This window comes from Haliotis rubra, unplaced genomic scaffold (assembly GCF_003918875.1).
Source record: "Haliotis rubra isolate DU_JTF1 unplaced genomic scaffold, ASM391887v1 Scf3, whole genome shotgun sequence".
In the NCBI taxonomy this organism is placed as follows: Eukaryota; Metazoa; Mollusca; class Gastropoda; order Lepetellida; family Haliotidae; genus Haliotis; species Haliotis rubra.
Window position 1 is genome coordinate 8,040,172 of NW_025766968.1, and position 144,179 is coordinate 8,184,350.

A 144,179-nucleotide genomic window follows, 5' to 3' on the forward strand; every position below is an offset into this window, starting at 1 on the left:
CAATTCCCTTTTTGTCGGGATGACAACTACAATTGCAACAACAGTATTCTCTCACTAAAGTCTTTCAGAAATGAAACAAACTTTGTGGTATGATTAGGCGATCAGTCCTATTTTCATTTCCCAGTTTATTGAACTGAACCTCATATAATTAGAAGCCGCCTCCATATAGCTTGAACAGTTAAGCAACAAATAAAAGTGAAACCACTAGATAAGTACTCCACTGTGTAGTTAGTTGCCGTGGACCTGTAATATGAGTCAGTGTACTGGTATTAACACCATTTGATACAGTATGTATGCACATCATGGCGTCAGCTTAATATGGGAGAAAATCACGAATCGATGCAGGTCTTAGCCGTTTACACTCTGGGAAAATCCACGATCACAGTGAGATGCTGACAAATATAGACACATAGCTAGATCTAATATGGGTTCCGAACCCACAGTTACAGGTTTCTGGCACACCTAAGACACTTCCCATTGTTGCTTTGCAATCTGGGCAAACCATGCCCCCTGCAGCAGTAAGATGCATCTAACTGTGTGCCATTCAGAAGGCAATAAACAGAAAGCAAGTGCACTGCAATGCAAATGACAGGGATTTGGAAAACAGAAGGGAAGACGAACTGTGTTTCATGCTAAAATAAGAGAGCAGGGCAGGAGTGGTTCGATTCCTGTGCAACTAAAAATATACATAAAGCCAATGGTACGATTGTCATTAGTGGAGAATAAAATGTGTAACTCAAAAACAGTATCACGTCAAATCGCAATAATCGTATCTGGTCTCTACTATAATGCCAAATATAACACAGGTATTCCCATTACAATGTACATCTCTTATAGCGTTGTCTGGGATTAATTTTACCAGAACTAGAAGAAAAATTCCTGGCCGATAAGGGAAATACCGTCTTTTAATAGTGCATAGAGTCATTGAAACTGACATAATCGACGCCAAGGAATTGTTTATTTTGTAACGCCAGGCCAGTAATCAATATGATATCTCAATGAAGGTGCACTGGAAATGACAGACCCTGGACCAGATAAACCAATGATAGATTTCGTCTGCAAAGATCTACGTCCTCATGCAGGACAGACACTGAACCAAGTACTGATCAGGAACACCCGGTCCATTCAAGCACTTCGTACTACCAGCAGACCTTACAAAGGACCAGATCTAACCAGAATGATTTAGAAACCCATTTTGTTACACATTCAAATTGTAACCAGATGGGCGTGCGCCATTGTGATAATAAAGAATATTTCCGTTTCTCATGAGAAAAGTTCATACAGTTCGTATATATGGTCTGCTCAGTTATAAAATCCATATAACAGTCATACATATATCTCACGATGAGTAAATGTTTACTAGTTATCCTTAACATGTTTCAAATGCAGATTAAGATCCTTTGAATGAATGGTAATGAATAAACGTTATCACAAGTGGTATGTGATGAATGTTTACGATACACATGAGTACAATCAAATTAGAGATCTACATACCACAACAACTGAATAAAAAGCGCCAAGTTCCCCCGTTAACAAAGACATAACAACGAGATGGCAACTACTTCTGCATTCCGTATTCTACTTCCGAGACTGTAATAAAGACGAATAACGTATTAAAGAAATACGTTACAGACTCTGTGATCTATTCAAGGAACTGATTACCGACGTGTTGACATTTAATCGCCATGATCGGTCTGTCTTAAAGATATGAATATACATTACATTAAGAGTGTTTGTTTCTGTCTTAACGCCGCACACAAAGAGTATACAACTTAGCTACCCGACGGAGGCGTTCAATAAACGAGTTTCGCCATGGCAAACCAAAGCAAGAAGCTATGATTAATGGTGTTGTAGGAATCTTTCCATCATTTCCTCATATGGTTCTAAACCAATTTCGAAGGTATGTCACTGTTACCGGGTAGATGATTCAAGCTTATTGTTTCTGAATGCAGCCCATGTGTTTATCGAGTCCAATTAACTTTGTAAAATGCTCTATTGTCGGGTCGGAGCTACTCCGTAAATACGCTTACTGTTGCGGGAAATCATAGGCGTCAGCTGAATCGTTTCACAGCCAGGTTGACGTTTGGGCGTAATTATAATTAGAAATGCGAATTCTGTAGTACACTTTCATGTTACATGACAGACTTCAGTTTTACAGTTTTTAAAGCTGTCTAAATCAGCAGTCCATTGGGATGTTACATTCTAATTGTCTGAGTTTTATCCTTTTATGCCAAAACAGTGCTGTTAATGGTGTTATTAAACAACCTTTGACCATCACTTAATGACAAATGAAAATGAAATGGTATTTTAGGGGTATAATGACGTTTTAGCACCATGCAGTGGATGAAGTAAAATAATCCCTAAGTACTTTACAATACTAACATTAAAACAATATAATGTAACTTAATATAATTATGAAACCAGCAGTAATTACAATACATGTATATACATGGGACATGGATTTGATGTGCAGCGTATCTGCCACGTACCTATAGTATGACCAGACATTATTGAGAATTTTAGGAATATGTTTAATTGGATTTATAGTATAAACAACCTTGACCAGCTATCAAGTGCTTGGTTTCATTCAAGAGAGACAACTCCGTTAATCCTTTTTCATTAGTTTGTGAAGAGTTATCCCCTTTGTTTACTTGCTAGCAGACGACATTTTCAGTGATCCTCAGTATAGATGATTTAGAGAAGAGGAAGTTGATTTTAGAGTATTATAACAAGGACATCAGATCAGCTAAAGTGATTTCAAGTAGAACAGGCATCCCTTTGTCCACTGTTTATCGTGTTTTGAAAAATATTGCAAATGGATATGGCATTGAGCACCAGGGACGCGCAGGTAGGCCCAGAAAATTGACTGTCAGTGACAGGAGGCGGCTTGGTATTCTTGTTTCTAAAAACAAACGAAGGAGTTTAGAAAACTTAAGGCTGGATATGATTGATAGAGGAACTGTGGCTGTCTGTAAGGAGACAATTAGAACTGAGCTGCATGCATGGGTTGGCAGAAAGGTCGAGAAATTCCATCGCCGATCATGAAATCTGAACAAAAGGAGCGAAGGTTGAACTGGTGCTTACAGCATAGAAATTTTAACTGGGACAATGTGATTTTCTCAGATGAAAGTTCTGTTTGGCTGTTTCTTAATACACTGAAATTCTGGACCAAACAAACTGAAAAACCTTTGTATCAGCGCCCAAAGTACAGTCCGAAATTTAACGTGTGGGGTGGCATATCTGTGTTAGGGGCAACGCCCCTTTGTGTATTTGAAAGAGAAAATGAACAGTGAGCGGTACACAGATATTCTCGAGGGTCATTTACTTCCATCTGCTCACGTGTTCTATGGACATTTTTGGATTTTCCAGCAGGACAACGACCCAAAACATCGTTCAAAGCATTCACAGGCCTGGTTTCGGACCCAAAATATGACATTATTAGATTGGCCAAGCTATAGCCCTGACCTAAATCCAATAGAAAATGTTTGGGGACTTATGAAGGAAAGTGTCAATAAGACAAATCTGACAAATATTGCTGAAATGAAAGAAGAGGTGGTCCGATATTGGGACAGCATGGACCACGACTTTCTAACTTCTTTGATCAGTAGTATGCCCCGCCGCATTGAAGCCTGCATTGTTGCCCATGGTGACGTGACAAAATACTAACTGTTCACCTGTCTTTGAATCTGGAGTTATGTTCTGCTAATATTCACATTTAATACGTGAGTAATGAGTGAAAAAAATTAAAAAATTACAATCTTTAATTTCTCAATAATTTCTGGTTGTACTGTATATCCATATTGGGTGTGTTTATATTATACATATTCTTGTTCTGATGTGTTTCGCTTTGTCTTGGAAGTAAATACTAGACTACTAGGCCACGATGTGTTATAAACGTTTAAAACGTGCTGGGCCGAGATAAGTTTGATTTCCCGTACTCACTTTTGAAATCAGTGAATACTAATCTAAACTTTGGTATGAAGCTGAATGTTATACAATGTGGTGATGACTCAACCAAAGCACCTATTTTGTACTAGCGCTCACGTATGTTCATGCCCCAAACGCTGATGAATACTACTTCTCTAAACGGTATCTAACCTGTCTAACTTTGTGTGAAAAAAACAACATGCATGATAGCTTTTTGCAACATGTATCCAACGCCAAACCCCGAGGTGTAACTGCGACCACACACCGGCAGTGGTGTCAGTAAAGTGACATGCCTAATATTTCAGCTCGAGACCCTTTCAGTATTATATCTGCAACCCGAATCTGTAGTTTTTTGCATCAGTGTAATCACGACATATCAGTCTCACTTAATGTATCTCTCTACGGGTTCTGTATCTGTATGTTTTTATAACACATTCATAACACACGTCTCCGCACAAGGAAACTTGAAAACTAATCGATGCACAGTCTACTGTTTCTCAGAGTGAGTGATTGAGTTTGGTTTTACGCCGCACTCAGCAATATCCCAGCTATATGGCGGCGGTATGTAAATAATCGAGTCTGGACCAGACAATCCAGTGATCAACAGCATGAGCATCGATCTGCGCAATTGGGAACCGATGACATGTGTCAACCAAGTCAACGAAACTGACCACCCGATCGCGTTAGTCGCCTCTTACGACAAGCATAGTCGCCTTTTATGGCAAGCACATGGGACCTATTCTACCTCGGATCTTCACGGGTCCTGTTTCTCAGAAGTTCAGCAGATTATAAATAAAACTAATGAAATGTGGTTTTGGGGGAGACTACCACGTTGTTCGGCTGAGTTTGGTCCAACTGACGCTTCCAGAAATACCTTGGGTTTCACCACACATTTGGTTTGTTGAAAATCCCATGACATGTTTGATGATGGCAATAGTGGATATTGTTCATATTACATAGAAGTCATTGTACGCTCTACTGTTTTCATCATATAATTCTTATGGTTGCGGAAAAGGGTTGTGTCTCAATAATCTGACATGAATCATGGGTGGTACCGAATGGTGGTCAACGGAAATAAATAATGTAAACAAATCACATGACAGTTGGAATATAAATATGTTTTTTAGTCGTATATCTTTAACATGTCTGTAATATTTCGATATAATAGCAAGAAGTCTAATTCAAAATCAAGATGAATCTGTCAGTATCAGTGAATTACAGGTTATGAATACACAATATGCCATTTAGAAAGTGGTAAGATGTAACATATTTTATATTTGGGGTTACACGTGTTAGAATTCTAGATTAATCACGGATTAAGATTTCTCATGGTCTGATGTATCTATAGGCCGTGGTACTACTGTGGGGGTCAGGAAACAATATGTATTTTTTGAGTGGAGGTGCTGCCGGGAGGGCATGCTAAATCTTTTCGTGACACCTGGTGTCATCACAACCTTCAGTTACCAATTCAGATAATTTCATAGCTCAACAAAATTTAATTTTCCAGATGATAGAGAATGGTAATTTAATTGTGTTGAACTTTTACATTATGAACAATTTCAGAACAAGTTCATATCGCCATACAGTATCATCTTGTTTTCGAAAATCAATGATGAATGAAACCAAGGTCGATATGTAAATGTTTAGAGGTTAAAAAGAATACACTGTGCTGCGAACAAGTCTTGACAGGTCTCTCGTTGCAAATTGCTTTGATTAAATTCTAAATCGTGGCAATTGTCGATTAATTCTTTTTGTCATCAGTTCTCCATCTGCAGCGAAAATGTCACATTTTCACTGATGGATATTTTTAACACGTGGAAGCTGTCAGGTCATATTCATTTCTACCTAAATTGGTCTGGTAATTATATCAAATCTTGTTTCTAACACCTGTCATTACCAGTAACCTGTGTTTCCATTTGGTCTTTCATTTCAACAATCACTGGTACAAATTATATTGATTGTGAATTATGATGCCCTAACACGGTTCATATTTCCCAGGGGCGGTGGGGTAGCCTAGTGGTTAAAGCGTTGGCTCGTCACGCCGAAGGCCCGGGTTCGATTCCCCACATGGGCACAATGTGTTAAGCCCATTTCTGGTGTCCCCCGCCGTGATATCGCTGGAATATTGCTAAAAGCGGCGTAAAACTAAACTCAGTCAGTCATATTTCCCAAATGTATTGTCACAACGAACATGGACCAATGCCTGTCAGGTGGCGTGAATGCTTTAAGATACATTAACTAGTAATCGGTCGAAGACACACTACTGAGATAAACACAATGCAAACACAAACATATAATATGTTACTTTTTAATATATAGCCTTACAATTACTTACTGAGAATAAAAAATCGGGGGTTATCTCAACAAGGAACGTCACGAGGAACCATACCATTATGTTTGAAATAAATACGGACGTTGAAAAGTACAAAAGAGACTTTAGAAGAGATATTCGCTGGGGAAGCCTGAATCACCTGTCTGCTAATTTCAGTGCCCAATATCTACCGAGTAAATAACAAACTAAAAAATTAAAAAGTAACGAACATTCAAAATACCGTTACGTACAACAGTCTACGTCATGGGTATATGTGTTCTGAGAGAACATGGATGCATGTTGACTTAATTAGAAAAGACAAACCTTTTCCACATCTATAACAATCTCTGCTGAAAGCAGGGTCGATTGTACAATTCCGACTATATCATGGGTATGTGTTTTTGCTGTGTCAGGATCAGCCAGGATCAGCCACAATGAATACAATGAAAGAGCATGCGTTTAGTAATCATCATCTAAAAGTGATGACACCAGGTGTTCGCGAAATGGCAAGCGTACCCTGCCCCTACGGTGGCACCCGTCATAAACATATACAAATGCAAGTCAACTATTCCACTGAAAAAATTCGGGAACGTATGGTATAAGTCTACATAGGAAATTGCATCGGACACTATTTGTGTTACTGATTCATCAAATTTTATGTAATTCACAAACCTTTTAAAATTTTACTGAAGCCATAATACCACAACAGTTTAACTTCGAATGTTTCATCATTAAACCCAAAAATTCGAATCTTATATTTCATGTGTGAGGATTTCCTCCAAAACATATTCCGAATATTGACCAGCTTCTTCATTGGAATATACTATAGAAATATATGTGGCATTTGTATTCTCAAATTATTCTTTGCGTTGTTTTCAGTTTTTACAAAGTGTTATTTTTTTTTAGATTTGGAAAACATGATGTAAGAAGATTTTCGATTTTTTACAATCGTCACGAGAATCACATATGCGTTGGTAATAATCTTCTGAATAATTCAAAAGTTTAAATCCGATTATTCATATCCGGAAATAGGGTTAAATACGTATCTATATCAGTCAGAATATGCATGTCGACTGAATACCAACAAGGGAAAAATGAATATATGACTTTCGAATGAGATTATGTGTCCACTGACGCCAACAGGGTACTGAATAACGTTAATCGTGAGACTTATCGGCTATTTCCCAAAACGTCATTGCGACATGCAAAATGTATTTTCGTTTGCTTAATATTCCACTTACTGATATAACAAGATCAAGAGGAATAAATTCAACCACGTAGGACGGGAAAAGAGTTTAGTGTCGTATTTTAGTTTTAATACCGATTGTTACTCATTCTCGTTGGATACCTTTATGAAAGTAAATTTACAGTAAAAGCATTGCCTTCAGGACGAGTTTGTTTTAAATGTCTATTTCCCAAGTAATACTTATAGCGCTGGATTTTCATTTGAATTAATGTACATTCGACCTTCAAACTGCCATGAAGAAGAGATGTTCATGGATGTAGTCCAGTTGCAGTCAATATAAATGATTTTACACTGATACTCTCTTGGAACAATTGCAAGACAGACACCATGCCACATCAGCTAGTACATTTCAGGTCTATTATTCACTAAACGACATTCACATATGTTGAATACCGTGACATTTGTACATATGAGCTAGATTGAAATGCCTTCCCAAGATAAAAACAAAATTAATGTCTCACTTCTTGTTTTCATTTGCTTGAGTTCAGACTGGCAATAAACTTACCAATTAGTTCAAATCTGGATGCAAGAAAACCTCATGTCTGAGCTATTGGCCCTTTAGAATGAATGTCCAAATAGAGATCTATCTTTGCAGTAGCACCGTCTGCTTTACTGAGATGCCGATGGCGACACGGGCTTGCAGTACCGAATTGTCAGCAAATTCCTTTTTATATCCTCAGTATAGACACCGATTTATCATATTTCCATTATTTGTCACTAACATGGCAGTGCTTAAAGACTCTGGCGACAAAGAATCCACAATGATGAGAAGGTTGACATAATTCGGATGTTTGATACAGAATAGCTGCAACATAATTCCATATGATGCATTTCATAACGGTCGTAATCATTCATTTTCATTTTTTTCAGGATTAATCGGATCTCTTTTTCCATTTAAGAAATGTCCATATATCATATTCCGTAATAGAATTGTCGTTCCAAATCCTTCTGCCAAATAAACATGTTATTGCTATTTCTTTGAGGCAGAATCATATAATTACCTGTCCCGTTTCGTGACAGATTTCGCATTTGTCCTAACACATTAACTGTTTCAACACCAGTCAACCAGAAGTCTATTTTCTGCCATGACATTGAGTTCCCAGAGACTCTGGCGTGATAGATGAAACGTACGTTTGTCAAAGAAAATGTCAGCTTGAAAAACATTATTACTACCACATGTCATACACCATTTGAAAGGTCTAATCCTACTCTTGATCAATATCAAAGTTAGTTTTATCATATTATTCAAACAATACAACTCCAACTTAAATAGTTTATTTTTAATGAAAATGCAAATAGCGAGAAGATTCGTTTGATGCTGGGTATTGTTCGAAAGCTCTAAACATCAATAACATCATCGTAACCGTGCCAGGGGTATTTTTGCAGTTGTAAGAAGCGATTTTATTGGATAAAGTTTGGTTTCTAATTACGCTTTTTTGCCACTGTCTTCTATTATGATCGTGATTGGTCAAACACATGACCATACATATGACCTAAGACGGCCTATTCTGAACGTGTTAAGCATGAAAAATCGCTACCTATACGTAAAATATGGAATTTGTGGACATGTCGTGCTTGGTTGCGACCTGTGAGAAAAATGTCTCATGCATGCATATATTTTCCCATTAAAAATCGTGCCCGAGCGTGAACATCGAGGCGACGAAAGCCGAAATGTCACTTGACTATTAACATTACACGATCGCTCGAAAAGATGGAAATGGTAACTTAGATGTACGTTTGACAACTTTTCTGAGTACTTTTATTGATTTTATGTATTAGTTTATTCAATTTATAAAATGATTCCCTCGAAATTTTGCTCTTTGAAAATCTACATGTGGACCTGTTGCTGAAGCATGTGTCCGAGAATTTGTTTTGCAATAATATTTCATTACATTAAATAGTTTCTTATTTTAATTCTGACGATAATGTGTAGTCAAGTGAAATGTAATAAGTGTTTTTAGACATTGAGGAAAGTGACAGGTTTAATAAATGAACCATATGTCCGCTATGTTCCTAAAATTATATATATCATTTTGACGCAACTACTGCCTGGCCGCTTAACCGGCTTCCGGTGTCTTGTGAGTCGTGACGTCTTGGCCGGTTTTCTGGCCTGCGGTTAAGCTTGTTGTAATAGTCATTAAAATGACAACTGTACAAACTGGGTGATCTATACGTTTGTGCACGCTGATTGTGTTGATTGTGAAACAGTGTATCAACAGGTACCTTTTCGTGTCTCAGACCGTCCGTGAACTGGTCTTCTGCAACCCATGATTCCTGTCGAAAGAGGTGACTAAGGGGGATCGGGTTTTCTGGCATGGTGACTTGGTTGGTGCATGTCATCGTATCCCAACTGAATAAATCTCTGCCCGTGACGGCAAACACAACATTGTCTGGCCGAAATAATTGTTTAGAGCCTGCATTATATTGTAACAAAGAATAATCCTGACCTGATTTTTTGAGGACGACGTCAAAATATCAGTCTTAATGCTAAGGTAACCGTAAGTCCCATACTTTAACATACTAACGACAGTCTTATTGCTTAGGTTGTTTTGTAGAACGGCACCCACGTGCACATCACAAATCACTATTATCCAATCATTGTACACCTCCTCTATCCCCAATAGGCAGGACAGATACACCTGTAGCAATATCTCATAACCGGCGCTTTCACACGTTATTTGTTTTGGACAATAACACCCTTCACTGAAATCTGAAACTATAAGTTGGAACATAAGTAATCGAAAACTACTGTGTCGAAATATACAAATGAGATCTTTAACAGTATCGGTGCACACTAATAAGGTAAATATGGAAAAAACACCTTTTCATAATCACAAAAATACCTGTTATAACTGTCCATTGTTGGATTCTGACAATATCAAAATACTGTGTTTATGAATCATTTTTAGCAAGTGATGATACAGAAAATTGGTACATATATGCTTTCAGAATTAAGGTCGAGTATTAGCAATCTGTAAATTGTGCATCCGTTCATATTTTTAAGTGTTAGGTTTTCACTGTTTGAAAATCGAATTAACCTTTGGCCTTGGCAACCTGGTACGGTAAGGATATCCGCGGTTCCATTAGCATCAAAACAGCAAGAGTTTTCATTATCTAGGTTCAGGGGTTAACTATGGTGTAATATACAGAAGAGGCAGCTTGTAACTTTGTCACTGACCATGACATGACAGGCCGCGCAGATAATGTGTAACCCAAGGGGAATATTTTCGGTACAATTACTAACCTCAATTAAACACTCGCGATCAGCAATGAATCGAATAAACTAGGCATGTCGACATCTTCGTTGTTTATGACGTTTTTTGAGTTAACAACAGTACATTCCTTGCTGATGTGCTGATAAAACCTTTTGTTCAAGCGATCAAATAAATGGCATTGTGTTTCTGTCACCAACATTGGATTCAGACTAAACAACCAATACCAAATCTAAATAGACATAACTGTCACCATACCAATTCCCCAATTCCACTGACAGCTTCATTTTAAAGTTACAGCTGTCCCAAGGCACTTCCGTTTCCGGAACGCGATAAGGTTTGTTTGTATTGAAAGTGCGCATGCGCAGTAACTAGTGCAGTTAGTTACGTGATAGTTTTCTGACTTCGTCAGTTTATTTTATTACAAATACAAAGCTTGTATCATTTACCTGTTACCAGTTTATATATTAACAAACGTTAACAGATGGCAGTTAAAGCTAAGAAATCTGGCTTACAACAAAATGTTCATTTCATGAAACCCTTTTACAATATTCGCTATCGTTTTGTTAAATACGTATGGATGCAGATAAAGAAAGATTAAGAAAGAATGTGAGGGAATACGTCATTCGTGACCAAATAGAGACTCGGGCCCCTATGGAAGGATTTCATATTGGCGTATGAACATCAGAACTACTTTATACAAGAACGACAACTCAATTCCAACAGTGATAAAAATAATGTCATTACAGAAGCACTCGAAAATTGCTGCGTATAATAATAATGATGGGATTTTAAAAAATAATTATGATGATGCTTTTTAATACACTTTCTTATGTAATTATTACCAGCTGTTCACTTTGTAGTCCCAAATACAGTTTACGAATCGCACATGGGTGTTAAAATAACATTAAGCAGTAATAAGACACATACATACACAACAATTAATTTAACATGTATCTCGAACTGGAGAATTTGTGGAGAATCCTATCGTGATTTAGTGTACGCGGTGTCTACCAGTTTTCTGAACTTGCATGTAACCTTGCTGCCTTACACCAGGTGGAATTTATGATGAATACGCTGAAAAAATATGAAGGGTCCAAGACTCGTCCGACTAAATGCCCAATGAAGTGAAATGTAAGCATATTGATTAAGTTTAAAGTTGATGAGCTACATAACAATATATTGTTTTGCTATTTATAATTACATTAACTAAAACTGTTGGAAGCGCACGTAGAATCTCCAAAACATGCCCGCAAATCGCGAGAGAAAACGCTCAATAGGAGAGCAGTTATGTGAATAAACGCACGTGCGTGTATTTGAATCTCTTACCGTTCATGACATTATGCCTATTAAAACATCACATGAGGCAACACAATTCTGTTAGCTACGTTCTTTGTACTTTCAATATGACGATATAGCTTGTGCTTGCAGGTGTACATGTAATTGTTCATTGTCTGGTTGATGGCAGGATGTATCCTGTGTCATTTTCACTGCTCCCAAACAAGACCAAGCAGACTTTATGTTAGGTTATTTAGATTGCTGAAGGACACTGTTAGTGCAACGACTGGTGTAGAACTCTCCCCCAGATGTGATCAAGACAGACTTTGAATCGGCTGTCATCAGTGCTGTAAGATCTTCCCTGGCAGCTCCGTTCGGGGCTGTTTTTTTCCACTATGCCCAAGCCTTGTGGCGTCAAGTTGCCGACAGTGGTCTTGTGCGAGAATACATGTACAATAATACATGAACAATCCTGCAGTACAGAGCCACGTCCGACGAGCTGCAGCTTTGCCGCTACTGCCACTGGATCAAGTCCAAGATGCTTGGGTTGAAGTTATGGGGCAAGGTCCAGATGGTCAACCGATTTCCACATTCAACGACTATGTTACAGATACCTGGGTAGAAGACGACCCCAGATTTCCCTGTAAAATCTGGAACCAGCACGACAACACTGGACCTCGCTCCAACAACTACCTGGACGGGTTACACAATGGACTGAAGAAGAGAATGCCTCGCTCACTTCCCAACATTTACCAGTTCGTATCGAGACAGCAGATAAACGGTCTAGACGGCAGACAGGTCTTGGTGGTGCTGTGAAACGTCGTGCACGTATTGACAGGGACAGAGATGCACGAATTGAGAGACTAAAGCTACACCTAGCAACTGGACGAAAAACTGTGATGCAGTTGGACATTTAGTGAATTACAGTAATTGTTCTGTGACTGAATTATGTATCATTGATGATGGTGGTGTTGGTGATTGACTTATGTGACTGATCATTGTGATGATATTGGTATTTTAACTTGTTGAATATATGACCTTATTACAGTATAAATCATCGTTGCAAGAGTTTATTTTTATTAATGGAAGAATACCTCATTAGTGGAAAGTCTACTTTTCTAAAGGTATAACAGCATTGATGTGATGTGAAGTCAACCCAAAATTTGTTTTGATAAGGGTGTAGGCGAAATGAGGTCAGGCCGATTATTTCTATCAAAGCACTGCAATCATTACGCGCGTTCTGATTTGTTTGTTGTATTTTCGCACATAACAAGCATCGAGATGGGGACGAGTCTTCTTGGAGGTTACGGAAATTGGCGAGTGGTGACTGTGAATGGGGATGGTGATATCCATCTTGGATTGCTCGGTGGAAAGCGAAGATGTCAAGAATTATTTCCCTTGCTCTGACAAGTACTTTTCTAGTACCCTTTTGTCATGCTGAAATTATTTCAGTAAATTATTTAATGCATTTTATTTGAAGGCGTAAAACTAAACTCACTCAAAACTCATTTTATTTGAAACGTGTACACTATGAGAACTGCGAGGGGATGAAGAGACAGTGAAAATACTTACGTTATGAGTGATACATTGTGGATATTTTATGTGTGTTTCGGTTTAATGTCTGCAAGCTTTCGTCAGTTTTCCATTTTCCAGACCAATGGTGTGGGTCTGCAAATAATCAAGTCTGGATGAAAAGCTCCAGTGACTGATGGTATGAACATTGACATACGATCATCAAATAAAAACATTGCACAAATAAGGGGGAAATCAGAACTCATTCTACAAAGCTTCCTTCCCAGGACAATCATTATGTGGAATGGCATACAGCCAACTATCAGACTATCACCAACCTTATCTGTGTTTCAGATATCGCTCAGGACTAAGCACGTCTTGACCTGATGTTGCGAATGTATACTCGCTTTTACGGAAAAACAAAACCACAAAAATATAGACTGTTTGGTGCCACCCTTGTGGGCTGCGCAGCACACACAATGCAGGAACACTTCCACCCCTCGCGGTGTTGGGGAGAGAGAGAGACTGTACAAATTAGCTGTAGAAATTAACATGTCATCATGTAGTCATCTCTTCGTAAACGATCGTAACTTGGCTCAAATTGACGACACATTTCCGGGAGCTGGTACAGAAGAACTCGAGAACAAATTAAGAAGTAAACTCGAGTCTACAATGAATAAGCAAGTCCAGACTTAATCATTTTCAACATTTCCAACTCCAGTTTGATAAATTTGTAGTCGTATAGGTTTATCAGTAAACAAGATGACTATTTGTGGGACTAAATGTTGGTGTTGTCGTATAGTAACGTCTCAGAGGTCGCATTGCCTTGTCATGGAGTCATGTGTTCGTGGTATATTCATAGCATTATATGCATTTATTTAAATCAATTTGAACGATAGTGTTAAGATTCTAATTCGGTCGCAGATTGATACATATAAACACTGATATAATTTCGAGTAGTTGAAAATAGTCCGCGGTCTAGCCTTAATTTTTGTATGTAAATGTGAACAATTAATATTTTCGAGTCAAATATATAGTTTCCGGAGAAAAGAATATTCTCAGGAGAAAATATTCCAGAAACTGCCTGTGAAAATAATATCCTTGGACAAACAGTTGCACTGGAAATTTTCAGCATGATATTACATCCCATGTAAAGAATCGTGGAAAGTATTTTATTACATAAACCTCATATGGGTCTCCAAAACTATTTTAACACGGCGATAGTATTTAACGATTTATTTATATGTGTGTTTACCGTGCAGGAGGAACGAATACATTTGTTATACCAATAGTTTCCTTGCTGAATCAGCAACTTTCCCACACCTTCGTCCGAACAGGGCTGATGGTTCCATAACGTTTTCAGATACAAACTAAATATAGAACACTGAGAGACATGAAACATATTGTGGTACATGAATCTACAAGCATATGCATATCAAAATTATTTGTCAGACCGGCTGACGGTTTCAAAGGGTGCACAATTAAAACTTGAAGATATAAAGTCAATATTGGGGTAGAATAAAATGCTAGTTTTGTCAGTCGATATGTTCTTGAGATTATGGGACGGTGGGGTAGCCTAATGGTTAAAGCGTTGGCTCGTCACGCCGAAGACCCGGGTTCGAATCCCCACATGGGTACAATGTGTGAAGCCCATTTCTGGTGTCCCCCGCCGTGATGTTGCTGGAATATTGCTAAAAGCGGCGTAAAACCAAACTCAGTCAGTCAGTCTTGAGATTATGTTCTAATCATCAGCTGCAATTCCAAAGAATATATATGCAGACTCCTACACAAACTATTATTGTCGTAGAAGGCGACTTAATGTCTCTGACATGGCGAGCTCATGTCATCGCGTTGATCGATGCTCCACTGAGTCACTCAATTGTTTGGTTCATTCCCAAGCATTTACAGACTGGCGTCTTATATCAACCTTTTATGATTTTATGTTTTATGATTTTGAATGGATAGTTTGATACAACAGGGGATGAAATACAAAGAGGATTCAGATATCTGTGTTCTCTGAATTATGGACAGTTCCGAGGCTGTATGTAATGTTTGCCCTGAGTGAAGTACAAGATTTTAAATTAATGACTGTCATATTGGTATGTTTTATATACTATTTAAAGAATTTTCATTTTCTCGCAGACACAATAACATTCTCATTCTCAAGAGGTTTGTGTTTAAGAACCATATTTCACGTGACATGGTCTCATGAAAACTAGCATTATGCATACAAAATTAAGACCGGTTGTGAATTAACAAAAAATAGTTTACTTCGAAAAGCTCAAAACGATGATTCGAACATATGAAAATCGTTTGAATGTACTTTCACATACTAAATTAACTCAAACGTATTGTTGGGAAGGCTCAGATGTAATAACTTGTCTGTATCCAGTCCCATTTATGCGAAAACTTATGTAATTATTATAGTTGGAATATTGCTTGGACAGATGTTACACAACAACTGAAAAACAAAAGTTGTCTTTAGCCAATGATGTCCTTGTGAATTTGTTGTTCAATGTTGATTTTAGATAATATACAAAATATCCATACACGCGTACGTGGACAATACAGTGCTCCGCGTCAGATAGCTAGCATCTCTAATTTAAACGAATATATCTTATGTATACGTCAGTTCAATCCAAAATATGGTACGATTGCCCACATGGGTACAATGCATAAAGCCCATTTCTGGTGTCCCCGGTCGTGATATTGCTGGAATATTGCTAAAATCGGCGTAAAACTAAAACTCACTCACTCCCAAACAATGATTTAACGGAATACACGCTAATAATTATCACGATTGCATGTCAAAAGTTAAGTCAAGAATCTAAGGTTAAAACCTGTGATCAAGAACCTGTGAACACGAAGGGGTGCAAATCCATGGCTTAGTGTGTCCATTCTTTTACCATAGATGCATCAGTGAACGTTTCTGTATCCGAAACCGCTACAGGCATGTCTTCACACAGATGGACAATGTGACAAGCTGGTCGATATATGTGTCTGGTCTAACAATGATTAATCATCAAATACTCATTAAATGTATTCCATCATATATAAGATCGTTCATGATTCTGATTCGTGTAGGCTGGATGGTCCCATATGGTCTTAAAGATAAGTTTAGATTCATTGAAAATATACTTCGGGATGAACATGGCATTGACAATTCTCAATAATCAGTATTTAAGTTACATTATAAATCTTCCTATAGGGGTTCGAGTATAACTAAAAAGGACATCTCAGAGGGTACTGTTCCTTTAAGAAATGTACATTTATTATTCTCGAATGTGTATATGTGTTTGTACATGTTCAGAACGACGGTTCGTTTTAATGGATATGCTGCTCGTATAAAATCAAAGAAAAAAATAACTTTTTCCATGGTATGATTGCTTTTCAGAAGAAATTCAAGTGGGCTCTCTTATTTAAATTAAACCTTGGACGTTTTCAAATACTTTGATGTTTGAATGCGCTTAATTTGACCCAAAGAGCTAAATGGTGATTTTGGTCCCTACACTTTATAGTTAAAAATCATTTTATTGTCACACACAAGAACGCGTGCTCGGTAGTACTAGGCATAATGGATTTTCAGTAACAAATAATTTTCGATTAATATAATTCCTGTAACTTTTTGGTTGAATATATTTACAATAAACAGGTTTCTTATAAAATTCTTCTCGTGATCGTAAACGACCATCGCCTATTGACTGTCGCAAACCAGATTTTACATGCTTTATTAAGTTTGGCTAATAACAATTTGATTTACGTAGTATTCTATCAAATTGTCTGGCTGTTGGTTTCGACGTGTTACGTTATGTATGTCGTTGTGTGGGTTCAGTTTAAACCTTGGTCAGCTGACCCATAACATATTTATATTAATCGGATTTACTGTCTATCAAACTCGAAGTGACTTTTCATCGATATATTAGGTCTGACAATAGATTAAATGTGGAATAAATCCGTTTATTTATAACAAATCGAGAAGTTACCACAGACGACGAGGTGGTATGTACCAAATTAGGAGTTTAGTAATATGATTTGGTGCAAATTCATCAATTCTGTACAGTGAGATACTGTTCCTGGTGAAATGTGTGTTTCTTATTGCGTTGTGTCATCATACATCCGATGTTTTTAAAACAAATTTAAATTAGACACACTTCATAAACCTGACCGAGTGTTTGGATATTGGCCTAGTAGATAAAGCGTCTTCTCGTTACGCAGTTGACCGAGGGTCGCATCCCTTCATGGATGCGACATTGGAAGCAATTTCATGACGCCCCCTGTAATAATATGTCTAGGATGCTTAAAGCAGGGTACTATTCACAGCTTTGACTCAACAACTTATTATCAGTGTCGACTCGTGTATAGTCCGAGGAGGGTAGGCAAAGCATGTCGATAAAGCGTTCACGCATAATGCCGAAGGTTCGGGTTTGAATCCCGACTTGGGTACAATGCGTGAAGCCGATTTCTGGATTCTCCCGCTGTGATAACACTGCCAGAATGCCTAAACCGGCGAATGTCACCTGAGATATTATTGCAGGCTATCATTGTCATCTTCAGCTAAATATTTCTATGACCATGCACGCAACTCACATTTTATTTTATCCGATTTGGTGCTACTGAACCTTTTTTTCGGCTTGTATGTGGGCCAAACGATGACTGAAATCAGGTCCTTGCAAAGATCAGCATGATTGCAATTTATCTCGTAAAACATGCAAATGCATTGTTTTATTTTCGGTTTGGAAACAATTATCAATGTGTATTCCGCGTCCCACACTATGGTTGGCTGTGTCTTGTGTCGAAATAGAGGGGAAAATAAAAACGGTGTGTAAGTAGACGAATTGGCAAAACAAAATTATTAGTGTTGTTTCGAATGTCCACACATGATCATATTAAGCTTCAGTAAGATGGTTATATCAAAATTATAATGAAAGATTCAAAATATAGCTCGGGCCACAGTTGAGTATTTTACTCCCGCTTCTGATTACAAACGTTTAAATAATGTCACTATGAGGGTGGCATGTTAACATGTTCTATGAAGGATCTGTTTAATAATGTCAGTTCTCATTTAATTATTGCATTTTTAAAAGAATTAGATTTGTTAAATGATTTGTAAATAGATAAATATTTTATGATTGGAAGTTTGAATTAGTAACTAAGATTGTTAGTGGCTGTATCCTCGAAGGGGGGTTAAAGTATCGTAAAATTATTGTCCTCCTGAGAGGGTACGTGAGTCCCAAAATGATCAAAGTCAATTAAAACTTACTAGGACTTTTAAACGTAGTATTCTTGTTATTTTAATTTTGGCTAACATTTCTTACAATTGCCAGCAGCTGAAGGGATGGTGTAAATCCAACTAGGGTCCATGCAGGTAGTGAAGGTACTGTTAGTCCCCATGGTTCCTAGTATGGTGATCTACCTTCTGTTGTTGGCGATCTATAGCCTGTTTTTATATTGTATTGTCCAAATAGTGTTATTAGTTTTAACTTTCCACGCTAGTTTTAATTTTAATTGTGATATTCTAGTTGTTTTACTGTCCTTCGTCGACAGGTTTTTTATAATATACATATATTCCATTTCAATGTCAAATATGTTCTCGTCACGATATGGCTTAAATATTGCCAATGTCACTCACTCACTCACGCCTGTGTATTGCCACGCCCGTGTGTGTCGTTGCTTGCACTTGCAGAGGTGTATCGTGGATACCACACTGGTTCCATCAGTCATTGATAATAGTTATCGCCCTTTGGTATGACATGATCCGGGGACTAATCCACCGTCATTTCGTTCTTCAGCACTGACGCTTGTTCCTCCTCCGCATCACCATCAGTTATAGTATAAGTTTCTTGCAATTTTTTAAAAAACCTAAATGATAAAACTTTTGAAAAAACTCGTAGACGTATTCCATGTGGTAGTGTGAAAGCCTTGTGTATGAGGTTTTCACCCGCTACCGCAAACGTCCGGTTTGGTTACTGACATAGGTACAGCATGTGAAGCTCATATCTGCAAGCCTATGTGATATTCCTACTGGATAGGATTAAATACAAATGTGAATACAAGAGGTAATTTAAAAACATACGTCGTTGGGATAAGATTCAGTATTTACACAAGTCAGAAATAGACAGGGATGGTAAATTCTCCGATTTGTTACCTGCTAAAAATAATCCCGAATTCGCCCCGATGCCATTGTGGTGCTAGTCTTGTCATCATCCTGTAGTAAAGTGTCAACGTAGTGCACGCATCACCTTGGGCTTGTAATATGCTGTTCAAGCAGTGATGTAACTGAAATTCGGTTCAAATCCGCGAGTAATTAACATTCTCACTCATCCGAGGATCTACATCATATCACCCGTGAAGATCCGCGTTAGAATTGATCTTTATGCTTGTCGTAAGAGGCGACTAACGGGATCGGGTGGTCAGGATCGCTGACTTGGTTGACACATGTCATCATATCCCATTTGCGTAGATCGATGCTCGGGTTCGATTCCCCACATGGGCACAATGTGTGAAGCCCATTTCTGCTGTACCCCGCCGTGATATTGCTGGAATATTGCTAAAAGCGGCGTAAAACCATACTCACTCACTCACTCACTGGAGTATTGCTAAGTGCGGCCTTAAACGTCAAACCAACCAAACAACTACATGAAAGAGCCACATAAAATTTTCATCTCGCATTAAGCTGAACATTACTGTGCAAAGAGGCGCTTGAACTTTACCCTTTAACACATAAGTGTCCTGTCCCAGGCCACCCGTGAAGATACGGGGTAGAATGGACCTTCAGCTACCCATGCTTGTCGTACTGACGGGATCGGTGGACAGACTCGCCGTCTATATTTATGCATGTCATCGTGTCCCCGTGGTGTAGATCGATGCTCATGATGTTGATCACCGGATTACCTGGTGGAAACTCGACTGTTTAGAGATAGCCGACGCTGTACCCCACTCATGCATGATAATCAGCATATTAAAAGCAACCAGATCATCTCAGAAAAGAATGAAGCTTCATAAAATCTAACAATTCAAGCATGCGAAAAATCTAAAACTTATATGCTCTGTTCTCTTAGTGAGTGAGTGAGTGAGTTTAGTTTTACGCCTCACTCAGCAATATTCCAGCTATATGGCGGCGGTCTGTAAATAATCGAGTCTGGACCAGACAAATCAGTGATCAACACCATGAGCATCGATCTGCGCATTTGGGAACCAATGACATGTGTCAACCAAGTCAGCAAGCCTGACCACCTGATCCCGTTAGTCGCCTCTTACGACAAGCATATTCGCCTTTTGTGGCAAGCATGGGTTGCTGAAGACCTATTCTACCCCGTATCTTCACGGGTCCTGTGTTCTTTTAATTGATGTACTGATAGTAATAAATACATGCCACGATAATAACATAAAAAACATACATCTACACAGAACAATATGGACTTTCATACCCCTCTTATTAAAATGTTACTCTGCGTTTTCGAATGTATGAGTGAGTTAGCTACCAATATGACGTGAGTGCCATCTTCAGAATGTGATCTCGGAAGCAGAGATGTATTATGAGCGGAGGTTGGAGGGTGTATACGCACGGTTGTACCCTGTACATCCGTCCACTAACACATTTGACTAAACCACCATTGCTCATATGTTTAGAGTGTTATTGTCAGTAAAATAACTTTGTGTGACAATACCGGATCTGCGTTACGAGCGCAAGGGGTCCGTATTGGAACCTAACCGTGGAACTATACCATAAGGTGCATGTACAACCAGAGCCAGTCATAAAGAATTTGACATTGAAACAACTGAGGATATAACGTTTATGGAAACTACAACTGTTTGTTTGTAGTTGAACGCCGCACTCAGCAATATTCCAGCTATCTGACGGCGGTCTGTAAGGAATCGACTTTGGACCAGACAGTCCAGTGATTGCCCCCACGTGTATCGATCTGCGCAGTTGGGATATCGATATTTCTGTCATGTTTGTATTGCCTAAAATATATCGCGCGACTTTTTACTCATATGTTTCTGTTTTACGATGAAACATATGAGTGCGCTGATAAGTTCAGATGTGCAGTTTGGTGGCTAAGCTGGCAACAGTTCATATGCCTTAGTAACATGTTTGACCATACTGACAATCAGTTTCTATAGTTTTTTACAAATGTGTACGTACGAAGTCCAAGTTGACACAGTACTACATCGCACATGCAGAGTTCGACTCCAGTATGAACGCTGTCATAATGAATAATGTCACCGAAGCGGCAATCGTCATCTTGAGGGTGTGAGTTGGATTTAACGTCCTTCAACATAATTCTAGTTATATCCCATGCCTATGGTATGGGAGGAAAGCCCAGAGAGATGAAGTAGATGTTTAGCACTTGATGAAACCCACGAGCACGGCTGTGGCGCTGACAAACCAAGAAACAAACTCCGACCGAAACGGGATTCGAACCCATGATAATAGAACTCTAGCAATTCTGCACAGCGAATAACGCCACCTTAGACAGCTGGATCATCTGTGTCCCTGGTAAACGTCTTCAGCTTGTAACTCTTTCGATCTATTTTCACGGTTTGTGGTACAGCTGAAGTACTGTTCAAGTCTGGGTTAAGCACGATTCGCTGACACCGCCTTGAGGCAACCCAATGCTGCCAGCAATCGGTTGGAGGTTAGTATTTGCATAAGTGGATTTTACGGGACATTTACGAGGACGTTTCATACAAGTTTTGCGATTAGTCCCGAATTTATGGAATTCGATAGATTGCTTTGAATGTTTGAGGAATGATATGAGCTTAGGCATCGATTCACTGCTATGTCCGATCAGAGACATTATTTTTTAAACCTGACACTAACTCATACACATGGATTGTATTTGGTGCTGAAATGTACAGCTATCAAACCCGGTTACCATTGGTAGGTAGGTATGGCATGAATAGAAGATCGCCTTTAATATTGCTGTAAATACCGCCGGCGAATGATTTATTGGATCATATCTATAATGGATCCCTCGACAGACAAACACCCCATTCATCACATACTGAAAATGTACCCTCAGTCGAAATAATTTCTTCAAGTTTTCTGGCGACACTTAATTCTGTTATAACATTTTGCCGAATAACCATGAGAAAAAACAAGCTTCCTTCAACACCCAATTGTCCTTCTTGCATCCCTTAACATATCGCCCAGCGTCCTGCGCCATACCAATCTTGTGGTAAAAATAACAATCGATATCCCCTTCATTCTGTTAATTTCTGAGAAATTGTAAAAATAACCCCGTGGACTTGACAAACATTAAAACTAATCTTGCCTCGCCTTAATGGTTAGAATGTACATGGCTCCAGGTGATGTACGAGCTCAGTTGTCAGGGGTGACTTGGGGCAGGACAATGCGCACTGCTGTTTATCTTGTCGGATGCAGCTTGCTGGTATGCAAACACAATTTGAACCCATGTCGAAAATATCACCATGTGATGCATGCCTGGGACAGATGGAATGACAGACACAGTGGCATGTAATGTACACTCCCTAGAGTATCCCTTGTCCTTCATGGGATTTCACATACACTCCGATCAGTGAATTATCCACCTGAAATCATACAGGCAATCCAGTTTGTAACATTAAATATGTATGAAAACACTCATAGTTACAGTTACAAGGATATGTTGTATTAGGCGTGCTGAAACAATAATCGTTATAATCATCTCATCGTTTCAGCTCATATGAACTCATTGAACCCCAAATAGTTGCAACTTCACTGGATAGCTCTTGGTGAATATGAAACGTGAGTGTAAAGGGGTTAGAAATGGATTTCAGTATGTCCGTTATTCGGCCATTATAAAGCCATGAAAAAACAATTTACAGCCATTATACGGCCATTGGTCAAAGTGTAAAGTGTAGTAGAATTGAATACAAATAACCTGGGTATTTTTCATTTTTGAAGTTTTCATTTGACCGTTGGATTTTTACCATGGAAGTGCAAATGAATTTGTTCAAGATGTTTGAATCGATTTTGTGTGGGCCACTGCTTTAAAAGAGGGTCCAATAAATTATTTAATTTCAATTTTATAAAACATTCTATCCAGGACATCCAACACGTCTAGTGATAGACAGAAATATGTTTGGTCTAGAATCTGAGAAAAAACGGTCTTTTTCCCTTTTTCCGGAACAAATTATTTTTTTCAGAAAATTTATATTTATATCTTGGCTGTTTCATTGTCTTTTCTTTTCAAAGTATGATGTAAAACACAACAATAAATGCTGTTGCAGATCAGTAACATTTAACATTATCATGTACAAGTTTCAAAGTTGATGGTTTTGTTATCCTGACGCCAAATATATGCTTACCAAATAGGCACACGGGGATGTCATTTTAGCGATTTCATTGCTTGTTTCTGGAGACGGGTCGACACCTGCATGTCACGTTGTTAGAAGCAACTGCCATGTCCTGCTTTCAGGAGGAAGTGTTTCAAATAGATTCACATATTCTGTTAACATTTATGCTTAAAGTCTGTCACGTTGCCGTGTACTCCCTCCACATTTATGATAAAAGCTAATCCACGTGTAAAGGTGAACATGTTTATATTTTTCTGGTTGCTTTAATTGTCTTGGTTCACGTCTTCATGCTGACAATGGCGACACATCCCAAAATGTACGAATATGAATTTAAGGCAATTGGTGAATAACAACTCCTTCTGTTGATTTTTTTGTGGTAGCTTCTCTTCATCATGGACACTTTTTACATACTTTTTTGACCATCAAGTGGTCGTTATCCCTAAACAATGTTTAAAGGGGATGTCGTGGCCGATCGGTTTTGACTGAACCATTGGTATAGTTGTACACATTTTCCTATTTTGGGGAAATAGTATTCAACTTTTGCTGACCAATTATATATACCCAGAACACAAATACCATTGAGAACGTCCATGTACTAAATAACGCTGTTGAAGGGACCCGTAGAATCGAGCTGGTCATAAACGTTAAGTTACATTATACGTGGAGACGGAGTTCCTATGAAATGTAGACGAATACATGAATGAGTGATCGAGTGAATTTATCTCCAAATCAAAATTAGTTCTATGACGGTGGGGGAGGTTAATTTGGGAGGAAAACCCGAATTGATACAGGTTTCACCTGTTTACCTTGGTGAAACCCACGACGAGTAGAAATATTATCAAGATGACCCAAAGGACCAAATGTCGTACCTCTGCGCAGTGAATGTTATAGGGGCCACCTGCGCCCCCTTAGTCTGTCATACAGACCCTGAAACAATTGTACCCAATACAGTCCATGCAAGCCTGGAATATATAGGTAATCTGGATTGTCCCGAAGAAAGAATCTGGGCTCCTTTTTATTATATTTAATAAATCAAATTTTGAAACTGATTTTTCTGTAAGATATGACATTGTACATTTCAGAGACTGGATGTAAGTCTAGTGTCCCCTATACGAAGGCATACGTGACTGTTAATCACAAAAATGTCTGACTGTCTGCTCAATCACAAAAACGTTTTCTGAATTGCATATGTGTTATTCCCTGTATTGAAATGGAGAAACAAATCAGCAGCGTTTGTGTTTTGTAACTGGATCTATAATCGAACACAAGGACGTTGTGATGGTGACAGATTTTCTTTTTACTGAAATGCAAACGTCCCGCAAGTGTCGTTGGCGCTGATGGTGTACAGCATACATCACCTCCTTAGTGGATTCTTCCCTTACCACATTCATATATGATGTGAAAACACAATATCTTGAAAATATTATACAAGTCCGTGTTAATGTAACCATAGAAATGCAATACTCATTTTAAAACAAATCACAAATACCCTTAAAAGTGACGTACACGTATTATTGTCCCATGGTGCCCCAGTGATTCCTTTAAGGATGTTTATATGATCGACTCATGTCCACATGAGCGACATTCAGTAAGGGGCGGTAGGGTGGTCTAGTGGTTAAGGCGTTCGATCGTCATGCCGAAGACCCGGGCTCGATTCCCCACACGGGCCTCAATGTATGAAACCCATTTCTGGTGTTCCCCGCCGTGATGTTGCTGGAATATTGCTAACAACTAAACTCATGCACTCATTCTAAGTTGAACTGAATTTCATTCTTAGCTCCCCTGAAGGTATGCAGCCCACGCTTACCACGCAGCTATTTCATCCTATCGGGTACCCATTCTATGCTGATGAATACAGGCACATTTCGAAGAGTCACATTGATTGAGTAGGCACGACACTGTTTTGTTTGTCTGTTGTTTAATGCTGCACTCCATTATTCCAGCGGTCTGTAAATAATCGAGTCTGGACCAGACAATACAATGTTCAACATCATAAGCATCAAATTCGGAATTGCGATAGCATATGTCAGCGAGCCTGATCACGGTAGTCGCCTCTTACGACAAGCATGGGTTGCTGAAGACCAATTTTTACCCGGATCTTGACATGACACTAGCCTGTGTATTAAGACCGTTGGGCTTTAGGAATGTTTCTGTATTGCCAGTATGGAAGATCTACAAAATTCTTTCAATTTCTTAGCTGAAAGGTCCCCTGCAACGGGTCTGAAATCATGCGTCTTCGTCCACTGTTATCACAATCGATATCAAGCATTACTGGCCGTGCAATACTTGTTTGCAGAAAGGTGCATGACGTAACTGACATGGTGTTGCTTATTTACTGCAACCCGGAAGTTAATTCACTATACATGTACATTTCACAGACGTGTGTGAGTTTTCTTATTTTACTGATTTCACCTGCTCCGTTTATTAAAGTTGAGTGGTTAATGCCTCTTGGTGTTGAATTAGTAATTGTGCCTTTTGTCGATAGAGTTGAATTAGGGGTTGTATTTACTCAATGGCTCAAGCCCACTCATGCTAATACCTTCCCCCAAAGTCCCGTAACACGACCCCTAATAGTCTGGGCCCTTTTCAACAAGGGGATCTTAGCATTATGAATGTGGTGATATTGTTTGTTATTGGACTGGCTACTGGCTATGCCCCTATTATATTGACGCAGGATAATAATTACGTCTTGATCAGACCAACCAGTGATAAATATTATGAGCAGCATCCAATACGATAACACGCAATCAACCAATTTATACATTTAATTACCTGTTACGGGAGGCATGTTGTAGGAGTTGACTAACGGGATCGCTGGGGGCTAGGCTCACTGATGTTGGTTGACGCCTGCTGAGTGAGTGAGAAGTAAGTTGGCTTGTACGCCGCTTTCAGCAATACTACAGCATTGTCAAGGCATGGGAAACCAGAAGTGGGCTTCAGACATTGTGGCAGGGGCGGTGGGGTAGCCTAGTGGTTAAAGCGTTGGCTCGTCACGCCGAAGACCTGGGTTCGAATCCCCACATGGGTACAATGTGTGAAGCCCATTTCTGGTGTCCCCCGCCGTGATGTTGCTGGAATATTGCTAAAAGCGGCGTAAAACCAAAACTCAGTCAGTCATTGTGGCAAATAGAACAAGGGATTTGGCGTAACAAGCGAACAATTTACCCACTAGGCCACCCTACCGCATATTCCAATTAAGGCACGATAATTTTCAGACCAGGGTCATGCCGCTTGAATAGTACCTTCCGTGACTTTAAACCACTGACTAAAAATATACGACGTTATAAACTTCTTTTATGATGGGAACAGCAAGCGCATCATCGGACTGCAATGTCCAGTCGGTATTTCGCATGCAGGGGTCAGCCAGCCAGCCTACCCGTTTCGCGGATGGTCAAGTCACAACTCACTCAAAGCATTCTCCATTTAACCCCCAGACGAATCACTGTCAGACCGCCACGTGCCCTGGTACGTTACAGTCTGTAGTATCGCGCTCCTCATCGGCATGTCATGCTTTCGTGGCCATTCTCCAACTTTAACCCCGGCACCCGCGTGACCCGCAAAATAACCTTCGATAACAGACCGCCGAGAACCTAATCCTGAGTTATGTTTGTGGGACGAGACCAATTGTCTTGGCTGTCGACTTGTTCCAGAGCGATTCGCGTTCAGGAACTGGCGCAGTAATAACAGTATATGTTGACGATATTGGCCATATATATGTTACAATCAGTCTGTAAAACCAGTCATTTCGCTAAATGACTGAAATTTTCAGTCATTTGGTCAAATTACTAAAACGATCAGTCATTTGGTCAAAAGACTACAAGTCATTTGACCAAATGACTGGTTTGACAGATTGACTGTAACATATGTACCGTTATATAAAAACATATCTTTTAAAAGACCGTACTCATATATTTATATACTTACGACACATATTCGGTTTTGGTTTCAAGGTGACGTAGAAATATATGAAAATAAGATGTTGCCCGAAGGTGACACTCCAAAACGTTTTATTCAGGATTAATGTTTAGTTTATAAACATAGATATGTTGATTGCACAAATTATATGTATGCAGTATGGCAGATTTGTAGTTGGTGATGATACGTCCATGAAACACAATCCTGCGGGCAAAACTCATAGCGCAGTGTAAAAAGCGAGTCAGCGATGAATACCATTTCATATTGATTTGTCTCTGTAGTGAATGATGACTCCACCAGAACGTTACATATATTCAGTAACAAATGCTGATATAAATATTAACGCATTCTCTGAAACACGTAATAACTCATTGTAAACTTTGTGTGCATCGTGCTCCTTTGACATTTCAGGAAATTGTCAGGAATACTTATCACTGGAACATGACACAGGTACCTCCAAACATAAATGATAACCTCTTTAACAAGGAATTCCAAAATTGCACAGTAGGCGAAACAGTTTGAGTGAGTGAGTGATTTGAGTTTTAGTTATATTTTAGTTATATATAGTAAAACTTGTCTTGGATTTAACTTCGGCTTGTCCAAATACGCTTCCCTAACACTAACGTCAATGGGATATGTACAGAAGCATCCATATTTCGATACAAGCAGACAGTCGTTATTGTGAGCGAGTTTAGTTTTACGCCGCTTTTAGCAATATTCCAGCAATATCGCGTCGGGGGACTCCAGAAATGGGCTTCACACTTCGTGCCCATGTGGAGAATAGAACCCGGGTCTTCGGAGTGACGAGGAAACGCTTTAACCACTAAGCTACCCCACCGCCACCGAAACATTATTGATTGACTGACTGGCCAAAATGAAGGCTATTTGGACTACCACACTATCATTTAAGAGGTGGGCGGTTGCATCACACCTTGCTCGTGGCTTTCACTGAAATAGGATACATTCAAAACCTGCACAATTTCCTCTGACTCCCCAATAATACCCCCACCCCCACACACACACACGGTGATCTTGGTTTCGAATCCGACAATCCAACTGATTGTGATTATGGGTTGAGTGCGCCATAGTTGCTCTAGTTGGTTTTATCCATTGAGGCAAGTGCCTATGGCCTATGCTACTTTTCGATTTCCTCACCCATGCGTGAGTGAGTGAGTTAGGTTTTACGCCGCCGTTATCAATATTCCAGCAATATCACGGAGAGGGACATCAGAAATGGGCTTCACACATTATGCCCATGCGGGGAATCGAACCCGGGTCTTCGGCGTGACGAGCGAACGCCCTAACCACTAGGCTACCCCACCGCCCCTCCTCACCATAAAGCTGATACTGTAGAAAGCATCAACACGAACCTTATCGCTCACGTTACAACCTTGCGACATCGTAGTCAACGTCGTGATGTAGTGTGTGTGTTGCATAAACTTTTATGACTTAAACGTTCAGTTCGTAAGTTGTAAAGAACCGAACATAAAACTAGCCGAATATGACATTTTGTTTCTTCTGGCGGCCCGAAAGAGTCATTTGGTAACCTAATATTGAAAGTCTTAAAAAAGCGTAATGATACGCTAATGGTGGAACTAAACACATAATCACCGTCTAGGTGGAAGGACGCTAAAACTACTCCAGTAAATAGTTTACAATGTACCACGCGCCGTGTTAAATATCTCGCGCTAATAAAGCTTCCACATAGCCCCGACTCCATCAAAGTAGTCTGGTGTTCCTGAAACACATCATATCGGCACCGAATCATGGGTTTGATAAGAAAGTGCTGAATCATTACAAATTGCCAGAGTTGTCAGTGATACAGGATTTAAGGCGTCATGCGGGCCGTAAAAACACGCTCTCATCTGTGCCCGACCATTACTGAGCCGAATATTGGTCCTCAACCAGCCTCCTACTGCACGAGTAACGCTCTTCTCTCTACAAGCAGACTCTCATGCTATTGCAGCGGGAATGAATTCTGCGTCTTTCACGGAATTGTGTTTGCTTGGCAAATACCGCCGAGAAGTTAACAATGAGACAACGTGATTAAAGTGTGAAGGCTAAACCAGGAAGTTGGAGAGTTTTACAAGGGAGGCAATTCATGAGTGAAAGGGTATGACCCCTCACTCTGATCGTTGCACCCTGCGATCGATTTTCCAATGATCTAAACAAATCGTACGATGTGATCAGAGTTTGCGAAGTTTAAGTGCACTGTCCGCTGGCCAGGAAGAAATAATATGCTTCCTAAACTTGGACTGGCTTGATACTGCACTAATAAATTGAAAGGATAGATCGTTTATGCGGTTTTCCCTGATCATTTAGTCAATAAATCGTGGCAATCATGGCTCAGATGAAAGTCATTACTCAACGCCTTGTCCAATCAGAGATCGAGTAGTTTTTCCATCTAGTAGAAATCAAATGTTGTGATCACATTCTTCAGATAAGTGTTGTGGTATTTTACACTCTTGAACAATTTGAAAGTAAAACGTTTCAAGCTTCAAATGTATTTCGGCATTCCAGATGAATGTTGTGCGGTCGATTTCTTCAGAGATGAAAGACGTGTATGGACAGTGCTGCCTTGATCATTTCTCATGTTTAAAGACATATTTTCTCTTTGTGCTTTCGAAAGTGAAACAAATATACATATTTCAGGATTTTTTCTTTCGCAAGTTTAAAAGATGTAGTATGTACGAATAGAAAAGCACCCATGCATTATTTAACACATTTAAATTACTCTTTTTGATAATAAAATGAAATGATTCATTCTTTATTGCCCCATGGATATCCCGAGAGGATAATATGCCCATGCTAGTTATGCGAAACAGATTCTACAAATAATCGGATGGTTACAAAGTGTGACAAAGTTAGCTATTGCAGAAATAACCAAACGCACTGAGGATATACTTATGTTATAAACGAGTAGCCTTGCTGATCTCGATTCGATTATCTACTTTATTATTTAGTTATAGCGACAATATTGAAATCGTGGCTTCAAAAAATCCCAAATGTACAGTCATATGTTTGGGCGTAGGGGATCTGATCATATCTTCTCGGATACCTGACTTGGGGATTCAGAATGAAGGTAGACCTAAGGTGGAATCTTTTTCCATAATGGCGTTCGTACGTGTTTGCATAAATAACAGTTGTAACTAAAAATGCAAATGATAACAAATCGACTATGCAGACAAAGAAAATGAAACTAAAATGCCTAGGATGTCTGGATATAACGGTTCAGTAGTATGATGCAGATGCTCAAAGGCTGCAAAACAATTCGCCAAACAGATGCTACAACATATTGTCGTATATTTTTATTTAAAAAATGTAGTTTTATTCAAACCTTTGTATGTCATGTAATCATATGTTTCCATTTTCAGTAAAACTACGATTAAAAGGAACCCAACGGGACCAGTCATTTTAGTTCGTTATAACCGTACTTCGTGTACGGGACCAAGAGTTAGTTATAATTGTGTTCGTTATAAACTTAGTGAGTGAGTGAGTTTCATTTTACGTCGCACTCAGCAATATTCCAGCTATATCTGCGCAATTGGGAACCGATGAGATATGTCCACCAAGCCAACGAGCCTGACCACCCGATCCCGTTAGTCGCCTCTTACGACCAGCATAGGTTACTGAAGATCAATTCTAACCTGGATCTTCACGGGTCCGCATCTTCAGCACAGACAGGTTTAACCATGTACTGATATGTTGCTGTCTGGCGTTTGCTTTTATCCTGATTAGACAATGGAACATTGCATTTCTAGATTTGGTATCGTAATGTCATTTCCTTCACTGGTATTTGAGACTTTATCGCGACTAATATCGACACAGATGTATATAAATACGGCAGACGGTTATAGCTAGGTGTATGGAAATACGGTAGACGGCCAGGAGTTATGGGTTTTTGGTAAGAGATTTGCTATTTTCGAACGGTACTGTGTCCAGTCGTGTCGACTTTACTCGAGGGAGTTGAAATGTGACCGTCAGACAACTGAATGAACAACGTCTCCGCTGCATCAAAGACGTTACTGCAGCGAGTGGCGAATGTCGTTGCAGGAGTTGTTTCGAAATGTGTTTTTACGTTGCTCATACTGACAAACACACCTCGAGTGAAACGTGTTCTGGCCCCGATTTCTCGAAACAAACTTTGACTTAAGTTAGAGTTTTACTCAAATTTGAGAAAATGCATTTCCCAGAATGAACTAAAATCGATAATAATCCAGTTTGGTGGATAGATTAATTAAGATGTTGGGGCTCTTTTATTTTAAAAATGTAGTTGATTTTAAAATTCAGCTGTTTCAAATTGTCAAACTCAGTTTGAAATTTGAGTAAAAACTTAAGTTTGTTTCGAGAAATCGGGGCCTGATTGTTTGTTTCTTGTTTAGCGCCGTACTGAGCAATTTTGAAGCTATGCATGTATGATGGTAGTCAATAAATAATTCTGGACCAGACAATCTAGTGATTTACATCAAGAGCATCGCCCCACTCAATTGGGATACGATGACATGTGTCTGCGAGCCTGACCACCCGATCCCTTTAGTCGTCTCCTACGACACGCACCGGGTGCTGACGACCAAGCCTTGCCCGGATCTGCACTGAGCGAACGGTGTTGCGACTGTAGTTATAACATGATGATACAACAATATTCCAGCTGTACCCTGAACTGAGATTTGTACTCAATCGAGTCTGGACAAGAAATTACATTCATCAACAGCATGAGCATCGATCTACGCAGTTGGGATACGATGACATGTGTCAACCAAGTCAGCGAGCCTGACCACCCGATTCCGTTAGTCAATTCTTTCCCCCAAATTGACATATCATTTTCAAAAGTCTACTGAGACGATACTGTAAAATGTGTAAAGTGGTATCACATTGCATATTATTGTACCGTATAGAATCGTCTTCTTCTTCATCTCACAAACTCAAACCAAGTATCTCCATCTTCGTGGTCCATTTGGGGTAAAAAGTCTGCAGCGCTGCGTGAGGAATGCAACACGTGACGGCAGCCAGGTCGCGGCTATCTGTATCCCCATTGCCCTCTAAGTACAGTCACAATAACATGATTAATAAACACATGCATGAAGACATATCAATCATTGGTTAGACTGTTTTGTGATCTCACCGCTTTAAGGGCACAGACTATAGCCCATGCTCCACTGATAGTAGGGATTTCTTGCATAATGTGGCAATTTCGAGTCAATATTAACTGATTCGAAAAGTCGCATGTTCAGTCAATTAGCCAAGGGTGCGAATTCTTCAGTATCAAGTGTTATTGACTGAATTTCGAGGGGTTCACAATTACTGATTTACAACCCCGTAAATTCTCTACTTATATGCCAAAATCAATAGAGGGCATTTACAGTTTCTCTTGCTCGTCAGTTACTTCAAGACGATTAGATACGGGGTGCAGGGGGTAATTAACCGAGAGAGCATAACATCTATACCAACTACCCTGTGTGACCATTGCCTTAGCCTTGTCCATCCTCTGTGCTTGGTTTAATGTCAGTTGAAATAACCCATTGTCAGAGATGTCGAGGGAGCTTTGATCACTCCTCAGATTTGACTAATCCAAGGCTTTGAATAATGTCTGATTTTGGCGGATGCTGGGCATCGCTGTGAACATTATAGTAAATCATGTCTGAAGTTTAGTCCATCTTTCTGACGATGTTTGGATGAGATGTGGTTTGATGCGCGATCGATATTGGCATCAGACTGTTCGTCTCTTCACTGTAACCTCTTGAGGAGCATGTGCTGTCGGACCTTGCTTTGTCTGGCATGGGGCAAGCGGAGACAAGGCCTCATGAAGTACACAAAGAGAAAGATTAACTGATGGAAAATAATCATGATTCTTCTGTGACATCCATCCCTCTGTTTCATCTTGCCTCGCTATTGTCTACGTGGTGAAAGTAAATAGCCTCCCCATTCAACTGCGTCGTCTCCCACATTACTTTAAACATCACATTTACGTGGTCAATACAGCGTGGTGGATTACCCAACTGATAATAGATAATTTGAGTGGTATGACACGCTGGCAACTTTGTGATGTGGTTTGTTTTGCAATAATCTGTTATTCCGCCAATAGGCTTATGCTGTGAGCCTTTCTTTGCTCTTACGTGGTGTTTGGTGATTTAGGTTCAGCGATCGCGATCGTTTAAGTTTATTTTTACATTTCCTGTAATCATGAGAAAACATAGTGTCATGTCACTTGGTTCATATGGAAATATTTCTTTCTTCCATATAGCTTTAATGTAAGGTTCAATAATGAATAGCTGTTTGAAGATGATACAAGGGGGTTCTGGAATTTTTGGGCGGTCCCTTACAATACATGCTTTCCATAAAAGGCGGCTTGTGGATTGGATGGTCAGTGACGTCGTCGATTGCGTGAAGGAGCTCGATGGGGTCATTGATCATAACATCAATAACTGGACTCACTGGTTCAGACTCTGGAATCCTGAGTGTGGCGTAAAACAAAAACAAACCAGTGAAACTGTAATGACGTTAACGTATGTGGGAAGGTACCATGCGCGACATTTACATTTAACGTCTTTCAGAACAACGTTTTTGTTGTAGCGACAAGCTTCAGTTGCTAGAGGAACTATCAGAAGGAAACTCGGGGAGCACAGTAGAGTGCTGACAAACCAGGAATCATAACTGGGGATTCGAACTCATGATGAGCGTATCAAGCCTGTTCTGGTGCTCACAACGGCTCCTTTTTTCACTAATCTACTTACCAATGTGACATGATAGTAACAGTATTTCATTTATTTCACGCCATGCCAGCATGGTGAGATGAACTGTTTGCTAACATGGTGTTTGTCTTGTATTGTACATACGAAAATCGTCTTTTATTGTACATACATGCTAGAAACATGATTTATAGATTGTAAATTGGTAAATCGCAGACGCATCCCAGCCCCAAAGTGTAAAAGTAGAAAATCGAAAGAAATAGTAAATTCCGTTAAGCCATATGACATATTCCATGTTGGGAAGAAAGAGAAACATCTTTTTACATTGGTCTATGCTCTTCATATTGCTCAAATTGTCTTCATATTGCATTATACCAAATAACAATGAACGATATGAAGGAGTATTGTTTTACACCGAAATAATAATATTCAAACAACATCATTGGGAAGACATCTGAAATGAGTTTCAAACATGGGCTCGTGACGAGCGAACACTTCAACCACTAGACTTTATTAAGACCCTGATATGAAGAATAGTCTTTATATCCGCTCTTTAACAATTTGTGTGCAGTGAATTAGGTTTTGTTTTGTTGGTTTGTTGTTAAACGCTGCACTCAGCAATATTCCAGCTACATGGCATCGGTCTGTAAATAATCGAGTCTGGACCAGACAATCCAGTGATCAACATCAGTGATCGGAGCAGGGGATCTATATTTCAGATCAAATCTGTACTTATTAGTCTTCGTTACGTGTTATGTGTATAGCATCAACTGTTAAAACGACCATGCTTATAACGATCTGATGAATATAATGAACTGGGCTTTTTTAACAAAGACCACTTTCTATATATACTAATTATTCATGAAATGCATATAACGAACTATGGCTATACCGAAGTAATATTAGTGGTCACCTGGGGTTCGTCATAGCCGTTACAGTTCACTGCAGGTACTATCTCAATACAGAGAGATATCAGACAAGGGTTAAATTTTATCATGTTGTACATGGCTGTGGATGTTAAAGTCGCAAAATTTAGTCATAAAATTAATAATATTGAGCTCATGTCGGCGCTTCATTGAAGTGTGTGCAAAGATTCACAAGTCCGCATGTCCGTCAGTATAGATCACATTATTTGGGAATCAATCAAAGTTTTTTTTCACATTCTGAGCTGAAATCTGTTCATTTAGTTTTAATCTGTCTCCATCGACACATGACTGACAGTGTGTATTCGATTGGCAAGTTGTCTTTATTCTCATACGTCGGGATTATTTGCTGTCATTATTACTTTCCGTGACATTATGACATGTTTAATACGAGGACTCTGCTTCACAAAGCCATCTTAATAGAACAATGTATACGTTTGTTGAAAATCTCATGCGAATCAGAACTACCGCTACACAAAGATCTGTCGACATCCCATAAATGGTCACCGTTTGTGAAATTTGACCAACCAAAGGAATGATTATCAGGAAGTCAACATTATCCGCTCAAAAAGCATTTTTCTATAAATGTATCGCACTTGCTACAAAGTTCTTCATTCAAATTTTGAAAATTATACAAAGAAATTAAGAAATTTCTGACAGATGGCCTAGTATGGGAGTACTTCGTTTTAAACATTAATGTGCTATCATTCGTAATAACCCGCGTTAACCTTTCCGAGGTTGCACGATTAGAAAACACATTCGGACTTCTACTTTCGCGATGCTCTGATAGGTTGAACGATAGGTCGTTTCTTGGTAACCTGTAATGAATGTCTTCAGATTTTGGTGTAGCAGTAGCAAGCTCTCAAGCAAATCTTAAGTAGATACTAGGCGGAGTTCCTTAGTTGTTGTGTTGTTTGTGTCAGGAGTATTGGGAACCGATAAATATGAAGTCCCGATTTACAAGTTGCCACTCCAGCAAATGATAACCTTTATTCGTAATTTAATTGGTATGTGATATTAATTCAGTTATGATATATATGTACATCTTGACAGAGAGAAACAAAATGACTACGTAATGGTTAAGAAAGTAGAAGGACCCATTGTCCCGACCAATTCATAACGTTGAATCCTAACAAACTGAATCTTTGTAACATGACAATGTTTTCAAACCATGTTTGCTACCATTATACACATAATGTCATTGTCATGATGTTTAGGTACTCATGTATTATCAGGAAGCACAGCAAAAGAACAGTTAGCACGCATTAACCACTCAAAAATCACTACTTTCCTTTCAGTGTAAACTACTAAATCAACAGTATTCGTGAAGTATACCATGGCTGTCAAACACCAGAATGTTGATGACACTGATATATATCAACGAGGTACACCTTTCCTGAACGCAATCACTATTTATCTCCGATTCATGAATAGATACTTTAAGAATTACATATCTGATAGGAGAATACATAGATGATCCAGCACACATATCTGTCACTAACGGGCATACATAATGAACATACACCGCTCCTCTTTCCAGGAATGTTGAACTTTCTTCTATGAAGACGTACAACATTCACAGCTGATTATAACTATATATACTTTAATACGCCACCATTTCCACGTTCTACACATGTGCTTGTTGTTTGTTATCAGTAAAATGTTTTCGTGTTATTTACGAACCAATGGTAAGAAAAGCACAACTGTTTCGCGCAGTGAATAATCAGTTACGCTCTTGTCCCTTGCCTGCTGTGATTATTCTATATGTACAACATATGATAACATGTGTATATAATGCAATTCATGATATATTCATATATAACCACAGAAAACTAAAGCAAACACAATAGATGAGACACATTAGAAAACCTCAACTCCCGAGTTCTTAAACTGTCACAATACAATGCCATAACGTGTTCACGAAGCTGGACTTGTACGTCCAGTCCTGGTACATAAGCCACACAGAGACAATGCACAATGTTTTTGTATATACACATATTCATTAAAATCAAAGTCAACGGTTTTAATGTTGAACTGTCATAATGTAACATTGAAAACTGATTATTTACCTCTTGTTAACAACAGTATTCTCAGTAAATATATGTGACGCCATCGGAGGAAACAGTTGGAAACAACGACAGACAAATGTACCAACATCAGTGTGTAATATATCAAGCAGCAGAGATATGGTTGTGACATACAGACAGGAACACAAGTTCACACACTTTCTTGTATGGTCTAAATCTAAATCATTAAGCAGGAACATGTTTTCAACTATTGACGTAAACATGAATATACAGATATTTTGAAGATCTAACAATAAGGTTATTCTGAAACAATGGCTTTTTATAATATATTGGCGAACCGTTATGAAAGGAGCAAAGCAGCTATCTACATATTCACCTGATACATATGCATAAAAATAACATTATTATAATTACAATGCGTCCATGTGACATGAAGCACCGACAACTTTTTCTGATCTCTGATGTACATGATGATTCTCATATGCACAAATAACTACTGTTGTTTCCATCAACACGAACATGTAACATTTATACAAATTCAACAGTTTTCAACATACATCTGTATTGTCATATATTTCACAGAACATGATAGGTGCAGTGTCCGCCACAACACTGGTAGTTTATGGTGAATCGTCTTACAGCAAAGGTCCAGAAAGTAGTTCTCATCTCAAGAGATCAAGTCCTCAACACACACGGGACACGTAGTGCAATCAGCGCATTGTGAAAAGTACACACATGATATTCGTGGAGCCAATACGTAAAGGATCATCCTAGTGTTTGGTCAGGCGTAACGCACGTAGCTCTTCAATATTGCCACATGCATCATACCTATTGGTGTTAACTGTGTCGTGGACACAGATTTGCAAACACGTAATTCTTTTGGTGATAAGCAGCAAACTCGGGGCCAGATAGTTGTTCAACATACGTGCTGGAATTTGTTTAGGTTGAACTGTTTGGCGATATGTTATCGTATATTGAAGTGAGAGGTTCTCAAGTTGAATTCAAAGATAAACATAGCAGTATGGCACTGCCCGTGCAGAAATGTGACCACTGATGACCGCCTCTTTGACGTCAGAACTTCTATAATGTATGCAGTATGAACGATCCAAATGACACATCATCAAACATATTATTTTTGCACAGGGTATCAGACATTTAAATGAGCTCATGTGGGTTTTATTCCTGTAAGAAGCCGATTTAATGTACGACCTTGTCTTTGCGATGATGTTATGTCATGTCTTGTTAAGCTTGTTCCCAATAGTTTTTAGTTATGTCTTTGGAGACATGCGTTGGAGTACACCATCCTTCCTAATGCGCAACTCACACGATGATTTCATTTTTATAACACATTCCGTTGAGCGATAGCGTCTTTTTTCCCATAATGCATCATTTCGTTAGCATTGACAGATGAGGGTAGTCAAATACATTCCAATGAAACATCATGAAACAACGACTCCCATGTGGTACAAAAATGTCAAGGTGTTGGTTATCACAAGGAATGAAATAAAGAACTGACAGCACGATCCAGCATTTTTCGACGCCAGTGTGTGACCGGAAGTGCCTGAAACAGACAGAACGTTTGGCATTAGTATTCTACCTTAACATCAGATCTGGAGTTTCCGCATGTAAAACCTGCAACCACTTTAACCTCCAAACCAAAATTAAAGGATTATACCACACAGTCGGCACGGAACTTGTGAAATTCCCAGTTAGTTAATGACCAATGCCAACACTTCCTCAAGTGGACTGAAGAACATTCTGGTTCGGAACAACATAACGATCAAAGAGGTGGTGAAATTGGGTTTTACGCCGTACTTGAGAATATTTCGCTCATATGACGACGTGCATGCGTGTGTTTGTGTATGTGCGGCTGCTTGTACTAGCCCAGACTGAAGCTGGTTTTATAGTGCTAGCCCACTGTGATACCATACCGCAGTGAAGCATGAATACCCCACTCAGACACATTATACTGACTCCGAGCCGACCAGTCCTTGTTGTACCCATTAATGCCGAGCGCCAGGCAGGGACCAACAAGTACCATATTTTAACGTGTTTTGGTATGACGCAGTCGGGGATCGAACCCGCGACCTTCCGCACTCCGGGCGGACGCTCTAACCACTACACCACGGAGGCGGTCAACGATCAAAGAGGACAAAAGATTAATTAAATGAAATATGATATTATGTAGGTGATTATGTGAATGAATAGTTGAAGACTTGGTGAAATAAACAGAATCGTTTCTGCTAAAAGCTACTGAAAATTATTCTTCGTTGATAAAGAACACATATATCCTCACTTTGATTTTCGAAATGTAAACGGACATCAATCAACAGTATCACAAAATTTCGTTCAGACCCTCTGTCCCAGATATTTTCTTTTAATGTTATCATAATACAAGATGGATTTTGTAACAAGTACAAAAGTGTAAGCGGGTGTTGATCATGATAAGACCTGACAAGGACTTCTTGCAACAATGAATGGACAAAACGAAAACGGAACTTGAAAGAGGTTCTGAGGGTACAAAAAAAGCAACAAAATTTTATGACCGCTTCTTTTAACATGAACGTTCCATTTGGTTATTTTCAGCATAATTTGAAAGAACAACCCTTAGGAATAAACCTTTGCCATATGTTCCCCGACTGGAAAATTATTCCACAAAGGATGCATTCACGAAATGACAAAACTGCAATAAATTGTACGAAATGATCTAAAGAAAACTAGGGCTATCGGCTACAGCTAGGCATGGAGCAAAACAACGGCTGATAGTTTGGGACAAGACAACAGCAAAACACCTACAAACAGGCAGGAAACTGCCCGTGCATAAGCCGTTGGAGACACTGCTGTGTTGCTGGGGTATAAGGGGGTCTGAATGCTGATTACCCGTGGGTATTTGGTCTGTCTGGATCTGTGTGGGTCGGGGGATGGTATTGGGCTGACTGATGACGGTATTCCCTGGGTTGGAGTCAACCTCAGGGGGATAGGTCCGAGTGTACTTCCAGCTGACCGTTGTAACATCTGACATTGACGGTGTGGTTGTCGGAGTCAGGGTTGTTGTCGGTCTCTTGGGATCTAAATGCTCTGAAATGTACAGGTCAGTAATTGCATCAGTTTGTCGCCACATCTTGAGAAACATTGGTTTACACCTGAGTGAGTGAGTACGTGAAGTATACAATATGCACAGAACATCATTGCAGACATTTCAAGGAAGCGACGCACATTAACGTTCTTGACACGTTGTGGTCATGAACAGAAAAGAGCCACAAGTTTTCAACGATTAACCTACATCAAAGATCCCACAAAGAATAATGGTAGTAACAATTTTTTTATTCCGTTTAGTATGAGGACATGACTAAACGATTTAACAAATCACGCGAACGAACCATTTAAATGTAAATTTTGGAAGTTTGGTTGTAAAAGTTAAAACAAACATACAGAGTTCTAAATTACACACACACACGCAAACACACACACAGATATGTATATATACATATATGGATAGATGGTTGGATGGAAAGATAGATAGACTATCATTGAACTGAAACAAGAAAGGCCATTAATATAATACAGTTCCATTTTATGGAAACCTAATGTACTGCAATATTAAATACTTAAAACGCAATATTAAAATGTCAGTAGATAATGGTTGCACTACCATTCTGATGTCAAATTATATGATTTTGGTCGTGTTTCGTATTCATGTTTCAACTTAGTGCACCAAACACTTATTATACTGTGAACTTACACGAACAAATTAACCCTCGATAGCTGTAAATTCGTAGTACAGTAAATGTATCATAACATTGATATTATTTAGAATCATGCAGTAAAAGATTAAGATCAATTTCCTGTATAGATGTCTCCTCACCATATAAGTTCATTCGTTCTTCATCTTGTCCGAGTCTGTTGGACGCCTTGCAGGTATAGTCTCCAAAATCCCTATAGTCCAAGTCCCGTATCCTTAAGCTGAGGATGATCATATGGTCTTCCTCAGCATATATTTCCACACGATATTTGAAACTGTTAGTTATCTGCACACCTTCTCTAGTCCATATAGTTATCTCCTGCGGGAAGGCTGTCACAATACACTCCAGGATCGTCTCCTTGCGCAGCGCTTGGCTAATTCTTTTGTTGGGCAACCGGATTTCAGGGGGGACTGAAAATAGGATTGTTACTAATTTATGAAATTGGCTTTGGATGAGTGCTTGTTGACTGGACAGTCGTACAGGTATAGCACACCTATAGGTTAGTTAACCTCGACCAGACAATTTGGGCAACAAGTTCGAACATTAAATGTCCCGAAGTAAGTGCCACCTGTCTTTTTTGACAAAACGTAGCAAGCATAGTGCTTCGATTCCAACTGCAGCGAATATAAGTCATGTTGAAGGTCAGTGTTGGACACGTGGACATGCTTCAAAGTACTCTTGGTATTCAAGAGACATTGCATCTGTCACCACACTGATTTCTTTAACGTTAAATTTTGCTCTAACTATTTCGAGTGTCTGGGGGGATTGGTGTTTGATTATTTGAGACCTTCAACTATTAACATATACGTTAATATTGCGTTGTTGCTAAACAAATTCCGACATTACTGGAACATTGCTAAAATGAAAGTAAAACCATTCCAAACATATTCAAATACTTTCCAAAGTTCATCGAATTCTCACATATACTAGTATGCAATTGAATGCACAATCCATCATGTCGAATCCCTACTGCAACTGTAGTCAGTCTGTGCAGAGGCCACTATCAGTACGGAATGTTTAACACATGCCAAGCAGCTTAGGTGAGTTTATTCCGACTTTACGATACAATGATAATTCCTTATGTGATCATGCATGGATTTGAAGTAATTACCACTTTAATGTTTTTGAAGCATTATCGAGTCACCTGGACCGACACCAACAAAGTGCAGTTAACACCAAATTGCAACATGCTTTACGTTGTCTCAGGTTAGGTAACGTCTCGATAGCTGGCTGCACGTGGAAGCATAATTGCCTTGTGCAAAAAGACGTTCAGCAAGTTCGCAGAATAAAGGGCACTAACTAGGTTTCCCATCTCGTTGGCAAGAACGAGTTACCAATGGCTCTTGAAAACAGCTGTCACACACCAACTTTGTGGGAACTCATGAAAAAAACTATCAAACTATCCAGCGGCATTGGAAGTATGAAGTGAAGAAGTTCATAGTTTAGCGAATATTTCTTCAAGGGACACCTGATCAACATGGCTGATTCCATTACAATTTTTGCTCTCTCCATAAGCCTGCGTGTCTTATGAATCATAACAAGATAACGTGATGGAAATGAAGAGCGTTTCCATTGATTATTCACAAAAGGGAATTTGAAGCTAAGTTTTGTTCCTGAACATGTGCACATTGTCTCTGAAAAGTTTCAAATGCTTTGTGAGTTTTACATTCACTTTATCTATTATCATTCAGCTCCTTGTCACCTCTTTAGTTTGATCAGCATTCTAGAAGTTGGTAAAATCACGTTGGCCATCCGGACCAGAATAGGCCCCAAGGTCCCCAGGTCCCCATGGTTAGAGCTCAATGCTAAGGCTTTGGTAAGTTTGATGGTTAATGTGGCTGATTGGTTGCCATCTTCTTCGAGAGGGTGTATAAATGCTGATGCTGCCAACATCCTTTTTGTCCAGTGTCGTCATGGTAATCTAGTAATATTATTGAATATGGTGTGGAACGGCTTTCATTCACCAACATCATCACATATGTACTGATCAGTTCAGTTTTCGTATGTGAAAGTATGTACACTCAAGGCATAGATTTATACCTTTTCTACATTCTAATTTCCTGAAACCGATAAACATAAAATAAATCATTGTCCAGAACCAGCTGATTTCAGTTATTGACACCGCATATGCCGAATAAATGTGTGGTTGAGAATTATGGCCGCAGCGGTGAAATGTTGATATGCATAAGTTATACAATATAAAAATAAATTCAATAAAATATGCACTTGAATCCTGATATGGATTGCATTGATTTGCATTCTTATCTTCTTTTATCGCATAATATATGAATTTCTGACTTGTGTGATAGAATAGGAAATAAAAGAATAAGTGGCTTCCAAGCAAATGTCGTTCAAGGTGAACATCATGTATCCATTTCACAAACGGTTGGGATGTAGTTTTGTGGTACTTTAATAGACACAATGCAACGTTCACTGAAATAAATTCTCATGTTAGGACACACTCTTATGAAGATGTACTGCTGATACGTACATAGAATTGAGTATTTTAGGCCATGTGTAACTGAAGGACTTCCAGTCATTTATTATGGCTCGATGGTCATCTTTAAATCTGATCTTGATCATTCCGACGAAACATGAACGACCAGTCTCCTATCTAGTTTCTCTTAAGGAAATTTGGATGTTATTTGGAAGTGTTAAGCGTTCTCGAAAATTCCAGGGGATCCGTTGTGAATTCGCTTGCAATTTCTGTATGCCATTGGCTTGAGATAGGTCATGTGTACATGTAGTAAACGATTGTCATATTATCATAACTGTCTTATGTGCAGGACGACCCGTGAAGGTCCGGGTTAAAGAATTGGCCTTCAGTAACCCATGCTTGTTGTAAGAGGCGACTAACGAGATCGGGTGGTCAGGCTCGCTGACTTCGTATCCTAATTTCGCAAACCGATGCTCATGCTGTTGACCACTGGATTGTCTGGTATATACTCGATTATTAACAGACCGCCGCCATATAGCTGGAATATTGCTGAGTGCGGCGTTAAACAACAAACCAACTAATCAACCCAGTGAATGGCAATTTGTATCCTTATTATAGCAAATGTTTCTCTTTTTTCGCGAAATTTATCCATCGATAACCTAAATGATTTTATTACTTTCATCAACTTCCTCGATATCTCGACAATCCCCAGACTGGTTCCCTCGACCACAGGCATCTGATGTCAAAGACGTCCATTGCCCATATACTCAACTAAACTGCTACACAAGCGCTCAGCTTAATATCCACTCGCGTGCTTTTGAAATTTTAAGAAACACATATGGCCAAAATGACAGATCGCTTCGCATAAAAGGGGTATGATGTACACACTAAAGAGACTGAAGTTTTAGTAAATTCATATATTACACATATACCTGCCAGTTATGACTTAAAAGCACACTTAAGAAAAATCAATACTACCATTACGACACCTGAGCAAAACTACTCACATTCAACTGCTACGTTGATGTGCCGATTTACGGCAGGAGGGACGCCATTGAACGCCACACATTCGTAGGTGCCTCCACAATATCGGCTAACGTTATGGATGATCAGCACTTCGCCGCTAACGCCGATCCCTGAAACATCGAAAAATAACTCACATCTTAACGTTTGAAGTTTATGGATTAAAAGATTCGTGAAGGCTTTCCGGAATAAAAGGCTCTTGGTCGCATGTGCAATGTAAATTGCGGTATTTGAACAAACATGTTTCATACAAAACGATCTATATCGAATACATCCAATTATAACTTTGAAGTTTCTTTTCCTAAAAGTTCAGTGTATATGGCTCAGAACAAGTTTGGAAATCTCTTACAAGGACATTTTCATAAACAACAATTATTGTGGTAGGACCTAGACATAAACTGCAACATATCAGTATGCAATAAAATCACAGCCTTCAACTTCTGATATTACCTATAGAACAGTTAAATACTCCAGGACTTATACATAAAACTTACATATAGTTTAATGCAAAAGTAATATAATATTTTCAATCATTATAGCTCATATTCTGCACCGCAATGCATACTAAGCCTAAACATAAAAAGTGCCGATGTGTGCCAAAAAGTATTAAATTGCCCTTGCCATATAAATATCGAACAATCAGTTTAACTGAGACAACTTAACTTCATTATTCTTATGTTCACAAATGTAACATGATTGTTCTCCTTGATTGATACGGATCAAGATTGTTTTTCAACTGTCATATTATCTTTTTCTGAAATCGGGATTTCTTGCATATAGATGCCATCGACATTTTTTATATATAGAAATGTAGCTTGATATGGACGCAGAAATAATAAAATGACTTGATGAGAAAACGCAACGCAAGATGTCTTACTATTAGTGCCAGGGCAGAACTCACTCTCTTTCTCTACGTCATCTTTCTCTAACGACTTGTGACGGTGCCACGTGACCGTTGGCATAGGGATACCCGTCACGTTACATACCAAGGTCACTGTATCCCCCTCCCTGGCCGTCACGTCATCAGATGACAACTTGTTAATAATTTCTGCTGGTACTGAAACAGGAGCGAATTACACACTACAAAATTACGAGCATGGATGCTTAAGAGGAGAAATTACATTAACATTCCTCTGCAATGGCGTTCCATATGTATATGGAATTATATGAATAACTGACTAAAAGTGTCATAGATCTAGGTGCTGATGATTGATTGTTGAGGAAACGATGACAAATGGAGGCGGAATGAAACGGCGATGCGGTAGCCTAACGGTAAAAGCGTTTGCTCGTCAAGCGGTTCGATTCTCTGGATGGGTAGAATATGTGAAGCCAAATTCCTGTGTCCCCCATCGTAATATTGCTTCAATATTGCTAAAAGCATTATTACCATAGTCACTGAAACGTACCTTCAGATAATGTCAGCGCTTCTTCTCAATATAGTTTCGGTAAATTTTCCTGCTTTAATCTTACGGACGAATCAGGTTTGTTTTGAAATTGCAATATCGACACCGAAGGGTATGATTCATGACATAGTTTATTACCCTCCCCAGGCATTAATTATTTGACCACCCTTACAATTTCCTCGTCTTTCATGTCTATGTACAAGCTACCACATGGGGAAACATACCCGGTACACAGTTCTTTACAAACATCAGATATACATGTAGGTGGTATCTAAGATATGAAACAGATAGGGATCAGGATCATCCTGTGCAGTTATAACGAAAGGAAACACGCTGGGAGGAATTATATGCCAAAAACGATGATGCTAAACCTGTACGCCAAGTTAAAAGTACTAGAACACAAAAACACGGTATCAAATATCTGTCATAGTGAAGCAGAACATAACTATGAATAAAATTATTGATAACAGTCAGCCTTATATTGCATAGTTCACACAAACAGGGGAAGTATAGGAAACAGACTAGCATCTTGGTTTATATCTGAGTATTAAACACACAGAACCTTCAACAGTGAACAGCGCAAGAATACATGGCGTCACAAATTATGTGACGTCATAGACAATTACAAGTAGTACTGCTTCACATGACTTCTATCAAAACAGTCGATAACACAGTCTTTGAATGATATTTTGAAGTGATACACATAAAGTGGGCATTGTATGGACGTCAACTTCTGCACTATGAGGAATACATTTCGGAGTATATTCTTACTCCTGTAATAAGCCCAACACGACATTTCGGAGTACAATGTCTCATAATTCCTTCATAACTCAGAAGTTGATATCCATAAATTTCCACATTTCCCCCTTTCTATAACACCTTTAATCCATTCGAAAACGTATTCACTTTCACACTGAATAGAAACTTTTAACTTCACTGAAAATACAGCTGACATTTAGATTATTCTTCTGTATCACAAGTGAGATCACTCTGGCCTTGAGCACAACTTAACATTTTATTTTGGATAGCTATTCTGTGTAACGTGCTTTCGTTTAAAAGAGAGAAAAAATTGTTTACGTGTAGTGACAAGAAAATTAACAAACTATGCGAGTCTAAATACAACCTTAGTCAGGCACAGAACCCCTCAACTCTATTTAAGTTCAGCTTAATTCCTACCCTTGCCACATAAAAACATAACCACTATAAACTGAAAATATTGAATGTCGATGTTTTCACGGTATAGCCATCGCGGAATTGACACATGGTCGCAGCTGATTAGCAATTAAAACTGATTGACACCACTCACGCCCTCTCAAAATGTCCCGAGTACAAGATAATTACCAACCCTAGGTTAACAATAACGGACAGGGAAGCCTTGACAAGACTCAAATGTAAATGACAAGTTAATGAAATTGGCTTGGAATGGCAACCTTCTCCCCATCAGCTATTCATAGGCCACAGTAGTCAAAATAAATTTCGTCGATCGGCTTGAATTCGTACAATGACCATGCTTACGGGTCGCGCTTCATTAATCTTGTCTCGTTGAATTTGTAAGTATGGAGCAACAGTGACTAGAATTAACTTAGAACTTCTCAGATCTGATAGAGTTTCATCCTTTGGATATGTATACCGATGCATGTGGATGGAGAGGAACTCAGTTCAGGGAGAGAGTTCATACACTGACAGCAAGCACTTGTATGATTTCGCATCCTGCCAGCTCCACTCACATACCTTTGAATAGCTCAAGGTAAACTAATAACCTCACATTATTTGACTAGACAATACGGCACTAGCGTTATAAACTTTTGAGAAGGCAAGGCTAGCGTGATATCCTTCTGTCAACTTTGGTCATCTTTGTATGACATGCAGTATCAGTCTTTGACAATTTATGACCATTTATCCGTCACGCTCGCCGAATTTTGTGATGACTTCATTTTGATCCGCTTTGTAACGAGCGCGTTGTGGCATCAGCTGTCCACATGTAGGTGTTTATGGCGCCTCTGGTCATTCAGATTAGCGTCACCAAGATGTGCTCGCGTGCGCTAATGCACGTTTGGCACACCAACGTGGCGAGTCTGTAACCCTTGTCAATTTGGGCTATTCCGTTCCACCCTCAACCACCACCACCACCAACAACAACAACAACAACAACAATACCACTACCACTACCACTACCCCCACCCGCGACTACCATCGCCTCCAAATATCTACTCAAACACACACACAGCCACACCACATGTACATGCACAATTACACATACACCCCACTCAGATATATATATTTTGTCAGAGGTGGTGCTTGACCCAACTAATGACTCACTGCCATGGTTGTTGAATCCTTCCCCTCTCTCTTACCCTCGGCGTATGTACAATAAAAGTCTAACCAAGACATGAAAGCTTTTCCCATCACCTACTTTCTGAGTAGGCAGGGGACACTTGACAGTTGCACCACGTCTGAGTAGTGCACACTTACGGCGGGAAATACATTTGATTCGCTGTACTTGCTGTGACATGTGTTGAGAGGATTCGGGAACTGTTTCAGAATTGGGTAACCACCCATTCCGTTAGACAATATTGGATAATTTACAATGACTATAAGGTCTATTACGTTGGTAAACCTAACATCTCACACAGTATTGCAAGTGTAGCCCAACTGAACACATTCCTGTTGACAACGTACGTCACAAATGTATCAGTTGTTTTAATATACACTAGACTACCGTTGTAACGACTGACTGACTGACTGAGTTTGGTTTTACGCCGCTTTTAGCAATATTCCAGCAACATCACGGCGTGGGACACCAGAAATGGGCTTCACACGTTGTACCCATGTGGGGATTCGAACCCGGGTCTTCGGCATGACGAGCCAACGCTTGAACCACTAGGCTACCCCACCGCCCCCGTTATAACGAATTCAAAGGGACCATTACTATGAGGGATAACCGTAGTTGACTAATACATGCAAGTGGCAAGGACACGAAATCACAGTTCGTTATATCCGTCAGTTCCTCACAACATGTCGGAGTAAACGACAATAACATTGTTTCTAACCTAAGAATGATCAAGCCATCACGCTTGGCCTGGAAAACACTTTTCCGTTGATGGTTGGTACATCACGATTGTAACATCATCGACCTGTGTCACTTTGCAAGTCAACCTAACCGAGAGGACTGAAATACGTTCAGGTTCCAACTCCGCAGCTCAAAGTATAATGCGGAAACGGGTGGTTCAGGCATCTGAGGTACCATGACTGCTGTGTAGTGTTGCGTCCCTTCCATCCTGCAGGAACCTACGACTGTGGGTTTAATTCCTAAATTAGTTTCTGGGTATATCAGCACTATACCCGTCCTCCTAGGTTACACGTAAGTGGTGAACATCTGCCACATCAACAATCCAGTGGTCAACAGCATGAGCATCGATCTGCGTAATTAGGATACGAAGTCAGCGAGCCTGACCACCCGATCTCGTTAGTCGCCTCTTACGACAGGCATGAGTGAGTGAGTTTAGTTTTACGCCACACTCAGCAATATTCCACCTATATGGCGGCGGTCTGTACATAAACGAGTCTAGACCAGACAATCCAGTGATCAACAGTATGAGCATCGATCTACGATATTGGGACACGATGACATGTGTCAACCAAGTCAGCGAGCCTGACCACCCGATCCCGTTAGTCGCCTCTTACAACAAGCATGGGTTACTGAAGATCAATTCTAACCCGAATCTTAACGGGTTGATGACCGTCTCGGAGTTTCGTGCAACAGTGAACGGAAATGCCGTGATATAACTGGAATACCGCTCAAAGCGGCTTCAAACCCAACTCACTCACTCACTCATTTATTACAAAGGGAATCGTTCACGAAGTAATGATCTTTTGCCAAAGGACTAATCAGTCTCTTCCTACATCGCCCACTACTAACCTCATTACGCACGTCGTTTTTGTCAAGAGCTGCTCACACTCCCATGCTATCAATAGAAGGTCGTGATTTAATCTGCTGCCGTGTTGCTAAACATCAGTTTAATTATTGACGAGGAACCTAATTGAATATTGCACGTACACGACATCAACAAAGAAAGTGATCCACGACCGGTTAGTACTTACCATTCCGTACTAGTGACACTGTCAGGCCCAACCTGCGCACTCCAACCAAACTCGTGCAGGTCAAATGGTTAAGTTAACTACGACCCATCTTGACGTGAAGAAAGATTTTTGATTGGAAAAATATAACTTAAAAAGGTGTACAATTTAGCTTTTTAGTAGGTCACTTTGCTTCTTCCTCCTTACCTTTCCGCAATATACATACACTACATGATGCTTTTCTCAAGCAGATGTATTACTGTTACGTCCTACATGCTAGTTCAAGACTGATCCAAGGGGAATTTCATGGAATGGTTTTCTTTACGAGGTCATGTGAGGCGATGGGGAAATGGCTTGAACCTAGTGTTCTAGATTACACTTGTATCGGAAAGTGCGTATGCGTACGCTCGAGCTGCAAGCTGCCTGTACTAGTCGAACTATTACCGAATTCGTACTGATATCTCAATGAGAGGTTAACATGGATGCTCATTCAGATAATGGGACCAAACCTCATTTTGTCCCCTTAATACTGAGCACCAGATACAGTTAGAACATGCACCATCTTTCAACGTCAATTGGTATGACTACCCATACAGATCCGGGTTAGAATTGATCTTCAGTAACCCATGCTTGTCGTAAGTGGCGACTATCGGGATCGGGCTCGCTGACTTGGTTGACACATGTCATCGTATCCCAACTGTGTAGATCGATGCTCATGATGTTGATCATTGGATTGTCTGGTCAAGACTCTATTATTGACAGCCCACCGCCATATAGCTGGAATATTGCTGAAGGCGGCGTTAAACAACAAACCAACCAACTACACATTGGTATGACGCATCAATGCCCAGAACCACAGACCTTCCACTCACCGCAGTTCATATACTCACGTACATACAACATGTCACTTCATCTCACCTTGTACTTTAAGATTCACGGTCTTAATTTTCACCGGACTTGTATTGACCTGACAGTTGTAAATCCCCTGATCGTTGTGCCTCACAGTTCTGATATGCAAATTCCAGTCTGTAGTATAGGGTCTCTCAACGCTTAAACGTTCATCATCAATGATCCGTCGATCTTCAAAGGTCAAAAGCGTTGACCACTGGTCAGTCCATACAACCTGAAAGACACAAAAAAGTCGTCCATGTTGCAAGTATGACGCATATGATAAAGCCACAATGCCCTTCAAGACGCTGTTTGTGTTGTTGCATCTCGGTCGATAGCTGAGAAAAATCGTTCAGGTCACCTTTGGGGCCCTATGTATCAAAGCTATCAGTTGCTTGTCGAGGGTTGTCTAATTGGACACCGATGGATATTAGGTTTCGTCTGATCTTTTCAACTACATGAAAGCACAACATAATGTCTTGGTTTCTTGAAAATCTCATATCATAATGAGAAAAAAGAGTGTTGTGCATGCATATATGTAAACAAGTTTATGAGTGATCTTTTAAGATGTAAAATCGAAACTGGAACACAACCAACATAAACATGTACATGATCATAAAAAATTATATATCCGTTAAAAGAAGAGGCCATGAATTGGTAATGTTACAAGGTTTTCGCGAAAAGCGTATCCTGCTCCACAGGTAGAACACATCATTTACTACTTCGATATGATGCGAGGCATTCATGTACGTCATTCCTTAGCTGAAAGATCATCTGACCTTGTCCTACCACAGGACACGCACTAAAAGCATATTCTTGGCTAGGGGTGTTGTCGGGGATATTTGCCAGAATTGTGTCTCGGTCATTGCCTGAAGACCAGAAAGTCACGTTTTCTTTGAAAGATTTTTTTTCACTAAACGTTACATTCAGGTCATCTTATATGTCGACAACTTGTCGCCAGGTCCTTTGGTTGTCTTTTAAAACATTTAACCTGTACGATTCAGGTACCGTCAGGTGAAAGTTAAAAATGCCATGGAACAAATGTTCATTTACCAAAGAAACAAGAGAGTCGCAAACAGCACATGTTCTTCAGAACATTACCGAACGTCGACACAAAATAGATCCACAGATATAAATCTTGGTCCGCACATTGAGTATAGTCTTACAAAGTTTCAGCAAATGGGAAGACTCTTACGAAATAAGATAAGACGAATAGTTTCATGTTTCCGTGTGGTGACTGACCTGTGTGTATTTGCAAAGCGATGCGTCTATAAATGGATGTGACCAACTAACCAACGACAACCCCCACCCTCGTATTCCCCTCTCCTCCACCCACCACAGCACGCACACAGACATACACAAAAGAAACCAGGACTCAAGGCAAAGGTAAGTATGTGTACATTAATTGATAGAGCAGAACCCTGATCAGTTACCATATACCTTACATGCCCAATACTTGTCAGCGTCGCCACGGAAGATATTATGTCTCTTGCTTGTCATCTTAAACACGTTGAAAGGGTGTTTTGTTGACTCAACATTGCACCTGCGGCTCTATCTTGATTGCTTTCCGTTACCCGTTACATATGAATCCTTGCTTGGCGCCAAACTCTAATTTCACAGGTCTAACCTTTACTCTAAAAGACGGCCATACGGTCCAGCGTGCGAACGTTAATCAAAGGTGGGCCACTCGAGATTGAAGGCTGGGGGCTGGTCACCGCTAGTGGCTAATGTATCAGTTCACGTGCAGTTTATGCTTACCAACATTAAAAACGTAGCTTCACAAAATGTTTGACAAGTTAGGTGTGTGTGTGCGTGCGTGCGTGCGTGCGTGCTCACATGTGTGTGTATGGCGCGCAATTTCGCTCAATTCATAAGTGTTTCTAGCTTGATCTAATGTCTTCATCGAATGATGACCGTCAACAAATACACAGAGATTCCTAAAAGGGACTCCGACCAATTTAAAGTGCAGGTCTAGACGTTGTAATGTCAGATACCTGGAGGATATTGACATTCCAATCACCTATTCTAGGACGTGCCATAATTTCCGCAGTTCATATTACATATTTGGTGTGGGTCACTGGATGTCCAGTTTTCCAAAGCGCTGGGAGTATCGCGTCTCTTGGACATGTCAGGAGCTATAAAGAGTTCGAATCCCACATCAATAAGAAACATGAGAGTCGTATGTTTCCTCTGAATGATATAACTCCACAATAACTCCACAATCGGTGTCCCATTCCATTGGTTGTTCTTCCAGCACTGAGCTCATACGCGAGGGCGAAATCGTACAATAGTGGCCACGCTTTCATAATAATCAGAGTTGCTACTTTGAACAAGAGTTGTCAGTCTATTAAAGCAAGAGACATACCTGATGTTGACCCAGAAATTTCACAGAACAAGGCAAAATGGCAGTAGTACCCTGCTTGACGGTGACGTTTACCATGGGGACGTCAAAACTTGGCTCAAACGTCACGGCATCTGTAAAATGGAACACAGGAAGGGATGTAAAACAAGTTGCTACTTCAGAATATTCTCCTTGTCATAAAGGTGTAAGACAAGACGTTTTTCTTTATTTCTTAATGATATTGTGAAGGTTTAGTTTGGTTGTTGTTTAACGCAGCACTCAGCAATATTCTAGTTATATGGCGGCAATCTGTAAATTATCCAGACAACCCAGTGATCAACAGCATGAGCATCGATCTACGCAATTGGGATACGTACGCAATTGGAATACGATGACCCGTGTCAACCAAGTCAGCGAGCCTGACCACCCGATCCCGTTAGTCGTCTCTTGCGACAAGCACGGGTTGCTGAATTCTAACCCGTATGTTCACGGGTTTCTTGTAAAGGGGTTATTGTATGTGATAAAGAGCTATGTATATATTCGAAGTCTTTTTCATTGTTATACACGGGTGATACTGTCATATAACATGTAAAAATTATCTCCAGGAACTGTTGGGTGTATTTAGTGAATATTGAAACTAAGTATCAGCGTTGACAAATACAATGTCCTTATATTCAATGACAATGAAAGGGAATATGGAAATAATCTTAAAATAAGCATTTACTTTCAGAATATAGATGGATATAAATGAAGAGGTATCATATTTGGTAGGAAATGTTCTTTTACATCCGCTAGAAAAGCATCATGTGAGAAGAGTCTCCAGAGCCAGATATTATGATTGATACATCACCTGTCAATTAAAACTATTTGGTACAGTTGTAAATTAAACTGAACGTAGGGCTCTGAAATATGGGCGTGTGGAATCCAAAATCTAATTGGAAATATCCATCTAACGTTCCTAAGAGAACTGCTGGGTGTTAAGAATAAAGCTCCCCGATATATCCTGTATGCTGAGACTGAGCACAAACCTTTGTATTGAAAAAAAAAATACAGAAAAAACACACAAAATTATGTAGTAGTCTATGGCATTTATTTTTTTACTGCATCAACCATGTCGTACAAAAATATATTAATCTCTTGTATGAGTGACATTTAAATGGGAAATAATGATACATGAGTAAATCCGTTTTGAGAGAACTGAGAATAGATAATACATATTGTAAGAAAAGCTGTATAAATCAAGGACAAACTGGTTGAACAACTTCTTTACTCGAGTGATGCGACGCTTCGATAAAGATTCTTGTATCGTTGTCAAGCAAGGATTCAAGTATCTGTATCAAAACGTCGCCTCATCCGAATAACGAAGTTGTTCATCCAAAAAGTTTGTTCTCTTCTGATTCACCAACTTCTAAATATGCCACTCAAAGAAGAATAGTCGTGTATAGATCTTTATATACATAAAAGCAGATATAGAATCATCTTCGAAAGGCAGCTTTGAAAAGAACTATGAAAAAAAAAGAAATTTGATATGTAAATTGTATTTACAATATTTGTCAAGTAAATGCAAATTTAGTTTGACCCAGTTTAGACTTTCCTATCACAGTCTGCCGATTGAGGCCGGTAGATAGTACAAATTTAACACAATGCAATTTCTGTATGTAAAATGATATTGCAGATGAATACTATTATCTGTTTAACTGTCAGTATCTTAATGAATTCAGAAAGATATTACTCCCAAAACATTATACTCAGAAACCAACTGTATTCAAAATGATTTGTTTAATTCAATACAATGTTTCACTTTTGATGAACCTCATGTCGCTCAATTATTTGGCAATTAATGTAGAAATATTGCATACTGAATACTGCATTGACTTCAGATTCTGTTAACTCCTCATTATGTTATATTATTATTATAGGATATTTATATAGCGCACATATCCAGGCAACTAGTGCATGCTCAAGGCACTGGTACTTTCCCTCGATCATTGGATGTCAGTTTATTACGATTGTAATAATCATTCGAATTAAATAATATAGAATATCATAACTAATCTGTTGTAGATTAATGTCGCGTGTTGCAATAATGCATGTAAGTCATACTGAATATGGATGTAAATATATTTGTGAACGATTATGCATCTATTGATATAATCGTTATTACACTATTTGTATCTATTATTTGTATTTATTTTTTTAACAGTCGAACGCAAGCAAAGAAGGGAGTGGGGGAGGGGGATATTTGATTTCAATCTTATCCACTAGTCTACGACTTTTTGATAATTTGAAGCCTGTTTACTTAATCGATTCTGATGGGATAAAGATAGAAATTAGGTCGTATATGTAGCATCATTTTCTCAATAAAGTTCCTCGGCTACATCAGATTTTTTATTTGTTTTTGGTTGTTGTTATTTTGGTTGTTTTTGTTGTTGTTGTTTTTTTCCACTGAATCCGTTTATGCTGCTTTCAAAGTGTAAAACAAACGTTAAATATTTTCTCTTTCAACATGCTCATAGTAAATAATTCCAAAGATTTGATAATACTTATACGTTTAAGGGATTATTCTTTCCAGGTCAATGCTATTGACGTTTTTGGTCCCAACCACTTGCTGTTTCATTTTAAATGCGTATATGGAACTACGGTTATGACGAACTAACATGAGTGATCCCTTTGAGTGTGTTACAGCCGTAACTTACTGCATCAAATATTATTGGCTGTTCATGATAATACAGTATACAAATATAGCAGATCACTTGAATGTTAACATGCTAAGTAACACTTTGATCATGATGCTCCTCTTTCAGAAAATCCATTCAGCAGATTAAAGAGATTAATAATGACCCATGACATATATACAAAGTGATGTCTCATCTTGTAGGTAATCGTCAGCATATGTCAGATCAAGAAGGATCAAATTACCAACCACCTTGACCGAAGGAGTCAAGTGGGTAAATTTAGTTTTACGCCGCACTCACCAATATTCCAGCTGTATGGCGGCGGTCTGTAAATAATCGATTCTGGACCAGACAATCCAGTGATCCACAGCATGAGCATCGATCTATGCATTTGGGATACGATGACATGTGTCAACCAAGTCAGCTAGCCTGACCACCCAATCCCGTTAGTCGCCTCTTACGACAAGCATGGGTTACTGAAGATCAATTCTAACCCGGATCTTCACGGGTTCTTGACCAACGGAGATGCGTACAATTGTCACCAGAGCAATGTGCTGTGAAGGCGAATGCAAAGAATACCAACGGGTGTGTTGTCCAAGAGACGCATCGGAGGCGTTGAGCTTTAAGGAGGAGGGTGATCGATGTATTTAAGACGTCAACGCCAGAGATTACTCAGCCTCAGATAAGATATTCCACTTCGCGTCAAATGTAAAACAGTGTCAAACTCTGTATGAATGAATCACTTAGTGTACCACTACGTATTCCCTCTTTGGAACAATCGTAAGTACTCAGCTGATCTGAGAGGTCCAGTTAATAAAACCATTTGCTGACCAACATGCCATCGGTTATTGCATGTATGCGTCTCAATGTATCAATACAGTGTTTATACCTATACGGCGAACACAAGAAACCCTATGGTGTCTGTTTTGAGGTATGGGAAACGTTCAGCTACATCCATGTATCACGTTCATCGAGGGTGGCAGGGAGGGGCAGTATCCAGACATTCCACCCTGTCATTATGGTTGATTCTGTCTGAATCCACCAGTCATCAATGGCTTTTACGAGAACAGTTCACGATAAGAAAACAATGAATTTATACCCACACACAATAATTGGGGAAAGAACTACTCTTGTAATCGATCAGCGGATTTCCTTAAGTAGGTATTTAGTAATAGGTGGCGTTCCCTTGAGAGCAATGCGTGTGTTTATGCAAAGGGGAATCGACATGGGACATATGTACAACCGTCAATCAACGTCAGAAATACGTTTCAGTTCTCATTTTCTATTTGGCAGACATGTCATTGGCAATAACGTATGATAATAATCAGATTCATTCTTTAATACGTTTCAAATACTGTGAGTTGGGCTTGATGGAGAGCTGGAGGAATGTTTAATGCTTCTAAGCTTCGACTAGGGGTCTGCGTTTTCTTGGCCAGTATCATGGGATTCGTGAGTAATCATGCAAAAACTCACACGTTTGTTCGGTTGTGGAATATATTTGGCAATGTTTGATATTTCATGGTATCTATATTTGGGTTTCATTTGAAATATCGTTACTTCCACTTGATGGTGATTCTCTGAAGGAAATGCTTTCTGAGTGAGACTTGAACATTGATGTAACATGTAAACATGCGATGTTCATGATAAAAGTGTGGCATGTAATGCTCTAAAGATCGATGGATGGTTGGACATGTCCAACTGATGTCTGTGCATGGTTTTGTTTTTTGAAAAATTACTTTTGGAGGGTTTTGTAGTCTCAACAACGTCAGATAGTTATAAAAAACAACATGGTAATCATTGTACACTGGAATCGTTTTCAACTTAACCATCGCGTTATTCCAATGATGTTCTGTTTGAAACAATATACAAAACATCAACCCGAAAACATCATCAAATTGTGTTTGTGATCCATGAAATGATGTATGAAATGCTCAAACAGGTATCCGTGTATATCCGTGTATCCTATTTCAACAGTATGCATTTGTAATGATAATATCAGTCTTTACTTTATGTCTACAGTCGTAGATGAACACTTCCAAAGCTCACGAATTGACTCGGGATTGACGTACACGTCGTATTATTAAAGCTATTTAGTTATCGGCGAGAGCATTTTGAGTGTTCTGCATGTTACGACAATCCGAAATTACGCCACAGCGTGTTCAATTACATGCTTGGCAGTGTTTTACATTGTTTAATACATTTTGCAATAATGTGTAAAACATGTTGCTTTATATTTTATAATATATTTTCATTTACTATGGTTAAAAAGCTGCTTGCAACTGTCACTGTTCTATCACGGAAATAAACCATCTGCCTTCAGTGACAGAAAAGGCCAAAGAAAAGGATTACTCTCAATTTTGTTGATTTTGTGTCAATAAACTGTCATCCCAAATAATTCCTTCAGCAAAAAAGCCGAGCTTTCTGTCTAATAACGCGATGATAAATGGCTCACAATTTCACTGTTTTATTGAAATGAACACATTCTGAGAAAGCATCTTAAAGCACTTGGTAATCAAGTCAGTGTAGGTGACAAGTTGGTTTTTAATTAATTCAGTCGAATTGTCCCGTCTGACGTGGGACGAAGCTCTCACCGTGATACTTTTAAAATGATTTTGATGAAGTATCAGAAAAACGGCATTTACATCAAGTAGAGTGACATGAACCAAATTGATGTCTTAGCAATTAAAAAAACCCAGAAAATATTATTTTAAAATACAATACACATTCATGTCCTTGTAGTCATATTATTGTACACATACGTTGAACACTTTGACACGTCATATCCCTTCTTTCTAAATATTGTGTAAAATATTCAAATTAATTCTCATTACTGACAAACAAAATTACAATTAATATGAAATATCTACTGTAAAGAGAAACATCAGAATATTTATTAAATATTGTGCTAATAGGGCAAAAACAAAACTCAGTAGGGATGCATTTTTGGCTTTGATCACCAGTTCAAGATAAAAACACAAATGACATCACCGTTGAGTCCCTTGGCTGGCGAGTGTATGGTATGCAATATCGCAACTCATCACTAGTTTTACAATAAACATGGTATGGAGTTGTGGACTTGACTGATTCAGAATATATATATGAATAATGGATTGAAGTCATCACCGAGCATGACTCATACAAATGCAAATCTAATAGCTAAAGATGGTATTGACTTTCAGTTATACACAGAGAGACACGATAAATAAATTCGATGTCAGTGAACAAAAACATGATTGCTGTGGAGTCTTTGTGTTTAAAATACAATATAATGTCCCGCCGAGGAAGAATGTTTAGGATATTTGAAAGGAGGTTTGATTTGTGGGTATGTACTTGGTGTCATGTCTGAATTTTCAAAGATGAATGGTTATAGGGGGCACAGGTTGCTCCGCAGTTAGATGCCCGGGTTGGGCCCCTTAGATGCACCAAAAACCTATGATTGTCAGAATTCTGGTTCGTTTTACGAAAGAGGTAAACATCTGACATCTACGTCACATCGGGCTTTCCGCCGATATGAAGGTTCTGGAAGGTTGTCAAAGACGGCGGTTACTCTGTCACTATCGTTGTATATACTTGTTTTTATTTCACTTTTTCTGTCATTTAGTACAGTGAAAGTACAGTGAATAGTTGTAGATATGATCACATTAATTCACATGTGCATACATGTATATCAAACCTTTCCCCCTGATTGTCCATTCCGATACTGGACCATTTTCACTACGTACTTCACACCATTCTGTTTTTTCCTTTAGAACAGGCTTGTGAAGCAAATTTATATTTTATGCCATGTATGGTTTATGGAACAGTGCAGAGAGCTTAAATCACTGTAGACATGACTGATGGTAGATGTAGTGGTACTGAAGCTATAAAAGAACGATGACGTTGTTGATAGACTGAGTTGGGTTTTACGCTGCTTTTAGCAATATTGCAGCAATATCACGGCGGGGAACACCAGAAGTGTGCTTCACGCATTATACCCCTGTTGGAAATCGGACAAGGGCCTTCAGTGAACGAACGAACGCTTAAACCACTAGGCTACCCCACCGCCCCTCGTTGTTGATAGAAACACGAATCTTCATTATGTAAACATTCAAATATATAAAACTTGTTTAAAGTCAGATTCTGGTCATTGATTTTTATATTACCATTTTGAATGTTGAAAATTGTCCAAACAGCTCCAGAGGAATGATTGCTTACGACGTTTTGCCTAAGGTACCGATTTGTTAGTTTGTTATATTGGACATATTTAAGAATGCCTTTTGAAAACTACTACATCATTGCATTTATTCTACAGAACAATAAATCATCAATATGACTGAATGTTTAGTTTGTAATGGCAAAGTGACTGGTGTTATATTTCTATACACTATCGAAGTATAAATATTTCATGTCAGAATCTAATTGCCCTTCTTTGGTCCAAATGTCTTTTTATCTGATAATGTGGGATGAAGTATAATGGCATCTCACATTTTATCATTGTCTGTTATTTGCCATTTATAGGCATACACATTTTGATAAGATCCTGCGTACAAGAAAACAGCCAATGCAAAGTCTCATTTGTCATATCGATAAGGAGACTTTGCAAAGACAACAGGACGCCACGTCAATACCCGGGACAGACAAAACAAAAAAGCTGCGTATGACATCACTTGTAGAGTCCAATACAATTAATTTCGAAAGAAGCTTAACGATCGTGTCGGATTCGTGGCAAAAAGGCAAGTGAATTCAATGTTTTTGATACATCGGATAGGCCCTGTCTATATTTGGGATCAGCAAAAGTAATTAAGTGCTGATGTGTTCACAACAACAAAGACTATCGAGACGGGTATTTACAAGACACTCTGTGATTTCCGCAAACGTGCTTACTGTATCTGCGGTGCCTTAACTCAGAGCCAGTTGTCACAATCCCCCGATCCTTGCTCGTGCCACTGTTAGCAATGGCTGAGTCTGATCCGAATCCCGATTATGGTTATCGTGTAGAAACTCAAAGCAACGTGAATACTCATTCTCCTGTGCTTGTAGCCATCCACTGACGTTTACTGTTCGTTAGCGAACATACTGGAGAACACGGCACCACAATACTTACAACATTTACTCTTTCAGTCCGACACAGACTGACTCAGAAGTCATTGTTATGTTAATGCTCTTTAGACGTTAAAATCACATTATTAATTAAAGACAAAACACGAAGCTATCTGGTATTGCAATGAAAATCGATTGCATTTACCATCATTAATGGAAAAAGAGGAGTATTTTTGATATTCCATATCTGTATCGATTGAACGAAATAATTCATAAGCTAAAATTACATCGTCTCTTCCCATGACAAATATATGATATACATCTACGCCTGACAAAATCACTGGCCAGCGTTCTTGGGAGTTATTCATGCATGGTTCGAGACTATTAACTTTAGCCACGATAATGTTATATAATCTATTATTCATAGAATAATAGAAAAGGGTTTTAAGTTACGATATTTACATGATGTTATTAGATGTTCTGATATGTTTTGATTGATTCTTGACGACACATATCTATGAAACGATGATGTCACTATTGATTGTCTGTATAAGGCAATACAGTGCTGTTTGGGCAACGGATGCATTATTCACGTGTGTTGAGACATTATTGAGTTTTCGTTTCATGCTATGGTTATTATCAAGAAGAAAACCAGTTTTCTTACGCAGTTGGAGAATTATGCGCGTTCAGGCTTGGTATTCTAGTGTTGGTATTTCGTAATGTTCCCGTAGCAAGAACGCACTGCTATTGACACAAGCGTTTGTAGATACACCTTATAACACAGACAACCAAGGAACTAACACCTACTGAAGTTTTCTTTTATTTGGTTAATGGCCTACCATGTAATGCAAATACAATGGACTTTTTCAGTGTGGTTTCTATATACATTGAAGAGGTTGAAAAGAATTGTAAAAATAATTCTAATGTGAATTTTGAAATGTAGGGAAAACATTAAACTGCATTGATGGTGTAATAATTGTATTTGACCTTTCGAATTCTTTTTATTTTTTGTGTTGGGATAAAGAACATGGCGTGAAGAAAAGAAATGTTATGGTTTAGATATATTCAATTCTTGTTACGTAAAGAATTGATCAAATCCGTAAATTAAATATTTATAAACCATTGACAGCAAACACAGCAACAATGGTCCTTTTTCTCACAATTCTCTTTGAGCGGAATTCTTATTTCTGGTATTTTTGGATTTCCCCATAGCATGTACTAAAATAAGCACGTACTGACATTACAGATTCAATAGAGACATGGTGCGGACACGTGGCATACAGTGTATTGCAAATGTCCTTTCGCGTCTTCCACCCTAACGCCTACCCTTACGTTCCAGTCTGCTTTGAATATACGACCCACGGAAACCATCACTTCAGCATTCATATGTGCATGTTTTATAAACCCATTATGGTCCGATTGAGAACAGAGTTAGCTATCTCACGTTACAAGGTATATGGAACATGAGGAACACAATAGAGACCAAACGCAGCGTACCATATTGACTTATTTTCATATCTCTCAGACACGAGTTTGGCACAATCGCTGGTAGTCCAGAACGGGAATACACTAATTTGTCTCCGTAAGCACCAGACAGAGGACACGAGGTGAAAGACTCGCCGTAGTGGTAGACATGTTCCCGTGAAACACTATCGCCCATCTTACGATACAGACTGAGTCCAGTAGTCTATGCATTATTGGATAAATGTGTCCATTTTGTTTGAAGGTACAAATATAATCTATCCGGAAATTACAGACCATCATGTACTTTCGTTTAAGAAGCAATGGTCTGATGTTTAAAACACCCTTAGGAAGATACCGTAACTCTGAACAAGAATTAGAGTTGTATCTAATTTATACGGTGATTGTGGTCTGTTGTGGATTGATTTATGGCGCTTAAGGGTGAGCTATATGGTAATAAACTATTGTTAATATATGTGAAATAGTACCAGAATAACGATGACAATCACACCTTAATGATGGTCTGAATTGACACGGAGACACATTTGTTGATGATATCACCATCTTTACGACCGAGAGTGCAAATACACCCTTCAGTCACTTTCAGTTTCTGATTAAGCAAAGGTCAAATTAACCCCATGCTAATACTAGCCATCTCATGCCATCGTGATCACATTTGCTCTGGAATTTCCCATCTGGGTAACACGAATTATCTTTAAGACATCCGCCGTTCTAATTGACTGATAATAGTGACAGACATGCACTGGCTATCTCATGTATCATACCATGCCTTTGGGTTGTCAGTGGTCAAGAAGAGACAAGTCTTGAAGTGGACATCGGATCAATATGAATTAACGCTCACACTCAACTTGACCCCGTGGAGTGAATATTTGGACGTGGTTATCCCACGAATACTTTGTGACTAAGCCGTAGGTTTATTTTAGATCCACTTTAAATGAATTTTCGTGTTCAGAGAATGGAGAACAGACACCATATATTCTGTTTGACGTTTGTGTGATGGACATAATTGTAGAGCCCATTGGTGCTTTTACGTTGTAACTAGACCCTGTGTTGTAAACGTCAAAAACCGCTCTTGCACGACTAAACTGACTACTCATCTTAAGGTGAGTAGCATGGGTGGACCAAATATGACAGAGTTGCCTGCCCTTTTCGCGGGCAGTTGGTGTCAGCACATATTTTCAGTGATCCATTCGTATAATTTTTCGGCTTTATATTTAAAACCTGATGCTTTTTGGCGTTTACGTTTCATATTACATTGGGGACGGTGGGGTTTACTACTGGTTAAAGCGTTCGCTCGTCACGCCGAAGGCCCGGGTTCTGTTCTCCACATGGGTACGAAGTGTGAAGCCCATTTCTGGAGTCCCCCGACGTGATATTGCTGGAATATTGCTAAAAGCGGCGTAAAACTCAACTACCTCATAATACATTAACTACCAGGGTTTGGTGGTCGCGGGTTCGAATCCACAACTTCCTATGCTTGAAAGCACTACATCCGTGCGTCTACGTTTCAGCGGTAAACGTCTACGGCCGACGTCACCTTGGGATTACCATTCACATTAAGCTGACACGCAGTGACATAATTGAAAAATTGTTACACACCAAGCCACGCACTGCCATAAATGCTTCTATCACTCTTTGTGCTACACGAGAAATGCCGTTAAATCACTTGTATTCTTGCATGTTCACAAAGTGAGCAAAACCACAAAACACGTGTAGACTAATGAATGTTTAATTCTGCGTAATTAGATTTCAGTACTTAACGGTTGCATGGATCCGATAATCTACACACCACATTTGACACCGATCAATACAACACCTTGCCACATGAAGTAAGTGAGCCCCAAGAGCAGAGGATTATCCTAGTTGGCCCCGTTCGTGTCAATACAGTGACGCCAGATCAAAATACCCACAGGGAATTTATGTGACTCCTGTAGGTTCCAAGTGGGCATCCTTCTTTGAGAACTGTGTGGGTGTAGCCAATCCTACTCTACACTTCCTGGCACCGGTATTTCGTGTTTATTGCAGGTGGGAAAAGCTTCAGGTTTGTCTTTCGTTCTATAATCGTGAAGTCAACCGTATGTAGTGTAATTGTTTCCTTTTACAAAAACAGTTGAGTGATCCAGTACGAAGGTTAAGGAGAGTACATGCGCCGTGTGTTAATCAAAGATTCACCACTGAAACTCATAAACCAAAGACAATTACATTATAGATTGGAAATGTCCGTTTTGGAAATGAAACACTTTCTGATATTTTGACGTTTTTGGAACCCATGAACACTAGTATCAAAGAGACAGACCAGGATGAAGAACTGGAACATCTCTGAGATACTCAGCTTTGTAGAGTTGTGATAAACACATTACAAATACCATCGGCAGCCTGATTTCAATATCATAAGAAACGTTATAAATACTTCAGTTTCATTGACATTCATATTTAAAATCAATATCCAACGGCTATTATACTGGAACGATATTGCAATCACGCATATATAATATATTTCATCGCATGAAGAACACTATTATCTGATTTCAATATGATCGTTTTGACAGAACACGATCACGTTTCCACGCGGATTAACAATCGAAGTTTTTCTTCTCTCTAAAAATAATGATCTGTATCTCAAATACGTTACTCTTCTAGCTGTACAGAGAATCATAACCAGTCAGAATTGATAAATGGTTGTCTCTTCAGTTGTGAAATTAATGAGTCGTGCTCATCCACATGTCCAGAGAGAAATATTTATACCAATAGCAGTAACTATGATCGGCCAACCTCAAACGATAAATCAAAAGTTATGTACAACTGCAGACGAAAACAGTGATCCGTTTCTCTGGTAATTGAAAATCACCTGATTTGCTTGTGTCCCTTAAGGAAATTGAAAGTTAGGTTTACATTACTGACAGACGACGTATTGACATTCACCGAAGACTTCTAAACATACAGAATCATGTTCTATAAAACAGCGGTGGGTTCGTTATATCAGATAGAAAAATTATACTAAATAAGAAGGACCGATAAGAAGGAGCGCGTGGGTTATACATAAAATTATTCTCAGTTACATCGTGAAGATATAAAATACAATCCAGGAGGGAAAAAAGCGAATAAACCACTATATTCCCTGAGAGTTATTCATCAATGTGTTTTTTATTGTTTTTAAGCATCGGCGTATTTTATCACGATTTGGCACCAATAATCTTCAAGCATACGCCATGTCTCTTTCCAGGGTTGGTAAAGAAATAACAGCCCCGGTAGTTCTGATTAGGTTATGTTTTTTTCTTGCACTGATTAAATGAATGTGAGGAATTGATTAAAGGAATGTGAACACCTACAATCTCGCGGAGGTCGGGATTCACAATTTATACTTGTCATTATGGCCAGCGTAACTATTATATACCAGGGAGCATTGTCACATTGGTTTAAATCTTTGTTCGGTCGTGCCCATGAATTCGAGATAATCTAATATACCTGTACATATATCTGTATCAATTTGCCTTTTGCAATCTTCCAAGAAAACCCAGCAGAAAAAGATGCCTCCTAAGTCTTTGGGGGAAAAATTGCGCTTATATTACTTTTGACATTCATAAAATGCTGAATTTTATGCGCATTGAAACCCACAATCTTTTTAACACAGTTATAAAATTTTGGCATTTGGATGTACATCAGGGGGAGATGATAATTAATCATAAACTTTGGATCACTGATGTGCTCGTAAATAGAAGCGACAAAACCTTTCGACATTCATTAGAAATCTCTGCCAAAAGCAGAGTCGATTGTACAATTGTGACTATATCATGAGCAGATATTTTTGTCAGCAGTATTACAACCGTATGATCTTGTTTGTAAACAAATCGGGTATGAACAAGACAATCCTGTTCATTGTCGTTAACTGGTATGTGAATTTCTGACCAGGCTCATAAAACATCCAATTCATAATTTCGTCCTTGCAGAATCAACCATCATGAAACTTTAGTTCCTTGCTATAAGTTTGCTTCTGTGTCTTGGTTAGACTAACATGGTCCAACATCTAGTTAACGAAGTGAAATAATTTTACGTAAAAATACATTATTATCTTAATATATAGATAAAAAACGGAGTCGAGAGAAAAAAAGATTCACATGGAATGCAATGGGTATAATTATTTCAGTGTCTGTATGGGAGAATATATATTGGTTTGCCAGCAGCAAAGTGAAAGATATCTCCACAAATACGATTTTCTGCTACAACGATACACCATCGCGTGAAACCAGACAGCAGTTACAATCGTATTACTCTTTCCAGACACTCTCTCATCGTCGTCACATGTTTCTTGATTCCATGATGTCTCAGTGACTTTGTCATAAAACCTTAACAGACTATGACACCCTACCAGGAAACGGCTTCATGCATGAAACGATTTATAAATATGAAATAAATGGAATTGTGAAATTATTCAAGGGAAACACAAATCTCCTTCTTTGAACCTGTTATAAACACTGAAGCATATGCCATTTGATTGGGCAAATGAGCGACGCATATGGGTTTATAATAACGGTTGCCATTAATCATTTTCTAAGATAGCCAGAAGGCTAAAAAGAACTTTACACTGACTTGAATTACAGAAAACATTGGATTGCAAGATAAAGAAAGTCATCGCTTACGGGGCTGTCTTTCCAAACACCAGCGATGTCTTGAAGATTGATATTAGAACGAATCCGTTTGGAAAAATCATTTTTCACTCGACCAACTTCAAATCATGTCGCTGATCTGCCTCAAATATCAATTGATGCCTTACAAATGTTCCTGGACTTGTAACGTGATCATCTGGACAGAGGCTAAGGAGGGGCAGGGGGATTTGCCCATAGAAAAACAGTCAAGAATCCATACGTCAATGTAACGTTAGAGGACTGACAGCATTGCAGACCCCTTTCAGATTATCGCTGTTTTCGCTTGGGTTGATGATAGATCATTGATGGATGAATACAACTACCTGTTGAGCAGCTGCAGCTGCAGTAACTGAAGTCGTTCTAACATACTCTTAGGGCTTGTAACATTTTAAGAAGTGTTAGTTTGTTGTCACTCGAAGGATACTCCTTCAGCAAATGAATTCGATTTGGCAACATATGGTCATTATTGCTCTTGTCTGGCCCTCGTGGATGTTATCAATTTCTTGTCTTGAATATCACATCTGTCACAACTCTAGCTATTGTTGGTCTTAATAGACATTTCTGTTGATTTTGTGAAATATGAAGGGGCAAGCGTTTCTTTTGCACTTTAGCTGCAGCTCCTTCAAACGTGAAATCTATAAATTATTCATCTTTTGACGATGTAAGGTAACTTGGCATTTACACTACGGGTACCATATGTATGGTATGTATTATGTTTAGGCAATAGAAATCGTACAGATATTTAACCGTTGACCATGACAATGATAAGAGAAGTTTGTAAATACTCTGCCATGTCCTCGTCCTACACGTATCTCGTCGCAATTGGGCCCTTTTAGTGAGGACAAAAAGGTGCCTTATACCAATAACTTCCTGCTCTCAAGTATATACAGTTTATACAAGATGCATTCAGCGCCCTTCGTGGTCGAATTTGCTGCCACTACCCTTGTAAGGTGATGGCGGTGGGTTCAAATCCCAGATGGTCCCAATTTGTTATCCTTGTTATGTCACTTTCGGTTTCCCGTCAATATGTAGCTGTCACGCCATTATGAGTGAGACGAGATTGAAGGCATACCAGGTGTGGCTAAACTGATCCTTACTATGAATGATGTATATCACGTCACAGCTGCTTTTGGTGAGCCATTTGCAACAGCAGATGGGTAATGGGTTCACCACTATCAACCAGAGACTAAACGGAAGTTCCAGTAGTGGGATCATCTAACGTCTCTTCCTGTGCAGAAGGGACAATCTGTTCAGTCAGCTGTCACGGAGAAGACCTCGGCGTTCCTGCATTCTTTGTGGACTAGCTCCCGAAAGAGTAGACCTTTATTGGCCAATGCTATGGTAATCTGCTTGTACAGTACTTCGCGCGTGGATGCTAAGGCTAAACGACCAGGAAACCACAATAAAGGTGTGTTGTTTCCATTAGGCAATGCTCCGTGTCGAAGTCTGTTTTAAATATGGCTTCAATTCAATACACAAGTTGGATTTGACCTCACAAGGATCCTCCGCACTAACAAAATTTGGCACAGCTACATTTGGCACCGCTACATTTACACTTCTTTTAACACTTCCAGAAAGATCTGTCTGAGAAGCATTGCGAGATTGTGGGGGTCAGTTTTGCTGTGGAGGACGGTCTACAGCACGAGGAGGAAACCTTCTACAACAGCCTGATCCAGACACTCCAACACCGTTGGCAGAAGTGAGGTGAGGTGAGGTGAAATTGGATTTAACGTCGCGCTGGAGAATATTTCGCTCATATGACGACGTGCATGCGTGTGTATGTGTAGGTGCGGCTGCTTGTACTAGCCCGTACTGAAGCTGGCTTTATAGTGCTAGCCCACTGAGATACCAATCCGCAGTGAATCATGAATACCCTACTCAGACACCGTATACTGACTCCGAGCCGACCAGTTCTTGTTGTACCCATTAATGCCGAGCGCCAGGCGGGGACCAACAAGTACCATATTTTAACGTCTTTTGGTATGACGCGGTCGGGGATCGAACCCGCGACCTTCCGCTCTCCGGGCGGACGCTCTAACCACTACACCACGGAGGCGGTCGTTGGCAGAAGTGTGAGGACCCAGGAACAGATAATGTTGAAACATGATTACCAACCATCTCCATCCATGGCATCCATCAAATGTCAGAACTTTTCAGCTGTCCATCGTACGCTTCGCGAGTTTCACTATTTCGTCTCACCTGTATTGAGGGGTGTTCCCTCTGGTCAAATATTTCTTTATATTATAGCGTTTCAAATTAATATACTCATGCCAATAATGGTTGTCACCCTCCTCCCCACCCCACCCCCACCCCTCTCCAATAAAAAAATTGAAGGGGGTGACAACCATTATTGGCATGAGTATACCAAGCATATATTAGAAAACACTGGCACATTCCCAAAATGTTTTTAGCGATATTTGTGAGTATCAAGGCAGAATGCATAATGCAAATGATTGATGTTATCCACATGTTAACAATATCATTTATGGACATGACGGTTCCAGCATCATTCCCTGGATGCATATTATAGGTTATCGCATATAAAGTCACACATCAATACTCTCTCATGTGAGTCATTGCAGGAATTAGCTGATTGTTCCTTCATTTTACTTGCACCAAACATAAATGCTACACAGCCACAGATATAAAACCGTAACAGTAAACATTAAACCGTAACTTCACATATTATACAACACATTTTAGGATTACATAATTACACCCATTAAGCATGTACCGAAATCCTGCACATTCAATGTATCGGAGTGTTGACATGGCGAATGTCATTATGTCATTGTATCTATATTTCTGTCATGGCGATGTTTGCTTATAGAGTCAACAACACTAAACTATTGCTATTTTAACTGTAAAACAATAACAGCACAAGCTTACAATGAATCGAAACGCCGTTAATAAAAATTTGAAAGACAACTGCAACATAATTCAGTGATAAAAATCGGAATATCATCACAAATGATTTAGTAGAGCGATGACACACAGCAGAAGTTCGTACAATGCTTCATGTCCTGTGAAAAATGTGAAGCTCCATGCGCACTATTTGTACTAATATATCCATTTTTGCAGCAACATATAGCATTCTACAGCATAACACTATTGATTGCAATCTTAAAGATAAGGACTTGGACTACAAAAAAATGAATAGTGTCAACTGGGAGTTGCACAATTTCAAATCAGATGCCATTCAAACAAGCCAATTTGCTAACTCGCAGAGAGTCAATGTGACAAGTGGCATTACTCAGTTGTTTTCCTTTGTGTTAATCATAATAAACCATTTAGTTGTCCAAGGGTTTTTGCTGTCACGTTATGGCTGAAGAATTGTCAATGTGACTACTCATTGTAACTTTGTCCACGGTACCTTGAACTCTGTGGAACCGTGTTGTAACTTTGAGACATTCGAGATCTCGACGGACAGCCAGAGAGATCAGGTAACAACTTAACAGATCCGCAGCAAGACAATTGCATGCAGGAGAAATTAATAGAAGAACGATAACAAATTGTAAGATATTGGGAAGCCATGATAGTGTGATATGGGCACGAATATAATATTCTGTATATTACCGAAGTTGTCAAACTGAGGAAAATAAACCCAAATCTTCTTTCAAACAAAGGCTGGCTACCTTTGTAGAACCGCATGTAGAACGCATGTAGAACGCAACGTCACAGAAGAAACGTGACGCCATAGCCTTGTTCGTGACGTCACGTCACCATGACAAGGTGATATGTTGCCCTAAGGCATCGTATGAAAAATATGAACCCCGATATATTCGCCCTCGTAGGTAATAACAATAAATATTGTTGCAAATCATGTACCTGTATTGTATGTAGGATTAACAAAACAACGTGTATGTGTGTAGACTTTGATTCTGATTTTTCTGTAATTCAGTGAGGGGAGTTCTGTTGTCAGTTAGTCTCAATCCAGTGCTAACGTGAAATCTTACAATCACGCGAATTCGTATTTGAATGACGTTGGATATGTGACCGTAACAACACGGGTACTAGATGGATTGTATCAATCTATGTTGGGTGGATGAACACCTGTTTTAGAATTGTCCAGTGGATATTATATCACTTCGATCGTGCATGTTCTGGTGAAGATACTTTACAGCATTATTATTGAGCACCAATAACGCAGATACCAGCAGCACTTACTATATCCTGTCTTTGCTATTGGGGATCCACAAGAACATCAAAACGGTTGTCTCCTATGAAATTGCTTGTCGTAATATTGGAACGCATGATTGAATATTATGCCTGGGAACATTTCCAACCTCATTTGGTGCAAGCCACGTTTGTACTAGCACTTGATACTTGTCTATATTCAACACATGTACTATCTGTCAAAGATCGCACCAAATAGTAAACAGGCATATTTTGCTGAAACGATGTCACTGATGTTCGTGCTTCTATAAACAATATCTTGAATTCACTGTATCGAGTGGCTTCACTACATGAAGTGTCATCAGGAATATTTATAAGTTATTCAATCATCTAATGATACAGGTGAAACAAACCAAACCCGAATAGACGATGGTAACGATTCATAATTATCCCACATGGAATATTACTAGATACGCGATTATGGGCAGACATTTCTGTTAATATAGGGACACCACATTGCAAATTGTATGGTTGTTTAGATTAAACCCGCATTTTCTGTAAAGTCTCAGACAGAACTAACCCGATGTCACTACTCTGCAGATAGGGCCCCTTCGAGATGGTGACTTGGAATGTGATACTTCATAAATACAAAAGATTCCCAGATTACATTTCTGGGTTTGTCAACCCCATATCCATGTTTATTGGTTTCCTCAAAGTGGTGTGAATCTGAAGCCATCACTTAAGGATATCCTTCCACAGCAAGTTGAAATATTTCATTTCATTTTCATTTCTGGTGTCCCCGAAGTGATATTGCTGGAACATTGCGTAAACCTAAACTCACTCACTCACTCACTCACTCACTCACTCACTCACATTTATCATAACACCAATGGGAGCACTGTAGTACTGAGGGTTCCTCATCTCTAACCGGCGCGGTGGGATAGCCTAGTGGTTAAAACGTTGGCTCGTCACGTCGAAGACCCGGGTTCGAATCCCCACATGGGTACATTGTGTGAAGCCCATTTCTGGTGTCCCTCGCCGTGATGTTGCCGGAATATTGCTAAAATCGGCGCAAAACCAAACTCGGTCAGTCAGTCAGTCATCTCTAACCATTTCAAAGTATGCGCCTTAAAGCAAACGTGTTGAATTTCCCAAGTTCAGATGTGGCATTAGCACGGCAGCAGGACTGAAATTCACAACTTCAGCTGCTTTGTCTGCCTGGAAGACCGACGGATCATCTCTCGATATCATAAAATGATTGGTGCGGACGAATGGTTCCACTCGCAATTAACTTGATATAGCTTCTGGTCAAACAAGCACGCACGGATGATGAAAACTGGACATTGAAATAGAAATGAAGTGAAATCAGAATCCCATGTACAAAATATTGCTGATATCAGAATCAGTGCTCACATGTAATTTAATCAAGTATGACTCACTGAGTGTTACATTTCATTCATTATCATGTCTCCCACTAACACCGATAGGACGAAAAGTAATTGAGTGATGTAAATAGACTAATGTTATGAACTGTTTTATGAGTAAAAGCCTCTTTAAGATGCAATAATTAATGACAACCCTGTCCATCTGGGCATGTAACATGGTAATAATGGATTCAAAGCGGACACTTAGACATATGTCGTTATGGAGTCATCGTAATTGGATCATATTGTTTTCATAATTAAAGGTTATTGGTTGTGCAGTTGAAACATGCAGGTGTAAACGAGAAATACATGAGATAATGATCCTTCGTAAATAGTCTCACCGGTTGTTGCAGTACATGTTATTCATCACTTAGAGATCGCCATTGTTATACATTTACATGTTATTCATCACTTAGAGATCGCCATTGTTATACATTTACATGTTATTCATCACTTAGAGATCGCCATTGTTATACATTTACATGTTGTTCATCACTTAGAGATCGCCATTGTTATACATTAGTCGATCCACTGATTTGTACTGAGAATATTTAACTTTTCCTGAGACAGGCATTTATAAAGTCTGGTTGATTTAATAGGATTGTCCAATTCCAAAAGGACGCGGTTTGTGTGTTGTCTTGTTCTAGGAATGTACAAGGAACTCCCGCGTCCAATTCAAACTGAAAGACTAGTTACTTGAATGGAAATTATTAAAACCTGAGTGATAGCATCCAACTCTTGTTTAAACTTCACATTAATCGAGCAAAGTAACAAAAAATCGTCATTAATATTTAAACTGAGTATTTTGTGAATAATATTTTGGTATATGCGCAATTACATAACTCCCTCTGACATATAACAACATTCCATCGATGACGTCATACAGCGCTTCAAAATGACGTGATGACTCGAGATTAGAACGCAGTGAAGTCATTGTGTGCAATACAGTGTGGAGGTAATCTAAACTACTTTTAATGTGAACGATATGTCCCAAAGTGGAAATAATTAACTTGTTTTGTTGATCACGCTGTAACGTCGATAATTTGGTTTCATTCGTTACCGTCTCCATATTGCGGAATAGTTATTCCTAAATATGTCCCACCCGATTCATGACAGTTCAAGTTGTGCACTGGGCGGAAAAATTGAAATCAGATATCACATTTAGATATCACGCTATAGTACTAGACTACGCTTTTCAGTATGTTTGATCACGACATATTTAGAACCACCTTTAGAAACCGAAAAAGTTAAATTGCTTTACATTATCTGCAGTGTGCTCGATTACAGTCGTTAGTTTCAATTTCTCATCAAAATATATGTTTGTGATTTGTAAATATTCCATGTTATTGTAGGCTACTATCGAAAGGACAAAATAACTATTTCATGCCAAGTAAATGTTATACTTTCACCAAAACCAAATCTAGAGAGAGGAATAACGTTTATCCATCCTTTCAGTCGATGTTTGGGTATAGGGTGAGTCACGGCGATCTTACTCAATCCAGTTCAACACGGATCACTTAAAAGGCAAAACGTTATAAGTTTCAAGAGCCTATTACCAACGTCGAGGGTCCACCGTCCACGGAAATAATGGAGACGAGCAGTACAACGGTGGAAGGAGATTGTAGAAGTAATAGAAACAAGTCTTCCTTCTCAATATTCTAAATTTCTCCTGGAAGGAAATGACAGACTCGGTGCCAAATTCCACAAATCAATAGGCATCTACTTTGGCTAATCTTGGTTGCGACCGAGGGACTGACATTGGTAATATAAATCGGTAACTGGACGTCTGTTTTGTGAAAGGCAACTGTAATTTCGTTAATCTGACTGGGATCGATACGTGGGTTTCCCATATGTTTAGAGCGCCCTCTTGACAGTGACTTGTCGGGCCCCTGAGAGAGAAAAACGTGCTCTGGCCAATATGGGGCCTCTATCCAGTGACCTCTCATCGAGCCCTGGGCAAAATGTCGGAGTAAATTAGATGTATTCCCTTTCCATGTCATCAGATGCTGTGATTATCTAGCAGTTTCCATGTCATTATATCCTCCAGGAACTCGCAAGTAATAGTTGCTTTTGGTTACGGCTTTTGTAATGAAGACAATAAGGATACCAATCGCACCATCGGAATCTCATTTGATCTTAGTAATAATAAAAACATAAACACCAAAATGGACCAGAAATTGAAGGATATGATGCAAGGGCATTGGATAATAGGGCATAGACATCCGATCTTTTGCAAGCCTGAGCCAATGTTTCGTGAACAGTGGCTGAGCATGAGTTCTTACAGTCCATTGCCAGTATAATCGAATTATACTTTGTCTAGCATTATTGTATTCATTAACACTTTGGCTTTAACTTAATACTATATTTCTCAATTAGAGGAACGACGTGGAGAGCATGACTGTATAAAGCCCTCCCGAAAACATATACGAAGATGTCTCTGGTTTTTATAGACAGTTACGCATTTTTTCAGTAGGTATACAGATGTAGCTATAATATTACACGTACATCTATTGCAGGTTCCTTCATAAAACAAAGACGTTAGGTATTTGATTGCAAAACAAATGCGGAAATATGAAATTATCTTTCAGGATTTCCTGTACCTCAACGCCAACAGTTGCCACCGAGTGACGCACATGTTCAAGATAGCAAATTATTGCTCATAGGATAGACATACATCACCGCACTAGCGACATTTCAAAACAATTGAATTTATCAGAAACACTGACTGCTGAATGCAGATATTACCCGCAAATCACGTGTGGTGGAACAAGCAGCAATTACATGGCGAATAAAGTGGTCAGTGTACGTAGATTTCTCACCCCGTGCCAATCACAAATGTAACTTATGATTGGTTTATTGAAAACTGCCGTGTTATCAGTGATGAGCCGTCTCTCCCTTGGTGAGGTTACCGACAGTCAGAGGTTGACATGGAAGGTCAGCACGAAGAACTGGATAATCGAGTAATTATACTGCCATTTACACGTAATTGAGCAATGTGAATTGCGGCAGCTGACTCGATGTAATTGCGTCTTGACCAGAAACGGCTAACAACAGTAAACCAATGAGCTTGGTTCGGTTAATTGGTCAAGTGAAATAAATGAGTTGTTCTGATGTCGTATAAACCATGAATTGCTCTATTAGCAATCCAACAGTTGTCAAGGAGGTTAGAGATTTGCCAATTCGAAGAAAAAGTTATACAGTGATATATATGTAATTTGGTTTCATCTGTGATATTGTACAAGCATCATGAATGATATTCTTTTGTGGTATCGGATGATGCTTCTAATCACGATATAATCTATGAATATGAATGTTGGGGTATATCACGCATAACCTTTGTTTACTATTAACCTTTGAGTTAATGTTGGTATACTATTAACATTGCGTCCTAATGGTGCAAGAAGAGCAAAATATGGTGAAATTGATGTTTATTATCCTCATTGTGTTTAACATTGAAGGGGCGGTGGGGTAGCCTAGTGGTTAAAGCGTTGGCTCGTCACGCCGAAGACCCGGGTTCGAATCCCCACATGGGTACAATGTGTGAAGCCCATTTCTGGTGTCCCCCGCCGTGATGTTGCTGAAATATTGCTAAAAGCGGCGTAAAACCAAAACTCAGTCAGTTAACATTGAATCGTAGAAGAAGAAACCATTCCCACTTCATATAAGCTTGAAAGCTAATTTAGTGAATGAGTTTAGTTTTACGCCGCACTCAACAATATTCCAGCTATATGGCGGCGGTCTGTAAATAATCGAGTCTGGACTAGTGATTAACAGCATGAGCCTTGATCTACTCAATTTTCATACGATGACATGTGTCAACCAAGTCAGCGAGCCTGACCAACCGATACCGTTAGACGCCTTTTACGACAAGCATGGGTTACTGAAGATGAATTCTAACCCGGATCTTTACGAATGAAAGCTAAAGTACGATCATCTGTACTTTAACGGACAGTTCAATCTGGTCTGGTTTTGTATTGCAAGACTTCGTAAAGACTTCTCCACACCTATGAATATGCAACCACACATTTGCACAGTCATCATGAATTGCTAAATCAAAGAGTCGTTTGTAGAGTGTCATCCTAACATTGCAGTGAAACATTCTAATGTATATCATTATACACTAACATATCTGCTATCTTAGATCGTACATGTAACATTTCGAACCAGCTTCTAAGTGAAAACATTTATACATGTACGTTCTAATCACAAGGCAGTTACACTATGTGATCTTTTATCTCATATTGCATCTGGAACGCGCTGCGTAGGCTTGAAAGCGAAAACATTATTTTCATATATATTCCTTTATCTTATATTACACATGTATGTTTTTTTTCATATATCTTATCCCCCAGCAATTACACACCAGGAGTCTTTTATCTTTTATCGGGGCAGTGGGGGTAGCCTATAGCTAGTGGTTAAAGCTTTCGCTCGTCACGCTGAAGACCCGGGTTTGATTCCCCTTTTGAAGCCCATTTCTGGAGCCCCCCATCACCGTGATATTGCTGGGATGTTGCTGAAAACGGCGTAACACTAAACTCACTGACTTGCTTTATCTTTTATTGTAGGCGTGACACTTCGCATGGGCAAGAAAGTGATATTTTTCAGTATGTATGTTAATCATGGGGTAGTTACACTATGCGATAATTTATCACTTACATTGCATATACAGCACTTCGCCCTGGCTTGAAATAAGGAAACAAGTCTACATGTATATTCTTATAATGTACGCTAAGACATATCCAGTGGTTCCACAAGACATTATTTAACATATAATATACCCTTTCAAGTAAAATAGCCAATATAATAAAATCATTTATGGCATATTTCCCAATAGATTCAAGTTATCGATTAAATCTGACGAAACCGTGATCTTCAGTAACCCATGCTTGTCGTAAGAGGCGACTAACGGGATATGATGGTCAGGCTCGCTGACCTGCTTGACACATGTCATCGGTTCCCAATTACGTAGATCGATGCTCATGTTGTTGATCACTGGCTTGTCTGGTCCAGACTCGATTATTTACAGACGACCCCCATATAGCTGGAATATTGCTGAATGCAGCGTAAAACTAACTCACTCACTCACTGTAAATAACGAATCAAGACTGCAGTCTAGAAGGCGAGTGTTAATACATCTAACTGCAGCATCACCAAATGAACTGTCATCTATATCATAAGAAGACTCTTACTAATGATCTATGAAATTATATTCATAAGTTGCCCACTTCTTATTTCTAACAGGATCTTAAAACAATGGCGGTCGGAAGTAATCCCCAGCAACCAAACTATAGAGGTGTTCTCAAATTTCCAATTAACATGAATATGTGGGGGCCCTTCTGACAACATATACTAAAGATATAACAAAAAGACAACTTATCGTATTACTCGATCATCATTACAAAGTCACCTGCTTCAAGTAAACTCTCATCGAGAGGAACGCGAGGAGACTGTGTAATGTATTTATATGGCTGATGGATGAAGGCTATAGTGTGAATCTTTATATAAAGAGTAACCTATATAAAATTCTACTGTGAAAGAAATATGCTTCAGTGGTGCTATTGCAGCTGAATGTACAATCCGTATGTTGCAGTTTTGTGACTACAGAAGTATCAACGGATTTGCATTGACACATATATTCACAGGTCACAATACGCATTATTAACGGTTATGAATTGTAAGTGTTCCTCTAGTATCCAGTAATCAAGTGCGTGTTAATATTTGGTAGACATAGCTTATGCTATCTGGGTGATAACAACTGTACTACTACCTCTACAAACTTTGATACATCACATATGATTTAAACAAAACAGGTGGGTCGGTAATCTGCGTCACTTTGAATCTCTGTACAAAGATGTGATCCTTAGCCTTGCAGGCATCGCCAATATTGGATTCGGGTTTCTCAGACATTGCATTGTTAATATGATGTAACCATTGATATGTTTGAATCATACACATACAATGAAGTTATGAATTTCAGGCTTGACTTCAACGAGAACATTCGTGTGCGTGCGTGTGTGTGTGTGTGCGAGTGTGTTATCATCTTTTGAGTTGCCGAGGTGCTGTACCCTAGTCGTGGAACCAGGATCCATCTCATTGGTGCATTTCTGATGTCCTCCGACCCCATAATCATTTTGCACAATTTGGAGAAAGGCAGAGAAAAAAACAAACACATTCACTTGAGTTCGATCTTTTCACAGTGAGGAGGTCGAATTATTGATGCACCGAGACAATGTCTGAATCCCTGTGTAAATATTAGGCGACAAGTGCGGGATTGGACAGAATGTAGGAGCCATGTGGTATATATTACTTGTAAGCACATTAGACCTTGTCAAAGGACAGGTTTCTGAACCGAACATAACATGCACATGTACCACGCAGTAAACATAAAGAGAGGTCAAACAGTGCCGTATACAGCACGTGTCATGTATAGTATAAATGTTTTAGATTATATTACTAGTTTTACGTTTATATCTGTGGTATTCTAGTTGTTTTCCTTCCTTCGTTGGCAGGTTTTTATACTTTACCTATAATTATTATTAATGTATAACTTGATATAGTCACGATTTGACTGAAATGCTGTAGATGTGACTTAACATCTTAACTCACTCACTCACTCATTATACAGTACGAAGCGGAATGGTCGACTTTGAATTTACGGTTGAGGATATAACCTTTGTAACATAATTAATCAACGCGAAATATCGAAAGTGGATAAGTCTATATAATTTAATAATCTATCTAAACATGTTTCCTTCTCGCTGAAGTGGACACAATTTACAAATACCCGAGAAGTCATGCAAATTAACAAAATGTCGGAGAAGTAAAACATTACAAATGCCCAAACAAGCCCTCCGTATCTTTTGTGCATATTCAACGTTCCAAGCAAACTTCGTTCTCAAACCTTTGTTTCTTGGCGAATGAGGTAAGATCAATTGGTGTTCCCTTGCAGTCGAAATTCATTAGTTTTTTTCGATGTTAATGAAAATTAGCATGGACTATTTGTAGATCACACACTCGGCGAGAGTTCTTAGAACGTGGAAAGACCTGGTGAGAGCTCTAGCTGAGGCCGGAAGATGGGCATTTCCCCTTCAGTACGACCGGGAATTATCTCGGTCAGAACTGATCCAAAAGTACGTACTTGACTCGCAATTCCCAAATGTCTTACAACAAAGATACGGTACTGGTGACAATGATAATGTCACATTGGCGGTTTCTTAAAGTGCTGGCATGAAGCTTCTACTATGTAGTAGATTTCCTGTGTACATAAATTGTGTTGTGGCATTGACACCTGGTAAGTACCCAAATGTCACTATCCAGCTCTACAATAACATACGCAGAATTGTAAATAACATCACCATTAACCTGCGAGTGACCATTATCTGCACAACTACTTAACGAAACACACACTGTACGTGTGAGGAACAAGGTGTAGCCCTCTGACATCTGACGGAGCCATCCCTATCCTCCAGCCATGTGGCTATGCCCTTGAAGTGATAACGGGATTAGTTATAGTGTACGCATACTTCCATACAAAGGAGGAACAGGTCGGAGATCACGCGAATGGGTCGTTCTTCAGGACAGGGTGGGGCGGTTGGGAAACGACCTCTTTAGATGGCATTTGTCGAGGTTACTTCTTGTTCAGATATTCAATATCAAATCCGAGGTATGTCCGGTTGTTGAAAATAGCCATACCACCCAGCGAGAAACATGACATACACATCTCGAACATGTCTTTTGTGTGTATGAAATCACGAACACGTATCTATCTTAGTGCATTTCTCAGCAATGCACAGATCAGGATATTGAAGAAATACGAACAAATGCGACAACGTCGGTACTGATCCTATAACACTTGTCAAGAAGAAATACCCAGAACGCCATCCTGGGTACAAACACTACGCATGTGTTGAGGAATATCTTCACAAAAAACTGTCCGTTTCAGGTTCTCGGTATTCTCGACCTCTTCCACTTTTATTGTACGAACAGTTAGCGCTGTATATTTGGAATAGCAAATACAAGGAAATTATCTTGTACATTCAGCGACAAATGTCAGATACTTTGTCTGGAGCTGCTCACATGTGGACACAGCGTCCGACATTTCGGCAAATCCACTGATACTCAGTTCCGATGAAATTTCAATAAGATAATCTGTATAAAATTACGGAAAATGTGTTGTCGACACACATCCAATAAATGTGGCAAATCTCATGGGAAATGGCTTGCACTTAGCGTGATGAGAAAAATCGATATAGGTATTTCATCTTTTGGTCTCGGGTGTGGAGTTCGTATATGCAAATTAATATGGTGCTCCTAAACAATCGATTTGGTCAAATCGTCTTTCATCATCACATGTCAGGCAAATATGCGGCCTTTTGTTGAAAAGCTGTGACGCTAAGATTACATCAGTTCGATGCTCTGGGTACATTAGTGGAACAAAATGAATAGTGATACTCATTTTCTTCCTGCTCATTCGTGAATGGAGCAATTGAGTGATATAATGGGTTACTTGACACATATCGCATTTACCATGATACCATTCCATACATACCATAATACGAAAGGCATTATAAAATGAAATTAAAGAACTCTCTTATCATTAATAATTCAAAGCTATTCTCTTTACTAATCCTGACCTTAAAGTACCAGATAGAAATCAATATATACATAATTGGTATATATTCGTACTTCTAATTTCTATGAACGTCTAAGCAGTTCTGTCAGAATCGAGGTTATATGTTTCCAGAATACAAAAATAAATTGAATCCTTAAATGAAGAAGCGCTACCATCTATACGTCTCAACACATAGAACATATTATGGTCTCGTATACAATGCGTGGAAACGTGCTTCGCCTGAGATGGAGGTTTCTGTCATATTAGATAGAGCAGGCCTCTTTCACATTCGTGTTAGCGTCAGTGTGGGGCTGCTTTAGAGCTTTCATCGTGACGAATCTCGCACAAACACAAAGCAGGTGAATTGATTAGATTCAGCGTCAGAGATATCCACTGTATACATCTCCATCATGTATGTATCGTCGGCATATTGTTATATAGCTTGTGGATTGATTTCGCTTGAAGTCATATTTATATGTAGTTGTGATGAATGAATCTTGTATGGGTAGTTTTGTATCTATGCAGTCATACGACGTAGCTGGCGGGATCCGCTCAGGTTTGTTCCAATTGCTTAATATATATTTCAGGCGTCATTGGTACAAGAAATATTTATTAGTTCAACCACCCGTGAAGGTCCGGGTTAGAATGAACGTTCAGTAACCCATGCTTGTCGTAAGAGGCGACTAATGGGATCAGGTGGTAAGGCTCGCTGGCTTGGTTGACACATGTCATCGGTTCCCAATTGCGGAGGTCGATGCTCATGCTGTTGATCACTGGATTGTCTTGTCCAGACTCGATTATTTACAGACCGCCGCCGTATAGCTGGAATATTGGTGAGTGCGGCGTAAAACTAAACTCACTCACTATTAGTTCAACCATTGTGGTTTACGTGTAATGTGTATAATACTGTCCATGCTACCCGTGGGGATCCGGGTTAGAATTGGTCTTCAGCAACCCGTGCTTGTTGAAAGCGGCGACTAACGAGATCTTGTGGCCAGGCTCGCTGACTTGGTTGGCACATGTCATCGTATCCTAGTGCGTAGATCAATGCTCATGATGTCAATCATTGGATTGTCTGGTCCAGACTCGATTTTTTACAGACTGTTGTCTGATAGCTGGAATATGTTTTTGTGCGGTGTTAAACAAGAAACAAAACATGCTTACATACTTCATGTGGACGAAGTACACAATAAGGTAGAATATTTCCCTGAGCTATCAAGCGTGAGTAGGTATTCGCTGCTGATGACATTTGACCTAATTGGCTACCGTGCTGTCAAAACGTGTCTCCATCTGAACGGTGAACTCCAACAGCCATCTGTGCGGTTAACCCAAAGGGTGATGGTACTTTCTTTTCTTCTGTTAAGACCGTTTATGGCCAATTCGATGATTATCTGCTTAGTTACCTCCGTGAGAATGGAGGATAGTCGTTGTGGAAAACCCAACAAAGGTGTTGTTCCACCACGACATTGCACATAGACAATGTTATCGCCAGGTCTGCAGCGCAGTGGTCACGCTTTGAAGTCATTTGAACATTGAACCAAATTTGGCACCGACAGATTTCCATCTCTTCCACATTTTGAAAACATGCTAAGCATTATGCAATGGTTATTGCGTCAAGATGTTTTCACAACTATGAGTTAGTTTTCAACACCAGTACGATTGAGGAATTCCTGCATCGTTGGTAGAAGAATTGTTACGCACCATAGTTTCAGCCACCGCTATGTCTATTAAGCACTTTGAGCTTGTTTTGTTAATCTCCATGCGTTGTATCGACGAAGCCGTTGTATTTTCAAATTATACAAACTGTTGTATATAATACATACTCCATAATACAATGCTAGAAATTTGGGGGTTACTTACCATTGTAAAATACCCCGAAAGAACAATATATTGGCTGTATTTTCGGCAAAAGTTTCAAATGAAACATAATGTGTCGTGTAGCTTTCCCTTGTATCAATGATAGTTTAAGCATTAGTTTTGTATGACAAATAGTTGACCATAATTTGTCCACTTCTTGATGAGTAAAATATTGTCATAATATTGTAACTAAGCAGATACACAGTTGAACATATCAGCATCCTAACTGGAACATATAATGATATATTATGTTATGATAAATGTCACTTTTCATTTGTAGTGGGTGAGTGAGTTTAGTGTTATGCCGCTTTTATCAATATTCTAGCAATATACGGCGGGGGACACCAGAAATGGGCTTCACACATTGTGCCAATGTGGGGAATCGAACCCGGGTCTTCGACGTGACGAGCGAACGCTTTAACCACTAGGCTACCCGAACGCCCTTTTCATTTATAACCTATGACTAATAATACATGACATTTGTAATGACATTTGTTCCGGATGGCAGACACCAGTTGAAGTTGATATTCATACCATATTTTTATCAAATGTCATGTTCATTTCACTGAGTACATGCGATTTCTAATTTAGATTAAGCGTTATGACTGCCAAGTACGTTATAAATACTACTGAGAGATCATTGCACTCGATACGATACATATAACATTTGAGACTTGACGAGTTAGATATGGGGTACACCAAACAAATATGAGAAAAGAACATGTTTGATATTAGAACCATAGTCTTCTTTTTAACATTTGAGAACATATCGAGAAAAAACGTATGGCACAAAGAACGTAATGATTCGTAACACTAGACTGGAAGCAATATCTGTCCTGAATACAATACAGTAACCATCACTTTCTTCACACGCAACATTTGAGACACGCAACATTTGAAGCCACATTTAACTCAATGGGCATTGCATTACACTGTGCGTTTGGTAACGGTGAGTTGGGTGTGTGAGTTTAGTTTTACGCCGCACTCAGCAATATTCCAGCAATATGGCGGCGGTGTATCAATAATCGAGTCTGAACCAGACAGTCCAGTGATCAACAGCATGAGCATCGATCTACGCAACTGGGATACGATGACATGTATCCAGCAAGTCATTGACCCTGACCAACTGATCAAAAACTGTCAAAATTACGACATGCATGGGTTAGTGAAGATCAGTTCTAACACGTATCTTCACGGGTGGCGCTTGATAACGATTTACTAACTTAAACCATTCGTGAAATGGCTTGTCTGTGGTTATCTTTCAGTTTCAAAGTTGGCAATTTTCGAGGCTTTCAGATAGGGCTAACACAGCAACATAAGTGAGTCTTGGACCAAGACGAGGTTAACACAATTCAATTTTAGTCATGAAGTCGTGTATTATTTATACAAGGTTCTATCTAATGTGTTGCTTGGATGTGTGGGCGCAAAATATACTTTTCATAATTTAAGTATAGTGGAAGCTTAACTCGATTATAGCCAATTGAAACATTCTGGTTGACTGGACACGTTGGGGAAGTTCTCGGGTTTCCAAAGAAGATAATTTTAGATATTTGTTCTGAGATCTTCTTATGTTGATGGATCTCATGCCAAAAAGCTGTGATTGAGGGATCTTTTAGATTATGTGTCAGTGCAGTTGGGTTTCAGCAAAGTGTAAATATCTAAAACCTTCATCACTTCCGGCTTTCCCCACGTCACGCTTTCCAAACTGGAAATCCGAAGACTCGGGTTCGATTCCCCACGTAGGTACAATGTGTGAAGCTATTTCTGGTGTCCTCCGCCGTGATATTGCTGGAATGTTGCTAAAAGCGGCGTAAAGCTAAACTAGATCACCCACTCCAAACTGGAAACCTTTCCAAGCAGCCTTGAACCCAACGCACTCACTCACTCCAAGATTGGACACGTGTATCCAGTGTTAATCATCAAGATATGGATCCTTTAATGCGTCAAAATAATTAAAATTAACGATCGGATCGTAAATGTGCATTTTCATTTGGAATTCACAAACATATTATGATTAAGAAGGAAATATACCACATTGTTCAATATATACGAGGCTGATCTATATATGGCGTCGCACAGAAAGTATGTTCAGAACTAGTTAACCTACCCACGTCATAAAATATCTGATCAATAATACCTACTGACCTACAACCAAAAATGATTTGTCGCCAGGACGAATATGTTAAGGCTACTTCAACTTGCATCACTCTTCGCTGTCGTTGAGGTCGTCACTAGCCTACTCATTACGCCTACGCGTTTCTCCGTTTGTTTCATTAACGTATGCGTTACTATTTCGGAATAAATGTAATGATTCATGGACAGGGTAATATAGAATGGCGACGTACAGCGATACGTGGAGAAGACGCCCTGGAGTATATCAGTGTGTAATTGGGCTTTGGCATTCTGCTAAAACAGAATGTGTGTCATAGAAAATTGACGTAAAACGCCGCCTGCCGTCACGTATAACGTCACACTATTGATTCGAGGTCTGCAATGCCTTTCTTGATGTACAGGCATTGATGTATGTATTTCAGCATTTTTTCATATCACTTGGGTGATATCATTAGAGTGATATCACTACGTAACCGAGAGGATGGATTATTGCTTCTCGGTCAAAGATAGCGATGTACATTTCACTAGAACAGTTATACTCAAACAGGTTCTTTAAAGCAAAACACAAGGCGAATATGGATATTAAGGTATATTGATGCCTCCGGCTTGCATTGATGCCTAAATACCAAAGATCATATCACGGAAAACAACTGTGTTTCCTAATGTTCAATAATATATCTAATGAATAACCTTTATAGAAACATTATTTTTTCTGGATAGTAATTACGCTATCAACAGACAGAAATTACCCACAAAAGATGGATACTGATTTCGTGTATCGTCATTGAAAGGAAATCACTTGCATATAATCATCTGTCTTCCCAACAAACAAAGTAGTTAAATGAAAGAAAAGATGTCTGAGTGTTATATTTCCCAAGACAGCCAACTCTAATGTGGTCCATTGTTGCACTAGCAAATCCCGGTTATGTGTAAATGTTCCAGAGAAGTATCCATTAAAGATGTCTGGAACGTTATATTATGATGTGATACATGTATGTTATCAGTCAGCCGTACGCTGTGATATAAATGTTTGTGCAGGAGAAACATATAACCTCAGTGCACTTACATAGCAGTAGTTTCGAATGCATGTTACAGTAAATGTCATCGGATTCCAGGTTAAAAACCGGAGTATGAAACTTCTCAGATAGAGTAGTGCAGTGTGTGGGATCGAATTTAAGTGATGATCAATGATGATCAGTTCTAATGTTTATTTACAGACAACCTGCCCGTTTTTGTCAGGTCATCTTACTACTCTTTTGTAAACAAAGACAATAAAGTTATCTGTAATCATGAATATTTCTTTTGAGGAAGTGAAGCGACCATTTCAACGTTTAAGTTCTATAGCCACACTACCGTTTTGACGTTAATCATTGTGATGAGTGAGTATGGTTTTACGCCGCTTTTAGCAATATTCCAGCAACATCACGGCGGGGGACACCAGGAATGGGCTTCACACATTGTACCCATGTGGGGAATCGAACCCATGTCTTCAGCGTGATGAGCGAACGCTTTAACCACTAGGCTACCCCACCGCCCCTCATTGTGATGAGACGGGTAAGACGTCATATATCGTCAAATGTTTTGATATCATTGACCTTCATAAAACACATCATTAGTAGCATATTTTTGCGCTTTTTTGTTATAATTATGCTGTCGTGTACATGTTGTCGTGTACATGTGTACACTATCCTTCCTGTGTAAACTATAGTACAGTGTATACTTACACTATATCTATCCTTGTTCACGTCCTATTCATCTGAACCGCTTCCGTGGTGTAGTGGTTAGAGCGTCCGCCCCGCGTCATACCAAAAGACGTTAAAATATGGTACTTGTTGGTCCCTGCCTGGCGCTCGGCATTAATGGGTACAACAAGGACTGGTCGGCTCGGAATCAGTATAATGTGTCTGAATAGGGTATTCATACTTCACTGCAGCATGGTATCTCAGTGGGCTAGCACTATAAAACCAGCTTCAGTCTGGGCTAGTACAAGCAGCCGCACATACACACGCATGCACGTCGTCATATGAGCGAAATATTCTCAAGCACGACGTAAAACCCAATTTCACCTCACCTCACCTTTTCATCTGTGGAAAAAACTGTGTATATTATTAATTCAAACCAACCAATACATTGCTTTGATCAAAAGAAATTTCTAGGAGTCCACTGTACTCGGCAAAACCATGACAATTTTTATGAATTACTATCAGCTAGTGATGGTAACAGATGAACAGATCCAAGACTCAACGGTGGCATCAGTAGTTACAGACGCGTGCTTGGGCCAAGTGTTCATCTGAAGAAACAAGGCACATATCTAGTTGTAGTATGGAATCTATATCGGCAACTGAAAATGGAAATGTCCTCATTTGAAAGCCTTACTAAGGCATTGAATGTTGTGATCAAAGTTTGAGCCTGAGTTGCAGGGCGGTGGGGTAGCCTAGTGGTTAAAGCGTTCGCTCGTCACGCCGAAGGCCCGGGTTCGATTCCCCACATGGGTACAACTTGTGAAGCCCATTTCTGGTATCGCCCGCCGTGATATTGCGGGAATATTGCTAAAAACGGCGTAAAACCATACTCAGCCAGCCTGAGTTGCACGACGTTCTTTGTAATTCCATTGTATCGTGAAATGTTGAAAGAGAAGGAAGGAGTCAGTGAAATATTCCTCGATATAAAGAGAGTTGACATATTTCTTTCAATACGAACCTGCGGAAACGGTAATAGTACTCTGGCTTTGTATACATAGACATTGATTATGGAACGGATGAATCAGTTTCACTGCTCTCCTCTATTTGTATTTCAGATGGGCAATCAGTGGAATGGACGGATTACAAGATGTTTATTTTACGATATCATGTCATCGATATACATAAAGCTAAAGTTAATCTTCGTCTAAATATAGGGATAACACCATGTCTCTGGTTACCATATGGTGTCACTTGGCACATGAATCAAGGAATGAATTTGTTCTACCTTAAAAACTTGTTTCGGACACAATCTGTTAATGAACAGAAACTCCTTCGATTATTGCAATGTAGGTAATTTTATGGAGTCCAGTACAAAACAAAAACGGATATGTCTTCAGATTCACGGCAAAGGTTGAAAGTACCGGTTCTGGTTTTGAGTAGGTTTGTTCTTTAGCTAACATTAAAGTATCTTTAGTGAGGCACTTATTTCAATATATACCTTATTGTATATGAACACATGTATATGTAAAGATAGTTACAGTGATATTACTCCAATAACGAAGATGCAGTACACATCATAATTTCTTCAGTCAGAATCTGGAATGTCAGAAACACACAATAAAGCATATCACTGTCTTGAAAAGAAAGGTTTGTCTTGGTGAGTGAGTGAGTTTAGATTTACGCCGCACTCAACAATATTCCAGCTATATGGCGGCGGTCTGTAAATAATCGAGACTGGACCAGACAATCCAGTGGTCAACAGAATGAGCATCGATCTGCGCAATTGGGAACCGATGACATGTATCAACCAAGCCAGCCAGCCTGACCACCCGATCCCGTTAGTCGCCTCTTGTTGTATGATATAATCACATCTGAGAAAACCAGTGTTATGTACCCATGTAAACTTAGGATAGTAGTACAGGGGTGCAATACGGATGGCGTGGTCAAATTCCGTATTGAACCCCAGATTTTGTATTAATCCCCTGCCTGCCGCTGTGATTTGTTTCATTAAGTAACATATTAATGCAAGATAAGAGGGTATATAATAAATATAGAACGTCATACTAGTGCACATGCACTGGTATTACGTTCTATATATGTATGCAAAGGCAATCCATGTTCATATGATTCTTTTATACATTGATGAACCGCTTTGTTGATGTTGATTATGATTGTGTCTATGCATAGACAATGGTGTGAAATCGTCATAATATCAATAATTCTACAATAGACATACTTGTGTGAAATATATATGATAGAATATCTACATTGTCTATAGCACATGTAAATAAGTAATGATATATCACATGAATTGAGTGAGTGAGTGAGTTATACCTTATAGTCATATCGGCAATAATTCAGCCATATCATGACTAACACAGGTAATACGTTAACAATAGATAATATTTGTGTATAAAATCTTTCGACAAGCACAGAAAAACAACTAGAATATCACAATTTGAGATATTAAAATTATCAATTAACTTAACATTTTAATACTATTTGGGACAATACAATATAAACAACGGGATATAAATCGCCAACAACTAACTGTAGATCATCATACTAGGGAACAGATGAATTGAGAAAGAGATTTCAACTGAGGCACTTGTATGCCAACAATAATGAGTGTTACCTCGCCCTTTTGAAGACAGCCCGCCCGACAAGATAATTTGTCGCAATGCAATCTTTCAAACTGAATTGCACAAAAAAAACATACATCAGTTGAATTTAAAAAGAGATAAAAATATGCATCATGAAATGTGTTGGGTCAGGTCGCTTTCGAAGATGACCGACAAGGCATCTTGTTAGACTGTTTCTTGTGTTACACGCTGACTTGTAAAAGAAATCCTTTGTCAAAATACGGAAATTGATCTGACATGATCTAAGCCGAGGACATGTCATATTTTGAAATGGTCCTTCCTGTCGATGCACCGTTAACCTGTTTTAGCTTCCATTCATAACCGGATGCTGTACTTGAGATGAAACAAATTTTAAAAGAGAACGATGCTACATCAGCATCGACAGAACTTGCTTTGAAATTAATAAGAAAAATTCACATGAACATACGCTGGGGCATAAAATATAGATTTTGTCATCAAAGGCATTTTAACTATTTGAAAGTAGTAAAAGGTTTATTTAAACTAGAATTCATATCACTCCTCATTTATATCAAATGTTTTGTTCAGTTGAAGAGGTTCTTCTGCTCTAGGTTGCTGCAGGCTTGGACATGACCTTTATACAATCCATTCAGGGATAACTTTCAGTTTATGTGCTTTATTGGGAGAGATAACGGACAATACAGTTCTATTGTCTAGGGCGAGGCATTTGTTTGCAACAGTCAGCCACGGCTTGAAAATAGTAATTATTGAATTTTGTTTAACGCCGCTTGGAACTGTATTTCAGTTATCACGGCTGATCAACTTGACGATCTAAGTGATGTGAACTTGACGATCTAAATGATGTGAACTTGACGATCTAAGTGATGTCAACTTGGCGATCTAGTCATATCAACTTGACGATCTAAGTGATGTCAACTTGAAGATCTAAGTGATGTCAACTTGAAGATCTAAGTGAAGATCTAAGTGATGTCAGCTTGAAAATCTTAGTGATGTCAACTTGAAGATCTAAGTGATGTCAACTTGACGATCTAAGTGATGCAGGTTCTACATGTTTGTCACATTGGTGTAATCCACGAACTGGGCTTTGATGATTAGGAAAATAAGAACCAACTGGGAATCATATGTTTCATATGGCCATATGTTTCCGATATGCCCAGGAGACACATTTATGAACAGCATATTGCAGCGACCGTACTCCTCATGCTATTACTTATGGTAACTGTCACAGCCTGATGTTATCTGAGCCACACAAATATTGTCATGTTGAAAGGAGTGAGTGAGTGAGTGAGTGAGTTAAAATTTAACGTCACATCGGCAATATTGCAGCCATATCGTGACGAGGATTTGAATAATAAATAAAGTAATAAATAAAGTCAAATTATACAATCATGTTGAAAGGAAGTGTTCACAAGTGACCACGGCCATTGGCTTTTAAATGATAATTAAGCAATAACATTTTACAGATATGTATATTATCTGTATTGGATGTGTCTACGTTATGCAACTGACTGCTTCCTTCGTAATCTACATGCTATCTTCTCTTCCAGTGATCGCTACCTTCCTTTGAATGTTGCTTAGTCTGAGGATCTGTATTGCGTCTGTCCAGAACCTACGAGAAGTCTTGAATTGACAAATAGTATTGATGTTCTTTGTCAACACGCCCTGCCTCTAATTTATGTTTTCCCGAGCCGTACAACTCCAACTGCGTCATACCAAATCCGAAGTTCATTCCAGAAACGTCTTGATGTGCCGTTCACAAAGAAAATCTACAATTATATTAACTTATCATAATGGTTACATTATGAACTGAACAGAACCGTTTGCGGTCAAGAAAATTTTGGGTGACATTCCACAAGTTATAGCCCCCGCCCTCCAAATTATTCATGATCGATAACTTTTTTCATATAGTGTATAGATTTCTTATCATATATTTTTCAAATTTATTTTGTGTTGTGTGAAACATAAGTGATTGATAGCTTTCTTTTAAACTGCGCACGTATACATATTTCACCTGCGATATGACAGTCAAAAAAACTGATTCAGCTGTCACCATATGCATGTGTATAAAGTTAAACCTCGTCAGTTCGGACTCCTGTATACCCATGTCATGACTGCCAGGAACGTCTAGATGTAGTTAGGGTATTCCTTCATATTCCATTAAATCGTTAATTTAAACGTAAATTCAATTTTAGGCTAATTCGGACGACTTATTTGGAATGGTACGGTCCTGATTAAGGAGGTTGCACTATACACGATATTAAGAACTTACATCCGTTAAACGGCAAAACGTTCCTACTAATTTGTCTTTCGAAATTCGGTGTAGGATGAAACAAGGAATTCTACTGAGGTCAAATGTTCATGTGGTAAACGCTGTATCATAATGTTCAAATGATCAGAGAATAGTAAATGCACTGACACTCTTAACTTGCAATATGTGCAGGGTCAATAGGTACGTGTCTATTCAAAGCCCCCGATTCCACAACATTGACAAAAATCAACGTCTGTACTGGGTGACACTGAAAAGGACATCGTAATGTCACATCCACAATCTGGTTTGTACGATCAATGCTCGACTTGCTACAAAGACCCGTGTTTGTAACGTCAATGTTCAGTGTCCAGTAATGTCATTCATTACAAGGGCAAGCGGCTGGCCGCAGGTGGTCAAGGAGCTTAGGCCCATAATAATACTGCCCAATAGCCGTTAGCGGACAATTCGCACTGTGCTATAATTTCCCTCATGTCTGCGAGTGTGCATGAACAGGCAACGTCTTTAGAACCATGGATTTCCCTAATAAAGGAAATCCATTAATTAGATATTCCTCCAAGTGAAACTACAAGTGTTAAACAATGTTTTTCACAGCTTTCTGTATTAACAGGGAGGACTCTGGGGCGAGGTAATTTGCGCTAACGGATTTGGTGAAGTGAATTATATCAATATACACCTAGACTTTGGTTAATGCGTCCAGGTTTGCACAGCCATAGTTGCAATAATTAGATTGCACCAATCAGGTTGCAATACTTCCATGGGATCTATATTGAACCCTAAATGTCAAAGTTCTCGAGGCGCAAGATACACGGAGATAAGGTGTGTGGCAATGGTCTTTCGAGTCACAAATGATAAAAATAATAATAATAACTATGATAATAAAACCATTATTGTACACTGACAAGGTGTTGACTGTTTAACGCCTTGTCGGCGGATGCCCTTCCTTGTCACAAACAGTATATCATAAAGGAAACTACCCGAGGTCCATCCAAGGTACGACCCTGATCATGTCCAGGGCGTCATGGAAAATGAGTCGTTTAACTATCTTTGGAAATAGGCCATGTACAACCAAAGAAAACTCCTGCAACAAATATTGTCCTTTTTGATAAAGCCAATGAAATTATTTATATGATTTGATTTGCTGCCCCTTTAGACAGCAATGTGTTCAGCACGATTCAGGTAAAACATGATGAACATGCGGACCTCGCCTTTGTAATGTCTCGCTTACATCTCAGACACCATTCCCATTCGGTGTCTGGGCTGGGTGTAGAGGGACAAGGAGACAAGGGGCCTGAGCTGTGATGAACGTAGCCAGCCTGCCTGTGCCAAGATAACGCTAACTCTCTTTGCTGCATTGATTTATTTTAAATTGTAAATAATAATAATATCAATAGTTATGAAAAATCAATTTCCATAATCGTAAGATATGTCCATAATATGATTCCGGCAATGATACACGGATCTTATACACCATACTGGGCCCCATTTCACAAAGCGATCGTAGCGCTAAGGTGATCGTAACTCCCATACCTTAACATAGACTTACGACAGTCGTAGCGCTAAGATCTCTTTGTGAAACGGGCCCCTGGTGACTTAGAATGTACGATACTGATACGGTAGATCATCTTTGAAGATTATGATATCTCAGAAATTAGGTTATTCAGAATTTGAAGCAAAAAACCCCTATATTTTACAATATTTCAGACATTTTTCAGTTGTGACATAATCAAGTCATTTGTTAATAAAGTAGGTCGACAAAACATACCTCGTCTAACGCCAAACAGGAGACGCACGCTGAGCTTCCGCATGATCACGGCATCAACCCAAGACAACAGCAAGTTAGATGACAAGATAAGTAACATTAAAATATGATTGAACGTCGAACCGTGGCCTTAATGAGGCTTGTCTGATAGATTTCTGTTTCGGATTACCTTTGTGAGAATAGTTAAACATGTTCCACAGCTCATACAGTAATATATGTGTTTAAGTCAATCAATGGATGTCCAAAATGCAGTAATAAGAATGATATTGAACCGACAGCAAATGAGGTAAGTTTGTTACCAACATTCATATTTCTTTTCGTGAAGGCCAAGGCCACATGCAGAACACGTCGTTAATGAAACTAACCAACGTCAGTAGAAACAGACATTATACTCCATGAAGTATTGGGAATGGAAGGGTGTGTTATCTTTACCGTACTGCCAAGATACTGCTCGTTCTAAAGAACAGGCTTCATGTTTCCAAATTTAGAACGATGGAACGAACATAGTGAGTTCGTCTTCGTTGTCAAACCGATAAGATGACAAAAACTATTGTTTGAATAATGTATTTCATTCTATTCCTGAAGTAACAGAAACATTGATAATTGGATGTGCTCCATACAAGGTCAGTCATTCGGAATAGTTGGTATATATATCTGATTTGTTCTTCTTGTTCTACAATGAAGAGACATTAATGCGATTGTCTTTCTATTGACTCCAAACATGTACATCATACGTATTGAAAGCATACCGATAAATTATTTATAATAACTTTTCCACAACAACTTCAAAATCATTATGGGTGTATTGTTTCACAAGTAGATAGATGATTTGTATCGATGGCCTGGCTTGCTTTGCAATCGCTTTCACTACATTGTGTATTCAATAACTGTTATCTCCAGCTGATTTAGAACAATCTATTTTGGCAATGTCACTATCATATTGCAGTGACATTTGACAAGGTATATTTTGCCATTTGTTATGAGCCAATGTAGAAGATTGATATCATATTGCAATTTATATAATGGAAAATTTCTATGCAACCCATATTTTATTACCCAGCTTTGGTATCACTGCTTTTGTGACAGTTATGTCAAGTGTTTTATGTGAAGAAAAAAAAAACGATATGGAAAGATGTCCTCATCGAATATCACATGTAGAATATACAGTTGGAACCTCATCATTTTCTTCATCTGGCCGAAGTCTTCAACCGAAATAGCTTCATCATTGTTGATACAAATAACCCAGTCTGGACGAGACAATTCCGAGGTTGATATTAAGGGCCACAATTCATTACGTATAAGTACGATGGTTCGCAAGCCAATGATTAAGACCAATGGTAACCCGAGTACCAATGTTAAAGATGTGACGTATCGTGTTGCATTTTAGAAATTAAATGCAATCTCATATTTCATTTATATTTTGCGACACTTCTCAGGGTATTTTGCTAAAACAAATTTGTTTTGCAACATGATGTACCATCGTTAGGTACATGTCTCTTGAGACCCCAGACGTAGACTGACATATAATTGTGAAAATGAAAGTATGTTTTAAATTTCCACTTCGATCAGGTAGTTTAAAGACACATGCTCTTACTTACTAGCATTTAGAATCCGTATTTTAAACAAATGCTTGAAATATCAAATATATATTCTAGTATGTGTTGCTTATGCTGTTATCTGTTATTCTTATTTGTTACTTCATATATTTTATACTTTAGAGTCGCGCGCATGCCACAACTGTCATAAACAAAGCGTAATCACACGATGTCACATAGTTAAAATGAAATTGAAACGTATCATATTGTACAGATGACATATGCCGTTTGCCTCAGAATCATTAAAATCGGAAAGCAAGTAGAAACCATATTCGAGTCTTTGAACGAAATAGGACAATTAGAACGAAGACTTATTATGCTGAACTTGACGCCTATTATTTTCCTAGCAGGTGACAAACCTCCCAGGTGCCATGTAACCCAGATAACATTGTTGACATGGGTGTTGAGTAGTCCCCGTTTATAAACATTGGCATTGGCTGAAGATAGAACCATTCGATTATTGTCCAGCCTTTATAAGAACAAATATGCCTTTTAGACGCACACAAGTGTGTTAATATTTACAAAGGCCTGAATGTGACACCAGACGGACAGGTGTAAACAGATTAATTATAGGACACAATTGAGATGTGCTTTGTGTTTGAAATCATAGCAATATTCTCAATTATCCCCGATGGAACATTTAGTGAATAAACATAACAGTGTTTAGTTCTGCCGGATCTATTACGGATATAATTATCTTTCCTTCTGAAACAAGGTCTGGTGCGTTAAAGTGTAAAGGGGTTATGTATGAAGTTAGAATACCCGAACATTTATATCACCTGCTCAGATTTTATCTCAAAGGATGTTTCTCATGTATCGGGGATTGTAGATAACTGAATAAAGCATTCGTCTGTGTAAATGAAACAATGCTATATTGTTACAGTCGATAACACTATGTCAGCTTATAAGCTGTACTTAAATCTATAAGCTCTGCATGATGGCACCGCCGATAAAATAATCGCGGTATCGCTCATTTAATTCAAGAGGAAAGTTAAGCTATATAAGAAATGAACCAGGAATCGGGGTCAGAATGGTTCTGGTTCACTGTTGGTTGCTTTGATCGTTTTTCCAGTTAAGACATAATTATTTACCCAAGGAAATAATTTAAGTTATAAAAATGGTCATCCCCCTCATTCCGTTGTGGGTGCCATTAATATTAATCACTATTCTCCAGTTATATTCCCAATAGGAAATTGAAACAACAGGGCGGCCCGATGAGACAATTACAAAAAATGAAAGTTCAATCGAGCTTCAGACACCGACGAACATGATATTAAGCATATTACAGCAACTCTCGGTAAAGTTTGCACAACCCTTCAGCCACGGAAATGGAATCGATGGTCGTATGAATCAACACATTAAATATACTTACCTAGCCCCAAGAAGTTGATTATCAACAGGAGACTACCAGTTATATCCAAATTGAGCAACAACCATGGGATCATTATGACTTGCTATGCGTCCGTCAACTTCGATAGAATAAAATGATTCAGGGGGACACAGTTGCACGTGCGCCTACCACTACAAGCAAATGGGTGTCCCAAACCATGATGGAAGTCCAGCGAAATAGTTCCGAGCCCTCAACACGGGAGTAACAGAAATAAAATTACATGTGACTCGGGTGTTAGCTTTGTTCCCGCCCTTTTAACTCCACAAGGAACTATCGTCTGCTATTCGCACGAGCGCACGCGCGCCTCTTCTCCACCACACCGGAAACAAACATCCAATCAGCGCGTGTCAATTTCACGGAAACTCCAGAGTATTGACTGAGTTGTGAAAGGGCCTTCAAGAGTACAGAGATAGACCGACTCTTGGGAGGGCAGAGCTTTCCTATCCTCCTTAGCGCGGTATTATACCATTGAGACAGTTGTTGGGCAAATTGTATTTATAAATCTGAATTATATAATCATGTCATCAAAACCCGGTTTGAAGGGGATAATCTTTTACCAGATTCTTGATAGATTCAGCAGAAATTACCAACATTAATTTGCTTTTCAAGAAACATAATCAATAGTTGTAAATGGTTCTGTCTGCCGTGCTCTGGGTCTAGTGGCTTAGCTGGTAGTCGTGTTAGCAGTTCCAACAGGTTAGGTCTGGCAACTTTGTAATTGGAGGTGACCGAGGCTTCTAATAAAAGCCCGCTCGCGTTTAGGGCCTCCCGCCTCCGAGTTCAGCACATGATTTCTGGCAGCAAGGGCGACGAAGTCAAGATTAAGAGAATGAGAAATGACTTCTTGTTAGTTCTCCAGCATTGATCTGTAGAGACTTGCGCTCGTTCCTCAACCTTATATATCAGTAGTGACTTATTGACAAAATGCCATCTAATGTTGCGCGGACGCGAAATAGTATATTGCACTTCGGTAGCAGGGAGGAGCAGATTTATCCTTTCTTTGGCGAACAATCGCGCCTTATGCATTTCCTCGTGCGCCTATTTCAATTTCCATCGCTGGAAACTGTCACTCGCTTCATCAAATATCTTGGGCTAATTTTCTTATACTGTTACAATAAATGATTGATGAAAGCAAAGGGAAATAAAAAGTCATGACCCTTATTACCGAAGTCTCGCCTTGTGGCATATGATTTGCAAAGCCGTATGCTAGATGCCAGGCTGAAGCTGTTTCAGTACAATACTAAGACTACCCCAGTGTCTGTCTACCAGCATTGATTTCTCCTCATTGTGTTATCTGTTCCCTTTGAGAGAACTTCGTGAGATGTTACAACTTGTAAGAACAATAGCCAGATCTCAGTATGCCTGTATCTGGATGTAGCCTGCACTGGTGGCAGCCTCGCTGATTGTGTCGAGGTCGACGCTAACATGGCCAGTGGTTTGTCTCAGAATGTGCCAGAACCGTACGTTAACGGCCCGGAATCCAAACACACTTCATTAAGTTAGTCCCATATATCTGATTAGGCAGATCCTTGTATTCTCGTCCCGTCTACGGAACAAAACCACAATAACCGATTTCCTTTCGACGCATGTTTGCGTTACATGGTGTTTGTATATTAAACGAAAAGATAGGACACGTAAAGGTCTGCAGCCACGAGCTACTAAATATGTCGTCCCAGTTCCGTTATACTGGTAACTTTTTGTAGACGTGGCTCCCGCTAGTTCGGAATCTCTAGAGAATTACTTTCGGAAATCCCAAAAAGGTTTTGGGTGTAAAAGGCTGACACGTTACTTATACAACATTAGTGATTTTTTGGGGGATGTTCTGAGCGATTTCACAGGGCAAAGCATTGTACGGATCAAGACATTTCGTTGTATGTATACTGATTTTACATATTTCAACTTGAGTGAGTGAGTATGTTTTGACGCCGCTTTTAGCAATATTCCAGCAATAGCACAGCGGGGATCACCAGAAATGGGCTTCACACATTGTACCCATGTGGGGAATCGGACCCGGGTCTCGGCGTGACGAACGAACGCTCTAACCACTAGGCTACCCCATCGCCTCTATTTCAATTTCAGACCGCCTCTGTGGTGTAGTGGTAAGAGCGTCCGCCCGGAGAGCGGAAGGTCGCGGGTTCGATCCCCGACCGAGTCATACCAAAAGACGTTAAAATATGGTACTTGTTGGTCCCTGCCTGGCGCTCGGCATTAATGGGTACAACAAGAACTGGTTGGCTCGGAGTCAGTATACGGTGTCTGAGTGGGGTATTCATGCTTCACTGCGGCATGGTATCTCAGTGAGCTAGCACTATAAAACCAGCTTAAGTCTGGGCTAGTACAAGCAGCCGCACATACACATACACACGCATGCACGTCGTCATATGAGCGAAATATTCTCAAGCACGACGTTAAACCCAATTTCACCTCACCTCACCTATTTCAATTTCAACTGACAACTGGAACATATACATGGGTTGATCTTGTTTATTTCATTTAATCATCAACCAACATGGACCGTGTTATCGGTACAGCAATTGATAGCTTCCGTGATTTTGTGGACAGAGCATCTGCTACCCTAAAGGGCAAAATTTGCTTACTCTGTTCACGGCCACCCGGTGTCATCACCAATTTTCATCGATACATTCACATACTTTTTCTCGGCTATGTTGCTTTGGAATAGACAGATCCCAATGAAATCTGTGCTGGTCGGATAATTAACACCGGTTATTCTCTGATATCGAATTCAAATACTGATGTTGGGAATTGAACCCATGCCTTGCAAGCAAACGTTTTAACCACTAGGCCACCCCATCCCCAAATGGACGAAACAAGAGTCCTCATCATGCTACACAAGTACATACTAATGAATGAACGTTTCTATTTCGCTCAACGATACTTTTCAACCTGTTAAATGTTGTAGAGATCATAAGTCGACCTTACTGCTTAGCAATCAAAAAATCATACAATCCTTTCAGAAATTGCAAATATTTCTTTGATCTTTCTTCATCCACAGTCATAATATTTATCAGTAACATATTCAGACAAAAAAGTCGTTATGATCATTCAGGATGAAACATCAGGTACTTGACGTTTAATATCGTATGGGAGTCATCTGCTGACACACACTACAAATGATCCTCCTTCAGACTTTAGGAATCATTTATGTCAGTCATAGTACATTATACCACCAGAAAAACGATACATTCTTATTAGCTGTAATGTCAAGCATCCAACGTTTATCAAAAATGTATTTGAATGAGATTTCAAGAAGCGTTAAGTTAGTGAGATAATAGTAAAGAGAACTAAATCCCCGCAAAACGACACCATAACGGAGTATGAATCCTCTTACTATAAAACATTAATTCTTCTACGTGAGAGGCTTAGAGAAAAACGGATTTATAGAGACAATCTAATCGTTAATCCTTGCACATTCGTGAACATATATTAATTCATCTATATTTTAAGCTGAATCATCGGTGAGATGCCTGAAGTTTGTTCGTCCTTGTGCGTTGTGTTTGCCAAACGGAATCAAACTCGTAATAATATTGAAGGGTGCTTTTGATGATTGTAAGGTTTCTAAAGCTTTCCATCTAAACTATAACCCATGGTTTCATAATCCGGTAACTTTTCAGGTGAATATGAACCTCTATTCTTAACATCTAGTCCAAGTGAAGGACGAGGAAGGATAGGGTCATTTCGATTCCCATTGGAAATGGTTTGGAAATGTGTGCAATAATGGCATGAACAATAGATGGACATATATAATTGATATAAATACCGAGATGCACGTGGGGCCATCAAAACGTTTTGAGCCTAAAATACTTCTGATATGTGCCTGATAAAAATAACTGTAAGGTATTAAAGAATGATTTATATCATTCACATAAACGTAATATTGGGACTCGTACTGCTGTCAATCGCTCTTCAATGTGCTTCGCCGGGTGTGCCTCGAGGACCAACATCTTTATGACTGCTCTGTACTCAAGCTTATCCATTTCTGCCGTTTCAGTAGGAGTACATGTGATTAGATGTCACGTGGCCGGAAACTAGCGACATGTGCATGTTAATATTACGTTATTTTTATCATGCACATACAATTATCAGAAGTATTTTAGGCTCAAAACGTTTTGATAGCCCCTCGTATATTGACAGTGTTGTCATTATAAACACAGGTATATTTTTTCTCATTATCACTGCAACTACTTAACGTTCTTAATGTTTCTGTGTTATGATTGTCTACCAAGGGCCTCATGTGAGTGTTACATATGTGAGTTACAACAGTATGCTTGTCTTACTTAAAATACTTGCCAGGACTTCTGATTGGTTCATTTGGACTATACTTTCATAAAGATGTTGATGCATGAGAATGTAACAGTTAATGCTTATAATGCCTTGGACATCAAATATAGGGGGATACATATGCACGTATTGTTTATCAAATAATCAGCAAAATTTCAGCGAAATTGGGCAGTTCGTAATTAAACGAGGCTGGACCAGACAGTCGAGTCACCAGCATCTATCTACGCACTCTACGCATCTATCCACCACAAGTTAGTGGATAGTCTGTAAAGCGAGCTGGTAGATATTTTCTTCTTAGATGAGAGAATTTTTCACTTTCTAAAGTACATGGTTTTCATTTTCCACAGTCTTTATTTTTTTCTTAAAACAGTAATCACAGTATCATTCTTCATCGGGTATATTGTTGTGTTTTCCAGTTTCAACTTTAAATCTAAAATTGTTACAACTAAACTTGACGCATAGTATTTTAACTACTGTGGAATGACATTTCATGTATATGATTCAGCCTTGACTAGAGACTTATATGATGATAATATTCACATTAAGAGGAAGATTCCAGGGAGGAGTGCCGGTCTTGATGGAGGTTGTCTGGGTGTCTTAGTTTAAATTCTCGAAGACATAAATCGACATTCAAATGTCATCACACACAAGCAATTGAACACAAATCCCAGCGTAATGCATACATATGTTCTCTGTACGATGTTTCATTTAAATGCTTCCTTTAAATTCTGGTTTTGTCCCTGATAGTAGAATAACGTTGCAGCGCTATTACACATTAAGGAATTTTAATGACATCTCGAGCAATTCAGCTTTCAAGTTATATTGTATTTCGTTTATATGGTATTCCGTTTGAATGCTATATGAGCGTTTTTGCTTACCAGAACTCACGGCCTCAGATAACAAACAGGGCCCTTATTCTCGAAACGTTCGTAGCCTTAAGAATTCTTAACTTTGATCGTAGCCAATGTGTTAAGAATGGGCTTAAGAAGTTCGTAGGGCTACGAACGTTTCGAGAATAGCTAGCCAGTTATGTCATTATCACTATATCAGTTGGTTGAACAACGAACTCAGTTTAAGTAGAGTATCGGATAGTGCCGCATATTCGACCAATCATTCATCAAGTTTTTTAAATCATTATTATTATAATCTATTATATAGCGCCAAGTTCCAGCTAGGCTGCTCACAGGCGCTTCGTTTTTCCCTCGAACATTGGATGTCAATCTCAACGGCATATCGCATTATCAATCTCAACTCCCTGAGGATCATGCCACTCTTGCAGCCACTAGGCGCACCAAGTAAACGTGGCTTTCACAACTGGGTGGACTGGGACACACAGTCACAGTACTTTGTCCAAGTTTTACTGTACGTTGCTGTACCACCAACACGTATTCATGTGGCCACCGATTCGTGGGTTCTTTTAAATGCACTGGGTTGTGTACTGTATACTAGGGGTTGTGACAACACTGAAAGAGTCTGTCCACAAAGCTGACTCCAAGGTTTTCACACCCTGTCACAGGTGGTCTCGATCCCGGCACCTCCAAGCTCGCTGGTTGACTTGCCTGGCACCTGGACGGTGTTATCGGTACAGCAATTGATAGCCTCAGTGATTTTGTGGACAGAGCATCTGCTACCCTAAAGGGCAAAATTTGCTTACTCTGTTCACGGCCACCCGGTGTCATCACCAATTTTCATCGATACATTCACATACTTTTTCTCGGCTATGTTGCTTTGGAATAGACAGATCCCAATGAAATCTGTGCTGGTCGGATAATTAACACCGGTTATTCTCTGATATCGAATTCAAATACTGATGTTGGGAACTGAACCCATGCCTTGCAAGCAAACGTTTTAACCACTAGGCCACCCCATCCCCAAATGGACGAAACAAGAGTCCTCATCATGCTACACAAGTACATACTAATGAATGAACGTTGTTTATTTCGCTCAACGATACTTTTCAACCTGTTAAATGTTGTAGAGATCATAAGTCGACCTTACTGCTTAGCAATCAAAACATCATACAATCCTTTCAGAAATTGCAAATATTTCTTTGATCTTTCTTCATCCACAGTCGGGTGGACTGGGACACACAGTCACAGTACTTTGTCCAAGTTTTACTGTACGTTGCTGTACCACCAACACGTATTCATGTGGCCACCGATTCGTGGGTTCTTTTAAATGCACTGGGTTGTGTACTGTACACTAGGGGTTGTGACAACACTGAAAGAGTCTGTACACAAAGCTGACTCCAAGGTTTTCACACCCTGTCACAGGTGGTCTCGATCCCGGCACCTCCATGCTCGCTGGTTGACTTGCCTGGCATCTTAGACAGCTTGCCCACCATGCCCCAAAACCTAAACACATGTCCTTTCCTCCTGTGTGCTGGACTCCAGAGCTCCATAAAGGTCCGTTGTTATATATAGATCTGTTATATTTGGGTTTACAATTCTCATCGTGTATTCATTGTTCGGACAAATGTACAACCAACGTCTTTTCTCCTATGTCTTGTATTCTGCACCATTGTACCTCGGTATCACACTCGACAAACTTGGTTGGGGCGACCAGTGGCGCAGGATACGGTTACCTGCATTGTCATTATTTGATAGTGATGTAGACATGTGGCTTTCCTGTGATCGGAAGGGGTTCAGTCACTTTTATGCCATACACTGTACTGTAGCTGAAATAAAAAGAAAATTGTGTTGGATAGGATAAAAAAAATAAACTTATGGAAACAAATAAGGGAACACATGAAAGTACAAGTGTTCCTTTATTCTTTTCCAGGTTTCTTCACAAGGTATGTATTGCACTGTGGGTGAAATTCGAGAAATAAATAAGGTAACACTTGTACTTCCATGTGTTCCCTTATTCGTTTCCATGAGTATATATTTATAATCTGTTTGAGAAATATTTGTTTCTGTTAAATCTCAGTACAAAGTACATAATTATTTGATCCAAGACAAATCTATTCATACCATTATGCCATGTTTCACAAAACCAGGTATCAAGTTTCCGCCTCCTTTCTGATCCAAACCTTCATTCAGGGAATCAATTTTCTGGGAGATAACATTTAATGAATAAATTAGCTCCTGGAAACCAGTTATGTTTGATCAATATTATCAGGAAAAATAAGTATCAGTTTATTTCAAGCTTGGGTCTCTGAAGCAAAGGTCATCCTAAATATGAGCATTTGTCCCGTTGGTTTATCCTCGATAACGTCGATAACGCTCTGTATCAAAGTCGTTGATGTTGATATTGAAATGTACGTTTGCCTTTCCACAACTATTCCTCCCGTCCCGTTTAAGTAATATGAATGCTGTAATATCTACCCATAACACAATGTGTCATTACACTCATTCGTTTTGACAATTGAGATTTAATAGACAAACAATAGGTCCCAATGAAGCATTACGATTGTTAGTGGAGCCATCGTTGTGAGGAAAATATAACATGCACTGGCGTTATAAATTCAGTATGAATATATATCGAGTAAGCCGTAGCAGACTAGCGGCGTATTGCAATTAGACCATGGTACGAATTCATCAACAATGCATAATTGCACTTGTGAAGGCCATCATTAAACAAGGGCAGTATTACGTGACAATGCATGTCTTCAATGTTGACGTGTGTTCATTATATTGGATTTGACTATGTATTTGTGCCACAATCCAGCTATATGGGGGAAGCCTGTATTTTCTCGAGGTTAGACCAGAGAACCAATGATTGATGTAATGAACAACTCGCTGTGTCTGTTGGGCACAATAACCAGCAATGGGCCCTAGAACACTTGGAACCATTAACATGGGTCAATTTCCAATCCAGAATCCAAATAAGGATTTGGTGACTTGGCTGTTAGTAACTCCATTCCCAGTGATTGTGTCAGCAGATTGTTTTGTTTGAAAGAAATTTTGTCAAGTTTTCTATGTTTGTCAAAGAAAAATATACAAAATATTTTCTGTTATTGCAAGTTTATGCTCACGTGGTATTTATCGATCTTCACTTTTAGTTTGGCTACACAATTCTGCTTCAGAGTCCGTGAAATGTAAAATAAGCTTTTCGTTTTTCTTTTCATGTCATCTGAGTATAAACCAATAAAGTCAGCAAGTTGGCTGAAACAGCGTATGAATAAACGTAACTGCGGGTGTCCCAAGATAAAACGAATCAACAGGCTTCCTTGCGTCCATGAATATTTAATTCTAATCACTCACTTTGCGAAATGACAGTTGTTTGGATAATGACCTTATTCAACACAAACGGAGAAACAAATGCATTCATCAACCAATGAATTGACACAGGATGAATTATCACTGGACCAAAAACTTTAGACATTTAGGCACAATAGTTTTCTCTTTCTGCGCATGACTCAATGGTCACAGATAGAACCGTACAACGCTACATAGTGTAATACTGATGACTTTTACAAGGGGGCGGTGGGATAGCCTAGTGGTTAAGGCGTTCGTTCGTCACACTGAAGACCCGGGTTCGATTCCCCACATGGGCACAGTGTGTGGATCCCATTTCTGGTGTCCCCCGTCGTGATATTGCTGGAATATTGCTAAAAGCGGCGTAAGACCATACTCACTCACTCACTCAAATTGAAATATATTAAAACAATAGTATATATACATACAACGTAATGTTTTGATCCATACAAAACTTTTCGTGAAACCAAACTCACTCACTCACTTTTACAAGGCTTGAGCTTGAAGAATGTTGCTCCTGCTTTCCACTGAAAGTGTTCGATATCTGTATATGTCCAGAAGCTAAATGCGTAACTTGTTTGGCATTTAGAAATTGTTGTGATGAACAAGGACGATAGACAGTTCTATAGATATACAACATATGCAATATATACCACGTTGCGACGGTGTTAGCATCTACACCGAAACGTAGGTATATTGTAATTAAGAAGTTGTATTTCCATAGAACTAGTTCAAACCAAATAACCAACCCTTGCTGTAAATGGGTACCCGTTAGGATATATATTTGTAATTTGATTACCAAACGTCTTACACTCACAGATGAATATGAACAATATATTATGAGTTCAATATCAATGTTCAGTTAGGAATTATCAGTCTTTGTTTCTGTAAGAAGGATGGAAATATACCCATAGAAACGAATAAGGCAACACATGAAAGTACAAGTGTTCCTTTAATTATTTCCAGAATTTCACTCACAGTGCAATACATACCTTGTGAAGAAACCCGGGAAAGAATAAAGAAACACTTGTACTTTCATGTGTTCCCTTATTCGTTTCCATGAGTATATTTAGCGAAGAATATGTGACCCTTATTTAGTTTAAATATTTCTTTCGTTAATAACATAGTCAGACATGTACATATCTTTAATAAAGGTTACCATACAGTACGTTAGTTGTAACAGCTTTCATAAAACCAGTTTCCACGGACATGGAACTGCCAAACAAAGGATTCTATGCGAAAAAGTCTCGGACTTGAACTTAGAACCAGCGGATGTTCAAGGCTGAGCAAGACACAGACAACTATATATGTTGTGCATCAGCATAAAAACCAGATATAAATATATTAGTGATGAACGCAGTAACATTAAAACAAATCAATATTCAACTTGGTGATATACAATACAGATTTCCGATAATTCAGCCGGGCGGTCATTATGACGATATAGTTCATTGAAATATTGTTGAGGATGTAAAGTGATATGGGGGACGAACGAAATGATAAATCATTGACTTTATCATTCCGCACTGGAACTTAATATCCTAGTTTTAATTTTTGAAACATATAAAGTGAAATTCGCAACTGCAAATCTTTATGACCCCTGTCATGAACAAGTTGAAGAAATGAGACTTAGTGGGCAACCTTGCTGTTAAATCCTGCTACTGAGTCTTGGCTGGCATTATGTTGTTATGTTGTTTGCTGTTGTTCAAAGCTCGTCAACCAGTATAACGGTGTATAATTCTTATTGTGCAACTCGTGTGCAACAGTGTCAAGTTGCCCCGCCCGGGTTCAATGGTACCCTATCCAAATGATATATCGTCGGATCATAGATTTTAGGACGACAGTGCTCGCTCGGGCTGTAATCAGGGTCTTGCTTCACAGAAATTGTGAATTCTTCAATGATGGCTTGTTTTCAATTGTCATCTTCGCAAGTGCTAAAAAGAAGAGTCATGAGGGGGTGCCAGGGTTCAATGGTGATTTTTGCCAAGTGTTATAATGTAATGCTATGTAGGACTGTCCGTGCTCATTTTGTCTTCCCAGGTGCTATAATGCAGTTGTACTGTTCAATGGCGGTCGTCACAAGCACTATAAAGTGATGTCTTGTAGGGATACCCATGCTTAATGGTGCTCTTCGTAATCGCTATAATGTAATGCCACATTGGACTGTCCGTGTTTCCATGGTGCTCTTCTGAAGTGCTTGTATGTAGTTTTATGTTGGGTTGCCGAGGTTCAATTGTGCCCCTCAAAATTGCTATAATGCGCAAGGTAGCGGCATGTCTTACTGCCCGTATGCTTCCAAACTAGGCCTTAACTGATGCCTGGTGCTCGTGAAAGGTGAGATGTAAAAACAAACATTAGTATCAAAACCTTCATGTCATATCTTGAATCCTTCTGACATGTATGTGTATAAAGGACCCCCCTTACTGAATAAACACACGTCTCACATCAAAGCCGGGTGCATCTTCATCCAACACTACAGCTCTGGTATTGCAGGATCAGATAACTCCCTAAGACCAAATCTCTCCAGTGTGGTTTCGTCCTGGGATCAATTCCCTCCCCTCAGTATCATAACACTCCCCCTTTCCAGTATGAAAACCCTCCCCGGGATAGAAGCACTCCTCTTATACTTAATGCATGATACATTGCACTGTAGTTAGATTCTTTGGATATACCCTCCTCTACTGGATACTAATACCATAGACATTTCATTTTAGTTATATAGACGCCAATGTCATGTCTTGTTACAGAAAGTTTATTCTCCTAACTAACTCACTTCCACAGATGGATATCATCTGCACTACTGTGTCATATGGCACGGTAATCAGTTGTAAAAGAGCGTGGGATCGCTCTTTGAATACTTTGCATGCCAAGGCCAGTAGTCTGAGAAGATAGTCATTTCACCCTGGATGGATGTCTTACGATTGCTGTTTCCATGCGTAATAAGCTGCAGTGAGCAGCACAGTGGCTCGCCACAGCAAAGCGAGGTTGTAGATTGTCTAATTGTTCGTCAACGACAAATACAATCCTAACTTCTCTAGCAATTCTAGCATGGTTGTGTATTTTGTCTTAGAGTGAATGGACTAGAATGTTATGTGGGCAACTGACGTTGTGGAAGCAGCATCTCTAATTGAGACATCTATTGTCACAAACAGGACACAAACAGCGACAGGACTCCCTGTACCACCCTGGCACTCATACAGCTGCGTGGTGTTGGGTGATTGGTTAGTAATATTCCAGCCATATGGCGGCTGTCTGTAAATAATCGAGTATAGTCCAGACACTCCAGTGATCAACAGCATGAACATCGATCTAAGCATATGGGAACTGATGACATATGTCAACGAAGTCAGGGAGCCTGACCACCCAATCCCGTTAGTCGCCTCTTACGACAAGCATGGGTTACTGAGGATCAATTATAACCCGGATCTTCACGGGTCTTGTGTGATGTACCTCACAAACTTAAACAAACATGTCAATCGTTATTTGCAGGCACGTTGTATTTAGTGTAATCTATCGTGGTTCAGCTTTAATGTCAGTAGGACTACCTCTGTACTTATTTACGTACTTTTGTAAATATTTGAAGTGAGTTATGTATAATATATTTCACAGAATGTTGTTTCAGTATACTTCATGTTATTATGTATGCACAGGATGAATATATAATAACGGAAAACACATTAAGTATTAAAAACTGATTTGTAAAAAATGTGATTCTCGGTTTTCTTTTCCGCTCGGGGATTGTGATAATGATTGAAAATGACTACTTAAAAAGCAATGTATTTCAAACGTGGAAAACATGTGAAGACCATTCATATCCAAACCACTCACACACAGTCCATGGTCAACACCCCTGTTGATAATTACTCTGGCACTTTGTCCCGTCAGAACTTCATTATTTCTAGATAAAATATGATACATTTTGCATGGTTTCTTTTCAGGGGGAGTGATTTCGTCCTATGGGGGTTGGTTGCATACGGGAGGGGATGTTTTGATGATGAGAGGGGGGTGAATTGATCTTAGAATAATTTCACTCTAGAGTGTATCAGATCTAGGATCTGTGTTTTCATACTGGTACAGGATCACTCTAGAGTGACTAGCATCTGCGGCACATTTGAATGTTTTGTTCAAAATCTGCTACTTGGAGTATAGGAGAAAAAGCAGTCTGACGCTTTGGCTGTACTCTTGAGGCCAGCGGGTCATTACATAAGAACAAAGCGATAACTGAAAACGTGATAAATGTTCACAGTTTTATTACTATCAGCTAATTGTACCAACAACCCAATTTAACCTGACAATGATCACGGATTAATTATATCAGAGTAAAGTCACCACCTAGTGAGCTAAGCAACATCATAACAGTAATATATGGAGAGCAGATAGGTAAAAAATATTGACAAAATGCATAGAAATTGGCTGCAACCAACTAAGACCTGAAAATTAATCAACTCAGCCCACTCATGAGTGAATAGCCTCTGCTTGGTTACATCCTTGGAAATAAACACTGAACACCTACACCTAAAATAAACCTCTTGTACAATAAAATAGATGCCTGAATAGCAAAGCAGTCTTAATCACTAAAGGCCCAGTTATTTCGACTGGGCAAGGTAAAATTCAACTTCCCAACAATACAATGTACTTGACCTGAGGATCATTTACACTCACAGTCATTAAGAAAAGAATAATTTGACTTCCAATAGTAAATTGGTAATTGTTCTCAAGCTGATAAGCACAGGAACGTGATTATGCCTCACATAGCAAGACAAAACGGAGTATGGAAATCTCTAGCTGCAGATACTGTTAGATTGATGATGGAGGCAGGTTTGGCAGTTGATAGATGTTTTTATGTGACCTTGAATATACAGATAGCGGTCTCGTTTCTTGACTAGGAGAAGTGACCTCATAAGTGATGATGTCATCGATGATGTCATCAAAGCTCGTGCACAATACTATTAGCAGAAAGACTACTTACAATACTTGCATATTTGCAGTACTGTGCTGATACAACAAATAGTACGGAGTAAGTCAAGGAGAAAGCAGCCCCAGAACGAGTTTCTAACGGAACAAGTTTGGAATGACCACCAAGTACCATGACGACAGTCAACCTGGCTTCAGTAGGTCTTTTTAAGAAATCACTTATCCTCTTCAGCTGTAGATGGCGTTAGCCCTTATAACATAACATTGCATTGATAAAGTTCATCAGCAGTCATAAAAGTAGAAACTGAAAGTGGAATCTGCTAATACCCCTTCATTAGTTCAAATTTACTGACTTACCAGACTTGAGGAATTTGTTTGATGCAGTCTTGATTCTTAGTATCTTAGTATTGCGTTCGAGTCAGTTATGGAAACACCATTCACACATTTCATATCGGTACAGCATATGTAACTACCATCAGGCCTAAGCACAAGAGTACAAAGTTATCTCCAGTCATTTTGACTTGGTTCATTAATTTCGTTGTCCTGCAATTATTGAACCTTCTTTTCCATAGTTAGCAGAGTCACTCAACTAAATATGATACAATATTAATACAACCAGTGACAACACACGGTACCATGTTATTTCTTTCATGATACTTTCTTATTATACTGACAAAACGTTTGTCGTTTTACAATGGCCTGGTTTTAATATAGCATAGTCACCATCACTGACTTTCTTATCAATGATCAGAGCACTTTGATTGGCACAAACACTGTCTCTTTTAAGCCAGGACTGAAATTTTTATCTTCAGACCTTTGTGGTAATGTACTTTCACCTTGTCGTGGCATTCTTTCAAATTACCACTACCAGCTTCAAAAGCTTTCAAAACCTTAGTCCGAAATTTTGAAAAATAGTTCAACAAACACATTTCAGAACTATTATGAAGACATTGTTCCTTCAAGTGTTTTACAGTTCATCGGATAGTATGGTCAAAAATAAGATGAAAATGACTTAAACCCATAACCTCTTGAAATGATTGAATGCCTTCTGACCAATCCATCTCAGTCGCCAAACCACAAGTCCTTATCATCATCTGAAGAGATGAAATCACTCCAGACATTCCTGAGATTCAACATGATATGCACTAGACTGATGTGTAGCCTGCGGGAATACACCTGGCCTGATCTGAATGAATACTCATGGGCAACATAGTAAAGAACTGATGGACTGATTGTTTAGAGGAAGGGCCAACAAATCAACTATGACCCTGCTGAAAGTCTATTCTGAAGTTGAAATGGGTTTTAAGGTATTGCTTGGATTTTCTTATTAGCTTTGCCAGCCTTTTGACAAATATGGCAAGTGGGAAACGGAACAGACACTCTCCAAATGACCTGCCAAAGGAGTTTCATGAGCCAGACTCAAAACATGTTTTTGACACAATGTGATGAGAACCCCTCCAATCGTTGGCAGCTGGGGCATCTGGTTACCTGCATCTCCTGATCAAAATGCCATCATGGAAGTACTAGCAAATTGCAACCTTGTCATCTTCTCATGACTGGGCCCTACTGGCAAGAACTTTGAGTTCTGGATCTTCTCCCTGCAACATAACCACCTGCTTCCTGTCCAAAACTGGTTCCACAACAGCCAAATTGTCCTAATTTTGAGTAATTATCCTTACCAAATTGAGAAAGGTCAGGGGGAGGATAAAAGGTAAAGGATCAAATTCTGGTGTTTATCATCTTAAGAATGGTGACTCACTATTAACACGTAAATGAAACACAGCAAATAAACTAGGAGAAACTTTAGCTTCACATATATCCTCATCGAACTTTATACTGAATTAAAACAATTAAAACAAGCATAAAATGGGGAGGACAGTATTGAAGTTTTCTCCATTCGTGAGCTTCATAGTACTTTAGAGCAAGCTCACGATACTGCTGCAGGTGTTGATAATATCCATCATCAGTTACTTAAACATTTACCTGAATCCTCTTTGGAAACTTTTTAAAATATATATTGACATCATTTGGACAATGGGTAATTTCCCTTCATCATGGCGCAATGCTGTTATTATTCCTACACCAAAACCAGGCCGTGATCATACTAATCCTCCCAATTAATGGCGAATGACACTTACTAGTTGGGTCTGTAAAGCCATGGCAAGAATGGCCAATAACAGATTAATATGGTACTTGGAAACAATTAATCTGATTACAAACATCCAATGTAGTTTTAGGAAAAATAGAAGTACCATTGACCATTTGCTTGGATTGGAAACGTTTGTGAAGAATGGCATTATTAATAAACAACACACAGTACCTATATTTATCGACTTAGAAAAAGCTTACGATACAACAAGGAAACATGGAATTTTAACAAATCTTCATGAACTGGGATTGAGAGGTCGTATGCCAAATATTATATCACAATGTTTAGTTAACAGGCATTTCCTGGTTCGTGTGCGATCCACCTTGTCAAGATCAGGGTGTACCACAAGGCAGCATATTGCTGGTTGTTTAGTATACAAATACACTGCTTACCTAAAGTTTTAACTCTGTACGTGGGTCGTTATTCGTAGACGATTATAATGTTTCATGTCGAGGTAAAAATATGCACATGATTGAAAGACAGTTGCAGATTTGTCTGAATAAAATTCATGATTGGTCCGAGCGTAATGTCTTCAGATTTTCTAAATATAAGAAAAACTGCATCCGTTTCTGTCGACAATATAAACCACATAGTGATCCAAACCTATATCTAACGGGCACTCCCATAAACATAGTAAAAGAAACCAAATTTTGTGGTATCATATCTGATCAATATCTCACCTTTTGTGCCACATGTTAAATATCTAAAAAAGCTAAATGTTTGAAGGCATTTCAAATTGCAAGTGGGGAGGTGATCAGTCGACCCTCCTTCACTTATATAGATCACTTATCCGTTCAAAACTCGATTATGGCTACACCATTTATGGTGGCACCTGTAAAAGCATTCTTAAACTGCTTTATTATATTCACCATCAAGGTCTGAGACTATGTCTTGGATCTTTCCGAACTTCACCTATTGACAGTTTTCATTTCACCGCATTAAACTCTTTTTACAGTAAATAACCAAATTATATTCTAATAAGTCCAACATTGCCTACAACTGTGTCTTTATTCCTCTGTATAAAGATATTTACAGTAAAAAGACATCGCTTATTCCACCTCTGGGAATATGAATTCAACCTATCATCTCAGCTGCTAATATTGCACTCAATCATGTATCTCTTTTCTGCCTGCTGTCTAGTCCACCTTGGCAATTGGTGAAGCCAGGAGTTGACCTAACATTAACCAAACTAAAGAAATCAGAAACAAATCAGTTACAGTATAAACAAGAATATGATCGGTTAAGAAGCTAATATAATGTATACAAATCTGTATTTACAGATGGATCCACGGATGGTGCCGCAGTTGTCAGCGCCACTGTCAATGAATCCAAAACATTATCAAATAGATTACTAGGTAGCTCTTCCACTTTTACAGCTGACTCGAGGGCCATTTTAACAGCTCTCAGATATATCAAACAGCCTAAACATAAGAAATTCATATTTTGTTCGGACTCGTTGTCCTGTCTCCAATCAATTAAAAACAATTCGTATTAGTATCCTGTTCTACTTGACATAATATTCTTGCTACTGACCAATACGACATCGTCTTTTCTTGGCTGCCGAGCCATGGAACACTATGGTTGATGCTGCTGCCAAAGCAGCTCTCAACAAATCTGTGACACCACTTCTGACCCCATACACTGATTATAAACCAATGGCAATGAACAAATAGAAGCTAAGAATTAATTTAGGAATAAGTAGTGCTGTTAGGTGATCAAACACTGATAGGTAATTGATGTGGAGGGGATCGGATGGGGACGATAATAGTACTGATGGGAACTAGACATTAATGTCAGCACAGATAATTAAGTTAATAAGTCCAAAGCACTGGTCAGGTATGTTCCCTGGTCACGGTTGATTGCTGATTGGGATCTTCTGACGGCTATGGCCTCTTGTAGCTCCCTACGACACCAGTTGTTGGTCGACATTGTTGACAGATGTCTGATGTTCTTTAAGTCTGGCGTTGAGGGGTCTGAGAGTGTCGCCGATGTATGTGTCGCCACAGTTGCTGGGGCTTGAGCTGCTGGTGTCTTTGCCATTGCATGCAGGAGGTTCTTATGGTCGTGGTGCTGGAGCAGGTGACATCTACTTTGGATTTGTTCTTCACGAGGAGGGAAATCTGGTGGGTGACAGGGATTAGGTAGGGAATGGTGATTCTGATGGGCGATGTGGAACATTGTTTGGAAATCTTGAGGGTCTCAGGGTACCACTGAATGTAGTGAAGGTTTCTTTGAGATGGTTCAGTTCACTGCTGAGGGCAACAGGGTGGCAAATCCCTCTGGCACATTGGTTGAGGGTGGCTTGTTCAATTTCGGGGTGGAAGTACCGGTCTGCGTATGTAAGCTGAAAAAAGAGGCTCTTAGTCCATTTTCTGTGGTTTGGATGGACACGTCTATGAAGGGAAGGTGTTGGGTTGTTTCAGAATTGTGTTTTCGAGTATATGGAAAACAGGAGTAGAAAACTAACTACTAAACCCATCGGGGAAATGTAGGTAGCAAGATAAAGGACTGAACATAGGTTAAACAAAAACACCGATGCACACTTACAAATAGGTATGTGCAATTCGTTTAGGCAAGAACGATCAGTCTTGACGATGTTGACGATGGCAGACAGATGTACATAAATCCAGTCATATGAAAAAACCCGAGTCGCACAACACAACAACTAGCCTTTATATAGCTCTTACACAGTTCTCGAGCATTTTGGCAATGCTAGGCTCCATCATTAGTCTCTCAGAAGGCTTTGGAATCATGTGGAACACACGGCATGATGAAAGCCGTAAATATACAAGATTGCCAAGGGAGGCAACTCTGAAGCGCTATCAAAAAGGCGTAATGCTAAAAATACTTTGTGTGCTGGCGATTAGGTGCCTGACTCTGAGGGTGTGGGTTCGAATCCCGGATGGGACTCAACCCAAAAAGTACTAGAATCTGTACTTTACTAAGAAAGTGTAATCTTAGAAGCATCTAAAAATACCAGATAACCCCCGCTACTGTGTGAAATTACTGAAATACTTGGATACCCTTTCCTACACTTATGAGATAACCATAAACTGTTGTGAAGTAATGAACAATAATAACAACAATAAGACCCAAATGAATATCAAGAGGCCGAGCATTGTCGACCGGCGGATAAGGAGTAACGATCACTTAAACGTAAAGAGCCGTGTGCGGCCCATGACAATGTCGTTGCTTAAAACGTGCTTGTAAACCCGAACTGTCGCTGACCCAAGTAAGAACACAAATCATTAGAGTCAAACAGTGCAAAGCCCAACTCAGGAATGATTTCAGCCACGACACTCCTGTGCAATGGCCACTAATTGCTGTTTGATGAAGACTATGTATTAAACTGTATGTGTGATCACAATCGATGCTTGATTATATGGTTTTGTATGTTATTTCCAGTGTGTTATCGTTATAGATAAGGTCGGACGTTATTGATCTGAACTGATTAGGAAGGGTCTTTTCGGTATACCATTACTATTAGGATTACTGTCTTTCCCTATTTTTTTTCTTTCACAGGTCATAGTCTTTCATGTCCCTCACATTTCTCAACCAGGGTGGGGCAGAAAAAAATGAATGGGCGTGTAACGGCCCTGCATCGTTATAAAAGTATTTTTTGCGTCTCCATTCTAGGTGTGTCCGTTCTTTTGGTCTGTGTGCCTGTGACCGCCGGAACACGTGTTTCTCGATTGAGAAAATTCAATCCCTGACAAGCAGGTACAGTTGTATGTGTGCGATCAATAGAACATAGCATTACCGAGTTTTCCTCAAATTCCGACTTTTATAGGATAATTAGACCTGAAGCTGATATGACAAAGCGTAAACGTAATTTGTGGAAAAAAACCATGAAAACAAATCACATCAGCCAAATTATATTTTTCAAATATGACAAAGTGAAATTTGTATCCAATTTTGCATGTAAAATGAGGCATTTTACAAAACGACATTGTTTGCGCGAGTGATATTGATATTCTGCAAAAGCTTGTCATTTAGCTTCAAACTCAAGTTTCGTAGTAAAATCCATGTTGCCGCTCAGTTCTTCACCGATGAAACTAAAATCTTACAAATGTTTCATTATATAGATTACTCATTTACAAAAGCTGATAGTAAACATATTTCAACAGCGAAGCATGCCATAAAATAAGACCTTGACTGGTGGCTTTATTGCATTATCTAGTCATGTGTGAAGCAGAAACCATGGATTTGAAATGTTTTAGCTGAATATTGATCTACTGGGCTGTCTTGACATCTGTATTCAGAATTATGTGTTAGAAAACTAAGTTTCCCTTCTCCAAATTTTCTTTGTGGATGAATAACTGCGGTATTGTCAGAGAAGAAGGAAAGAAAGTTTGGGGATCAATCACCCAGATTAAACTAGCATGCACGGTATTTTGAGCCATTTTGCTTGCCAATAACGTTCATTTGTTTGGGTCTGAGTTTCGCACGTTGGTTCGCGGTGGTATTAAGATCTCTGTTCTAAATAGTAGCTTCCAGGAGCGAAAAACGTCGATCGTCAATCTATCGGGAAACGCTGAGTTGACAGTTTGATTTCAAATTAATTAGGAATTCGATGCAGAAAAACATCTAACGATACTGCGTTTCAAGACAAGACTTTTTCTGAATTATATGAAGCATTAAATTAAGTTTCATGTAACTTGTTTTCAGAGTGTTAGCGTTATGAAAGGGACGATGGGGGAAAGGCATTACCGAAAGACTCCATAGCAACTCTCTGCGATTCCTAATCTAATTTGGTCACTGCTTGCGCATGATATCTCAAAACATACACAATTTCTCCTTACAAGCACACTAATGGGTAATTAGATACACATTAGTTGTAAAACAGAGAAAAACGTTTGTACAGTTGTCTCAAGTAAGTATCCACACGTGTAAATAATCGGATTGGTAAAGTTATTGTTTAGGATGGTAATTTGATTGTGAAGTTCTGGAAATATATTACGAATTGTGAAGTGGCTGCCTCGGCGAATTTGTTAAACTTTGGGCGTTGAGGGTCTTGTTGCTGACTGTCATAAATCGAAATTGTGAGATCTGGTTTCCGCTCATCACGGAGAATATGAATTTGTTGATACATGTAGGCTGCACTTGCAGCTCCCGAGGCTGCACTTGGAAATGGCATTGAGGACATTTTGCAAGACTGTCATTAAATGACAATATTAATTGTATTATATATGACTAATTGTAGCATTGTTACATTTTATGCAAATCACCTTGCGACATTACATGAAAGTACTTTCCACCGATTGCAAAGTCTGCAAGTTGTGTACACATTACTTGTTGTATGATTCCATGTTGACCACTTCCGAATGTCCATTGCTAAGTCATACACCAGTCATGATGGTATTACTAACTACCTAGACGTGTCCCAACAATATGCATATGCTGCATGGACAAAGTTGTCTGTAAAGTCGAGCAAACGTTATACATATCTAGCGCATATCTAGTGCAAATAATTACATTTGCATGTGCATAACCGATTGTAACCAAGATACCCTACAAGACAGGGATTATTCTAAATGTAAAGATTCTTTACAGGTACAAGAAGGTTTAATAACCAACCAATCACATGGAAGCGAGGTAGAATGTTGCCTGTGGTCACATAATGAATCTGCCAGTATTACCTGAAATGCATGGATTTAATAGAAAGGTGATGAAAACGTTGCTTCATTTAGTTTAAAGCCCATGAACACAAGGTTCTACTTTAATTCTACTGTGTCGTTTTGGGGACATCTGAAGAAGGCTCATCATTATATTGCCAATATTGTTGGCTGTGTCTTACTATCTCGGTTTTACATGATTACCAATATATATATATACAATATCAGCACACTGATTAACTCGTGAGTTCGAAAAAAGGGGCAATGAGAATTGACGCATCGGATATATTTTTCTTGTCACACAAAAAACCGCATCCCCTTATGGAAGTGTAACAAGAACTATTGGGGTCTTTTAAGAAACGTTTTTCATCATTAAAATGCATGTGATTAAAGGTTACAACATGATCATGAGATTTCGACCCATAAGCGCCGCATTAGCTGATTAGGGGGAATGTCATGGTGGCGTTCTCGAGACGAGTCAGGGAAAAGACAAGGTTCTTTGACACGGGACGTGATTTTACCAACCAAACACATAAAACGAGAACAATGGAGAGACAGTCATCTTTTTATCCTGAAGATTTTCAAGTAGCAGTTGACATAGTTGCAATGTACATCCACGCTGAGGTGCATCATACATCGAGGTAGAATGTAAATTACAATACATTTGAGTAACACACTGTACATAATAATTATTTAATTTTCATCACATTATTCACCTCCATGTGCAATGTTTAGTTGATTTCATCCAGGTGAAGACGTTCTGACACATAGTCCTTGTGGTATTTGGTACATCGCGGTTGATCAGGTCATCGTTCAGTGGGCCACGGAAGGCGTGGATAAGGCGGCAACGTATCTTACCGGGAAGTGCAGAAAGATAGCGGGCCAATTTCAGGATGCTGCCTTTTGTGGTAGACTGCTCCGCAGGATCATCACCATGTCGGAGGGTGGCTGATTTATCTTGCCTTGCCACCCTTAATGGTTCTTTCTAGTTCAACTTGTGGTTCCACATGTCAGGACTGACCTACCAGTCAGTCACACGAACTAAATGATTTTGTGATAGAAACTGATGTCAGAAATACCTTCCGGATACACATCCACGCAATTTAGTTTTAGTTTTTCTGCAAGATTTGCATCTTTTTTTCATCCGACATGTTGGGTATCGTCTGATGTCGAGGCAACATTGTTCATGCATAATCATGATCGCCTCCAATATGAACGCCAACTGCTGATCACGAATGAAGATGATTAATGATCCAGCTGGAATGTTCACACAAACATTGTGACGATTAGCTAACACTGCACGTCGCTTACGCTTCAGAGAATGTGTGCATATCATACAACATGGAACAATGGACCTGCCCCTCTCAGCGTAACCGCTGACACAATATTCATCATACATGAACTTTGAACACAAATCGCAACACCAAGAATAATCTTGGAAATAATTTGATCTGATTTAATCAAGCATTTCATGTCTGCATTCTATTGAGAACACAGAGAGATGAATGACGAACGTATCCAACAAAACATCAATAAGAACCTTGATGAAGGAGATATGTGAGTGTGTATTTTAGACCAGCGGTTGCCTAATCGTTTTAACACTTCCATCGCAGCCGTCAGGGGTAGGCGAGATCAGATATTGGTTATGTATGTTGATTCATGAGTTTCAATCATGTCCAGGGGCGAGAAATGACCACATATATATTGAAATTGGTGCTTTGATGTACAAATCAAATGTTTAATGTAGACTCTCATCAGTTGATGATATGAAATAATTAAGAAGTCAAGCGGACTGCCCGAACAAATATCCCTTTTGCTTGCTTTGAATCCAAACATTACAGCTTCGTGGCTTAGGAAATTAAGTCAAGGGTCTTTGACAGCCCGAAATTAGCTGATCAAAAACATTTCTCTAGTATTGATCGGTGGCGAAAGCACTTGAATTGATACAATATGAAAAGCTACACTTTCCTTGCCAGTTTGATTAAAGCTGCCAACTACCATGGTTGGGTTGGTCGAGAGTGCCATAACTCTGATGATGAAATAGAAAGGAGGTCCGGGAAATAAGAATCGTCTCTAGCCAGGGCCAGAGAGGCCATTGCGGGGCCAGGGACTCCTATAGATAAGCTAAGGAGCCGCCACAGGATGTCATCAAATTGACAGACCAAATGTAGTGTGCGGGGCATATCTATTGTTGTGTAATATTTTTGTATTTATTTCTATTCTGATATTTTAAGCGCTTTGGAAGGTCAGTGGGGGCATCGATTATATACCTTCTTGGGGAATTGATTCCTCGCATGCTGCACAAAAGATGACGTTATAGCATTTATGATAGGCGTCTGTCAACGTCGAACAGGAGTAACTGTATCTGACCTGTAACGCGAGCAACGGCCTTTGTTTTCCTCGCGGTTCAAATCAAATACATTTTAACTGACGCAGCATTCAGATACTAGACACTCTCAAATGTTTGATAATATGTCAGTTTACGCTTGCAAGTCATGTTGGAAATATTGACCACGCGTGATTCCTGAGAAATGTTTGTCTTTCGTTTCTATCTGTATGGTCTTTCCTGCACCATTATTATTGTTATTGGGTATCGATAGATGTGGGCAGTTAGAAATAGTAATGGTGGTGGTGGTGGTAGTGGTGGGGGTGATGTTGCTGCTGTTGTTTGCTGCTGCTGCTGCTGGTGTTGGAGCAAGAAATAATACCTCGGAAAACCCAAGAACATTTCGTTATTCAAGCCTTCGACATGTTTTCCTGGAAAACATGCTGTAGGTGTATTTGTGCTGGATATTTCAGGGGTACACGGGAATATTGTCATAAATAACTGAAATAGGTTTGCGCCCTGTCAGCTGACATGTATGGAAGGGGGTCCATATCGCACTCAAACAACTTTCAGTTACACTATACCGATAATCCATAGAACGTTTACAAACCAACAAGTGGCAGATAGTGTGAATAACATACAATTGCATAATCGTTAAGATGTAATGAGCCCAGCCATGACTCGTTAAATGATTGATTCGGTTACTTCTAGCACCTGAACTCCATCCTTTGACTTCTGTAATACACGGCAATAGCATTTTGAGAACAGGCAGCTCTGGGTTCATTGACGAAGGACCCTCTCCATAAGCACACCAATGATAGGTTATCTTCAAAATATGACGTGAGGGGCAATGCGTTATGTGATTTAAGATCAATCAGTGATGAACATGAGAAAATACTGAACATTTAGAAAAACTATCCGCACATCAAAAATATACATTTTATAAGAGAAATAGTATATGGGTAAACGATAGCGATAAATTAGATTTGGTTCTATTCCGAAAAATTCACTGAAATTGATTTTAGCGCAAAGAGTTTTTGAAAAATTAACAGGGACGTTGACAAGACTCTTTTTATTGATTACCAATGATATGTACAGCGGTAAGAGAGCAGATAACAATTAGACTAGAAGTAAAACATGTCAGACGAAGGAAAAAGTAAGAGAAAAGTCGATAGAGTCAGTTACAAATACAATTGTAGACGTTCCTGATTGAATTCGCGTGGCGGAGGCCCGCTCTACCACACTGGTACATTTCATTCCACGGTTCTAAACCGACTGACAAAAACACGGAGATCCTCTTATTCCAAACTAATGAAAATTCCGACTACCAATATCCCAGATTACGATTAAATTAAATTCCCTGGAAGAATCCTGCATTCATACGCTTTTCCCTTACGTTCGCTTTTCCCATAACTCATCCCTAGCCTTTTTGTTTAGTGACATGCAAAAATAGATAATACCCGAGTTATCTCCCCCAATTGGCACTCTCCTCTCCAATGGCTGCCCTATAAACAATCATTATCACGGTAATCGGGCAATGCAGTGAATGGCAAAGAGCGCATTCTCTGTATTTTGTCGGGCATCAAGCGACTCCCGGCCGGAATGTCGGTTAGCATTGGTCATAACCCGAGGCGAATGTTTAGGATGGACTCACAGTTGATATAGTAGCTAGGGATTAGGGTTTATGTGCGTCTTGTGAAGAAATCTCGCTCTCGCAAAGCTGCGTAAACGAGACCATGGGGATATGAATATTGTCAACTAGTTTTGCCTTTTATTACTTACACTTCAACGCCACAGAAATTTCCTTTTTGACATTTCTCCCAGCCATGATTTGTATTCCTCTTTACTGACACCTAGCTTAGGCAAACTGGCAGCTGTTATTGAATATCATCTAATCAAGGATACAATAAATAATACAAAGTATTACTCTTAGGGGAACAGTAATCAATTCGAATATTTTAGGAAAACGTTTGTGGGAAAATGGCACTTTTGAATAACAGATATTTGCTCAGTTTAGCGTTTTGAAATATGAACGCATACGTGATAAGTTACAATAACCAAATGCTGCTGATAGTCAGCTCGTGTTTCTTTTATGGGCAATCAGGCAGCCGCGTTATTCAAGTCAATCCAGTAATAAAACAACAGAAAAACAAAACGAATTTTATGTAGAGTAGATTGCAAAAACTTCGAATTGTCATTGTTCCGAATTCAGTGTCGAAGTTTAAAAGGACAGCCATGATCACAGTAGATAGACGGGTGAGGGAGCTGGGTTGCGCAGACGGAGTTGGGGGTGAGAGGCGTGATGGTAACAATCGTTCAGGATCTTGTCCATATGACATTGTGGAATGGGTATCGGGTGTATATTATTACACAATTGAAATGCGAAACACTAGTTGGAATTGAAGGTGTGTGCATGGCCGTGATTGAATCGTTAACTGTGAAGGGTATCCAAGGCTACATTAAGACCAGTGAAATATCTTGCAGTTCATGGTATATGACGATACCTATAGCTACACGTATTGCAGTCACTATTGCCATAATACAGAATATGGTATATGTTGTATCATAGTTTCCAGCGTCTACTGTAACAATTAATGTTGTTATAATATAACAGTGCACGTGGCCTCGGTAGTAACAGTGTTTCTCACCTCGATGGTAACATTGTCTTTGGCCTCTGTGGTAACACTGTCTGCAGCCTCTGTGGTAACACTGTCTGTGGCATCGGTGGTAACACTGTCTGTGGCCTTTGTGGTAACATCAGCTGTGGCCTCTGTGATAACACTGTATGTGGTAACACTGTGGCCTCTGTGGTAACGCTGTAGTCTCTGTCTGTGGCATCGGTGGTAACGGCTGTGGCCTCTATGGTAACACTGTCTGTGGCCTCTGTGGTAATATTGACTATGACCTCTGTTGCAACATTGTCTGTTGCTCTATGCTACAACACTGTGTGTGGTCTTTGTGCTGTAACACTGTACGTGGCATCGGTGGTAACACTGTCTGTGGCCTTTGTGGTAACACCAGCTGTGGCCTCTGTGATAACACTGTATGTGGTAACACTGTGGCCTCTGTGGTAACACTGTATAGTCTCCGTCTGTGGCATCGGTGGTATCGGCTGTGGCCTCTATGGTAACACTGTCTGTGACCTCTGTGGTAATATTGACTATGACCTCTGTGGTAACATTGTCTGTTGCTCTATGCTGCAATATTGCGTGTGGTCTTTGTGCTGTAACACTGTACGTGGCATCGGTGGTAACACTGTACGTGGTCATTGCTGTAATACCGTACGTGGTCCTTGCTTCAACACTGTAATGGCCTGTGTTGTAACATTGTACATGATATTTGCTGTACCACCGTACGTGATCTTTGCTGTACCACTATACGTGGTCTGTGCTGTACCACTGTACGTGGTCTGTGCTGTACCACTGTACATGGTCTGTGCTGTACCACTGTACTTAATCCTTGCAGTAACACTGTACGTGGTCTGTGCTGAACCACTGTACGTGGTCTGTGCTGTACCATTGTACGTGGTATGTGCTGTAACACTGTACGTTGTCTGTGCTGTACCACTGTACGTGGTATGTGCGGTACCACTGTACGTTGTCTGTGCTGTACCACTGTACGTGGTATGTGCTGTACCACTGTACGTTGTCTGTGCTGTACCACTGTACGTGGTATGTGCTGTACCACTGTACGTTGTCTGTGCTGTACCACTGTACGTGGTATGTGCTGTGACAATGTACGTGGTCTTTCTTGTAACCTGTACGTGGCCTGTGCTGTAACAATGTACGTGATATGTGCTGTAACATTGTACGTTATATGTGCTGTACCACTGTACGTGGTATGTGCTGTAACAATGTACGTGGTCTTTGTTGTAACCCTGTACATGGCCTGTGCTGTAACAATGTACGTGGTCTGTGCTGTAACACTGTACGTGATCTTTACTGTAACGCTGCACGTGCCCTGTGTTGTAACACTGTACGTGGTCTGTGCTGTACTACTGCACGTGGTCTGTGCTGTAACACTGTACTTAATCATTGCTGTACCACTGTACGTGGTCTGTGGTGTACCACTGTACGCGATCTTTGCTGTAACGCTGCAAGTGGTCTGTGTTGTAACACTGTACGTGATCTTTGTTGTAACACTGTACGTGGTCTGTGATGTAACACTGTACGCAATCTTTGCTGTAACATTGTACATGGTCTTTGCTGTAACACTATACGTTAGTGTTTGAATGACTGTGCACATTGATATGCAATGAAATAATACTTGAATTTAATTGTTATTGCTACAATCTAAGATGTATTGTCTGTACAGAGTATTGCGTGACCCTGGGGCACTCTGGGGTTTAATAACAGTAATGGTTTATCTAAAATTTAATAAAATTGTTCGAAGTATTTCTTGACTTTGTAATTTTATATTGATTGGAATTAAATTACCTGATGTCCTTTCAACCATTGCTGATATACAAAAACAGGAATGTTTACTACATTTAACAGGATACATTGGAAAGGGTCTGACAATATGTTGCTAGCTGTCAAGTCGAATGCAAGCTAGGTCTATGATCTGTGTAGGTTATGGATTGGGTTTCATGAGGTAAGTTGGGATTTCATATTTTTGAACAAATGTTGTTTTACCACTCAGAAATGTTTTACGTTTAACTTAGCTGTATTTTTGGTCCTGGCTTGATACGATGTAAGCCTGGCATTACAAACACTAAAAATGCATCTTGCATCAAGAACATCGTGCAGGGGCGGATACAGGGTTTTTTTAGATAGGTGTGTGTGTATGTGTGTGCGTGCGCGCGCGCGCGCATGTGTGTGTGTGTGCATGCATACTATTGAGAAAAGGGAGGGTGCACAATTCATTTTCACCCGAGTTTCAATGGTCATTTAATAAACTTTTAGAACAAAAGGTGGGGTCCGCCTATGTCGTGAGGTATATTTGCATTAAGTTCAGATAGAATACATCTGCATTACGATCACTATCGAGTACATTACCTACTACGAACACTTTAGAATACATCTTGCTTTACGAACACCATGGAATACATCTACATTACAATCCAAGTTGGATGGCTCTGCATTTTGAACCCTGTGTAGTACACATTTCATTACGAACACAATGTATCTTGCATAGTGATCTAAACATGATGCATCCTTTATTACGATTAAAATAGAATGAATTACGAACACATATGAAGATACGGCATTAGACCAATTGGCACGACCATGACGATCAAATTTATTTTATTTTATTTTTATTTTCTTAAATGATTGACTTCGAAATCTTTTCACTGAAAATCAATAAATAGTTTATGTCCGATGATTTTGCTTTCCAAACTTATGAATATACAGAGTATACCCCAGGCTGTGAGTGACACTCTCAGTATTGCGAAGGCAGGACTTTTAGCCAACGTGTGGAACAATGTTCATATTCATAGTGTTGTATGTATAGTTTGAAACAAATCCTATGTTGTATATCCCACTATTCACTACCAACTCTTTCTTCGTCATTCAGTGCAGGAACGTTTTGACATGTGGTGACAGCTGACACAGCGATCTAAGTGATTCTCCAATTTTCTCTGTTGGTATAATTGAAAATCGAAATAAGCTTCTCCATGTTTACCCCCGGGGCCACCGTTCACTCGTAATGTGATACCAATGTCAACTTACATAGATCTGGTAACTGAACAGCAAACCTGACGAAAGACTTGCAGATCTTAGCCAGAGGCTTCAGTGCTTTCAAACCTTATATCGTTCCTTTATGTTTTCTTGGCACAAAATCAAGCGGGATGAGTTGATCCCCTGGCGAACAAGTTCGGGAATAAGACATGAAATGTATGCTTAAAACATTGAGGACTTTGTGCCCAGTAAAACTGACCCGATTTGAAAAGGGTAATATGATACTGTTATCGGAGAATTTGTTTTTATGCATTGAAAATCGTACAGATATTATTCATGGCGACTGAATCGAGTTTGAATAAGGTATGTGATAAAGGCATTTCATAATGAAAGTGACTTTTGATGCAAGACCAGATTCGATCTTGAGCAATACTTTGGTCTTTGTCTTTGTGTCTTTTCTTCTTGTCAGGAGAGACGGTGTACATCTGTCATCTTTCAAAACGAATTGATCTTGCACTGTTAAATCATGATTGTGAAACAGCGACACTGCCTTTTGATGCAGAATATATGGCGTACATCGGGGCCCACATGTGTGAAGCCCATACATGAAATGCCTGTCGTTGTCGTGGTGTATGTATACTTTTCTTCTAAACTCACCCACTTATCAATATTCACAGAAAGTAAAATAGTTCTTCGCCACACGGAAGACTACAAGGACTGAGTCTGAGCTGTCCACACAGTCAGGAAATGAGTAAGTATGTTTAGTTTTACGCCGCACTCAGCAATATTCCAGCTATATGGCGGATGTCTGTAAATTATCGAGTCTTGACCAGACAATCCAGTGATCAACATCATGAGCATCGATCTACGCAATTGGAATATAATAACATCTGTCAACCATGTCAGCGAGCCTGACCACCCGATCCCGTTATTCGCCTCTTACGACAAGCATGGGCTACTGAAGACCAATTCTAACCCGAATATTTACGGGTCCTGTCCATACAGAGATTTCGATATATCATTAATGCTTATTTATCAATCAAAGCAGCTTAAATTATTAAATACCTGCATTACAAAGTATTACTCTAAAACAGATTTCAATATTCATGGAACTTTTTTTACTTTTCGCAATAACTATTTCAGTTCCTTACCATGAAAATATTGTCAATGATTTTGGATAGGGTGAGTGAACGAGGTTCAACGTCGTCATTAATTATGATCAAATGGATGACGAAATAAGCAATGAACGAAGCCCCTTAAGCACGATGAGACACTACCCGCCACGTTCAGGAACAATACAACGACATACAGACTCGGTAGTAATGTTTCCACCCAGAATCATTGACTTTATGTCTTTAGGGAAAGGAAAGTTTGTTTCAGTTTATAGGCCATCGGTCCTTCTACAAAACAACAATACAAATAATAATATAGGCAGACATTTGAGCTGTCAGTTTACAGAAGATCTACATTTAGGAGCTGATTTGATCAATTTAGCACCATTCAATAAAAGTAACATGCCATTAGAAGTTATTAACTTTTGAGTTTACAATCATTTGTTAAATTATTCCATAGAGGTAAATACAGTTTTCGTAGTGTTAGATATACTACGAAAATAAATTTGGGAACACCCTAAAATTTGATAGTCATATATAAACTGAAACTTGGTGAGGTCAATATACTCTAAGGTAAATGCAACTTTTTGTGTGCTTAATGGGCGCTTTAAACGACGTGTTGGAACATGCAGTGAAGCAACTGATTCAATATTCGTTGAGTTTGAGCGAAATGAAACATTGTTAAAAACAGCGAAAAACAAGGATGTTGAAAGACACCAGCACCATGTTTGATTCAAACGCCCAAACACAACAGCCTAGTGCATGTGGAAGACAGACCTTTGCAACTGCATTGTATGTATGTATGTATGTATGTATGTATGTATGTATGTATGTATGTATGTATGTATGTATGTATGTATGTATGTATGTATGTATGTATGTATGTATGTATGTATGTATGTATGTATGTATGTGTATGTGTGTATGTATGTATGTGTGTACGTAAGTATTTTTGGTTGCATTATGTGCATATGGGCTATGGCGTATTTTAAGTCAGATTCATCGTCCATATAAACCATTGTACATCTTACTCAATTCCGACTTTCTTGTTTTGTAATTCAATGCGGGAACGTTTAGAATGTAGTGGCAACTGAAACACCATCCAAAAACCGAATTCTAAATGATTCATCAATTCCCCCATTGGTATAATTGAAAATCGAAATTAGCTTATCAATCGGTAACCCTGAGGCCAGCGTTGACTCGTGTAACGTGATACCAAGGTCAATTTACATAGGTTTCTAGTAACTGCGCAACAAACCTGACGAGGGACTTGCAGATTTTAGCCAAAGGCTTCAATGCTTTCAAACCAGTGTGAAGTGTTCCTTTATGTTTTCTTGGCACAAAATCAAGCGGGATAATTTGTTCCCCCGGCGAACAAGTTGGAAAATACGACTTGAAATGTACATTTCATCGGTTGACACGAAATTGTGGACTTAGTGTTCTGTGAAATTGATCCTGATTCGAAAAGGGTAATGTGATAATGTTATCGGAGAATTCGCTTTTATTCTGTCGACGTCATGAATATATTATTCATGTCGAATATATCGTGTGAGATACCAGGCATAATAATGAATGTAACAGTGGATGCACGACCTGATTGTCAGACAAAACATGCACTATTTGAATCGATCCTTAGATTGTGACTTGAGGATATGATACATCGACAGCGAAATCCACTCGTTGTATCAAGGTCACATACATGTACTTAACGTTCCACTGAAGAACACTCTCTTGCTATTGTAGGTTTCATCGATCACTTGTTTTTTAGGAAGGGTCTGACGACAAATTCACTTAACACCACAAATATATTTCACCTATTCCCCATTTCACGCCTACCTGAACATCCAGTGAAGTTCATATCTGTGCTACCTGGTTTTAATTAGCAGTGAGAATGAGTGCTGAATATTCTGGTGATGGGTCATAGTTTTGTTGACCGAACCAGGATCTCAGCGAACAGTGAGTGAATAAGACTGATTAACATGATTTTTCCCCGATCGATGTTGTTTTTCATATATATAATTCGATGAATAGACCGTTAACTGTACTATGATCCTCAGTTACAAATGTAGAGGTTATTCATAAACTATACTGGAGGTTCTTGGTGTCAGTAACACCAACATCATGAATGGACCTCATTCTTGTCCCCGTGAACGTTCTAACTTGGCAAGTGACAACTTGCATCCATATGTGACATCGGTAAATATACTGAACATCATTGAAAATGCACCACCTGTATTAGTTTGGATTTCCAAGAGCATAAATGAGCAATCGGTGTAAATTTTACATACTTTTGTAGTCCAATGATTGGTAAAGAAAAGAAACAAGAACCAATCCAGCAAAACAGCGAAGTTTTAATTCAGCTGACCATGAAAGAAAGATGGAGTCAAATTGGAAAGTCAGTAACGTGTATGATCACCGTTAGCAGCAACACAAGCTGTGCAACGTCTCCTCATTGAACTAATAAGTCTCTGAATAATGTTTTGAGGCAATGTATTCCACTCTTGTCGCAAGGCATTCTCAAGTTCCCCAAGGTTGTTGATCTGTGGGCGACCTGAGAGGCGTTGGCCGATGTAATCCCACAAGTGTTCAATGGGAGACAAATCTGGTGACAATGCAGGCCATAGAAGTAAAGGAATGTTGTTGTTTGCCAGAAACTGTGTTGCAACACGTGCAGTGTGCGCTCGAGCATTGTCCTGCTGGAATGTGTGAAGATCTTGACGTTGGCTAAAGAAGGGAACGACGTTGTTCTGAAGAATGGTGTCACGGTAGTAAAGGGCATTCACTCTGCCACGACAAACTACCAGAGCTGTTTTGTGATGACAACTGATCCCTCCACACACCATAATGCTGCCTCCACCCCCACCGATCTGTTTGCACAACACAATCTTGATGGTAACGTTCTCCCCGTCGACGCCAAAACCTATGACGCCCGTCAGCATTTCGCAAGTGAAAACGTGGCTCGGAGAACACAACACCATGCCAACGTCGTAACAACCACAAACGATGCTGTTCAGCCCATCGTCGGCGTTCACGGCGATGTCTATAAGTCAGGATGCCTCCAACATAAGGGCGTCGACACCGTAATCCTGCCGCACGGAGACGGCGTCGGACGGTGGAAGCACTGATCAAACCACGTCGGCCTTGGACAGCGTTGGTTGTTCTGGCAGCCGGCAACGTACGATCCCGAATATGGCGCCAAACAATGTCTCGATCTTGGCGAGGGGTGGTAACACGTGCCTGGACAGGACGTTGGCGGTCCCTGGTGGTTCCTGTTTGTTGGTACCTGTTGGCAAGTCTTATGATGGTGGAATGATGGCAACCAAATCGTCTGGCAACAATCCTGCTTGATGTGCAAACCTGCAACATGCCCAACGCCCGTTCTCGATCCTCTGGTGACAATCTTGGCATTGCAAAATAAACTTTACCTGCGGAGGTACAGCTAAAATGAGAACGGTTTTTTGCCGATGGTCATTTATACCCCTAATCAGCATGCTTTACGCATGCAATTTCTTTACTGTACAGCATTATTTATTGTCTTTTGTGTTATTAATAACATTTCCAACGTTCATTTTCACTCTCAAAACAATCCTATTACCATATTTCAAAATTTACAGGTGGTGCGTTTTCAATGATGTTCAGTATATATTTGAACTAACTTTCAGTGGCAGCTAATGACTGAAGGGCTGGTAAAATGTCGAGTGTTGTCACCCACAGAGTTTAGCGAGACTCGGCAACAACGAAGATTCGTGATGAGGCATTTTCTAGATGACTGGCTCTGCATTTTTCCAATGCGTAATCCCTATATGAAGCAGGTCTAGATATTCCTCGGGTTCAGGATCTGCCATCTCAGAGGGTCTCCTTTCAGATTTAAGGAATTTTTTTTTTCTATAAAAATTGCATATATATTTAGAGACTAAACGTCAGTCTAACTCTGCCTGTGTTGCAACGGCAACAGGGTGATTACAGGAATTTTAACTAAATAAGCTCGGATTTTATATACGTCTTCCGAAATACCCACCTTGCAGCTTCCAACAAGAATTGTGATTCTAAACAACCAAACGTGACAACATTCTGGCCATTCCTGGGTGGACTTACTTTATTACCAGGGCTCGTATTGCTGCAGTCAAGCTCTTAACGCACTGTATCACCTTTCGGTGACTGTGAATTACACATTTGTAAATCATTGTCATTTATCGATTGGTCATTTTAGGCTATTATATACCGATTTTACAATCTAGTTCTGTTTGTACATATTTCTGGGTGAACTAATGCATTTTTGTTTGATATGCCCTTGCACAAAGCACAGTTCGTAACCCCAGAGCACCCAATGGCCACTACAAATAGTAGGTGTCCCAAAACACACTTATTAGAGTAAAACTAACCTTAGTGAAAGAGTGAATGCTGTACAACGCCGCTTTCTGGCAATAATCAAACTTTCAAGGTGTAACAGGAACAGTCTCGGTTGTATGAGCAATGGTCTACATAAATGAGGCACCACTGCATATCATCAGCCATGTTATTCATTGTTACAACATATCATCTGGGGCTTGATCTCAAATAGGATTTTGTACTCTCATGTAACTCGCAACGATGTTACTGACATCTGGTTGCCTTCTTGACAAGCCTGGGGTAGAGAGGATCAATTTCGCTAATCAGTCCCAAAGGAAATACAAAAAGTAAGGTGTGCTAACGTCAATCATTCATCATGTTCAATGCAACAGCAAAACAAGGTTCTTGAAAAGTGTGGAAATCCTGTTTTTGTTCATGTTTATCTTAAACGAATCGACAAGACCAGTGTTGTTAATTTTTGCATTTTTCACAATAATGACATAAAGCTGTGGAATGTGATTGAGGCTGCACATTTCAACAAATTTTATTCTTACAAAAAGTAAGGGATCATGAAATATAAATGTTAATACTGAGTTTTAAAAGTAATATAATAAACAAATATTCTGTGCAAGAACGTATGTGTATACGTATACTCAACACATCCTATAATTTGCATGTGCAGCACCTAGCAGCGTCAACACACGTGGCGGGTGTAGTTCATGATTTGGGCACTTTCTCGGAAGTCGGGGTGGGAGTTGTGGAATATTTTATTTGTTAATATTATTGATTCAATTTGTCATATTGTTGTTTGTGTCTGTGCGGTGCTGGACACTGGTACGGTCTGTAGAAATGAACAATTGCAAATGTTCACAGTCAGCCCTGTTCAAAGCCTCCAACGTCAACGTCAGATGAAGGCTCGCAGACGTGGTTGACACATGTCATCGTATCCCAATTGTGTAGATCGATGCGCATGCTGATGATCACTGGATTGTCTGGTCGAGATTCGATTATATATATAGACTGCCGTCATATAGCTGGAATATTGCTGAGTGCGGCGTTAAACAACAACCCAACCCAACCAACGACAAATGTATATAAGGTGATTAGAGTACGAATCAGACTATTAGACGTTGTCTACATGCAGCTCATCGCAATGCTTACCAACCACGTGTCATGCCACCGACGTACAACGTCAAAATGGAGTAATTGTCGTTGGTAACGTGTCATGCTTACCAATTCACTTTGATCTTCCTTGATAGGCGTGGTCGTGTGCGGCGACGTCAAGTGAACGTTGAGCCAATGTGAACCTGAGACGTCTAGAGAGATGTCGCGGGGGATCGGTTATAAAGTTACATCAATATCACGAAACGAAAGTATGGGTCACGAGCTCTAGGGTCTCATTGATATGGTAACCCCTAAATTGCAATCCCTGCAATGACGGCATACGGTAGACAAACATGACAAACGCGGCATATATTTAGTGTAGAAAAACCTCTGAACAAGTGGTTGGAAGATGTTCATAGCATTTTCATTATTACTATAGCAATGTATGGTTAACGACCATTTGCGTCTCATTAATATGGTAACCCATAACTTGCAATACCGTTCCTACTTATTTAATCTCTTGAGCTGCCAGTTAAAGGTTAATCTGCATGTATTTGATACAATCAGTTTCTAGTTTAATAGCTAGAATCCACATTTTCGAATATGTTCTAAACACAGCATTAACCCAAATTGAAACATAGCTGTAAGATATTCATTAGCTTAAACGTAAGTAATTTGATTAATTCACAGTAAGGTGAGCCACAGAGCCTTAAGTGTCATCTAACACTGTCTCATTTAATTTACACGAGAAAGCCTTATGATAAGCAATTGACAGACAAGTGATGGACATAAACCGGTTGCTAGTTGTTTCAATGCCCACTCAATAATATCAGGGATCGGGTGATCAGGCTTGCTGACTTGGTTGACACGTGTCGTGTCACAATTGCGTAGATCGATGCACATGCTGTTGATCACTGGATTGTATGGTTCAGATTCGATTGTTTACACACCTACGTCATATAGTTGAAATATTGCTGAGTGCGGCGTTAAACAACCAACCAACGACAACAAGTGCTTTTGTCCTGTATGGCATGACCATGTACACGTATTCACTGATGACATAAGGGGATTGTATTCGCCTTGACATCAGTATCAGATGTCCTTGTTTGCTAGGTAATTTAATAGACGGTGGGGGTGGTGGTGGTATTTCTTAATGAGTGACTAGGTGTGGTGTCTAATGAAAATAAGATCCCATGCATTGACGTCTTCCTGTCCAGCTTAGCACAACACGACGGTGGATGTGTAGATTGATAACGTTGACGCGAATGTTTGTGCGGCGTTAAACCACAACCGACCAACCAACCGGAAAACGCCGGTTTCCGTCATACACATATAGTGGCAATACAGAACACATGACATGGTTGAGCGGTCACAGTAACCTTTTGAAATTCACTGTCCTCAACTTTGACCGTGTCATAGTTACAATTCCCACAGATCCCTAAGAATAAGTCACTAAATACATATATCTTCCCTTACCGCTTTAACTCCCGCATAGCTTGAACCACAATCCTGACACCGTTGACTCAATTACAGAAACGTTCGGTGATAAAGTCACACCTAAAACACGCTGAGCTGGAAAAGTGTGTGAAACACCTGACAGATGGTCTCCATGTCCTGACGTTGTGACTACACAGTGACGAGAAAATCTATCTAAATTAAATAAGTTAAATGATGTGGGTAGTCATCTTCATGGGTATATGAAACTATATGCCTTTTGTATCTATACAAAACTAACCGTTAAGACCCGGGTTAGAATGGGTCTTCAGTATCCCAAGCTTGTCGTAAGAGGCGACTGACGGGATTGACTGGTCAGGCTCGTTGACTTTGTTGACACATGTCATCATATCCCAATTTGCTTAGGTCGATGCTCATGCTGTTGACCACTCGCTTGTATGGTCCGGACTCGATTATTTACATATCGCCGCCGCACAGCCGGAATATTGCTGAATCGGACGTAAAACTAAACTCACTCACTCTATCAAAACAGGGATCGAACATATGTTTATTATGAAACTGTCTTCACTACATGAACCTACCAAGAAATATCCAAGATCCATAAAATTGTTTTCAGTTTCCATGCAATGCATACATATGTTAATGCGAATAATTACGCCACACAAACTGAAAACGTATTGTCATTGAGGGAGTTTGATGGCTGACATACCATATATGTATAAAGGACTGTCTTTCCATTGTCAAATCTATTAAACTAATTGTTACTAAGATTATTCTAAAGAATCCCATGGGGTTCATTTGAGCCAAAAGGGAAAGCTGTTTAAAAATCATTAGTTTAAGCCATGCAGTACTAAGTGTAATTCAGTCAACAAATGAATGAGAATTTAAATGTAATCAGTCGTGGAATATATGTTCCTTAAAAAATAAAGTACCCTATCGTAAAGTAAAATAAGCCAACGCCAGTTCTGAATACTTTAAATGATGATGTTTTTCATCGCCCCAAGACGAACAAAACATTCCCTGTTTCCCTGGAACAACTTTCCCAGAATCTGCTAATCCATCAATCGATCTTTATCAAACGTCAAATCTTTAAACCCAGGATATTGAAAAGTGGCAATCGTGCGGAGACGAGATTAGCCACTAAACTCCGTCAACATTGCCCCAGCGGTAGCGTTAACCAGAACACGGCCAGCCGTAAATGAAGCAACGTTTCGTGAAAGGCTATAAAACAGCGACATTCAAACATTCAGTGTAACATATAGAAATTACAGAGCTAGATTCAATTTCTTTTTCGAAATGTAATAAAGAGCCCGATTTGGAACTGGAGCACCTCAGATGCTTCCTAACAGGCAGCACTTTGATCTTATTTCATCGGTATGCCTCGGAAGGAGGGCTATTAGCCGAACATATAATAGGTATTTTGAACAATTTGGGTTGTCTTTGATTTCATTTGCATGTCATCATTCTATCTTACGTTGTTCTGTTTGTATGAGTACCTGTTTAAGGACAGTCTTGGATGGTTTATGGCAGAGCAGAGCGTGTGAACAAATGTCTTCATGAGTTAAGCAGCCTAATGTACAAAAATCGTACAGTGTGGATGTAGTTACGTTGACAGGGTTGGCGAGGGGAAGGTGTCGCCATCATTGTTTGGAATGTCTCGGATATATGTACAAAGCGCTGAACGTTGTTTGAGATTATGTTAACAGGTTGATCGGCCTGGAACTCCCTCTGAGACCAAAATTTGAAATAGGTATTATTTATATGTGACCTGGTCAATGAGGACTGATGTAAGTGATGTGAAAGTAGGGTATGTTCCAAATTAGTTAGAAAGCCCACACTTAACGACAACCTTTACGTGAGTTTAGCAATATTCCAGCAATATCACGTCGGGGTACACCAGGAATGGGCTATACGCATTGTACCCATGTGGGGAATCGAACCCGGGTCTTCGGTGTGACAGGCGAACGCTTTAACCACTAGGCTACACCACCGCTCCAAGACAATGTGAGCACCTAGAGTACACATGTAGATATCGATCTTAATGATGCACTATATATAGTGGTTCCAATCCTCCTGATAGCAACCATTCACCACGTGTTTACTGTTGATCCACTGGCAATATGAATATGTCCGTAGCATTCTCCGATAAGCCGGTCCAGACACACAACTGTTTGAAGAGGAAGTGTTGTAATAATACACTATATCTGTACATGTTGTGCAATTATCGTGATGACCACGCATACAAATCAAACAGTATCATTTTCAACAAATACTGATAAATATAGATTCACTATTTGTGTTCTGATGAAAGTCAACATTACCATAAACAATGCAAAGATATGAAATTTGTCTTGGAACTGTTTCACAGAATCACGTCATTGGGTGAGGAATTGCTGAAAAGAAAGTTAAATTCTACCCACGCGTTTAAAGCAGAAATACCACAGTTGCTTGAGACTGCTTAAAATATCAACATATCCGCCAGTACCCAATCAGTATATTTTGAAACGGAGTTATTGATTTCCCACACAACTGATTTAGCATGATTTGGCTACGAGATAAGACGACATGCTTAATCATAAAATGAGCACGTCAAAACAGATTGAGGATGAGGATCCTCTCCATGGGTTACCACCACAAGTACATATACTCAGACTAGGACGCGTTCATCTCGCACGCTTCTTCTTCCTTACCCTTTCAGAACCTATTTGTCCGCGGGCGACTATTACCTTCTGGTGTGCCCATGATACGGCCAGGGCGCCGCGGTACACATTGATGTCATGAATTCGGAGACTGAGGCCACATAAAACAGGAGAACAAATTAGGGGTATGGTTTGATCACAACTCAATTGGTCGTAGGGATGACGAGACTTGGGGGGATATCGATTGATATCGTCTTGTTCTCTTTGGCGTTGACCCGTTGTGTTTTCCCTCCCTCTCCACATTCTGCCAAGGGGGTCAATAAAGCGATTTGTTGCCCTCCAGTTCAAATACTCCCAAGTGAATTTAAACCAACTGTTGGGACACTTTCATTATGAAGGGTTTTCAAGAGATTGGTATTTCCCGCTCTTGTCTGTGATGCTAAGGGTTCAAATTTTGACCCCGGGCGAAATTCCAGCGAGGTCTGAGAACAGGACACAGCGACCAATACATTCGACGTGCAAATCAAATCAGTTGATTCAGTTGACAATTTTCAAACGTTCTGATTCTAATCTATAGCGGGAAGCTTTCAGATTCTATCTAGTTATGTAAGCAAAACAAAGGCGTTCAGTCGATATGTATTGAATGAAAACATAGACTTAGTGTCCATGGGGATAACTCTGTATATCCTTTTACTTACAAAGAGACCCCTTCAAACAAAGCTCTTTCGTAAACCGAGTCCATCGCCAGCTGGTGTCTGCCGCGTGTGACCGATAATTGGAGGATACATTCGAACTTGCATTCTGTGGAACTAAGTGTATATTTTGCTTATAATATGTGTGTGTGTGTGTGTGTGTGTGTGTGTGTAGATGCCACAGAAATTGCGATTTTGTTCAACGTCGCCCCTTGCGTCCATATTGAAAGCGCAAACACAAAGATGCCTTGCATCCGTTATGCTTATTATATGCAGATATTATATGGTATATTAGTATGTCTGAAGTATGTCCTATTAAAATGTTATTTGTATCTGCTAGGCTCTACAATGTGCTCATGGTAAGTTTGGTCCTGACATTTGTTCTTGAATGTGTAAATCTCTCTCTCTCTCTCTCTCTCTCTCTCTCTCTCTCTCTCTCTCTCTCTCTCTCTCTCTCTGTGTACGTATGTTCTGTACCAAAGAAAGTTCTTAAGTACCTTTTGTTGCAATATTTACATATTGTAAGTTTGTAGATTTGTCTTAATGTGTGTGTGTGTGTGTGCGTGAGTGCATGCGTGCGTGTCTGTGGGTGTGGTTTAATGTCGCGCTCGGCAATAGTCCAGCTACATGTCGGTGGATAGTAAGGAACAGAATTTGGACTGGCCCCACCCTTTAATGACAGCAAGAGCTTCGATACACAGGATACGATGACACCATCAACCAAGACACCAAACCTTGCCAGCTATCCCGTTCACAGCCTCTAAGCACCGAACGGTTTCTAGGGACATAAAACTCTTCTCCGGAATCCCTACTAAGGATGTATCACATATCATACTGGCAAACTAACAAATTGCATGTCCACATAATATTACATGCACGAATATATATGTACCCATGTCAACCATTGCTCGAAATTCTTACAAACAATTGTTTTTCTATGCCACATTTTGGTTCAATGATTTCAGCTCCGAGTTCTTCATTTAAGTAGCTTTATGGGAAATGTTCTTAATTCAGCAACCGACAGCAAACAGGCATAATAGGTCGTATAACAACGCGAGCTGTTACAAGAAGAAAGAAAACCAGTGACAGCTTCCTGCGCCACAAACAGTTGGGATGAATTATATGGTTTTGTTGGTTCCAACCTGTCAAATATCCAAAGCACATAAAGATCGAATGTCGGAAAAATTAGATGAAATTCAACCAAATGTGCCATACCATAAGAAAAAACTACCATGTGGACTCGGGTTCAATCTGGGAGATTTTACTGCTTCTAGTTTTAATGTCTAGCATCGGAGACAGGAATTGGCGCCTTCTTTCAAATTGACCAAAGATTGCTGGCTACTGACGCACTCTAACACAAAGGCTATTGTTCGACTAGCGGAACACGAAAATGTAATCATTGCAAATGGAGGAATATCACAATCCTGATTTTGGGATCTGAAAAAGGATCGGGGCAATTTAAAAGGTATGGCAAACGGATTGGGATAAACCAGCTCGTTAAAAAATCCAAAGTACACTAGGTTCTGCTACATTTTATAATATTATGTTTTCAGTACCATTTTACTTTTTCCACTGAAACGTTTGCTTAGGAAGTCTCGCGTGGATTGAACACAATTTCGGAACGTTTCTGTTATCAAAGGTAATGAGATTAAAATGCATATCGCCAGTTTTGACAATGGGAAAATGCTGAAAAGAAGCCTGCTTGGGGAATATACATCATATTAAGTGGATATTAATTCTAATTAAATCCACAAATTCCGCTCTGGACAGATAGCAATGTTTATTCTTCTAAAAACACGTCTTGTATCAAAGAATACAAATCAAAGTAATGGTGAGACCTTTACGTGATGTTCGGGGGCTTTTGTTTTGTTTCATTTCGCTCTTGTAATTCCAGTGTGGAAAAAAAATGGTTCGTTCTCATAGCTATATTGCTCATGACCAATAACCTGGTTTCTAAATACGAAACTGATTCCGATTGTAAGATTTTGTTGACTTCCGGTGAAGGCACATTAAACCATTCTATTTACAAATGTGTTGCTTTGCCTTTCAAACAAATTGCTTTCTTCTTTGAAATCCCTGTTAGTCATAACAATATAAAACGGAATTTTTCGAAATGGACAAAACCGGTGATAGCACCGGTCACGTCTCCATCTAACTCCTTACAGCGGCAAACCATGGCTTGTCTCGGTAAAATCCTCCGACGCCTAAACTCAACGCAGCGCGCTGAATTGGGATCTCATTTTCCGCGAGATTTACGGCGCTGGTTCTATCCTGCTTGATCTAAATGCTTCGAGACTAATTCATTCATTTCGACAACTCACTGTTTCATGATGGCTTTAAACGCAGGCAAATGAAACAGTAATATTCCCTTTGGAGCCATCGCAGTGACTAGTGTTCTCGCATCATGTATTGACTTACCAAATACCGAAGGATGCGTACAACAGAACACATGTTTTGATAGAGCTGTAGACGGTTTATGCATTTTAATAATGAATACATGCAAAATTATAAATTTGATTTATGCATTTCCATTTTGTGTATTGGATAATTTCGAACCCAATGTCGTATAGTAAGTCTCATTCATCGCAAATACATCATATTGTATGTGTTGGATTTTAGTGTGAGACGCTTCCGTGGAATAATGCTGTTTATATCATTGCCTCCAATCCCAGAACCCCTCCACAGACTAAATCATAACTGAAGGAGATAAAGCCGAAATATAAATATGTTTATTTTGCAGTAGGGAGTGAGTGAGTGAGTGATTGAGTGAGTTTAGTTTTTCGCCGCACTCAGCAATATTCCAGCTAAATGACGGCGGTCGGTAAATAATCGAGTCTGGACCATGTCATCCCAATCCCAATTGCGTAGATCTATGCTCATGATGTTGATCACTGGATTGTCTCGTCCAGACTCGATTATTTACAGACCGCCGCCAGTGCGGCGAAAAACTAAACTCACTCACTCATTATTTGTATGTGTGAGGGTAGTTGAGGAACAAGAAGTTGCTGTTTTCTGAGTTTAGTGGTGACAGCAGGTGCTGTTGTCTGGTATGGAATGACCATGTACACATAAGGTGTGTCTATTGACCGATGACATAAAAGGATTGTGCTCCCCTGACATCAGTATCAGATGTCTTTGTTTGCTATGTAATAACAGGCGGTGGTGGTATTTCTTAATGAGTGACTAGGTGTGGTTTCAGTGTTTGATTTCTAATGAGAATAAGACCCCATGCATTGACGTTTTCCTGTCAAGCTTAACACACCACGACAGAGTAAACTGATAACGTTGATAGCAATGTCTGTTAGAAAATTCTTCCTGAATACTCACAGTTATAACATCAGTTCCGTTTGTAAAATATCGTATATATGCATTCGTTTGTTATGTGATACAACTTTAGTTCCATGAATGTGTACAATATCGTATTTATGCATTTGTTTGTCAATCACGCACAGGAGCAGTGATGTATTTTGAAATACAAGAATGTACGGCAAACCTCTCAAATATAGGAAAACTGGATCAGCGATTCAACTTTGTGATAAGACTCTAGAGGGTATGATTGTTTTTGTTGTTGAAAGTACTTGTATTTGTAAAACTAACCGTTTTTTCATTCTTAAAAAAAACTTTGCAGCTTGGAAAGATCAGCCCCTGGGTTATGTGGCATGTTAGTCCCATTCCTATGCTGGAACATCTCCAGCGTCCTTCCTAGTGGCGGGATTGGTCTCAATGCCAAGCCGTCAACTTATTGATAAATATTTTATGAGTTTTTATGGATTTGGTCTTTTTTTCCAAACTTGTCTGTGCACTTGCTGGCAGTATTCATCACACGGTACCAAATCAAAATCTGAAACGATGTGTATACGAACTGTCTGGCAACAACTTCCTCTGACTAAAAGTTCCAAAGAAAGACTTGCTCTCGTTCCTCAAGGCCAGTGATTGATATCGCTCTGATGTTTACGTGTTTAGCATCGAGATTATGTGTTCTTGTAACACGCAATGTAGAATACGAATATTAATCAACTATGGATCATTGAGCCTATCAGATTTGAGAATTAATCCATCAGTTAGATCTCTCAGGCAGAAAGCCACTGTCCAAACGAACAATTAACTACTGCTATGATTTGTGGTCAGTATGGTCCAGCCGCATTGGACCATGGGGTAATATTTGAACTGTATGACCCATCTTTGTCTTTAGTACGCCCAGAATGCAGTAGAAATGAATATCTTCTTTTATGAATGGAGAACCGTGGGTTGTGAATCATCCCCGTAAGATTGTTGAGGCTCTGCTGAACTTCTGGACCCGAGGGAAACATTGTACCTTGGCTAATCATCCAGCATTCGTTCGTTGTAATGAATTGAGTTAGAAAAAGGGTTACACGCTGAATCAATCATTTCAGAAAGAAGGCTCGCTTCCGAGTATGTCAAACAAGGTTATTTAAAGACAAACGGTAATCTTAGATCCACAGCGGCATCATATTCTAATGGTAGATGTGCATCCCTCTCATGCAAAACATCTAAGCATATATTCATCCTCTCATCTAAAGAATCGTGTTGGTAGCCTAGTAGTTAAAGAGCTTGCTGCTCCCGTTAAAGGACTGGGTTCAATGTCTCAAACGTATTTCTTGTGTTCTCTTGCCGTGCTTGTAAATTGGGTGATCAGGCTCGCAGACTTGGTTGACAGATGTCATCGTGTCCCAGTTGCGTAGACCGATGCTAATGATGTTGATCACAGGATTGCCTTTTCCAGACTCGATTATTAACAGACTATGCAGCTGGAATATTGCTGAGTGTTGTGGTAAACAACAAACAACTTGAAGCCAAATTCTATCATTTCTGCTTTCTAAAGTCATATCTGTTCAAGCACTGTAAAAGAGTAGTTCATACACACAGGTTCTCCAATTGAAGCCATTAAACAATTAGGAAACACTTTCTTTTCCTTATGCTTCCTTAAATAAATCCTAATTATACAGATTTGAGTTTTTTACACCATCAATTCTCAGATAATATAATGACTTTCCTCCGAGATGTCAGGGTTTTGGCGATGTTCCTGTGTGTTCATGTTAGAGGTATTCATCATTGTCACCTTGGTTCTAACAAGCCGACGCACGGTTTAAACAACAAATTTCGTTCAACGGCTTCAATATATAAATGGATCTGAATAATGTTACTCCAACATATCTGTAAGGTAAACTGTATATTTTAGATAAGCTAACATAAGCGTCGTGAAATGTATCATAACGAAACACACCTAAGATAATATGTAAATAGACATAAATGGTCAATGTAGTTATATTTTGTGAGAATATAAAAATACTAGTGGGTACGTGAATTGGCTTCACGCCGGCCGCTTTGAACAGTGTTCCATGAAAATCATAGCGTTTCACTTGGATGTGTGAAGAAAGCCTGAACTGATACAGGTCTCAGACGTTTACCGCTGTGGGCCAACCTATGGTCCGGTATAGCATTGACAAACAGAATCGGTTCCCAACGACCATAGGTCTCTGGCGAGTCCAAGGGACGCAACTGTTTCCACGAGGCGGTGGGGTAGCCTAGTGGTTAAATCGTTAGCCTGTCACGCCGAAGACCTGGGTTCGATTCCCCACATGGGTACAATGTGTGAAGCCCATTTCTGGTGTTCCTCGCCGTGATATTGCTAAAATATTACTAAAAGCGGCGTAAAACTAAACTCACTCACTCACTCTTTCCAAGGAAACACTTCCTCACACCTCAATTCTGCACATGGCCCCATCTTGATTAAAGACATCTAACAGTCAGCTGGGTATCTGTGTTGAGTATCTGCTGCAACCAATACACTATGAACCAATTATAATGTTTTACGATTATTAACAACAAATACAAATATTGATTCATGAACAATTTATATTTAATATCAAGAAATAAAAATTACAAATATGTCATGTAATTGCTGCAGTTGAGACAGTTCAATCATATTTTCTGTAAATCAAAAATGCAATACAGAATGAACAGTGCCGCTTTTAGCTTTAATGACAGTACCGCAAGGAGCCGTGACAAAATGACACATGTAATGCCACTCCATGGCTTGGAGATATTTCATTTTGCACATCTCACTTAGAAAAACAACAAACTAGTTCCAAGGAAAATATACAGTGTTAGCCATATTCATAAATATTCGATAATGAACCACAACGCGTCTAATGTCTTGTATTTTTTGTCTGAACAAGCTCCTATGCTGATGGAGTTTTCAGATTGTATTTCTGACATTTGCGAAGTGGAAATTCTAGCACGTCCTACCTTTATTGTGAGCAAATTGTTGTTGACACAGAAGTTTGTAAAAAGACTTACTGGAGGCATATATAGATGAAAAATGTGACACGAATTGCTGTATTTTGTGTCTAAATTCCCGGATGTCGCTGACATCTACTGGTTGTATATACGTTTGTGTTGTACTGTAGTACCTCCTTCTTGCATGGGAACAGTATTAAGTTTTGTATCGTATGTTATGTTTGGGATTACACTTTCTTAGTAAAGTACAGATTCTAGTACCTATTTTGGGTTGAGTCCCATCCGGGATTCGAACCCACACCCTCAGAGTCAGGCACCTAATCGCCAGCACACAAGGTCAGATACCTAGACCGCTCAGCCACCACGGCTTCCACAAAAATGGAAGCCGGACAACTGGTAGTCTAGACTGCGGACTTTGTGTACCCCTCTGATAAGTGTTAATTGGCACGGCTCCCACGGTCGGAAACTATGAAATACACAATGCCATTTTAGAAAGTGGTCAAATGTAACCTATGTTATATTTGGTATTACACTTTCTTAGTAAAGTACAGATTCTAGTACCTCTTTTGGGTTGAGTCCCATCCGGGATTCGAACAGTCAACTAGATGCCATTTCATCCATTTCATGTTGTGATTGAGTGTAGTGACAGCAAAATGTGTACTATAGCAGTGAAAAGTGGTGTGCTCGATGGGAAGTATGCTCGTAACCAATTCGACGTGTGTGCTACGAGACTGTACTCTGTAGATGACTTCAACACGGAGAAAATCGTTTCCTTCGGCAAGCTGTTCAACAACACTCTTACTGTAGTGGACATGGTTTCACTAAATGCAACTGTGCCGGCTCAGAGCGCTGTCAGACCAATCGCTGCAAGTGTTACAAGGCAAAGATTCAATGTAGTTCTAGGTGTCACTCAACACTCCCATGTTCAAATAAAAATTCATGAACACAATGAAATAAA

At 39.4% G+C, this 144,179-nt stretch overlaps 1 protein-coding gene across 2 annotated transcripts; it reads right to left on the reverse strand.

Annotated features, from left to right (window-relative positions):
- Nucleotides 1-37,107: 37,107 nt before the first annotated feature.
- On the reverse strand, nt 37,108-96,830 carry LOC124282492 (lachesin-like). 2 transcript variants are annotated; one of them, XM_046718504.1, is made up of 8 exons: nt 96,489-96,830; nt 53,276-53,385; nt 50,941-51,145; nt 45,444-45,599; nt 44,527-44,655; nt 41,205-41,492; nt 40,220-40,417; nt 37,108-38,900 (listed from the first exon to the last, which is right to left on the reverse strand). In XM_046718504.1, the coding sequence occupies exons 1-8, from the start codon at nt 96,559-96,561 to the stop codon at nt 38,779-38,781; spliced, it is 1,281 nt and encodes a 426-aa protein (XP_046574460.1). In that variant the 5' UTR covers nt 96,562-96,830; the 3' UTR covers nt 37,108-38,778. The 2 variants fall into 2 exon arrangements, with proteins under 2 accessions (XP_046574460.1, XP_046574459.1); XM_046718503.1 differs by having other exon boundaries at nt 45,420-45,599.
- Nucleotides 96,831-144,179: the final 47,349 nt, after the last annotated feature.

Excerpts from the sequence above, each read along its gene's own strand:
- LOC124282492 (XM_046718503.1), bottom strand. The coding sequence starts at position 96,561 with ATGATCCCATGGTTGTTGCTCAATTTGGATATAACTGGTAGTCTCCTG. Across the intron at positions 40,418-41,204 it reads AGAACGAATGAACTTATATG|AGCATTTAGATCCCAAGAGA; the intron begins GTGAGGAGACAT and ends TGTACATTTCAG. Across the intron at positions 38,901-40,219 it reads GACAGACCAAATACCCACGG|GCACTTCCGGTCACACACTG; the intron begins GTAATCAGCATT and ends TGTCTGTTTCAG.